A 144179-nucleotide genomic window follows, 5' to 3' on the forward strand; every position below is an offset into this window, starting at 1 on the left:
TCATATATAAAGTGAACAGTGATTACTCTTTAAATTACAGCTACAATAATAAAGAATGGATGGGGAGACCGAGGTTAAAGGGGTACTCTGCGCCTAGACATCTTTTCTCCTATCCAAAGGATAGGGCATAAGATGTCTGATTGCGGGGGTCCCACCGCTGCGAACCCCCACGATCTCTCCTGCAGCACCCCTGTCATCTGGTGCACGGAGCGAGCTTACTAGCAATGCAGGGGCCAGAGGATCGTGAAGTCACGGCCCGCCCCCTCCTGCCACCACGCCCCCTCCTGCCACCATGCCCCCTCCCATAGACTTGCATTAATGGGGCGGGCATGATGGCATGAGGGGCGGGGCCGTCATGTTTAGCGGAGGAGTACCCCTTTAACTGTTATTGGTATAAAATACCCAATATCCTATAAGTGACTAGTTCTAACTAAAAAGCAGAACAGTCCCTATATGGTGAGTGACAGTGAGGACAAGCAGGACTCTGTGCAGTGAGGACAAGCAGGGCTCTGTACACTGAGGACAAGCAGGGCTCTGTGCACTGAGGACAAGCAGGGCTCTGTGCAATCAGGACAAGCAGGGCTCTGTGCACTGAGGACAAGCAGGGCTCTGTGCACTGAGGACAAGCAGGGATCTGTGCAGTGAGGACAAGCAGGGCTCTGTACACTAAAGACAAGCAGGACTCTGTACACTAAGGACAAGCAGGGCTCTGTACACTAAGGACAAGCAGGGCTCTGTACACTAAGGACAAGCAGGGCTCTGTGCACTGAGGACAAGCAGGGCTCTGTGCACTGAGGACAAGCAGGGCTCTGTACACTGAGGACAAGCAGGGCTCTGTGCACTGAGGACAAGCAGGGCTCTGTGCACTGAGGACAAGCAGGGCTCTGTGCACTGAGGACAAGCAGGGCTCTGTACACTGAGCACTAGCAGGGCTCTGTGCACTGAGGACAAGCAGGGCTCTGTGCACTGAGGACAAGCAGGGCTCTGTGCACTGAGGACAAGCAGGGCTCTGTGCATTGAGGACAAGCATGGATCTGTGCAGTGAGAACAAGCAAGGCTCTATACACTGAGGACAAGCAGGGGCTTTGTACACTGGGGACAAGCAGGGCTCTGTGCACTGAGGATAAGCAGGGCTCTGTACACTGAGGACAAGCAGGGCTCTGTGCAATGAGGACAAGCAGGGCTCTGTACACTGAGGACAAGCAGGGCTCTGTGCACTGAGGACAAGCAGGGCTCTGTGCACTGAGGACAAGCAGGGCTCTGGGCACTGAGGACAAGCAGGGCTCTGTGCACTGAGGACAAGCAGGGCTCTGTGCATTGAGGACAAGCAGGGCTCTTTGCATTGAGGACAAGCAGGGCTCTGTGCACTGAGGACAAGCAGGGCTCTGTGCACTGAGGACAAGCAGGGCTCTGTACACTGAGGACAAGCAGGGCTCTGTGCATTGAGGACAAGCAGGGCTCTGAGCATTGAGGACAAGCAGGGCTCTGTACACTGAGGACAAGCAGGGCTCTGTACAGTGAGGCTCTGTGACAGATCCTGGCTCACACATCATGATGACTGACAAGCTAGGAGCCTGCACAGAGCCCTGCATATCCTGCCCTCACTTCCTGTATTTGGTCTCCTCATAGAGACACACAGACAATTGCTGCAGGGACAGCATTTTTCACCCCTAAGTATACACATTTTTAAATCAATGTATATTACAAATATACATATAACATTATTATCTACATTAAATAATTTTTTTTTTTTATGAAAGGTACGCTTTAAAATAAAATAAATGAAACACGGAGGGGTACCTGCTGGCAGCGGTTGTTCTCACAGACTAAGCAGAAGATATTGATCATCCCATCCACACTACAGGAGGGTTAGAGGTATGCAGCATTGTATTTTTGCTTGTCACTTTTTTCCATCATTTGCTTGCAATACTGTTTCCCTGCAGGATTATACTGTATTCTTTTTTACTGCACATTGCATATGCAGCAACTGTATAGGCTTGGTTCACAGGTGGAGCTCCAGGAGCACGCTTACGTGACCAATGCTTCTTCAGTCTGCTCAGCTGCAAGCAGACATCAGTGTGCTCCTGGAGCTCTGCCCGTGCACCCGGCCTGCTGTCTGAACAAGGAGGATAATGGGTAAACAGGGCTACGGATCAGGAAGAGTTATGTATCATTATCATCAGTGTAACCGGCACTACCAGCCTGTACCAACAGGTAAGTGCAGGTGACACTAATGACAGATGTCTTTAAAGGAGAAATGCGGCAGAAAACTTTTACCTTCCCCCGTGCCCGGGCTGAAAAAAAAAACTAAAAAACTTTAGCTCACCTTCCTACGTTCCCCCGTTGCTCCGGTATCGGCGTCCCGTTCCCCCGGCGCTGATCGGGTCCCTGTTTCTTGGGCTTGAAACGTCACACTGCAGTCAGTGTATCGCTAGCCGCAGCGATGTCCCACCTTGGTTGGTGATGGGCTGAGCGCACTGTCATGTAAGAAGCCGGCCCGAGCTCCTCACATGACCGGCCTATCACCGGCCGAGGTGAGACATTGCTCCGGCCAGCGATACGCTGACCGCAGTGTGACGTTTCAAAGATAAGAAGCGCTGAGTCGAGCAACAGGGGAACGTAGGAAGGTGAGTTAAAGTTTGTGGGGGGTTTTTTGCAGCCCAGGCACAGGGGAAGGTATTTCTCCTTTAATATTGAACACAAAAAATACATTCACCACTAATTCAGTTATTGAATTATACTAAGAGACATACTTTTTATACATTTCTAGTATTTATGAACCTTTTGCTGTTTACTTCCAGAAACTTGGTGTCAATACCTCATATCCTCAGGTGTATCTTACCTTATCTGATTTTATCTAGTATATTATGTTGTCACAATCTTACTGCTGCATGTTAATTATCTGACACCTATAAAATCCAAGACTATTATTGCACATCTTTAACTCACATATAGTATCTGTAAACCGATCCACTATGGGCTCTGGGGCATAGAGGGTATGGTTCTATCCATAAGTCTTATTTCTTATTTTAATAAATCGCATATTGTGTAAATACTAGGGATCGACCGATTATCGGTATGGCCGATATTATCGGCCGATAATCACGATTTTGGGCATTATCGGTATCAGCAATTACCTTGCCGATAAGCCGATAATGCCCCGCCCCCCGCACCGCCCCCACCGACGCTGCTACGCCGTGACGTCAGGTGCGTCGCTGCGCACGGGCGTCACTGCGCAGTGGCGTCTATGCAGCGTACTAGGCCGGAGCGGAGAAGATGACCGCCGGAGAAGAAGGACAGCCCGGACCGGTTCATCCTTCACCCGGAACGCCCCCGGACACTACAGGAAGGAAGAATAGATGGCCCGGACCACACTGACAGGTATGGGAGAGAAGCGGGTGGCGGCCTATGGCACCGCAAAAGCCACTGCAGTGCATTGATTTAAAGCGCCCGCTTTAAATCAATGACCTGCAGCGGTGTCGAGGGGGGATAAATAGCCGATAACTTATACCGGAATATCAGTATAAGTTATCGACTATCGGCCCTAACCTCCACCGATTATCGGTATCGTCCCTAAAAAAACGATATCGGTCGATCCCTAGTAAATACTATATAGTAACAATCATTGAGGACAACCTACAGGACTGTTCCTCTTTTTACCCATTTATACATATCCAACAGTCAGTCCTCAAGGTGATGTCCACTACTCAAGACCATGCCACCATTCTTTCTTTAATATTTAGGTTTGAGGTTTGTTAACATTTTGCATTGACGGAGAGCACTGTATTATTACAATAATAAAATCAATCCTCAAAAATACAATAAGGGAGATTTATCAAAACCTGTCCAGAGGAAAAGTTGCCCCGTTGCCCATGGCAACCAATCAGATCACTTCTTTCATTTTGCAGAGGCCTAATTAAAAATGAAAGAAGCGAGCTGATTGGTTGCTATGGGCAACTGAACAACTTTTCCTCTGGACAGGTTTTGATAAATCTCCCCCCAATGTTCCTAATAATTGTGCACATGGTGTATATTAAGGCTGTGTAAACAGTTCTCCGTCAGCTCAGTGTCACTGATGAAAGCTGGGTTTATATCACAATTTGCTCCAATGAGGCATGGATATGTCGAGAAATGACAATGCAACCGTGCTGGGAAAGTCAGCCAGTGACTATGTTCAGCTCATTTTTCAATTGTATACAATTTTGGGTGAAAAGTGTGGGTCGCAGCGCTGTCTCAGTCCAAGACAAAGCTTGGATACGTTCATAAAACCCAAATGTAGTCACTTGCTGAGTACTCTCAGGTCATGAATGAGGCCATGCCAGTCTGATACATTGGCATGTCATTTTGACATCCATACCTAAGAGGCACAATTGTGATGTGGACCTAACCTACCTCCACATTCTCATGTTGGCCCCTGGGCTTCCGGTTCTTTGTCCTGGAAGGAGTTTATCAAAGCTTATTACAAACAAGGCCCTGTGGAGAAGGTAATAGTATGTTGACTAGACAAAACACTGCAGGTAGTCTGGCATGACTAGAGTTATGCTCCGTATTTATTTATCTAGGGAAATAGTGGAAAACTCCCTCAGGTCCTCAATGCCCTTCCAGTAACTTCCCAGCTTTCAACATTCCCAGAACATATACATAAAGTATCACTCTACATATGAAACTATGTAGTGAAACAAAGTGATATTTTTGTTTATCCACATAATTGTGACATTTGAAATTAAAATAATAAAAAGAAAAGCCCCTGATACTAAAGTCAGATCCGGTGCCAGATCATTGTTTTGTTGCTAGTGATCCATGGGGTTTCCTACCATTGGCATAATGGATTCTACTTAGGCTAAGCTCACACCACATCTACAGTTGGCAGGCCTGTATTCTAAATATATGGAGCAGATAGTCAACAGGGGTTTTAAATATACTTAAAGGGGTGCTCCGGCGCTAAGACATCTTATCCCCTATCCAACGCAGCAGACCGTTACCATCAGCCCCCGGAGCATGTTTGCTCCGGGTCTGATGACTGCCGATCACGGGGCCGGAGTATTGTAACATCACGGCTCCACCCCCGTGTGACGACACACTCTCCCCCCTCAATGCAAGCCTATGGGATGGGGCGTGACAGCTGTGATCGGCAGTCATCAGACCAACATGCTCCGGGGGCTGATGGTAACGGGATGCTGCGTGAAAGATCACAGGGGTCCCCAGCGGTGGGACCCCCGCGATAAGGCATCTTATCCCCTATCCTTTGGAAAGGGGATAAGATGTCTTAGCGCTGGAGTACCCCTAAGTGCCGCAATGTATACCAGCTGAAAGTATGCCAAAATGTTGTTCTTGCATGTCATGTTACAGAAAACAAAAGTGCCCTATTCTGACCCCTATAACTTTATTTTTCCCGATATGGGCCTGTTTGAGGGCTAATTTATTGCACAATTAACTCTAGCTTAAATTTTTGCGTATATGTAATCAAAAAGGATCTTTTTATTCCATTTTTTCTTTGACCAAAAACAGCAATTTTAGACTTTTGATTCCCTGTACAGGATTATTAACATTATATTTTGATAGTTTGCATGTAGCAATATGAAAATGTTTCTTTTGTTTGTTTTTTACTTTTTGCTATTTGAAAATGGGGTGACTTATTAGTGAAGGGCTTATTTATATTCTTTTAAAAACTTTTTTTTTCTATATTTTACATTTTTTAAGTCCCCACAAGGAAATATTAAAGAAAAACTGACAGCTAGTTCACCCGCATTAAAACCAATATATTGGGTTATAGAGTGGGTGATTAGCTGTAAAAAGAGGGGTTAGATATTTAGGTAAAGTTATGCCCTTTACAAATTTTATATCCATTGCGCTCCAGCTCCCCTGTCTCATCAGTATTCACTGTTATGCTCCTTGCTACACCTGACTGCAGCGGTACATCCCCCTTCCCCTCTGCAGGCTCTCACGTCAGGGAAGAAGGAAGTGAATATTGAGGCAGGAGAGCTGGGCAAGTCAGCTCCCCGCCTCCATTGCATGCTGGAGTGCCATGGAAACAGAATTTGTAACAGGCATAACTCTGGAAATCTATATATAGAAAACTCAATGTGTGTGTGTATGTGTGTCTGTTCCAGCATCACGTCCAAACGGATAAACGGCTAAAGATATTAACATGAAACTTGGCACATGTTCCTTATATGTCAACAACAAACATATAGGTAAACATATAGGTAATTTAACCCTTACTCACCCCCATTTGCCAGGGTCGGGGTTTTTGTTTAAAGTCCCATACAAGTCTATGGGAAATATATGTTCCTGCATAACTTCCAAACGGCTGGAGATATTTCGATAATACTTGGTCACATGTTACTTATATGTCCACTAAAAATATAGGATAGTTAATTTAACCCTTAACTACCGCCATTTGTGAGGGTCAGGGTTTTTGTTTAAAGTCCCATGCAAATCAATGGGAAATGTATTGTTACGCCGAGCGCTCCGGGTCCCCGCTCCTCCCCGGAGCGCTCGCTTCTCTCTCGCTACCGCAGCGCTCCGGGCAGCTCCACTGACCCGGTGCGCTGCGATACCGTCTCCAGCCGGGATGCGATTCGCGATGCGGGTAGCGCCCGCTCGCGATGCGCATCCCGGCTCCCGTACCTGACTCGCTCTCCGTCTGTCCTGTCCCGGCGCGCGCGGCCCCGCTCCCTAGGGCGCGCGCGCGCCGGGTCTCTGCGATTTAAAGGGCCACTGCGCCGCTGATTGGCGCAGTGGTTCCAATTAGTGTGTTCACCTGTGCACTCCCTATTTATACCTCACTTCCCCTTCACTCCCTCGCCGGATCTTGTTGCCATTGTGCCAGTGAAAGCGTTTCCTTGTGTGTTCCTAGCCTGTGTTCCAGACCTCCTGCCGTTGCCCCTGACTACGATCCTTGCTGCCTGCCCCGACCTTCTGCTACGTCCGACCTTGCTTCTGTCTACTCCCTTGTACCGCGCCTATCTTCAGCAGTCAGAGAGGTTGAGCCGTTGCTAGTGGATACGACCTGGTCACTACCGCCGCAGCAAGACCATCCCGCTTTGCGGCGGGCTCTGGTGAAAACCAGTAGTGACTTAGAACCGATCCACTAGCACGGTCCACGCCAATCCCTCTCTGGCACAGAGGATCCACTACCTGCCAGCCGGCATCGTGACATGTATGTTCCCACATAACTTCTGTACGGCTGGAGATATTTCAATAATACCTGGTATACATATTACTTATATGTCAAATAAAAATATATGATAGTTAAATTAACCCTTACCTACACCCTTATATAAAAGATGGGTGTTTGTTTTAAGTCCCCTGCAAGTATATGGGACTTACAGTACATTACTCCACAAGCTCCGCTCTGCATCTCCTGGTGAATGTGTCGGTCCGGCTTGCAAGCCACACCCCATCTCACAAAGACAGGACAGGATATGGGGACGGGATATGGGGTCGGGCTATGAGGTCGTGATAGGAGGACGGGATAGGAGGTCGAGATAGGAGGTCTAGATAGGAGGTCGGGATATGAGGACGTGATGTGAGGTCGAGATGTGAGGTCGAGATATGAGGATGGGATAGGAGGTCAGGATATGAGGTTGAGATATGATGACAGGATATGAGGACAGGATATGAGGTTGAGATATGAGGACGGGATATGACAACAATATATGAGGATGGGATATGAAGTCAAAAGCTTCCTCCTTTGTAAATTTTCCTACCCAACAAGGATTAGAAAGGAAAAACCGGGCAACGCCGGGTACTCAGCTAGTACTTTACATAAATATGTATTTAAACTTTTTTTTTTTTTTTTTTACAATTATTCACTTGCACTATAACCCAGTATATTGTTTTTAGTGTGGGTGAACTAGCTGTCAGTTTCTCTTTAATAGCAATTGATTCCTATTACTGTTCGGTGCTCGGCAATGGCATATCACTGATCAGTACAATCGGCAATCTACTTGTACAGCAGACTAGACAGACTAATCCCGGGAGAGAAGCATGGAGTGTATGAAGAGACCTTTGACCGCCATCTTCAATTATCGGACCCCACCATCGTGGTACGGGTGGTCCGAGGAGCGTCACTATGCCCCGCAACAGCATTAGCTGCCCCAATCAGCAGTGATCACAGCATCTAAAGGGTTAACGGCGGACATCAGGGTGACCGCTGATTTCCGCTATCAGTGCTCATGGCAGCCAGTACCCACCGTCTAGGAAGCAAGCACAGCTCCTGAGCTCGTTCTATATGCAGGATGTAAAAATGTAGGTCATGTGGCACTAAGTATCAGGGTATCGTGACATACGTTTACACCATGTGTCCTCTATGTTTTTTAATAAAAAATGAATTAAAAACAGACACATCTTATGAAGATATGATATTTGTTAAAGATAAAAATGATCCAAAAAAAAAGCATGATGTCTAAAAAAAAAAATATGACAAAAAAGCAATTTGAATAACCAAATGCAAGAGCGCTATGACTTCAAATGCATGTAGTGATGAGCAGCATTGGCCATATTCGAATTCGCGATATGTGACTATTCGCGTATTCGAGGAAGAAAACAGTCAGGGGGTGGGAAACTTTACTATTGGTTGCTATTGATGTTGTTGATAACCTCTGACAAGTGTATATGCATCATTCTAATTGGCCCACAAGTGAAAAGAAAGAATATGCGAATATACGTAATTTCGAATACCGTATTTATCGGGGTATACCACACACCCTCATTTTACCAAGGATATTTGGGTAAAAAAAAGTTTTTTTTACCCAAATATCCTTGGTAAAATGAGGGTGCGTGTGTGTGCGCATGTGTATACCCTGATAGACTGTTTCTGACTGCGCAGAAGCGCGGCTTTTGCGGGGTCAGCGACCGCCGTCGCTGCCCGCTTCTCTCCCCCTGTCTATCCAGAGACTGCCGCCGCCGCTGCCCCATTACCTTCCCCATCCCCGGTTTTATAATTACCTGTTCCCGGGGTCCACGCTGCTTCTGGCTCCGGAGGTGTCATTAGCTGTCACTGTGCACCGGGCCACTGTCAGTGACGTCGCGTTGAAGACGTCACTCGTCATTGCGCAGCGCATAGCAACAACGCAGGAGACCGCCAGAAGCAGCTCGGACCCCGGGAACAGGTAATTATAAAACCAGGGATGGGGGAGGCAAAGGGGCAGTGGCGGTGGCGGTCTCTGGACCCCAGGATAGGCAGGGGCAGAGAAGCGGGCAGCGACAGCAGGTCTCTAGACCCCAGGATAGGCAGGGGCAGAGAAGCGGGCAGCGACAGCAGGTCTCTAGACCCCAGGATAGGCAGGGGCAGAGAAGCGGGCAGCGACAGCAGGTCTCTAGACCCCAGGATAGGCAGGGGCAGAGAAGCGGGCAGGGACGGCAGGGCTCTAGACCCCAGGATAGGCAGGGGCAGAGAAGCGGGCAGCGACGGCAGGTCTCTGGACCTGCAAAAGCCGCTGCAGTTCATTGATTTAAAGCACCCGCTTTAAATCATTGAACTGCAGCGGCTTATCGCCATATAACACGCAGATAGACTTTAGGCTACAAATCTTAGCCTAAAAAATGCGTGTTATACGCCGATAAATACGGTATATAGCAACTATATTCTCGAATTTGCAATAAAAATTCGAAATGCTAATATTCGTGACCAATACTAAATGCATGTGGTAAAATATGTGAAAAAGGGTCTGGTCAGGTAGGGGAGGTGGTAACAAGTGGTTAAATGATATAACCCATGGTTGGCTAATAAGAATGTCGTTATTGTAGATTAATGTTTACCAGTGTGCCTCCAGCTGTTGCAAAACTACAACTCCCAGCATGACCGGACAGCCGAAGGCTGTCCGGGCATGCTGGGAGTTGTAGTTTTGCAAAAGCTGGAGGCACACAGTTTGAAAACAATGTCCTAGATACTAGACATGTTCCCCATCTCCCCCATAGCTGAGGGCACTCCCTGTATAGAGAAGAGTAAGGTGCAGCCCTGGCAGCGGCTCCTGTCAGTCAGTGTGCTGTTCGGGTGTGGTATGTGGGCGGCTGTCGTACTAGGTAAAGTGTCAGTGAAGTCCGGGTGTGGAGCTGAACATCACTCAGGAAGAGGCAGAGTACTACAAGCGGAGGGGAGAGACCATGAAGGAAGCAGGGGAGTCAGATGGGGCGCCCCTGCAGCTTGTAAGGAAACTGCTCCGAGAACTCCCCATAGAGCAGGTGTGTAAGCCTAGTAGGTGCGACCAGGTGTGTAAGTCTGCGAGTGTGAACAGGTGTGTAAAGATGAGAGTGTCTACAAGAGTGCTGGGGGATCCCCCACCCCCCGGTATCGCCTCATATTTACTACTCCGCGCGTTGTCTATGGATCCAGTGATCGATCAGGGCTTATGGGATATACCATGTGTGACCGTGCTGTCCCCGGCTGTCACTGATGAATGAATGACCCGCCTAGAGTGACTGCACCGCTCTCTGAAGAGTGAGGAAAGTGAGAGGCCGCGGGCTCCGGAGTGTGAGGGGGAGTATATAGTACGGGGAGTATACAGATAGCAATGGCGCCTTAGAATCTCTATAGGAGAGGGGGGCTATAGAAGAGGGAACTCATGGAACGTTATAGAAGGGAGGCGCCGGGCTGTAATGTCCGCTCTGGAGGTGACGTCACTCATAGTTCTGAGAGGCGCCTGGTCACTGTACTGGGGGCCACCAGTTCTGTGGAGGGTCATAGGTGACAGCAATGGGGCTGCTACATCCTAAAGCAGTGTTTTCCAAAGCAGGGTGCCTCCAGCTGTTGCAAAACTACAACCCCCAGCATGCCCGGACAGCCTTTGGCTGTCCGGGCATGCTGGGAGTTGTAGTTTTGCAACAGCTGGAGCTACCCTGATTGGGAAACACTGTCCTAAAGGAAAGGCTGATAAAGTTGTGCTTGAAAGTGTGTATACATTAGGAGAACGGAGGAGGCAAAACACATTTTTTATGGCAAATGACCCCTGTTCACAAGTAGTTCGTTAAAGGGGTACTCCAGTGGAAAACAATTTTTTTTTTAAGTCAACTGGTGCCACAAAGTTAAACAGATTTGTAAATTACTTCTATTTAAAAATCTTAATCCTTCCAGTACTTATCAGCTGCTGTATACTTCACAGGAAGTTGTATTTCTTTCTGGAATTCTCTTCTGTGTGACCACAATGCTCTCTGCTGACACCTCTGTCCGTATCAGGAACTGTCCAGAGCGGTAGAGGTTTGCTATGGGGATTTGCTTGTACTCTGGACAGTTCCTGACATGAACAGAGGTGTCAGCAGAGAGCCCTGTGGTCAGACAGAAAGAAATACAACTTCCTCTGTAGCAAACAGCAGCTGATAGGTACTGGAAGTATTAAGATTTTTAAATGGAAGTAATTAACAAATCTGTTTAACTTTCTGACACCAGTTGATAAAATTTTTTTTTATTTATACTGGAGTACCCCTTTGAGGCTATGTTCACACGGAGAATCTCAGTGTGGATATTCCCCTGAATGCGGAGCGCCGGAATACCATGTCGGCGCTAGGACTGCTCTCATAGACGGCAATGCATACCGTGCGGAATCGGCAGAAAGAATAGACATGTCTATTCTTTCTACAGTCACCGGATTATGAATTTCCGCACCAGATGTTCTGCTATTCTGCACATTCTGCTATGTGAAAAGCGCAGCAGAATCCCATTGAAATCAATGGGACTCTGCTGCTACGGAATTCTAGCATGGAATTCTGCATGGATATTCCCTTGTGTGAACATGGGAGGTTTTCTAGAAAAGGTTTTATCTGTTCTGCTCCCTTGTCGTTTTGAAAGTATACTCTTCCGAGATGGGAGGGTGGTGGGGGCTTGTCCCGATCATCATGTGCTTGTGAAATCAGACGAACACGTGATATCCAGTAGCCACATCATGTATCTATTGGACGGCAAGGGTGGCCATGGTTTCACCTGCATGCGAGTATTGGGACAAGCCCCTGACCAGGGAGCGGAAGTGGCACATTGGATAGCAGAATACGTACACCCTTTTCTACTCCCTGGATAACCATTTAAAGGGGTACTCCAGTGGAAAACTTTTTTTTTTATATCAACTGTTGCCAGAAAGTTAAACAGATTTGTAAATTACTTCTGTTTAAAAATCTTAATCCTTCCAGTACTTATCAGCTGCTGTATACTACAGAGGAAGTTGTATGGTTCTTTTCTGTCTGACCACAGTGCACTCTGCTGACACCTCTGTCCATGTCAGGAACTGTCCAGAGCAGGAGAGGTTTGCTATGGGGATTTGCTCCTACTCTGGACAGTTCCTAACATAGACAGAGGTGTCAGCAGAGAGCACTGTGGTCAGACTGAAAAGAACCCCAGAAAGAAATACAACTTCCTTTGGAGCATACAGCAGCTGATAAGTACTGGAAGGATTAAGATTTTTTAATAGAATTAATTTGCAAATCTGTTTAACTTTCTGGCACCAGTCGATTAAAAAAAAATGTTTTTTTCCACTGGAGTACCCCTTTAATACTGTGCATTGCCCCTTTAATATTACTGACAGCATGCTTCTTTTTATAATAGTTGTCTAAGACCCTGAATATAACTGTCCATTCATCTTGGCTAAATGCCTCCAGGTCATGCGCAGTCTTTGATCGTCTCGATGATATTAAAGGGATTGTCCGGTGAAAACCAACGTATCCCCTTTCCACAGAATAGGGGATCAGTGTCTTATTGCGGGAGGTCCGACTGCATTCGGGCCTCTTCAGTGCTCCCATACAGGATTAATGGAGCGCATTCCGTGTAGCATGTGCTCCCCTCAGGGAGTTGGACCACGTCCCCCCAAACTTAGTACTTATGTTGTGACCATAAAGCTCTGTTTTGGTCTCTTCACACCAAATGACAGTGTGCCAGGAGCTGGGAGGCATGTAAAGGTTTGCCAGGCATGTTGTACCCGGGTTTTTTTGTGGCATTGATGCAGTAGGCACATGCAGCTACTTTTTGTTCGTATGGTACTTCTTGAAACAACCACCCCATCTTTTCCAGGGCAGCCTGTATTTTTCCAGAGGTGACTTGTGGGTTTTTCTTTGAATCCTGAACAATTCTGGCAGTTGTGGCTGAAATCTTTCTTAGTCAACCTAACCTTGGCTTGGGATCAAGTGATCCCTAACTTTTCCACTTCTTAATACATGATTGAACAGTACTGACTGGCATTTTTAAGGTTTTGAATACCTTTTTATATCCTTTTTTATCTTTATAAAGTTTCATTACCTTGTTAAGCAGGTCTTTTGGCAGTTCTTTTCTGCTCCCCATGGCTCAGTATCCGGCCTGCTTAGCGTATCCATGTGAGAGCTAACAAACTTATTGGCCAGTTATACACAGACAATAAATGCCATTTAAATAGCCACAGGTGTGGGAAATGTACCTTTGTCATTTTAATCTTGTGTGTCTGTAACAAGGCCAAGCATTCAAGGGTATGTAAACTTTTGATCAGGGCCATTTGGATGATTTTTGTTATCATTAGGATTTAAATACGAGCCAAATGATAATAAATGGCTTCATATCATCACTATCCTATATATACAACTGTGCACAATTTTGTGTTTAAAAGTTTGCATACCCCCTGTATTGATTTAGAAAATAAAATCATAAAAAGAACTTGTCTTTTATTTAAAGCTCATCTGTCACATATTGCAGTAGGGCTTCACAAGTATAATCCAGTCACTCCCTTAGTGGTCCTGTAGAGTGATTTATATCCAGAAAACCTGACTTTGTAAGGCATCCAGGATAGGTCTACATCTACTTACATCACAGCCACCCCTCCGCACAGGGCTGCTGTAGGACTACACAATGCCTCTGTGGGCAGGGGAGCTGTGTGTCAATAAAGAGGATGTAAGTGGTGGGTACTGTGGTTCTGGAGCATAGCAGACCCCAGGCCCTGCCTTCTCAACTGTCTTGGAAGCCTTATAAGAGCTTTGTATAGATATAAATCACCTAAAGTCCAATTAAAGAAAGGTATGACTAGAAAGCTATACTGCAATGTGGGGGCCGCTTCACATGTGTTTTTCACGTGGCAGTTGCACTTTAGATAAAAAAAACCTTTGAGCACAACTCTGTGCCACTAAAACTGCGACAAGAACTGCGTGTGTGACACCAGCCCCAGGCAGCAGACCACGCTTTTGTGTCCCACCAAATCAGCGTATACATGTGAGAAATGACCCAACGTGGTCACACTGCTTCCTAAGAACATTGCAGCCCTATGTTAGCTAAAAGTCAACAGGGAAATATAAAATATACTATGAGCAATATTTTTTTAACGACACAGGACGTAAATGTACATCCTGATGCGGTGGTACTTAACGCACCAAGACATACATTTTCGTCCTGTACATAACGTGAGCACCGGACCAGTGCTCGCATCATGTACGACAGGTCCTGGCTGCTATCAGCAGCCAGGGGCCCTCTGTTAATGGCAGACATCAGCGATCACACTGATGTCCACCATTAACCCCTCAGATTGCGTGATCAATACAGATCACAGCATCTGCGGCAATGCGGGCATTATTATTGGATGATCGGATCACCCGCAGTGATGCTGTTGGGATTTGATCATCCAAAATGGCAGATGGAGGTCCCCTCGCCTGCCTCTGTCCGTCTCCCGGGGGCCTTCTGCTCTGGTCTGAGATTGAGCAGACCAGAGAAAAAGATAGCCAATAACACTGATCAGTGCTATGCCTCTGCGTAACACTGATCAGTGCTATGCCTATGCGTAACACTGATCATTGCTATGCCTATACGTAGCACTGAACAGTATTAGCAATCAAAGGATTGCTATAAATAGTCCCCTATGGTGACTATTAAAGTGTAAAAAAAAATGTGAAAAATCCCCTCCCCCAATAAAATGTAAAATGTCCTTTTTTCCCATTTTACCCCCATTAAGTGTAAAAATAAATAATTAATACACATATTTGGTATCGCCGCTTGCATAAATGTCCAAACTATTAAAATATAATGTTATTGATCCTGTACGGTGTACGGCGTGAATGTAAAAAAAAAAAAGTGCTAAATTACTGCTTTTTTCCTCACATTTTATTAAAAAATGAATAAAAAATGTATAACAGTTTTATATACACAAATGTGATATTAATAAAAAGTAAAGATCATGGCGCAAAGAATTAGCCCTCATACTGCCACTTATACGGAAAAATGAAAAAGTTATAAGTTGTCAAAATAGAAGGATTTAAACTTACTAATTTGGATTTTGTTTAAGCGCAACAATAATAGAAAAGTATATAATCATGGGTATCATTTTAATCGTCTTGACCCACAGAATAAAGACCGTCATTTTTACCGTAAGTTGTACGGCGCGAAAACGAAACCTTACATAATTTGCTAAATTGCGGTTTTCTTTTAAATTTCCCCACACAAATAGTATTTTTTTGGTTGAGCCATACATTTTATGGTAAAGTGAGTGATGGCATTACAACAGACAACTGGTCGTGCAAAAAACAAGCCCTCATACTAGTCTGTGAATGAAAATATAAAAGAGTTACGATTTTCAGAAGAGGAGGAGGAAAAAACAAAAATGCAAAAATAAAATTGGCCTGGTCCTTAAGGTCAAAATGGGCTTGGTCCTTAAGGGGTTAAAATAAAACCATCATCATTTGTATAATTTTTTTTTTTCATATTGCAAATAATGTGCCTCAAGGAAAAATCTTTGAATCATCTGATCTGATGAATCACCACATGATTTCTTATTGGAGAATTGCCAGCCTTAAACACAGTATTTTGAAAAAACACATGAACAGAAAAATAAAAACTAGTGTTTTTTGATGCCCTTCTGTAAGCAAAAATTGCCACACCAAGACTGAAGGAGACCTGTCTGAAGGGAACAGAAAAGTAGCAGCCAGCAACATCCAGTGGAACCATATTTCCCACAAGGTGTGCCCATTGTTTGTCATTGTACTGTTGGGTAATACAACAAGCACTACTGCTCAACAGTTCCCCATCATTACTCAGACAGTATGGAATTTAGTTCAGCTATTGTCTAACACAGAGAATGTGCTGCACATAATGTCTCAAACAAATGTCACAAACACTGCACCTTTAAGAAGCATCCAAGGTGCAGTTTTGTGGTGTTTTTCCCCAAAATAGTGTGTTAGTACAGACGTATTTTGTGGTTATGTAGTTTATTGCAAGTCATGTGATTCTTTGATCATGTGATTTATAGATCTCTATTGAAAATACATTTACAAACACACATTTACACATGCATTTTTAAAGTCCTAATGTACCGTATATACTCGAGTATAAGCCGAGTTTTTCAGCACGATTTTTCGTGCTGAAAACACCCCCCTCGGCTTATACTCGAGTGAACTCCCCCACCCGCAGTGGTCTTCAACCTGCGGACCTCCAGAGGTTTCAAAACTACAACTCACAGCAAGCCCGGGCAGCCATCGGCTGTCCGGGCTTGCTGGGAGTTGTAGTTTTGAAACCTCTGGAGGTCCGCAGGTTGAAGACCACTGCGGCCTTCGACATCATCCAGCCCCCTCTCACCCCCCTTTAGTTCTGTACAGTACTCACCTCCGCTCGGCGCTGGTCCGGTCCTGCAGGACTGTCCGGTGAGGAGGTGGTCCGGTGGGATAGTGGTTCTGGGCTGCTATCTTCACCGGGGAGGCCTCTTCTAAGCGCTTCGGGCCCGGCCTCAGAATAGTCACGTTGCCTTGACAACGACGCAGAGGTGCGTTCATTGCCAACGTACTTCTGCGTCGTTGTCAAGGCAACGCCTCTATTCCGGGCCGGAAGCGCGGAGAAGAGGCGCCCCCGGTGAAGATAGCAGCCCGGAACCACTATCCCACCGGACCACCTCCTCACCGGACAGTCCTGCAGGACCGGACCAGCGCCGAGCGGAGGTGAGTACTGTACAGAACTAAAGGGGGTGAGAGGGGGCTGGATGATGTGGAAGGCCGCAGTGGTCTTCAACCTGCGGACCTCCGGAGGTTTCAAAACTACAACTCCCAGCAAGCCCGGACAGCCGATGGCTGCCCGGGCTTGCTGGGGGTTGTAGTTTTGAAACCTCTGGAGGTCCACAGGTTGAAGACCACTGAGGGCGAATGATGAGAAGAGGATGATGAAGGGGGGGGGGTGTGTGGGATGATGACAAGAGGATGATGAAGGGGGGGGGGATGATGACGGGGGGGGGGGTGGGATGATCACAAGAGGATGATGAAGGGGGGGGGGGTGGGATGATGAAGGGGGGATGTGTGGGATGATGAAGGGGGGGATGTGTGGGATGATGAAGGGGGGGATGTGTGGGATGATGACAAGGGGATGATGAAGGGGGGATGTGTGGGATGATGACAAGGGGATGATGAAGGAGGATGTGTGGGATGATAAGGGGATGATGAAGGGGGGATGTGCGGGATGATAAGGGGATGATGAAGGGGGGATGTGAGGGATGATGACAAGGGGATGATGAAGGGGGGATGTGTGGGATGATGAAGGGGGGATGTGTGGGATGATAAGGGGATGATGAAGGGGGGATGTGTGGGATGATGACAAGGGGATGATGAGGATGTTAATGACGGCTCTGGATGATGACAGGGGGGGATGATGTATTTCCCACCCTAGGCTTATACTCGAGTCAATAACTTTTCCTGGGATTTTGGGTTGAAATTAGGGGTCTCGGCTTATACTCGGGTCGGCTTATACTCGAGTATATACGGTAGGTCGATGAGAGAAAAAACGCTATGGTCGGCGGCATTTTTAAACTATGTTTAGAGAAATGCCCGGGCATCCGGAACGTAATTCATAGTGTCCCGGAATCTCAGTGCCTGCACCCCTTTTATGCTACTACTTTCGCAGCATCAAACTGATGATGGGTTCCCATTAAAATAGGTTGTCCCCTCTGGATAACCTTATAGAGGTTTTTGCCCTCTATGGAGCCTGTCACCTTCAATATTACGGATCAAGCACCATTTTGGTGAGTGCAGCACACTGCTGTTTTCCCAGCTTTATCTAGACAACGTAGGAGTCTCAGCACTGATCAAAACATCTGCATGATAAAATGCGCATGTGAAATAAAATGTTGAGAAATTTTACAGTGTGAACTTAGCCTTTCCCTACAAACTCATGTACAGAACTGAAAAATAAAAGTAGAGAAAGAGAAACACAGCCGCACATCCACAGTTTGTATTTTGATCTACTTGCTTCTCAGCATAAATTCTAAAACTAACAGGTTGTTGGTATACATTTTGGTCAAAAAGAACAAGCCCACTTGCCATGTCAAGGCCACCTAGTCAGAGTGGGTCCCTAACCTAACCCTAGCCAGTGTTAGGTTAGGGACCCACTCTGACTAGGTGGCCTTGATGTGGCGAGTGGGCTTGTACTTTTTGATCAAAATGTATACCAACAACCTGTTAGTTTTTGAACTTTTGCTGAGAAGCAAGTTGATCAAAATACAAATTGTGGATGTGCGGCTATGTTTTTCTACACTGCTCAAAAAAAATAAAGGGAACACTTAAACAACACAATGTAACTCCAAGTCAATAACACTTCTGTGAAATCACACTGTCCACTCAGGAAGCAACACTGATTGACAATTTCACATGCTGTTGTGCAAATGGAACAGACAACAGGTGGAAATTATAGGCAATTAGCAAGACAGTCTCAATAAAGGAGTGGTTCTGCAGGTGGTGACCACAGGCCACTTCTCAGTTCCCATGCTTCCTGGCTGATGTTTTGGTCACTTTTGAATGCTGGTGGTGCTTTCACTCTAGTGGTAGCATGAGACAGAGTCTACAACCCACACAAGTGGCTCAGGTAGTGCAGCTCATCCAGGATGGCACATCAATGCGAGCTGTGGCAAGAAGGTTTGCTGTGTCTGTTAGCGTAGTGTCCAGAGCATGAAGGCGCTACCTGGAGACATTCCAGTACATCAGGAGACATGGAGGAGGCCGTAGGAGGGCCACAACTCAGAAGCAGGACTGCTACCTCTGCCTTTGTGCAAGGAGGAGCAATGCCAGACCCCTTCAAAATGACCTCCAGCAGGCCACAAATGTGCATCATGTGTCCACTCAAACAGTCAGAAACAGACTCCATGAGGGTGGTATGAGGGCCAGACGTCCACAGGTGGGGGTTGTGCTTACAGCCCAAAACCATGCAGGACATTTGGCATTTGCTAGAGAACACCAAGATTGGCAAATTCGCCACTGGCACCCTGTGCTCTTCACAGATGAAAGCAGGTTAACACTGAGCACATGTGAGACGCCATGGAGAACGTTCTCCTGAATGCAACATCCTCCAGTACGACCAGTTTGGCGGTGTGTCAGTAATGGTGTGGGGTGGCATTTCTTTGGGGGGTCGCACAGCCCTCCATGTGCTTGCCAGAGGTAGCCTAACTGCCATTAGGTACAGAGATGATATCCAGCGACACCTTGTGAGACGATATGCTGGTGCGGTTGGCCCTGGGTTCCTCCTAATGCAAGACAATGCTAGACCTCACGTGGCTGGAGTGTTAGCAGCTCTTGCAAGAGGAAGACATTGATGCTATGGACTGGCCTGCCCGTTCCCCAGACCTGAATCCGATTAAGCACATCTGGAATATCATGTCTCGCTCCATCCACCAACGCCACGTTGCACCACAGACTGTACAGGAGTTGGCGGATGCTTTAGTCCAGGTCTGGGAGGACATCCCTCAGGAGACCATCCGCCACCTCATCAGGAGCATGCCCAGGCATTGTAGGGAGGTCACACACATTAAAGTTGGATCAGCCTGTAGTGTGGTTTCCACTTTGATATTGAGTGTGACTCCATATCCAGACCTGCATGGGTTGAAATTTGATTTCCATTTATAATTTTTATGTGATTTTGTTGTCAGCACATTCAACTATGTAAAGACAAAAGTATTTCATACGATTAGTTCATTCATTCAGATCTAGGATGTGTTATCTTAGTGTTCCATAAATTTTTTTGAGCAGTGTATTTTTGTTCTACATGTACAGAACTGAGTTTGCTGTCTTTCTTCAAGGGAATCTGAGGGCCGCACAAACCTGGAGACATGGACCCTTATTCATGGGCTAAGTTACTTATGTATATTTTTGGTGCTGTAGTCTCTTTTAAATACTATGTTTATTAGCTGTAAATAAAGAGCGAGCATGCTGTCTTGATTTTGTGATATTCATAAGCTTCTGCTAAGGACCACATTCCCCTGATGGACAGCTTTTTGCCTATGCATGGTTTTGACAGCAGGTCAACATCCCAAAGTGTTATCACTCTGTAATCCCAGCCAATAAGAATAAAAAAATAAATTTAAATAACCCTTTTTATTATTTACAAAAATGACAGCCACAAAACAAAAAAAGACTCTGATTGGGGCTACTGTCACCAGGTCACCTTAGATAGAACAGCATCAAGAGATTTTTCACATACATTTTTTTAATGCATTTGAGAACACTTTTATGAAAACATCCATTTGACAAGTGTCTTTGATGGCATTTTATATACCTTTTTTTCTAACATTTTTGAAATTTTATGCGTTTTATACGTTTATGGCAAAAAAAAAGTCATACCTAAAGCATTATTCATTAAAAAACAAAACAAAAAACACTGAACCCCAAAATGCTACAAAAACACCTAAAAGCTAAATAGTGTATGTAGATTTTACAGTTGTTTTGTTTTTTACTTTTTCAAACGACATTTTAAAGTAAAATTAGCCTCAAAAAGCCAATCAATTTGCCAAAAAAGCACAAAATGCCATTGAAAACACGTTAGAATGTTGTGTGTGAATCCAGTTTATATCATTGTGTAGTCTGTGTATAACAGACTGAGAAAGAAGTGTAAAAGAAGTTCCTTGTGACTTTCATACTTTATTATGGCATTGTCCTGCAATTTTTTTATTTTACTTTTAGATTAGTGCAGGGATACAACATGCAGCAATAAAGCATAACGACCATTATTGTCAGGATGTAAAGCAAAGCAGTGGGGGGGCCATCCAAGCAGAATAACTTCAGTATCCATCTTACCAGGTGATATTTTTATTTCTACATAACTTCCATTTCTTTAACCTCTTAAGGACGAGCACTGTAAGCGCACATCGCTGTTCATTCATGGCGCTGCGTTCCATGATCACCGCGTCTCTGGAGGCGATGATCATGCTGGGTTGGCAGCAGCCACCCCGGTATAGCGCCTAGGGGGGTCCTGAGACCCTCCCCCCCCTGTCATAAATGAACAGCTTTTTTCAGGCCAATTGGGTCACCGGTGACCTTTAAAATAAAGGCTGTCCGAGAGAGCACCAATCACCCTTGCCCAGCAGGACTGAGGTGGCACTCACGATCGCCATGATTGGTCGACCTAGACATGCGGACCAATCGCGGCTCCTGCTGGGCGGTGGGAGGGTCACCTTAGTGGCGGCGGGTATAGAGGCAGCAGCGGCATGACCGGTGGTGGCGCGATCCAGAGGCAACAGCAGGAGGTGAGGCCTGTGTGCCTCCTGCTGTTGCATTAGTATAACTCCCAGCATGCACAGTTGTCTGTGCATGCTAGGAGTTGTAGTTATGCAACAGATGGGGGCACTTTTTTGCCTCCAGCTGTGGCACAACTACAACTCCCAGCATGCACGGACGGCCAAAGGGCATGCTGGGAATTGCAGTGGTGTGCATCCAGCTGTTGCATAACTACAACTTTCAGCATGCCCTTCGACTATCTGTGAATGCTGGGAGTTGTAGTTATGCATCAGCTGGAGGCAAAAAAGTGCCATCATCTGTTGCATAACTATAACTCCCAGCATGCACAGAAAGTCAAAAGGTATGCTGGGAGTTGTAGTTATCCAACAGCTGGAGGCACACAACTACAACTCCCAGCATGCACTTTGGCAGTTCGTGCATGCTTGAAGTTGTAGTTATGCAACAGTTGGAGGCCCTTTTTTTCAAGCAAAAAGTGCGCCTCCAGCTGTTGCATAACTACAACTCCCAGCATGCACAGACAGCCAAAGGGCATGCTTGGAGTTATAGTTATGTACCTCCAGCTGTTGCATAACTACAACGCCCAGCATGCCTTTTGACTGTCCGTGCTTGCTGGGAGGTGTAGATATGCAACAGCTGGAGGAACACTTTTTGATAGAAAAGAAGTGCCTCTAGCGGTAGCATAACTATAACTCCCAGCATGCACGGACAGTCAAAAGAGTATTGTAGTTATGCAACAGCTGGAAGCACATAACTACAACTCCAAGCGTGCCCATTGCCTGTCTGTGCATGCTTGGAGTTGTAGTTATGCAACCGCTAGAGGCACGTTTTTTTTTAAAATCAAAAAGTGTGCCTTCAGCTGTTGCATAACTACAACTCCCAGCATGCCCTTCGGCTGTCAGGGCATGCAGGGAGTTGTAGTTAGAGCACTCGGTGGGTTTACAGTAAGTTTCCTCCTCCAAGTTTGAGTTGCGGAAAATCCACTGTAGCTCAAACTTGTAGTGGGAAACTTGTTGTAAACCCGACCGTGTATACATACTGTGAAAACACCAAACACCGCTCTACACTACACTAACACAAAATAAAGAGTGAAACACTACATGTATACACACACTTACACAGTTACTGAACCCCGCCCCCCTCCCACCTGGCCTTAAAAATGAAAAACGCCTTGTACGGCACTGTTTCCTAAATAGAGCCTCCAGCTGTTGCAAAACAGCTGGAGGCACTCTCTTTGGGAAATGCTACCGTAGGGTATGCAAATGCCTAATTTAGGCCTCAAATGCGTATGGAGCTCTCTTCAGAGCCCTGTCGTATTTCAAGACAACAGTTTAAGGCCACATATGGGATATTTCCGTACTCGGGAGAAATTGTGTTACAAATTTTGGGGGGCTTTTTCTCATTTAGCCCCTTATGAAAAAGATGCTAACATGCTGGTGTAGCCCCATACTTTTAATTTTCACAAGAGGTAAAAGGAGAAAAAGACCCCCAAAATTTGTAAGACAATTTCTCTAGAGTACAGAAATACCCCATATTTGGACATAAAATGCTCTGCGGGCGCACAACAATGCTCAGGAGTGAGAGCGCATCATGTACACTTAAGACCTAAATTGGTCATTTGCACAGAGGAGGCTGTGCAAATCTCACTCCTGAGCCATGTTATGCGCCTGCAGATCACTTTGCGGCTACATATGGGGTATTTTTGTACTGGGGAGAAATTGCATCATACATTTTTTGATGGTGAACTTCAACAGTCATGAGTAGCGGTTGAGTGCGGTAACGCACGGTGCAGACCAGTCTCTCTCCATTGACGGATGAAATGAAGAGAGGCTTGACGAGACGGGTAACTGGAATGTTGAATCTGTTTAATAGGGAGGCTTCAATGAAACTTCCTGCTGAACTCGAGTCCAAGAAGGCCGCAACGGAGAAGGAAGTAGCATTAGCGTATAGCAATCCGCACAGGTAAAGTCAATCATGAAGAGGTAGAATTCACTCCTAGCAACGACTCTCCTACGTTGACTAGATGAGTGGGTGCGTTTCTCAGACACGCAGGACGAATAGGACAGTCTTTTAGGAAATGTTCGGTGCTTGCACAGTAAAGACGCTGTTACGCCGAGCGCTCCGGGTCCCTGCTCCTCCCCGGAGCGCTCGCGGCGTTCTTCTGTCTGCAGCTCCCCGGTCAGACCCGCTGACCGGGAGCGCTGCACTGTTACTGCCGGCGGGGATGCGATCCGCCTAGCGGGACGCGCCCGCCCACGAGTCGCATCCCAATCGTCTCACCTGTCCCATTCCCCTGCTGTCATGTCCCGGCGCGCGCGGCCCCACTCTCTAGGGCGCGCGCGTGCCGGCTCTCTGAAATTTAAAGGGCCAGTGCAGCACTAATTGGTGCCTGGCCCAATCAGTTGTATCACTCCCATTCCATTTAAAAACCCACTTCCCCTTCCTGTCCTTGCCGGATCTTGTTACCCTGGTGCCCTGAGAAAGCGTTTTGTGTATCCCAAGCCTGTGTATCCAGACCCTTGCCGTTGCCCCTGACTACGAACCTTTGCTGCCTGCCCTGACCTTCTGCTACGTCCAACCTTGCTCTTGCCTTGTCCCTGTGTACCGTGCCAGTCTCAGCTATCAGTGGGGTTGAGTCACTATCGGGTGGAACGACCTGGGGGTTACCTGCCGCTGCAAGTCCATCCTGCTTTGCGGTGGGCTCTGGTGAAAACCAGTAACCCCTTAGATTCCATTCCCCTGGTACGGCCCACGCCATCACCTCAATGACACAGAGGATCCACCTCCAGTATCCTCTCTGCATACCAGTCTGGATCCTGACAGACACAGAGTCCTCTCTTGTTGGGTCAGACGAGACCGATCCACTTGCATAGCCTCCTCGGCAGGAGGCACAGGAACAGATTGCAAAGGACCTTGGAAGAGAGGAGCCTGGGAGGAAAACTGCCTGGTGTGAACAAGATCCTTTTCCTGACGAAGTTCCTGGCGTCTTTCCGTGAAATGCATGTCGATGCGGGTGGCCAAATGGATTGTCTGGAGTTCAGACAAGTTCGTGGGAATTTCTCGTGAGGCCAAGACATCTTTGATGTGACTGGATAAACCTTTCTTGAAGGTCGCGCAGAGGGCCTCATTATTCCAGGAAAGCTCAGAGGCGAGGGTGCGGAACTGGATGGTGTATTCGCCCACAGAAGAACTCCCTTGGACAAGATTCAGCAAAGCAGTCTCGGCTGAGGAAGCCCGGGCTGGCTCCTCAAAGACACTACGTACTTCTGAGAAGGACTGGATTGTAGCTGTGGCAGGATTGTTACGGTCCCAAAGCAGTGTGGCCCATGATAAGGCCTTTCCAGACAGGAGGCTGACCACGAACACCACCTTAGACCGTTCTGTAGGAAATTGGTCCAACATCATCTCCAGGTGTAGGGAACACTGGGACAGGAATCCACGGCATAGTTTAGAGTCCCCATCAAACTTGTCTGGAAGAGACTGGCGGAAACTGGGAGCAGCCACTCGCTACGGAGGAGATGCAGGAGCTGGCGGAGGAGATGGTTGCTGTTGTTGCGGCAGTAGCTGTTGCAGCATAGCGGTCAACTGAGTCAGCTGTTGTCCTTGTTGCGCGATCTGCTGAGATTGCTGGGCGACCACGAAGGTTAGGTCAGCGACACTGGGCAGCGGGACCTCAGCGGGATCCATGGCCGGATCTACTGTCAGGATCCGGACTGGTATGCAGAGAGGAAACGGGTGGTGGATCCTCTGTGTCAGTGAGGCGATGGCGTGGGCCGTACCAGGGGAACGGAATCTAAGGGGTTACTGGTTTTCACCAGAGCCCGCCGCAAAGCGGTATGGTAACCCCCAGGTCGTTCCACCCGATAGCGACTCAACCCCACTGACAGCTGAGACAGGCGCGGTACACAGGGACAAGGCAAGAGCAAGGTCTGACGTAGCAGAAGGTCTGGGCAGGCAGCAACGGTTCGTAGTCAGGGGCAACGGCAAGGGTCTGGGTACACAAGCAATGGAACACACAGAAACGCTTTCACAGGGCACAAGGCAACAAGATCCGGCAGGGACAGGAAGGAGAAGTGGGTTTATATAGTGTAGGCAGTGTAAACAACCAATTGGGCCAGGCACCAAGTAATGGTGCACTGGCCCTTTAAATCTGAGAGACTCGGCACGCGCGCGCCCTAGAGAGCGGGGCTGCGCTCGCCGGGACTCAGCAGGAGGACTGGGCAGGTGAGAGACACGGGGCGCGATCCTCCGGGAACATGGAAGCAGCGCTCGCGGTCATCGGTGCCGACCGGAGCGCTGCGTACAGAAGCACGCCGCGAGACAGTGGGTTGGCTGAATATATATATATTTAACTTGTGGGTGTATAGTGAGTGGGTGAACAAAAAAAGAGAGCAGAAGAGACACTAACTGTCCATCAGCAATCCAATACACAAATAATAGAATGTAACAAAATGTTATTATTTATTAATACTTGTCACCAAGTAAACAACTGCAAAAAATGTGGGAAAGGAGACAATAAAACCAATTAAAACATTTGGGCCAAAGATTGAGGCCCAAGCACTAGCCTAGGGAGGGGCCATGAACCCCCTCACCTAGAACAGGCACCCGTCCTACTTGCCAAAGTATACAGTCACTCCATACAGGTATACAATAAGTAAATCAAGAACATGAAGTCATGTAGAAATGCAATCAATATATTGTAAATAGCAGCAATGATCTGTATACATGCACTAGCAAGACCTAGAATACTTGCAAACGATATATAGCTAAGACAAGCGTTCCAAAGATGGAGGACTGGACCAGATGGAAATAGGTCAGCAGAAGGACGGGGCCACAGATGACCCCACGCGTGAGTGGGTGTACTCATTCCTGATTGGAAATTACCAACCATCCACATATGGCCTTGTTCTTCCCCACACTACATGTGTCCTTGAAATAGAATGGCAATATGTAATAGATTCCATATCTATATATACTATACTGTGATATTCTTGAAACAGCTGCTGGTGAGCTTTGATATATATATTCAATGATATTGTATATTGAAAAATTACATACTTTTTATCGGTAACACCAGCATTTTAGTGAAAAAAATAAAAAAAATTCATTTTCACATCTAACTTTTAACGAAAATTTGTTAAGGCTCACTGTACCCCTTGTTACGTTCCTTGAGTGGTGAAGTTTCCCAAGTAATGTGTCATGTGTGGTCTTTTTTTTTTTTTTTTTGCGGCTCTGACATCATAGGGGCTTCCTAAATGTGACATGCCCCCCAAAAACCATTTCAGCAAAATTCGCTCTCCAAAAGCCAAATGTGACTCCTTCTCTTCTGAGCCCTCAAGCTGACCCACAAAGCACTTTACATCCACAGATCAGGTATTTCTGTACTCGAGAGAAATTGGGTTACAAATTTTGGGAGCCTTTTTACCCTTGTAAAAATGGGGAAAAAATGGGCCTACAAGTGTAAAAAATAAAGAATTTATGTTTTCTCTTCCTTTGCTGCTGTTACGGTGAAACACCTAAAGGGTTAACACATTTTCTGAATGTCATTTTGAATACTTTGAGGGGTGCAGTTTCTATAATGGGGTCATTTATGGGGGATTTCTTACAGAAAGGCCCCTCAAATCCACTTCAAACTGAACTGGTCCCTGAAAAATTCAGATTTAGATTTTTTTTTCGTGAAAATTTTGAAAATTGCTGCTAAACTTTGAAGCCCTCTGATGTCTTCAAAAGGTAAAAATTTGTCAACTTTATGATGCAAACATTGCATATGTGAATTAATATATAATTTATTTGGAATGTCCATTTTTCTTACAAGCAGAGAGCTTCAAAGTTAGAAAAATGAAAAAATTATGCAAGTTAAGACGAAAAATTACCACTAACATAAAGTAGAATATGTCACGAATAAACAATCTCGGAATGAGAATGCTAAGTAAAAGCATCCCAGAGTTCTTAAAGGAGATCTGTAGTGCTCTGAACTTTATCCCCTATCGGAAAGAGAGGGCATATGTTTTAGATCGCGGGGGGGTGGGGTGGTCCGAGCACTGGGGCCCCCTGCGATCTCCTGTACGGGGCCGTGGCAATGTACAGGAAAGGGGGCATTCCGTCCCTGCATGACGCGCCAGCCAGCACCCCCCTCCATGAATCCCATGGAGATATATGGAGGGGCGTGCTGGCTGCCACGTCATGCGGGGATGGAATGCCCCCTTTCCTGTACATTGCTGCGGCCCCGTACAGGAGATTGCGGAGGCCCAAGCGCTCAGACCCCCCACGATCTAAAACTTATCTCCTATGCTTCGGATAGGGGATAAAGTTCAGAGCACTACAGATCTCCTTAAATGCAAAAAGTGACAGGTCAGATTTGCAAAAAAAGGCTGTGTCCTTAAAGGCCATGTGCATCCACAGGATAGGGGTTAAGTGTTTGATCCGACCGTTGGGACCCCCCGCGATCTCCTGTACGGGGCCGCAGCTCTCCCGTGCAGGAGGCGTGCTAGCCGCAGCATGATATTGCGTCCGACATGTCTCCTCCATGTATCTCTATGGGAGAGGCAGCTCACATAGAGTGGCAATGCGTGGCGCCGTTTGGGAGATCGTGGGGGGTCCCAGCGGTCGCCCCCCCTGATCAGACATTTATCCCTTATCCTGTGGATAGGGGTTAAGTTATCTTTTGCTGCAGATGTCCTTTAAGGTCAAAATGGGCTGCATCCTTAAGGGGTTAAAAAAAACAGATCAGGTCTTAGAAAGCCCCATTCATTCATTCATTCATCCATATTGTTTCCACTCACACATACAGTATTTACATTCTAAATACTGTATTCTAGATCTTGTGTCTAACCGTTGCTGTTAGTTTGTATCTATTGGATACATTGTTTATTGATCTATCCCTAGTGTCTGCAAAGGTTACACCTAATTCATGTGACGTATTCTAAACAAAAAGAAAGCAGCCAGAGTTCATAACTGAGTCTGGTTTGTGTCATAACGTGTTCAGTGTTTACTGTCGGGTTTACATGATATGACTTTGTGCATGAGGCCTTTTTCAGAATCGTGACAAATTTACCAAGTACTATACTTTGCACCATTATTAAATTAACTAAAATATATAGCCTTTTTCCCGAGACTCTTTGATACTACTGAAAATGTGTACACAGTGTTATCTTAATAGAGGAACCAATGTCCCAAATGTAAAGGCACTGTTCTTAATTCTAAAAGTTAAGACATAGAAATTGTATGTCTTAATCTGCAAGATTATGGAAATAAATAAGAAGCTGCTCCTGTATACTTGGCGCTATTTGAGGTTTCCTCCACTGTAATGTATACATAGGCCAGATGTAGACCATATGCTGCATGGAATAGGAGAATGTGAATAGTAAGTCCATTTTTGCTGTTGTTGATGTTTTTTTTTATATGTTTCTAAGAGTTTAGAGAAACTTTTGGATTTTGGACCACAAGTTTAACTAAGCATTATTTGCTATCGTAACCTGGAGCTTATCCCACTGTGCACTGAGTCACTGATAGAAAATTGCTGCCACATCAGGAAACACACTGGCCCAGATTGATCAAACTGTGTGAGAGAAAAAGTGCAGAGATTTTCCCACAGCAACCAATCACAGTTCATCTTTCACTTTACCAGAGCTCATTAGCTGAGCAGTGATTAAAGGGGTAGTCCAGTGGTGAAAAACGTATCCCCTATCCTAAGGATAGGGGATAAGTTTCAGATCGCGGGGGGTTTGACCGCTGGGGCCCCCCGCGATCTCCTGTACGGGGCCCCGGCTCGCTGGCCAGATAGCGCGTGTTGACCACCGCACGAAGCGGCGGCCGACACCCCCCCTCAATACATTGCTATGGCCGAGCTGGAGATTGCCGAAGGCAGCACTCCGTCTCTGCCATAGAGTTGTATTCAGGGGGCGTGTTAGCCACCGCTTTGTGCAGGCTGCCGGGACCCCGTAAAGGAGATCGCGGGGGGCCCCAGCGGTCGGACCCCCCGCGATCTGAAACTTATCAGACGTTGCTGAAAGAAAAGGGGATCTTATTGTCTAATAACTCGAAAAAATGTGCGATAGACTATAGGTGTGCACAGAATTGTTACAGTGAATATATTGCCTAGGTTTTTTTTTATTTTTTAACTGATTAGAGCCAGATACCTATGTTTTCTTTTTTATTTATCTGTTTCTATTTTCTGATTGTAATTTATTATTTTATTTTTGCAAATTTTTATGATGGCAGCCATATTGCCTAAGCTGTCTTCACTACATTGAGATATTTACATCAGCGGGCAGTACTCAGCTGACACTACTATATGGAAGCACTTTGACTTCATGAGAGTGTGATCTGTACTTACAATACATTCAGAAAGTCCTTCACATTCACATTTGTTATGTTGCTGCCTTGTGCTAAAATAAAATGTAAATTTACCCCCATGATTCTACTCTCAATACCCCATAGTGACAAAGTGAAAACAGAATGTCACAAATCCCTACTAATTACCCTTTTTCAGTGCCTCAGAGATGTCCAGTTGGGTTCAAGTCAGGGCTCTGGCTGAGCCACTCAAGGTCATCCAGAGTTGTCCCTAAGCCTCTCCTGTGTTGTCTTGGCTGTGTGCGTAGGGTCATTGGGGAAGATTTATCAAAACTGTCCAGAGGAAAAGTTGGCTAGTTGCCCATAGCAGGCAATCAGATCGCTTCTTTCATTTTTGAAAAGGCCTCTGAAAAATGAAAAGAGCGATCTAATTGGTTGCTATGGTCAACTCAGAAACTTTTCCTCGACACCGTTAAATAAATCTCCCCCATTGTCTTGTTGGAAAGTGAACCTTCAGCCCAATGTGAGGTTCAGAGCACTCATAAAAAATATCCCTATACTTTGCTCCATTTAGCTTTCATTCAACCCTGACCAGTCTCCCTGTCTATAGCATAATGCTGCCACCACCATGCTTCACTGTAGGAATTGTATTGAGCAGGTGATGGGCAGTGCATGTTTCCTTCAGACATAATGCACAGAATTTTAGCTTAAAAGTTCAATCTTGGTTTCATGAGACCAGAGAATTACCGTATTTTTTGCCATATAAGACGCACTTTTTCTGCCCCAAAACTGGGGGGGGGGGGGAGGGGGGGGAAGTTGGTGCATCTTATACGGCGAATACACACCTATCGGGTCGGTCCCGACGGCCACCAACGGCCGGGACCCACGGCTAATACAGGACATCACCGATCGCGGTGAGGCCCTGTATTAACCCTTCAGACACTGTGATCAAAGGTGACCGCCGCGTCTGAAGCGAAAGTGACACTAACCCGGCTGCTCAGTTGGGCTGTTCGGGACCGGCGCGGTGAAATCGCAGCGTCCCGAACAGCTTACAGGACACCGGGAGGGACCTTACCTGCCTCCTCGGTGTCTGCTCCGGGCCGGGATCCCCTGCATGGCCGGCGCTCTCCTTCCACGTCATCACGTCGTCGCGCACGCTGTCCCGTCATCCAATAGGAGCGGCGTGCGTAGCGACGTGATGACGGAGAGCATGGATCCCGAGGAAGAAGACGTCCGGAGCGTCGGGGACACCACGGGGACGCGATGGAGCGACATCCAGGGCAGCGGTGACGAGTTCGGAGCGGCGAGGACACGTGAGTATTACCTCCTACCAGTGGTCTTCAACCTGCGGACCTCCAGATGTTGCAAAACTACAACTCCCAGTTTTGCAACATCTGGAGGTCCGCAGGTTGAAGATCACTGTTGGGTTCAGAATCTTTTTTTTCTAGATTTTGCACCTTTAAAATTGGGTGCGTCTTATATTCCGGTGCATCCTATAGGGCGAAAAATACGGTAGTCTTAGGGTCCTTTGGTCACTTTTTTGGTGGGCTATCCTGCATCTTTTACGAAGGGAACGTTTTTTCTGCCCACTCTGCCATAAAGCCCAGATTGGTGGAGTTCTTCCTTCTGGGAGTTTCTCCTATCTGCACACTGGATCTATGTAGCTCAGCCAGAGTGTCCATCAGGTTGTTGGTCACCTCTTACTAAGGCCCTTCTCCACCAATACTAAGTTTGGCGGAGCAGACAGATCTTGCATGAGTCCTGGTTGTTCCAAACTATAAAAACATCTCCAAGATGAACAAGAGTAATTGAAGGCACCCAATTTTATACATCATAGTGAAGGGTCTGAATACTTTTGTCCATAGGAGATTTTAGTTTAGTATTTTTAACAAATTAGCAAGAATGTCTAAAATTCTGTTTTTTTACATTCTTCTTATGGAGTATTTAGTGCATAATGATGGGGGAAACATGAATTTTAGTAGATTTTAGTACAAGGTCTCTGAACTGTATAGATGTGACTTGCATAGAAAAAATGTTTGCAGCACTAAAACTTTTGGAAAAGTGCCATAGGTTGCACAAAAAGTCCCCAATTCTTTTTGTTCTTGCACATAACTGGCTTGCCTAAGAATGTGTGATTTGTGTATGCCAGAGCCCACTTGAGCACAACCTTGATAACCCCCCTTAGTCTGTCTTGGTCTTTCTTTCATGCACAGTAGTGGCCGAGGTTTCTGCTCCAGTTATCTTCCTTCCTGCCTAAGATGATGCTGAATAAATACTGCTCCTTTTCCCTAGAGACAAATGCAATTTCCACCATTGTTTTTCATGATAGATTACAAATGCTCTTTATTGTACAGATTTAACCAGGTTACAGGGATAGCAAATATCAATTTTTGAATAATTTGTAAAAAAAAATTATTCTCTGTTTCACTTTTGTGACTTTTTATTGTTAAAACTCTACTGAACTTTTACTATTTTGTCTATCTATCGAGTTGCTTTTCATTAAAGGAAAGCTGCCATTAGAATCACGCGCACTTACTTGTCATACAGGCTTGTAGTGCTGGTGATACTGATCAAAATCATCTGTTGTAATGTCATAAGAACCTGTTAGCTGTCCTGACATATCTGCCTAAGTAAACCTTAAAATACCTATTAAGGAGTGTCTTTTCTTTCAACTCTCTGTTCTGTTATTCTTCTGATATTGCTGAAAATTCTGAATAAATTGATAACCAGGCATTAGCATTTGTCACTGCACTCTCTGACACTGTCCAATCAGTGCTGACAGTGCCAGACTGTGCATGAACACCCCTCTTTGACAAGGAATGGTAAGACCCGTTTGTTACTTTATTCATGCACTAGCTGAGTACCTGGCATTGCCCGCTAATAAAAAAAAAAAAACATACACAACTTGCCACTAGTCCCCTGTTACTTTTCCAATGGTGCATTGGTCTGGACACAAGACAGTGGCTACAGCACTGACTGTTTAGGGTAGGGTCACTTGTATTGTATACGATGCGTATTTCACTGGGCTGCGGAAAATACGCAGTGAATTTTGCTACATGCAGACACACTGGGCTTCCCCGCCTCAGCCCTGTGTGCGCAGTGAGATGCACGACTCCGCCTTCAAACCTTACTGTGCACATAGGGTTGCGCCGGAGAAGCACTGTGTGTTTGCTTGAAACAAAATACGCTGCATATAATTTCAGCTGCCCAGCGGATTTCCTGAAGCATGAAATATGCAGCTTATATGCTACGTGACCCTATTCTTAAAGTGCAAATGTCGCCACGAATATGCTTGTGAAGCTGCTCATGCAGTGCACTAGGGCTTCACAAGCATATTCTAGGCATACCGTTATAAATAAATGAGGCTGCTTTATATTTACAAAAAACAGCTTTATAACTCCTCTGGGTGTCAAGCCCAACGTTCACTCTACTCCGGGGCTGCATTGCCTCTCTCTTACTACTCCACACAGTTGATTGACAGCCAGCATATGCGCAGCAGACCTGCACAGGGCTGCCGCATGCAGGCAAGCCCTGTGTGTCAATCAACTGTTTGACATAGCCGGATAGTGGCGGTACAGACCCTGGGTCTTCCTATCCGAATGTTGGCTTGACTTTCAGATGAATTATAAGGTTAGAATCACACGGAGCACATTCGCAGCATATTTCACGATGCGGATGCGCCAACGGCAGTCACAAGAGCGGGCTTCCTGCTGCAGCCGGATAGCTCTGTGTGTCCGCTCGTAGTGGTGGAAATCCGCCACCATGAGCGGGCACAGACCTACCGGGCCGCAGCAGGAAGCTCGTTCTTGTGACTGCCGTTGGCGCATCAGCAGCGTTATATGAGGACAGTATATGAGATCAGGGGGATATGCGGACGTGTCAGGGGGATTTTTGCCAATGCTTTGTCGTCATTGGGGCTGAGATGAGTACTTCTCAGAAGGTGGGGGCCAGAGCATTCAGCACGGAGAGTCGGGCCCCATTCTGGAGATAGGGGATACATTTTTAATAGCTGGTTAACCCCTCTAAGCCCATGTAACCACGTCTCCGTATTGAAGTAATTTATATTCAACAGACCCTAGTGTTACTTGTAATATAAAGGTAGAAAGTTTGCATTGTCTGAGGGACTTTTCACATGCTTATACCTGTACAAACTGGGCAGGCCAAAAACCATGTGACAAAACATGGCAACTGGTGGTTTGTCAAGTGGCTTTACTGCGCATTGCTCCCACTGCTATGCTTAGTAGTTTGCTAGACTGGGTTCACACATTGCAGAAAGGACAGTGTTGCAGCTGATAATGCGTTGACATGGTTTTACCACGGTTCAACATAGTTTTTGAAAACTGTTAAAAGGAACCTGTCTCCAGTGCTGCCCAAACACTGACAGGCTCCCTGTTTACAGTGATGGCCGATTCACTGTGAAATCTGGGCCGCTATGCAGGGTGAAGCCATTAGGACTGCTCCGATAACTTGGAGTATTATTCCTAGCAGGCCAAGAGAGCCATACATTACTGTACAGAGGAGCATGTCAGGGTTTCATAGACTGTGGATCGGGCATCATAAATATTGGTGACCGGTTTCCTTTTATGACCCCTTAGTTTTGGAGGGAAACTACAGTTTTACCTGCAAAATTTTACAGCCATTAGGAATCTTATTTGAAAGCCATGTGTGATGCGGTTGCAGCCAAACTTGGCCACTTCATTGCTGCAATGTTTGAACCCAACCTAATACCTTTAAACTCTGTAATTCTCTCTCAGATTATACATTCTTGTGGTTCATTTTACAGGAAGATTCCCCATACAGATGCTATATGCAAACAGTGCTGTAGCAGGAGCAGGCAATAGAAACCTGTCCAGACTGTGTTATTGATTTAAGACTAAAGATCAGTGATCGAGGGTTACTCACACTTTATTGTGTGCACACTTGGGGCCTATCCACACTGCTGAATTTACACCTTGGATATATCAAATCTGGTGCAGAGGAACAATGAATGAGAGTACAATGTAAACATGAAGTATAAGGAAATGCTATGTTTACTTGTTTTATTGTCCCAATGTGCCCAAAATGAAAAATAAAGCAACATCACCTCTAATCACGATAAAAGAAATGTCTCCTATTTGGTGTATACTGTGCCTGTCCAGAACTTTGCTCTGTTGTAATAGTCCCTGAATCCACGCGGTCCTACTGTTGATTATGTTGGTAGTGCCCGCTGCAGGCAGGCATACAGCCAGCTAATTGTTCACAGTGTAAACAAGCCCTTTAAATGCTTTTATCAGGTGCAGCAAGTAAAAGTGGGAAAACAAAAATATTGCCACAATGTTGAATGATATACCATGACTACCGTATATACTCGAGTATAAGCCGACCCGAATATAAGCCGAGGCCCCTAATTTCACCCCAAAAACCCAGGAAAAGTTATTGACTCGACTATAAGCCTAGGGTGGGAAATACATCATCCCCCCTGTCATCATCCAGACCCCCGTCATTAACACCCCCGTCATCATCCCCCCCTTCATCATTACCCTCCTTCATCATCCCCCCTTAATCATCACCCCGTCATCATCCCCCCCCCCCTTCATCATCACCGCCTGTCAATCCCTCAGTGGTCTTCAACCTGCGGACCTCCAGATGTTGCAAAACTGCAACTCCCAGCATGCCCGGACAGCCACCGGATGTCCGGGCATGCTGGGAGTAGTAGTTTTGAAACATCTGGAGGTCCGCAGATTGAAGACCACTGCAGCCTTCGTCATCATCCAGTTTTCTACTCACCTCTACTCGGTGGGAAGGAAGGGTGAGCTGGTCCGGGCCGTCATCTATGCTGCAGGGACCATCCGGTGGAGAGGGTTAGTCGTTCCGGGCTGTCCGGGCTTTTCACTGGGAGGCCCTCTTCTCCGCTACGGGCCTGGCCCCGGACTAGTGACGTTGCCTTGACAACGACGCACAGGGACGTCCGTGTGCAGCAGCATGACGTCCCTGCGTGTCGTCGTCAAGGCAACGTCACTAGTCCGGGGCCATGCCCGGAGCAGAGAAGAGGGCCTCCCGGTGAAAATGGACAACCCAGAACGACTAACCCTCCCCACCGGACGGTCACTGCAGCATAGATGACGGCCCGGACAAGCTCACCCTTCCTTCCCACCGAGGGAAGGGGAGTAGAAAACTAAAAGGGGGGGGGGGGGTCTGGATGATGACGAAGGCCACAGTGGTCTTCAACCTGCAAACCACCAGATGTTTCAAAACTACTACTCCCAGCATGCCCGGACAGCCGATGGCTGTCCGGGCATGCTGGGAATTGTAGTTTTGCAACATCTGGAAGTCCGCAGGTTGAAGACCACTGAGAAGGGATTGACAGGCGGAGAGTTCACTCGAGTATAAGCCGAGGGGGGCGTTTTCAGCACGAAAAATCGTTCTGAAAAACTCTGCTTATACTCGAGTATATATGGTATTATTAGTATGCTTGAAGTGACTAGTATTTGTAGGATTGATTTTTATCTCTGTTGGCTAACAGTATGTGTCATATTTCTTAGAAATCAAGCAACATGTTAATTATACATATACAATTATAATGTGTGGGTTTTTATTTCTTATTTTTAGCGTCTCTTCCTCACTGGGCAGCTCGCTGCTCTAATTTTGGCTTTCTTGTTCCGATACTGCCTGCCTCCTTCTCATTGTGGACCAAAAGTCAGACATGGCATTGCCTCCTTGCTTGGAATCTGTCTATCAGTCTATTGCTTTGGATGGTGAGATATAAGTATCATACATGTAAGGCTATCAGGAAAATGAAAATCCATTGGCCCAAAAAGGGGAAATGTTATATGGACATCTAATACCAACAAAGCATATGGTACAGTCATATATATGTATAAGCTAACTTTAAGTGACTGTCCAGATAATGTTTCTAGTTTTATTACTATGGAATGATGGATTTTCATCTACTGATTTTATATACTGTGCTGTACTGATCCTATGCATCCTTCAAGTCCACTGGCTGCTTCCATATGGCTGAATTGATGGTGACTACTTCTTTGTAAAGCTAAAAGTCTACCGAATCTTAAACTCCATCTACACACACATAGCTTCCTAACTGCAGTATATATACTACTAGAGGCAACATAGTAATAACAATCCCTAGCATCCTCTGATTCAGTTTATATGTAATTATGCAAAGTATATTGCTGTAAATCCTCGTAAATCTGACTGTAACACCAAAATATTTAGCAGCCCTGCCCAAACCTTATTAGCTTAAAGGGGTACTCCAGTGAAAACCTTTTTTCTTTTAAATCAACTGGTGGCAGAAAGTTAAACATATTTGTAAATTACTTCTATTAAAAAATCTTAATTCTTCCTGTACTTACTAGCTGCTGAATACTACAGAGGAAATTATTTTCTTTTTGGAATGCTCTCTGATGACATCACAACCACAGTTCTCTCTGCTGACGTTATTATAATAATAATAGCACTTTATTTATTGTTGTCCTTAGTGGGATTTGAACCCAAGACCCCAGCACTGCAAGGCAGCAGTGCTAACTACTGAGCCACCATGCTGCCCTTAGCATACATCTGCTATGCATGGTTGCTAAAATGGACAGAGATGTCAGCAGAGAGCACTGTGTTCGTGATGTCATCAGGGTTCCAAAAAGAAAGGAATTTCTTCAGTAGCATTCAGCAACTAATAAGTACTGGAAGGATTAAGATTTTTTAATAGAAGTAATTTACAAATATGTTTAACTTTCTGCCACCAGTTGATTTAAAAGAAAAAGGTTTTCACCGGAGTACCCCTTTAAGGGACTGTTCACACTTCATGCTTTGTTCAGACAGAACTAAATAAAATAAAATAATATAAAACATTCAAAGAAATTCAGATGTACTCAAGAATGGTCTGTCAGTTGGCAAGTTCAGGTTCATATCTCTAGAAAGTATTTGACAACGTGGTTTTGGCATATTTAATCATCACAACCATATCTGTCTATATGCCCTAAAAGCCCATTGAAGAACAGTGGATGTCATTGAGGGAGGTGACCCAAATGGAATTACCCCCTCTGAGATAAAGATCCGCTATCAAACATTTGTTTGCATTTTGGCACCCTCAAGGTTATACACGGATGACCATCTATTCATGTATCCAAAGGATATTATGGGCAAGCTGTTTTACAGAGGGTGAACATATAGGGGGACATTTATAAAAGCTTGCTTATGTATGTCTTTTTTAAGTTATTTTATTTTGCTTAATGTTTTGCTTACATGCAACAAATTTATAACAAGTCACACGGCCTTTATAAATTTGTCTCACATAAGCAAATCAGCTTTTTTCCTCCATTCCATTTTCCATTTTAAGATTTTGCTCGTGTAAGCAAAATCTGTAAGCCAGGGTTGAGCTGGAGTAAATATATGTCATTTTTTGATAGTGTGTGACTTTTTTGCGACAGTCGCACATTATAAATCTCTGACCACTGTAAGTCATTTTAGAAAATTTGCTTACATAAGCCAAACAGAATTTTCTTGGTCTTTTCACTCCAGCCAAAAGTCGCACAGAAAAGTGCCTAGTCACATTTGAGAGACAAATATAAGCAAGAAAAATCTACTAAATGCTTTTATAAATGTCCCCCATTGTGTCCAGCTGATCTTAGCAGTGGCTCTTAGCATTAAAGGGGTACTCCGTTGCTAGACAAATTATCTCCTATCCAAAGGATAGGGGATAAGATGTCTGATCGCGGGGGTCCCGATGCTGGGACCCCCTATGCCCCCTTCTATATACATAAATCATGGGGGCATGGTGAGACGTCACGACCATGGCCACCCAATCCCAGCGTTTTGAACATAATGTTCAGAATGCCGGTGTCTGCACACAGATCGTGGGGGTCCCAGCATTGGGACCCCTGCGATCAGACATCTTATCTTCTATCCTATGGATAGGGGATAAGATGTCTAGCAATGGAGCAAATGGAGCAAATGATTAGCAGTGATGAGACATCCCCTTTTAAATTACTTTATTAGCAATATATAAGTATGTAGTTATGTATGTGTTCTGGACGTTTCTGAGTAGCTTGGCCAAGCCAGGTAGCTACATGCCAGACCCTAAAGACTTTTACTCCAACTGATCACTTTGCTGAACAGGCATCTATTATTATCATATTTAGTCCGCCCCTTTGCAAACATACCTCCATGACTGACCAGATGGCACTTCCTGTATCTTACAAAATCCTATTTCTTAAGGACTCATAGATTGCTTGAGAAATATGTTTTCTTTTTCCAGAATATAGGGCCACTGCTCTGGTTCATTGTACAATTTCTGTAGCACTTTAATGTTGATAATAACATAATTTTCCTAACTTGTTTAACACTTTACTTAGGCTGAGTTCACACTACTGTTGTGCTCCACCTCTTTCAGGGTCCGTTCAGCGGGGCAGAGCACAACTGACACCGTTTTGGGTCCTGATGAATCTTATTGACTTGAAAAGGATCCATCGAGGGTCTAGTATTTTATAGGAGTTGAGTGGAGAAAAAAATAGAACATGCACTATTTTGTTATCTGCTCAACTCTAGTCCTTCCGACAGACCGGAACACAACAGTCGTGTGAACGAGCCCTTACTTGTAATATAATAAACCCAAGACAGACGTTATTAACCTGTTTTTTATGCCTTCTACTCTACAGGCTCACAGTATTTCTTGTAGGAGAAGTTGTGATGTGTTATCTCATGCTTCTTATGGTTAGCACCAGAAGAATTCAAATGTAAGTATGAATAACGCAACTTATGCGGAGGAGTTAATAAATATTTCGTTATTTCAGTATAGTTATTTATATTCCATATATATATATATATATATATATATATATATATATACATATATTCCTTTTGTTTGGTGAAATAAAACAACATAATTTGCTTGGTAGCGAGGGGGAATATTAAGGGTGTAATACAGTTGTCCGTACCACACCAATATCCCAAAAACTGTATTCTGACTGAATACTGTATACATACTGTATACTAATATGAGCTTATATACCAATGTTCCTTTTTATTTCTATTTCCAGATACACATTGCTGATAACCATGGTTTTTCTTACATTCTTTCATATTCGAAGATTTGCAAACCCCTTAGTAGATGAACTGGACTTTACAGTGTAAGCCTCGATCACTTATTATTACAGTTTGCAAACCTTTTATAGCAGTGAAGCAAAAGATTTATGTTTCCTTTTTTTTTTTAGGGCTTTAATGACACTTACACAAAAATTGAGCCGGTTTGCATTTGAATATCACGATGGTAAGTGAAGGCAAAAGTAGTCTGTTACTCTGTAATTGCTGTTTGTCAAAATTTTTATAGGCAGCTTTTAGCCCACAGTAGCAGTATTCATTAATGATGTATGGTTCTATTATTTTTTACACATTAAAGTGGTATGCCGGGGACCCTCCATAAACTCTTCTTCAGGGCCCACCTTTTCGCTGTTGTACTCACCAGTCCCCAGAGCGCTCTGGCTCTCTCCTTCGAAGAAGAGAAGGAGTGGTGGCCCGCTTAGTCTATCACCGGCAGAGTAGGGGTCCCGTCTCAGCTGGTGATTGACTGAGCAGGCCGTCACATGAGGGTGTCCCTGAAGGTAGGAACCGTAGTACACAGGGGAGGAGCAGCTCAATGAATGGTACGTTCAGCATTAAGAGTCGGGCCCCTACAGAAGATTTCCAGCAATCTGCAGCTCTGGGAACTCTCTCATCGGGCTTCCTCTCAGGCTCTCTTCTCTTATGGCTGCTCCGCTCGGGGGTCATCACAGGTCCTTTAGCCTCAATCTCTTCTATCCTGCTGAGCTCCACCACCACATGTACTGGTCACATGATTGTGACATTATCAAAGGTCCTACAACTCCAGCATGTAGCTTATACAGAGCAAGTCCCTGTTGGGCAGATAGACTGTTGTGTGTGGAGATCTCGATCTCTGTTCCTTATTGACTGCCTGTCTGGGTCCTGCTTTGTATCTGCTAGATGCAAAGCAGTGGCAGCCATTACGTAATTTTTTACACGTACCCCAGGTGAGAACCGCTGTTATACAGCAATCAGGAATGCAGAGACTATATTAAACTGTCTATGCCTTCTCTAGGGAGAATCTGGCTGTTACTGACAGTTGACTCTCCCTTCATGCAATACAGAAATTCCACTGCAGAGTTCGCAAGGATATGCAGGAACATCCTTGCAGATAACCGGTGGTACGCGTACCCCTAGGGGTACGCCACCGGCGGTTGTGCGGGGGTACTCAATGCGCTGACAAATACCAGCCATGCATTGGCCAGTATTTGCCAGCGCATTGGGGGGAATGCAACCGCGGCTACTTTACGGGAGCTGCATGGTTGCTGGGGAGACGTGTGACGTCCCCTGACATCGCGCAGAGGTGCCGCACAGGGCAGGAGGACGTCACCCTTCTGTGCGGCGCTGAATGTGACTCTGGGAGCGGTACCCAAACAAGCCGGGTAATGTAAAAAAAAAAAAAGTAAAAACTAAATGTATGGGAGGGAAGGATGATATATATATATATATATATATATTAGCCCAGGGGAATCGGAGGGGGAGAGAAACAATGGCACAAGAGCATTAAGATGGAGGGGGAGAGGGGGATAATGGCAATAGGGGATCAGAAGGAGGGGGGAATTATGGCACAGGGGGATTAAGATGGAGGGGGGGTAATGATTAACACCCCCCCCCCCCTTCCATCTTTACCTCCTTGTGCCATTATCCCCCCCCTCCCACTACCCCCCCTATCTTAATCCCCTTTTGCCATTATTCCCCCCCTCCCTCTGATCCCCTTTTGCAGTTATCCCCCCCCCCTCCATCTTAATCCCCTTGTGCAGTAATTCTCCCCTGCCTCTGATCCCCTTTTGCCATTTCAGATAATAATGGCACAAGGGGATTAAGATGGAGGGGAGAATAATTGCACAAGGGGATTAAGATGGAGGGGGGAAATATTGGCACAAGGGGATTAAGATGGAGGGGGGAACAATGGCGCAAAGGGATTAAGTATCGCATTAGTATAAAGGTAAGCACACACCTTTTGTCCCCGGGCACCCCTCGCGCATAAGCTCTGCGCAAATTTATGCGCAAGGGATACCCTCGGACATACTTTCAGCCTTTGGGGGTACAGTCACCAAAAAGGTTGAGAACTACTGTTTTAAGTTATGTGACAGTTTTATTTTTTATTCTGAAAGTTAACACTTTCTGTTCTTGATCTACCATTCACAATAGGTATTGGTTACAGCTTACCTCCTCCTTTTTACTACACACTGACCACTGCAAAGGTCACTGAGCAGGCCCTTTAGAAAGGCCTCTGTGGCATACACGAGGGATAGAATCTGTGGCTTAAATAGAGGCATGAAAGGCTGGCACTATAGGGGACATACTTTTTAGGGTGCTTCTTTTATTACATTTTGAAGTTCTGGAGGGTATGCAAGGTACAGGTGCATTTCTGCTAAAGACTATTGATAAATTGCATTTTCCTAATATATTAGCATCTGTACATTTTGAGTAGGGTAAGAAGGGACAACATATATGCTTGACAACAGTTAAAGTTTACCTGTCATTAGCAGAAACTTTTTATAAAATGTAGAAAATAACATATGAATATTTGTAATATACATTGGTTAAAAATGTGTATATTTTTGTCTGTGTCTCTATGAGGAATCCAAATACAGGAAGTGAGGGTGGACATGCAGGGCTCTGTGCAGTGAGGCTCTATGACATGCCTCCGGCTCACACAGCAGGATGATTGACAAGCCAGGAGCCTGCCTGTATTTGGTCTCCTCACAGATACACACAGGCAATTGCTGCAGGGACAGCTTTTTTTTCACCCAACAATATACACCTTTTTTAACCAATGTAGATTACAAATATACATATAATGATATACATATAATCTACATTATATAAAAGGTTTATGCTAACGACAGGTACATTTTAACAATTCAGGTTTTAAGTCTTCCTGGGGTGACCAACTACTTTAGACAGTTATCTTCTCAGAATACACATGAATACTTGGATTAGCTGAGTATACATGTTTACTGTCATAACTAGACAGCCAGACGTGGTGGTGCCAGCCATCCGGTACCGCTTATTTCCTAGGGTAACAAAAGATCAGTCATGTTAAAATCCATCATATCTAGTCCTTGCTTCACATGACAGCAGACCACAGAGGACATCCTAGCTTCTGCCATACACTTTAGATCAGTGTACCCACTATAACTGGCAGGACCCGGCAACAATTGTCTAATATACATGGCCAACTTAGTTTATGGGATGTTGTATAGGGCATGAAGTCACCAACTTTAGTCAGAATAAGGACTTCATTATTCCTGTAAGGTCTTGATTGAACTTCATGGTAAAATGGAATCTAGAATGAAAGTGGTCAACTTATTCTTGTCTTTAACCTTATAACGTTTTGTAGGAACTGTCCGCAGTGAACAGTCTCTGACTCCTACACAGAGACGCCTAGCTATCAGGTAAGTGTATAAACTGGCTCCATCTTTCTTGTTCTTGTGTTGGGAGTTTTACTGGTTATCTTAGTGATATTATAACACAATCACTAATATATGAGCGGGCTCAGCAACATCAATTAGAAAAAGGGGTGCTGCTATACGTATCAAATATAACACAATATCCAGAATAGAAAGAAACACGTAAAACAGCGCACACCCATATAAAGTAAATATCAAAAAGTTCTCTTTATTAATACATACATCAGAAAGACAGACAAGATCATTAAAAACACTTAAAAAGGCCAAAGACAGCCAAAGCACAAAATGGGGTGAGCCCCCTCAACAAGGGAACCCCACCCAGGGCACCTGCCTATTACAATGCGTCAATAACGTCACTGTGATATACACATAAGCTACCACATAATACTATATTGATTTCAAAGGCCCATATATACAACCTGTATTCTCATTGAGCATAAGTGTGATAAGATGACACAGGACGGTTAATGGAGGAGTTACCAGACAGGTGCCCCCCTAAAGACCCCACGCGTGCCGTTGCCCGTCGGCAACTTCCTGCCTGGTAACTCCTCCATTAACCATCCTGTGTCATCTTATCACACTTATGCTCAATGAGAATACAGGTTGTATATATGGGCCTTTGAAATCAATATAGTATTATGTGGTAGCTTATGTGTATATCACAGTGATGTTATTGACGCATTGTAATAGGCAGGTGCCCTGGGTGGGGTTCCCTTGTTGAGGGGGCTCACCCCGTTTTGTGCTTTGGCTGTCTTTGTCCTTTTTAAGTGTTTTTAATGATCTTGTCTGTCTTTCTGATGTATGTATTAATAAAGAGAACTTTTTGATATTTACTTTATATAGGTGTGCGCTGTTTTACGTGTTTCTTTCTCTTCTGGATATTATATTATAACACAATGTCACCTCTTAAATATGTAAGAAAGGTGCTGTGCAAAATGAGAAAAAATCCATAGAGCTGTTCATTGATGTACATAGTATGAGTTGAAAAGATGTATGTGTAGTGGTGCATTTTGGGGAAAGAAAAAAGATTATCATTCTAGATTGTGGTGCTTTATACAGTGCATGCAGCTCTTATGTACTTCCAGTTTCTCTTGAATTTCAGATCTATCCAAAGTCTTAAACCAGTATTTATATTTTCCCTGCCAAGTTGCCTAAAACTCGTCTTTCAGGGTTGTTAGGATAGCAGGAAGAACAGGGCATAGGGGGAGGGACTGGCATCTTGCTGTGGCCACGGCAAGTGCACAATAGCTTGTTTCTTCACATCCACTCTGCAGCTTCATAAACTTGCGTGATGTGAATGTATGTAACAAATAAGCAGTACACTACAAGAGAAGGGAAACATGGTCCAAATCAATTACGTGGGTTCTTTGCAGAGGATGAATTGACTGTTTCTCAGCTACCTTGCTAATTGTGCTGCCATTTTAGCTTTGCATCTTAACTGTGGTCTAAAGTATGCAAAGCTAAAATGTCAGCATTATTTGTTAACATACTATATATATATATATATATATATATATATATATATATATATATATATATGGTATGTTAACAAATAAGAAATTCACATTACAAAATGTTTCTTCTCATGAGCCTGCTAAGAAAAATCCTGTATAGATCCAATGGCTCTCTTCAGTCATAATAGTGTAAGCTGCAATAGAAAGGAGACATTTTAAAGAGTACCTAAGAAGGGCAGAAATAGATTTCTTAGCCATATCTGATTAGTAGCACAGTCTAGAATGGCATTGAGAATGGCCTGATTTCTTCTCAGTGGCATAGCATTGGGGCTCAAGATCCTTAGAGGCGAAAAATGTTGTGTCTCTTAGAATGGAAAGTGAGCTGCAATGCATAAAAATGCCCAGATTTAGTGGCATGATTTGCCCATAGCAACCAATCACAGCACAGCTTTCATTTTACCAATTAGATTGATAAATCTAGGCCAATGTGTGCATCGCCATCCAGTATTGTACAGAAGCAAGGCATGTCAAGCACTAATAGTAGTCCCTGCTCCTTTACGTACATTCAGTAGTGTGCTTCACCAATAGCTTAGCATGTTATGAAATGTACATATAGAAGTAGGGACTCCTGTCCTGTCCAGACTCCCTGGTTCTGTACTGTATGACATACGGCTTTTGCTGCAAGCTGAGCCAAGTATGTAATTTCATGACACGCAGCCTTAGGGGGATTATCTACCTACTGGGGAAATCTACCTAAAGAGAGATGACTATTTACCTACTGGGGGCTTCTACTTCATAGAGGGAAATTACCTATCTTATGGGAACATCTTCCTAATGGTGGTGGGAATTATCTACCACCTGGGGGCATCTGCGTAATCTACTCACTGAGGACCTACCTACCTTCAACTATTGAGTAAATCCTTGTAAACAGCCACTCTTACATTCAAGGTCCAGGTTTGGAGGGGGGCGCAATACTTGCTCCAGGTGCTGGCAACTAAAGCTTTGCCATTGCTTCTGCCAAGTTGCTGTTCGCTATAAAACCTTCTAGCTCTAGATCACTGTACTTGTCACTATTATGGGGCTACTGTATCTCTTGCCTTTATTGCTCCAAGAGTCACCCCATAAGAGTTACTTTTCTATAACACTTGAAATTTAGCTCTGGGGGACTCCTATTTCTCTTGATCATCTTTAAGATGTTTGTACATCTTGATTGGAGTCACTTGTGGTAAATTCAGATGATTGGACAGGATTTAGAAAGACACACTCCTGTCTATATAAGTTATCACAGCTGACAATGTATATCAGAGCAAAAACCAAACCATGATGGGAAAAGAACTGCCCGTAAAGCTTAGAGACAGGATTGTGTGGAGACACAGATCTGGGGAAGGGTACAACTAGGACTGTTCCTAGAGCTGGCCACCGCACCAAACTAAGCAATTGGGGCAGAAGGACCTTTGTAAGAGAGATGACTAAGAACCCAATGATCAGTCTGGCTGAGCTCCAAAGATCCTGTGGACAGATGGGAGAAACTATTAGAATGTCAACCATCACTGCAGCAGTCAACTAATCTGGCTGTCACGCCCCCTCCCATAGACTTGCATTGAGGGAGCGGGGCGTGGCGTCATGAGGGGCAGGGCTATACCCCTGAGCAGCGGAGTACCCCTTTAATAGCAGAACAACCAGATAGAAGACTCTTCTTAGTTAAAAGACACACAAAAGCTGTCCTGGTCTTTGCAAAAAAAAAACTGAAAAAAACTAAAGGACTGTCAGACTGCGAGAAAAAAAGATTCTCTTATCTGTTGAATCAAAGATTTAACTTTTTGGCTTCAATTCAAAGCAATATGTCTGAAGGAAAGCAGACACTGCTCAATACCACAGTAAAGCATGGTGGTGGCACCAGTATGCTGTGCGGAGTGTTTTACAGTGGATGGGAAAGGGAGAGGGGTCAGGGTTGAGGATAAGCTGAATGGAGCAAAGTACAGAGATATTTTTATTGAAAACCTAATTCAGAGCACTCTGAACCTCAGACGGGGCTGAAGGTTCATCTTCCAACAAGACAATGACCTTAAGCACGCAGCAAAGACAACACAGTGCTTTAGGGACAACTCAGTGAATGTCCTTGTGTGGTCAGCCAGAGCCCTGACTTGAACTCAATGAAACATCTCTGGAGAGACTTGGAAATGGCTTCCACTGAGGTCTCCATCCAACCTCCAAGCTTGAGAGGATTTGCAGAGAATCATTAGTTCATTAATCATTAGATTAGTTCATTAGCTTTTTTATATATCATGGTCCTTCAAGTTACAATATTAATTGGTTCCTGGATGACATTGTATGTTAAAACCATTGTATGTTGAGACCATAACTCTATGGAAACCTGGTATTGTCATTCAAAATAGGAAAAAGTGAGGATTAAAGAAAAATAAGGCTGGGTCCACACTACGTTTTGTCCCATAGGGGAGCGCATACGGCAGGGGGGAGCTAAAAGCTCGCGCTCCCGTATGTGACCGTATGCGCTCCCGTATGTCATTCATTTCAATGAGCCGACAGGAGTGAAACGTTCGGTCCGGTCGGCTCATTTTTGCGCCGTATGCGCTTTTACAACCGGACCTAAAACCGTGGTCAACCACGGTTTTAGGTCCGGTTGTAAAAGCGCATACGGCGCAAAAATGAGCCGACCGGACCGAATACGGTCACATACGTATGGGACAAAACGTAGTGTGAACCCAGCCTAAGTAGATTAAAATAAGTAGCTCTTTTCTTAAATGTGCATCCTTTGTTTGTAGGTCTCTTCCTGGAATACTCCCATACCTAAGTTACAATGTGGGATTTTTAGGCCTTCTTGCTGGTCCTCTATGTTCTTTTAATGACTACCAGATATTTATACATGGAGAAGAGAAGAATAGAAACCCGAATGTAAGTAATGCCATGTTGCGCCAGAAAGCGTTTTACTGCAGTGTAGCTATGGCTCTGTTGCCTTATGCGTAGTCATTTTCTGTATGTTGTGGTCATTTTGAATCATGTCTTACTATTATCATATTGAGTAAATGATGCCAAGGTTTTCACATATAAATGCTAATTGCTGCAAATTTAGATATGTAAATATGAATGTACAATTGTGTGAATGACTTACCTACATAAAGATTTACAAGATATTCATCTGTTTGTAGAATTTGCAAGTTAATAAAGTCATGTGTTTACTGCAGAATCAGCATTAAATGGGTCAACTCATCAGAAACATCCCCATTAAAATATAGTCCCGGGCTGTTTCCGGCACTTATGGCTGACAGCTGATTTTGCTAGGAAAAGCCACACTTTCTAACTGCTGGAGAATTTCACATTTCAGCTGAATAGCCGTCTTGTAATTTAAATATGGCTAAAGTTAAGGGGTACTCCGGTGGAAAACTTTTTTTTTTTTTTTTTAATGAACCGGTGCCAGAAAGTTAAACAGATTTGTAAATTAGTTCTATTAAAAAATCTTTATCCTTCCAGTACTTATTAGCAGCTGTATGCTACAGAGGAAATTCTTTGCTTTTTGAATGTCTTTTTTGTCTTGTCCACAGTGCTCTCTGCTGACACCTCTGTCCGTGTCAGGAACTGTCCAGAGTAGCATAGGTATGCTATGGGGATTTTCTCCTGCTCTGGACAGTTCCTGATATGGGCATCAGGTGTCAGCAGAGAGCACTGTGGACAAGACAAAAAAGAAATAAAAAAAAATAAAAAAATAATTTCCTTTGTAGCCTACAGCTGCTAAAAAGTACTGGAAGGATAAAGATTTTTTAATAGAAGTAATTTAAAAATCTGTTTAACTTTCTGGCACCAGTTGATTTAAAAAAATGTTTTCCACCGGAGTACCCCTTTAAGGGTACAGTCACACGTACAGTATCCTGCGCAGGATTTTCTGCTGCAGATTTCAATGCAAACTGAATGACTGATCACAGCTTCTAATCTGCAGATACAAAACCTGCACATCAAATCTGCGCAGGATCCTGTACATGTGAATAGACCCTTAGGGTACGTTCACACGGGCATATTTTTTGCCGAAGATTTGCTTCAGCAGATTTTTCGGCCAATTGACTTCAATGGGCAGCAAACTTTTCTGAATTAAATCTGCAGCAGATCTACAGCAGAAAATATGCACATGTGAACGTACCCAAGGGTGTTTTCTGCTGCAGATCTGCTGCAGATTTGCTTCAGAAAATGTTGCTGCCCAATGAAGTCAATTAGCTGGCAAAAATACGCACGTGTGAATGCAACCTTAGAAGCAGATTAGAAGCTGCGCTCAGTCATTTAGTTTGCATTGAAATCTGCAGCAGAAAATCCTGCGCATCAAATCTGCAGATAATTTTTTGCTGCAGATTTTGTTGCCTATTGACTTCAATGGGCAGAAAAATCTGCTGAAGGAAATCTGCAGCAGATCTGCAGCAAAAATACGCACGTGTGAACGCACCCAAGGGTGCATTCACACGTGTATTTTCTGCTGCAGATTTGCTGCCACAGATTTTGCTACGTATTGAAGTCAATGGACAATAAAATCTGCAGCAGCAAATCTGCAGAAAAAATACGCACGTGCGAATGCACCCTAAGGGTACGTCCCCATGTGCCGTATTTTGTTGCGTATCTGCTGCTGCGTATTTTCCTACCCATTGAAGTCAATGGGAAGCAAAATCAGCTGTGTATTTTGCTATCCATTGGCTTCAATGGAAAAAGAAAATATGCAGCAGCAAATACGCAGCAAAATACGGCACGTGGGAACATACCCCAAGGGTGGGTGCGTTCACACGAGCGGAACCACAGCGTATTTTACGCTGCAGATCCGCCACTGAAGGGTCGCTGCATGGTGGCTTTACATGTGCCTGCTGGGAGCGGCAATACGCCACTACGAGCAGACACACTGCGATGTGTTAGTCGCAGCACGGATGCGCAGTATACTCTCACATCGCGGTAGCTCTCAGCCCAGCTCATGGAGCAGGGGGAGCGGCTGCGATGTGTGCGAGTACACCGCGCATGCGGGGCGACTCGCACATCGCTTCAGTGTGTCTGCTTGTACCGCATAAAAAATAGCATTGAATATTTACAACATTTTATAGATCTTATCAATAAAGTAGGATCTGTTTTTTGCTCTTTTTTTAGGTGGCAGTATTCAAGAAGCTGTGGCTTTGCTGTTTCCTATTAACTGCTCATATTATGATGTCGGACCAATTCTCTATCTCAAATGATCCAAATACCTCTGTGCTCTACCTGTTTGTGGAACTGTACTTGACTGCAGCTTCTAGAAGACCAAAGTATTATTTTGCTTGGACTTTAGGTGAGCCTGAGCTTTTTTTCCTCCTTTATACTTATATGCATTTGACCAGTTTCACATGGCTGTAATATCTTAGTATGCTAAGCACACCATTTGGCTTACAAATATGTACCATTCCACCCCTGTAAGGTGACCTCATCGGGACAGACAATACACTATAGATATACCCCCCTTGGGCTAGCGCTAAGCCTATGATTTCTGGGCATGTAGAATTTTCACATTTTACTATTTTCAAAAAGGTTGTGAATACGTGTCCGGGGGAGTCTAGCATTCACACCCTATTTTCATAGAAAATGTTCTGCCCACCTGACAATTCAGATATAGTCAACCCTATATCTCCGAAACGGGAAGGGGCATAGTAACACAAGAAAAAATCATTTGAATTGGCACCCAAGGCTCCAAAATTATATTAAAAAAGAACTGTGAATGTTTTTATATACTGATCTCAGGTTTTCTTTTAAGATGAATGTGTAAGAGTAAGCAGCAGGTATGAGCACTGCTTCCTTATGGACCATCAAACCGGAGAGAGACCAGACTAACCAGCACCGGGTGCTTGTGTATAAGATAAGCAGAATCAAATCTGCCAAACACTAAACCAGTGTTTCCCAACCAGGGTGTCTCCAGCTGTTGCAAAACTACAACTCCCAGCATGCCCGGACAGCCAAAGGCTGTCCGGGCATGCTGGGAGTTGTAGTTTTGCAACATCTGGAGGCACCCTGGTTGGGAAACACTGCACTAAACTCTCCATTCTTGTTGTGAATTCGACAATTTTCTTTTTCTGAGAAAACTACATAGCAGGTAGTACAGACCAGCAAGGGCACATGGAGCCTTTTGACCTCCTGCACATGGCTGCATTGTGTGCTTGGGGCCTAGTCGGCTCTAAAAGCTTTATGGAAACTTTCTTTTCTACATGTTTGTGCAGTGACATTGACTTCTCATTGCAGCATAGTACCAATAATAAATGACTGCTTAGTCACAGATTTTCTTGGCTGCTCCACAGTTATTATTCTGGAATGCCATTTGCATACACGTCATATACAGTAATGGCATTCTTCAGCTCAGTCTTTCATGAATTGAATTATACTGATCTCTGAACTGCAGGGGCTGTTGAATCTCTGATTTTGTCTAAAATGAAATATAAGCCTTTTCAATCCACCAATATGACTCTACTATCTAGAGATAAACACTACAGTCATGTGCAATATGCATAATATGTTTATCTCTTATTGTTCAGCGGATGCAATAAACAATGCTGCTGGCTTTGGCTATAATGGAATCTCAGATGATGGGGAGGAGAGGTGGGACCTACTATCTAACCTCAATATATTAAAGATTGAGGTAAGTGCTTCCAGGCCCTTGATACTTGACGGAAAAATATAGCCCTATAATAAGAGAAATCACAGAAATTCAGATTACTCTATTAATAAAGGATTCTACGATGGTCTTATTGAATGTAGGTCTTCAGTCTTTTGGCACATTGATGAATGTTTTAGGTGTATAAAATGAATGCCCACTTTACGTATGCTATATAAGCTATGGGAAATGAATACATGATATCCAGCTGTTGCATTACTTACTGCAAAGAATTGCAAGTTACTGATGGACCTACTTGTATGACATTTTCTAGTCTGTTTGTAAATGACGTTATTGAAAGTAAAACATAAGCAATAATAAAAAAAAAATACACTGCTCAAAAAAATAAAGGGAACACTTAAACAACACAATGTAGCTCCAAGTCAATCACACTTCTGTGAAATCACACTGTCCACTCAGGAAGCAACACTGACTGACAATCAATTTCACATGCTGTTGTGCAAATGGAACAGACAACAGGTGGAAATTATAGGCAATTAGCAAGACACCCCCAATAAAGGAGTGGTTCTGCAGGTGGTGACCACTTCTCAGTTCCTATGCTTCCAGGTTGATGTTTTCGTTACTTATGAATGCTGGCGGTGCTTTCACTCTAGTGGTAGCATGAGATGGAGTCTACAACCCACACAGGTAGCTCGGTTATTGCAGCTCATCCAGGATGGCACATCAATGCCAGCTGTGGCAAGAAGGTTTGCTGTGTCTGTCAGCTTAGTGTCCAGAGCATGGAGGCGCTACCAGGAGACAGGCCAGTACATCAGGAGACATGGAAGAGGCCGTAGGAGGGTAACAACCCAGCAGCAGGACCGCTACCTCCGCCTTTGTGCAAGGAGGAGCACTGCCAGAGCCCTTCAAAATGACCAGCAGGTCAGAAACAGACTCCATGAGGGTGGTATGAGGGCCCAACGTCCACAGGTGGGGGTTGTGCTTACAGCCCAACAATGTGCAGGATGTTTGGCATTTGCCAGAGAACACCAAAATTTTCCACTGGCGCCCTGTGCTCTTCACACTGAACACATGTGACAGAGTCTGGAGATGCTGTGGAGAATGTTCTGCTCCCAGAAGAGAACATCCTCCAGCATGACCGGTTTGGCGGTGGGTCAGTAATGGTGTGGGGTGGCATTTCTTTCGGGGGCCGCACAGCCCTCCATGTGCTTACCAGAGGTAGGCTGACTGCCGAGATGAGATCCTCAGACCCCTTGTGAGACCATATGCTGGTGTGGTTGGCCCTGTTTTCCTCCATATGCAAGACAATGCTAGACCTCATGTGGCTGCAGTGTGTCAGCAGTTCCTGCAAGAGGAAGGCATTGATGCTATGGATTGGCTCCCCTGTTCCCCAGACCAGAATCAAATTGAGCACATCTGAGACATCATGTCTCGCTCCATCCACCAACGCCACATTGCACCACAGACTGTCCAGGAGTTGGCGGATGCTTTAGTCCAGGTCTGGGAGGACATCCCTCAGGAGACCATCCACCACCTCATCAGGAGTATGCCCAGGCGTTGTAGGGAGGTCATACGGGCACGTGGAGGCCACACACACTACTGAGCCTTATTGTGACTTGTTTTAAGGACATTACATGAAAGTTGGATCAGCCTGTAGTGTGGTTTTCCACTTTGATTTTGAGTGTGACTCCATATCCAGACCTCCAGGGGTTGATAAATTTGATTTCCATTGATAATTTGTGTGTGATTTTGTTGTCAGACGAAAGTATTTCATACGATTAGTTCATTCATTCAGATCTAGGATGTGTTATCTTAGTTCCCTTTATTTTTTTGAGCAGTGTGTGTATATATATATATATATATATATATATATATATATACACAATACATTTGCAATTTTGCTTTTTTGCCCGTAAAGTGTACTGTATGCCATTTCCTTTTAGCAGCTGTCCACACTTCCTGTATTACACATTATTAATGCATCATTTCCTTTCCTTTTTTGTTCTTCTTTCAACATTTTGTTTCTTTTAGACAGCTACCAGCTTCAAGATGTATATTGATAACTGGAATATACAGACAGCAGTGTGGTTGAAAGAGTTAAGTACTAGTTTTTTATGGCTGAGTTTAAGTATATTCTGTCGTAAAATTACTGCAGTACCCCAATTTTATTTTATTTTTTTGCATATATCACCATATGACCTGGATATAAATTCACTTGAGAACCTGGGCACACGCATTAGTGTCTAATGAGTCATTGGTCTTCTTGCTTACTGCTCTACTGTTAATTGTACTTTTCATACTTTTTAATTACTAAAAATCGATTAGTAAGTGACAATGATACTATTAATAATATTCAGTATATCAATACTGTCTATAAATATTGGGCCCTGGGGTTTCTAGGGCCCACCAGAAAAAATTAGCATATTTTCTACATGCAAATATTTTTCCATACATTTCAGTGAAAAGGTGATTGTGATTGCAAGCGACAACATCTCCACTGAAGTATATGGAAAATATGGATGAATTTGTGGACCAGAGTCAGTGAACCTCATTCTCTTGGTAGGTTAGGTTTAAAGAGCTGGCTTCTATGACAAATTTCTGTGAGTTGATACATTGCAGCCACAGCGTCCATAAAAGCGTCCATAAAAGCTGCCGTGTGTGATGGCAGCCTTAGCCACCCTTTTTGCTACCTTTGGATAGAATGGCAAAAAAAAGTTTAAAAAAAACTGCTGCATGCCATAATAGCAGCCTTAAAGGAGTAGTCCAGTGGTGACTCAGTGGTGAACAACTTATCCCCTATCTTAAGGATAGGGGATAAGTTGCAGATCGCGGGGGGCCCGACTGCTGTACGGAGCCCCGACAGCCCGCAGGAAGGGGGCGTGTCGACCTCCGCATGAAGCGGCGGCCGACACGCCCCCTCAATACAACTCTATAGCAGAGCCAAAGTGCTGCCTTCGGCAATCTCCGGCTCTGCCATAGAGATGTATTGAGGGGGCGTGTCAGCCGCCGCTTCTTGCGGAGGTCGACACCCGCTATCTGGCCGGAGAGCCGGGGCCCTGTACAGAGAGATCGCAGGGGGCCCCAGCGGTCGGCCCCCCTGGGATATCAAACTTATCCCCTATCCTTAGGATAGGGGATAAGTTTTTCACCACAGGACTACCCCTTTAAAGTGTACCTGTCGCTTAAAAAACTTTTAACATGTCCTAGCGACATGTCAAAAGTTTTGACTGGTGGGGGTCTGAGCCGGTAAAAGACCACACAGGCGTGCTTTTCTCCCAGCTTTGTGTCACATGATCAAGATATGCTCTATAGCAGTGGGCTTCAACATGCGGACCTCCAGATGTTGCGAAACTACAACTCCCAGCATGCCCGGGAGTTGTAGTTTTGCAACATCTGGAGGTCTGCAGGTTGAATACCACTGCTCAGATTTACACTGAGTGTGTCTCAGATTTACACTGAGTGTGTCTCAGATTTACACTGAGTGTGTCTCAGATTTACACTGAGTGTGTCTCAGATTTACACTGAGTGTGTCTCAGATTTACACTGAGTGTGTCTCAGATTTACACTGAGTGTGTCTCAGATTTACACTGTGTGTCTCAGATGTACACTGAGTGTGTCTCAGATTTACACTGAGTGTGTCTCAGATTTACACTGAGTGTGTCTCAGATTTACACTGAGTGTGTCTCAGATTTACACTGAGTGTGTCTCAGATTTACACTGAGTGTGTCTCAGATTTACACTGAGTGTGTCTCAGATTTACACTGAGTGTGTCTCAGATTTACACTGAGTGTGTCTCAGATTTACACTGAGTGTGTCTCAGATTTACACTGAGTGTGTCTCAGATTTACACTGAGTGTGTCTCAGATTTACACTGAGTGTGTCTCAGATTTACACTGAGTGTGTCTCAGATTTACACTGAGTGTGTCTCAGATTTACACTGAGTGTGTCTCAGATTTACACTGTGTGTCTCAGATGTACACTGAGTGTGTCTCAGATTTACACTGAGTGTGTCTCAGATTTACACTGAGTGTGTCTCAGATTTACACTGAGTGTGTCTCAGATTTACACTGAGTGTGTCTCAGATTTACACTGAGTGTGTCTCAGATTTACACTGAGTGTGTCTCAGATTTACACTGAGTGTGTCTCAGATTTACACTGAGTGTGTCTCAGATTTACACTGAGTGTGTCTCAGATTTACACTGAGTGTGTCTCAGATTTACACTGAGTGTGTCTCAGATTTACACTGAGTGTGTCTCAGATTTACACTGAGTGTGTCTCAGATGTACACTGAGTGTGTCTCAGATTTACACTGAGTGTGTCTCAGATTTACACTGAGTGTGTCTCAGATTTACACTGAGTGTGTCTCAGATTTACACTGAGTGTGTCTCAGATTTACACTGAGTGTGTCTCAATGACATAACACAGAGCCACAATATAGATACTTCATCCAAGCTTGCGACGGGAATGAGAGGGTTCTGGACACACAGCAAAAGGTCAAAGATACGTGTATTCACCCATGATGTAATGCGTTTCACAGTAAGACTGCTTCATCAGGCAGTCTTAGGGCTGGTTCACATCATGTTTTCCCCCATACGGGAGCGCATACGGGAGGGGAGAGCTAACACCTCACGCTCCCGTATGCCTTCCTATGCGCTCCCGTATGTAATTAATTTCAATGAGCCGGCCGCAGTGAGAACGTTCGGTCCGGTCGGCTCATTTTTGCACTGTATTCGCTTTTTCCCCGGACCTAAAACTGTGGTCAACCACGGTTTTAGGTCCGGTTGTAAAAGCGCATACAGCGCAAAAATGAGCCGACCGGACCGAACGTTTTACTCCGGCCGGCTCATTGAAATTAATTACATACGGGAGCGCATAGAAAGGCATACGGGAGCGTGAGGTGTTAGCTCCCCCCTGCCGTATGCGCTCCCGTATGGGGGAAAACGTGATGTGAACCAGCCCTTACTGTATAACGCATTACATCATGGGTGAATAAACAAATCCCTGTCCTTTTGCTGTGTGTCCAGCATCCTCTCATTTCCGTCGCAAGCTTGGATGAAGTATCTATATTGTGGAGTTCATCACACGTGGAACGGCTGCAGGCGCCTTTATCATAAGCTCTTTTCCATGGTTACACTTGGTGGAGTGTAACAAAATGGGGTAAGCACTACTTTACTTACCTCTAAACATCCCCAACGTTCTAACACTATGGAGCGCTGTCTCTATCTATTTATAACACAGTGCTGGGAGGGAATGCGCTGAGCACTAACTTCTCACGGTTTGTTCTCCTGATCGGGGGAGGTCTAAGCACTCAGACTCCTACTGATCAAAACTTGAGATGTTGGAGGACATGTCAAAAGTTTTTCCTAGTGACAGTGCCTTTTTACGCATGCTTACCTTATGTGTTGTGCTGAGGCCACTACACACACATCCAGGAGTTTCTTTCTTTATAAGGGTATGTTCACACTGAGGGTTTGGAGAGGAATTTCCACGAGTAATTCTGCTTGCTTATTACTCTCCAAATCATTCAGCAGTGAAAAAACCCATAGTATGTAATGAAAATTCTGCTCCTCAGCTCACACTGAGGAATTTCCGCTAGCGGAACATGTTCTTTCTTCATGCGGAATTCGCGTCGTAACTCCATAGAAGTCAATGTAAAAAAAAAATTTAGGCCACCACAGTTGCGCGAAAAATTTTTTTTTACAATGTCTCCTATGCCGCGCTGAACTTCTGCGCAGAAAAATACTCTCATTTCTGAGCGGATTTGTTCAGCGCAAATTCCTCTCACATATTTGTCAGTGTGAACATACCCCAACAGTAGTCAGATGTAATATATAGCCTATTCTATTCTATAAAGCAGTGGTCTTCAACCTGCGGACCTCCAGATGTTGCAAAACTACAACTCCCAGCATGCCCGGACAGCCAACGGCTGTCCGGGCATGCTGGGAGTTGTAGTTTTGCAACATCTGGAGGTCCGCAGGTTGAAGACCACTGCTATAAAGATTTGTTCTGCCCCTTTATATGAGGACTCACTGAGGAATAAATAACAGTCGTGTTATGTTTCAGTGAATTTATGTAAAAAAAAACTGAATGATACACTGAAGATGTCTAATGCTGGGTTCACACTACGATTTGAACTACGGCTCACGTATACGGCTGGGAGGAGGGGTGGACGGGGCTTAATCGTAGCTGTATTCGGGAACCGTAGTTAATGTATGTCTATGAGCCGACCGGAGTGAACCGCAGCCTCCGGTCGGCTGCTTTTTCGGCCGTATGCGGTTTCCCGACCGCTGGCAAAAACGTGGTCGAATTCTGGTACATAGGGGGAGATTATCAAAACTTGTCCAGAGGAAAAGTTGCTGAGTTGCCCATAGCAACCAATCAGATCGCTAGTTTCATTTTTGAAAAGGCCTGTGAAAAATGAAAGAAGTAATCTGATTGGTTGCTATGGGCAACTCAGCAACTTTTCCTCTGGACAGGTTTTGATAAATCCCCCCTATGGCCCATATTTATCAAACTCTGTAGGAGAAAAAGTGGAGTGATTTCCCCACAGTAACCAATCAAAGCTCAGGTAATGAGCTCTGGTAAAGTGAAAGCTGAGCTGTGATTGGTTGCTGTGGGGAAATCCCTCCACTTTTTCCCGCACACAGTTTGATAAATCTGGGCCTATGTAGCCAAACTCTGTGTATTATCATATATAATGGTTTATATTCTGTTTTATTGCATAAATACATTGAAATTTTACTTTAGGTTAACACCAACCAAAACTCACTTATGAAAGTTTTCTGACACCTTTTCTGTTGGTCTTGCCATATGTACAGTGCTCTAGAAGTTAAAGGGTACCTCTCATCAAAAAAACTTTTGATATATTATAGATTAATATATGCAGAATAACTTTATAATTGCATGTTATTAAAAAATATGCTTCTTTCTATTAAATTTTCCACTTTGAAGAAATGACCACTAGGGGTCTCCCTACCAGTCCTGGCAGCAAGCATTTCAGACTCATGCTGGAGTCCTAAACACTACGAGCTGCCAGTCTGCTTTATTCACAAAGGAGAACACTCAGAGCTGCCAGCCTGCTTTGTTCACAGCCTGTTTGGCTGTGAACAAAGCAGGCTGGCAGCTCTGAGTGTTTAGGACTCCAGCATGAGTGAGTAATGCTTGCTGACAGGACTGATCGGGAAAAATGCAATAGAAAGAAGCATATTTTTCATTAACATGCTATTGGAAAGTTATTCAACATTCATTAATCTATAATATATCAAACGTTTATTTGATGAGAGGTGCCCTTTAAGGGAGCTACAGAAAAAGCAATACTAAAATAATAATTCAGCAGTGGGATTTATTCCTTGTTAAATGACTACATATTCTGGGACAGAAGTGTTTATGCATACACCCCACCTTTTATGTCTTATTGTAACCTAAAATACAGCACTACATCTATGTAAATATTGTATTTACATGCTGACATTTATATACTTGGCTGTATATACTGTACTGTATATGAATTTATTAACATACTAATTCATTTCACTTTCCTTCATATGCAGGGTTTGTTATGATCGAAGCCCATTTAATCCGCTGCTTTCTACCTTCCTATTGTCAGCAGCTTGGCATGGTGTACATCCAGGATATTACTTCACCTTTCTGACTGCTGCGCCAATCACGGTTGTTGCTCGCAGGGTAAGTTTGTGGCAAGTATGTAATAATACAACATGGCACTCGTTTTTTGTACACTGTGCTCCATATATAAAAATGTGGAGAAACCTAGAATTAATCATTTTACCTTTGCAACATCAGTGTTCACTACTGTGTCTCCTAGTTTCATTGCCCCTTTTTTTTTTATTTACTTATTTATTTTTTATTTAACCAGGTTAGGCAAACTATACGTCCATGGTTCCAACATTCGTCGAGGAGTAGACTATCTTACAGTTTGATCACCTGGCTGTGTACCCAAATAGCTATGACATACACTGTGGCACCCTTCATATTACTAGGCCTTGGACCATCACTACAATTATACAGGTAAACAATAGTGGGGAAATGTAACTAAGATAGATGTGCCATAATTGACTAAATCATAATTGATTACATTTCAGTAACAAAACTGGTGTGCATGCTTTGCACAAACAGAGGGTGAAAGAAGATGTCTAGGGGTAATAAACGTATCCCCTATCTGCAGGATAGGGCATAAGTGTCTGATTGCGGGGGGTCCGACTGCTGGGACCCCCGCGATCTCCCAAACGGGCCCTGGCTCTGTTCTGTTAGAGTGTGTTTCGTACCCTGCATGTCAGCTGATCCAAACACACCCTCTCCATTCATCTCTATGGGAGGGGCGGAGACACAGCTGTATCTCCACTTCTCCCATAAAGATTAATGGAGAGGGTGTGTTTGGATCAGCTGACCTGCTGCGTTCGAAACATCACACACAGGAGCTGAGCCGGGGCCCCGTACGGGAGATCCAGCGATCAGACTATACCCCCATCCCCAAACCCCTTTGGGAGATATGGAATAAGTTTATTACCACTTCTTTAACTGAAACGTGTGTTGGGGTGTTTCTAGGCGCTTGTACCAATCAGTACACTATCTGGGCTTCAGCTATTGACTGTTATTGTTTACATTATATTTTAGTCATTGCTTTAGACACTGACACAAAAGCCTGCACATATGCACGCATTTGGCACTTCATATCGAGTTTAACAATAACAATATGTAACATGATAAAACAATATTATATATTGTACGTGTTTGTATATTAGTTTCTGGTGGTATCCACCTCCACAGTTGGCTGACTTTTTAAAGGAAAACGCTCACCAGTTCCCCCGCACTATAACCTGATACACTGGGTTATAGTGCGGGTGAGCAGGAGACCGATGCGGGGTCTCGGACTGCCACTAACCCCCTGCTCCTTCTTCCATCCATCCCCCCCCCCTTGCCCCTGCTTCCATTCACAACCCCCCTCCCCCGCTTCTGCCCCTGCTTCCATTCAACCTCCCCTTCCACTGACCCCCTGCTTCTTCCTCCATTCATCACCCCCTTCCCCCGGTTCTGCCCCTGCTTACATTCAACCCCCCCCTGCTCCTGCTTCTGCCCCTGCCCAGGGGGCTGAGGCATTTGTCATCTTGCCCTCTTGGGATGTAAACCATTGTACCCCATGTATTGTGATAAGTAAATTTGATCATATTAAAAGAAACATAGGAGTAAAAAGTGAAGTTTCAAGAAGACCTGAATGTGTGGTGGTCGTGAGTAATTCATCCAAAATATTCTTATGCATTTGTATATGCTCGCCGCATCTGTCCAGGTTATTCAAATTAAGTCTCCATTCACCCCCCCCCCTGCTCCCAATAACCCCCCCCCCCCCCGATCCTGCTTCCATTCACCCCCCTCCTGGTCCTGCTTCCATTACCCCCCCCGATCCTGCTTCCATTAACCCCCCCCTCCCCCCCCGCTTCCATTAACCCTCCTGCTCTTATTAACCCCCTGCTTCCATTAACACCTCCTGCTCCCTTTAACCCCCCCCTGCTCCCTTTAACCCCCCTGCTCCCATTACCCCCCCTGCTCCCATTAACACCCCCCTGCTCCCATTAACACCCTCCTGCTACCATTAGCCCCCCTGCTCCCAATAAACCCCTGCTCCCATTAACCCCCCCCCCGATCCTGCGTCCATTAACCCCCCCGATCCTGCTTCCATTACCCCCCTGCTCCCATTAACCCCCCCGATCCTGCTTCCATTAACCCCCTCAGCTTTCATAAACCCCCCTGAACCTGCTTCCATTACACCCCCCCTGATCCTGCTTTCATTATCCCCCCTGCTCCTGCTTCCATTCACCCCCCCCTGCTCCCAATAACCCCCCCCCCCCCGATCCTGCTTCCATTCACCCCCCTCCTGGTCCTGCTTCCATTACCCCCCCAATCCTGCTTCCATTAACCCCCCCCTCCCCCCCGCTCCCATTAACCCTCCTGCTCTTATTAACCCCCTGCTTCCATTAACACCTCCTGCTCCCTTTAACCCCCCCTGCTCCCTTTAACCCCCCTGCTCCCATTAACCCCCCTACTCCCATTAACACCCTCCTGCTACCATTAGCCCCCCTGCTCCCAATAAACCCCTGCTCCCATTAACCCCCCCCCCGATCCTGCGTCCATTAACCCCCCCCCCGATCCTGCTTCCATTACCCCCCTGCTCCCATTAACCCCCCCGATCCTGCTTCCATTAACCCCCTCAGCTTTCATAAACCCCCCTGATCCTGCTTCCATTACAACCCACCTGATCCTGCTTTCATTATCCCCCCTGCTCCTGCTTCCATTCACCCCCCTCCCCCCGCTCCCATTAACCCCCCTGCTTCCATTAACCCCACTGATCATGCTTCCATTACCCCCCTGCTCCTGCTTCCATTCACCCCCCTGCTCCCATTCACCCCCCTGTTCTTATTAACCCCCACTACTCCCATTAACCCCTTCTGCTCCCATTAGCTCCCCTGTTCCCATTAACCCCCTCCCCCACTCCCATTAACCCCTCCTACTCCTTCTTCCATTACCCCCTCCTGCCCCTTCTTCCATTCACCCCCTGCTTCCATTACTTCCCCTTGCTCCCATTAAACCCCCCCCCTCCCAGTAGCCCTCCCTGCTTCCATAAAACCCCCTTTCCCATTAAACCCCCCGCCCCCTGCTCTCAGTAACCCCCCTGCTTCCATTAACCCCCTCCCCTGCTTCCACTAACCCCCTGCTCCTTCTTCCATTCATCCCCCTCCCCATGCCCCTGCTTCCATTCACAACCCCCCTCCCCCGTTTCTGCCCCTGCTTCCATTGTACCTCCCCTTCCACTGACCCCCTGCTCCTTCTTCCATTCATCACTCTCCCCCCACCCCTGCTTCCATTCATCCCCCCCCTCCCCCGCTTCTGCCCCTGCGTACATTCAAACCCCCCCTGCTCCTGCTTCTGCCCCTGCCCATTTTCATTCAAAATCAACGCCAAACGACCCCCCCCCCCCCCCCTCACCTGTGCACTGTTCTGTACGTGGGCTGCCGGGAAGTGTCCCATGTATACTACTTAATGCTCCAAAATTTGGGCACAAATAAGTCACATAAAATAAGCCAACTAAGAGCAAGGCGTCCATTTTAAAAAAATAGAAAATAGCCTTTTTTTAATCAGTTGTCATCAACACCCTGGATACCAAGTCACAGCCCAAACTGGATCTCGGTATAATAAATATTTCACACTTACTAAGTAGCAAAGTAGACAAATGAGTCGCAAAGAGCCATAGCCTACTCCCAGTAGAGTTCCTGCAGTTTACTTTTTTTCTAAAGTCTGGCTGAATTCCTGTTCTGTTCTGAACAAGGTCCATCACCGAACACTCTTCGGCACAGAAACTGGTCACGTAGTCCATGTGCAGCAAACACTTGATCTTCTTCTGGTCCTGGTGCAGTGATACCTCAAACCTCTAGATCGGAAAGGGGTCAGTCTTCTAGCTGTTCAACAGCACCATGCTAAAAAAAATGTCATGATCCATCAGGCCTACATCAGAGCAGATCAAAGGCCTTTTCCTGATCTAGATAGACTAGGGCTGCAGACACATGGTAATCTTTGACGTGTTGCATAGTGTCCCTGATACATGTGAAGCTGTCAGGTGGAGGATCCGTTCGATGACTACCTTCAGTTAGTCGGCTAGCACCCTAGAGGGGATCTTGTAGTCTACATTCAGGATAGATGAAAACCCATCTTTCTCCCTCACGCTTAGATCATTCTCTTCCTCAATGACAGAGGTGTTCTGCCCTTCACTACCATCTCCTTGTACAGCTTCAACAGGATAATGAGGCCCCACAGCAGTACATAAAGCTTTGCTGGGAGACCATCACTGTCTGGGGTCCTACCTGGCCTAAGGGATCTAGTGTAAAAGTGTAGGTCCTCAAGGGTATTAGCGATACTGACAGGAACTTATTGGCTGCAAAAGTCTAACATGTCTAGCAGAATGCATCAAATCTATCATGCAGCATAAACAACTGTGATTAATTTAGCGCATTTCCTGCCTGTTTGTTCTAGATTTAAAAGGCTTTTGCAGCAGGAGTTTTTTTTGGCCATACTGTGAGATATTGAAAAAATAAATAAACCTCTACTCACCTCCTGCAGCCTCAGTGGGAGCGCAGTGTCCTGGTCTGGTCCCCGATGCAGTCTTCTTTCTGGGCCCAACTCATAACAATGAGTCTTTTTCCTGGCCATAGTTTAAAATGAGCCCTTCCATCAGATAACCCCTTTAAGCTAAGTATAAGACAACATTGGTAAACCTGCCTCATAGGAAACAGAAGGCTGCACTTAACTTGGCTCTTTGTGCCTATTAGTTTGCCTATGGTGAGTGTTTAGTTTTAAAGGGGGTGTCTAAAGCAGACAGTCTATTCAGAGGAAAGTATGATAGCTATAGCTAAGCTAGTCTTATAAAGCCTGTACAGGGGCTCACAAAATCTCTGCAGACTTAGAGTGCCTGGAGGAAGCACTGTATATGGCATGTTATATAGTTATAACAGTACGGCCAGATGGGCATCAAAGCTCTAAACAGAGACAAAAGAGGTGTAAGTCAAGTCTTGCTGCTGGCAATACCTGGGAAGTGTTTGAGGGTGAAGGCTTAAAGATGGCTGAGGCCCAAGACATCTACCTCTTTTGTCCCTTCTATATTCTTAAAAAAGAACATACAAACATGCATTTTATCTAGGATTTTCTGTCTGCGTGATTTTACAGCCTTATAATATGACATTTACAAACTCAGTGCATAACTAATGTGTGTATTCTTTCTCGGCAGGTCCTTGGGTTTTTGCTTCCACATTCTCCCTGCACTGCTTCTTCTCATCCTTCCTGATAAAAATAGGCTTGAGACTAAAGGGGGAAGTTCTAAAGAGTCAGCCTGTGACCGTAACTATAACCATCTTAAGAAGGAAATGTAAAGAAGAAATCTATTTCTTTATCAGAGGCAGAAACATCATACAAACTTTGTCTTAGTAAATATTCATGTTAGCAGCTGCCTTGGAGAAAGTGCCTTCATCTGCATTCAACTAAAAATTCCGTCCAGCTTTGTGCTTGGAAGTCTTCTAGATCCTAGATCACATTGACTACTAAATGTTTAATTTGGATTACACAGTAGTCAGCTGCCTCCACATCCTTCCAGCCAATGTCTTTGGCATGTATTTATTATAGTTCTCAGGAAGCAAAGATTGTAGGAAGTGCCCATTAGCACAGACGTGCAGTTTATCATGAAGCATGTATTTTAAGCAATACAAACTGGCAGCACTTTATGAAAAGGTTATTCTATCTGTAACACAATGTATATCTCTGATTGTTTTCTACCTAGGCTCCATGCGCACATCTTTTCTGCGTGCATAAGGCTGATTGTAGTCCTATTTCAAGCCAAAAGGCAGTGATTTCGTTTTTTTAAATGAGCTTTTTTTGGAGTATGGGCAGATTTTTCTGTAAGGTGTGTACAATTTTGAGGCTTGACTTAAGACTCTTTTACACAGGGTGATTAGTGGCTGAATAGGCCAATTATTGCTCTGCGTGAAGCGAGAAGCATGGATTATCTGATGAACAAGCAGTTGCCTGTATGTGGAGTGATCACGGTCAGCCGTACATCTCCCTGTGTAAACAGTTGCTGTGCAGCTAACAAGGATGTAAGTGAAGGGCCCCATGAACAATCCAGCAATCATATGTGCAGCCCTGGCCACACATTCATTGATTTGTATAAAAGTCTCACTAAACAAGTCTTGATATAAGAAATTGGCACTCATATTGGACAAGGGTCTGCTCATCTAAAAAGAGCCTATACTTTTTCCTTAAGGGTAGGGTCACACTAAGCGGATACCCTGCGAGAAATATGCAGAGCAGCGGGAAATACTGTGTATGCGCTAGGAGCAGACACAGGGCCTTCCCCACTACAGACCAGTGTCTGCAATGAGGGTCGGATGCCGGCCGCGCCAATCGGCATAACTGTGACAGCCAGCTCCTGAACCTCATTGCAGACTCAGGGCTGCGGCAGAAAAAGCCCTGTGTCTACTTTAGCGCATGTGCACCGTATTTCCCGCTGCTCGGCATATTTCTCGCAGCATCAAATGCGCTGCTTATCCGCTCAGTGTGACCCTACCCTTAGAGTGTATTCATACACACTGGATCTACTGCAGATTTGAACTTGCGGATCCGCTGTGGTGGATTTTACTAAGCAGATAAAAATATATAGGAATATACAGTTATAGATCTGCAATTGCTGATTTTATAACTTCAAATCTGTAACTGATGCTGTATGTGAATACACCCTAAATAATAACTGGTGGATGCAAATTTATTTATTTTTTATTACTTTTGCACACTCTAAGGGTACGTTCACACGGGCAAATTTATTTGTGGGTTTCCCACAGCATATTTGAAAGGGGGCGGGCTCTTCTCGTCTGTCCGCAGCAGATTTTCCACTGCGAGAAACCCGCTGCAGACCCTACTGACTTCAATGGGGCTTGCGGAGGAAATTCCGCAGCAATCAATCGGACAACCACAAAGCGCCCGCCCCCTTTCAAATACGCAGCGGGAAATCTGCAAATAAATCCACCCGTGGGAACGTTCCCTAAGGCCTGAAAGTCAGAAATCAAGTAAGGTCAAGTTTCCCTTTAAATTCAAAACTCTTCAGGATTGAAGTGTGACGGTTTCTGTTTAACCTAGTTTTTGTAAGTGATTTCCTGGAAAGGTCTGTTAAAAAAAGGGACCGTTAACATCAGTTTTCAGATCACATACAGCACATCTGCAGTATATTTGATGCTGTGGATGCGCTGACAGCAGTTACAGAGGTGTGGCCATCGCTCTGTGACTGCCGGCACCGCCTCCGCAGCATCAAATACGCTGGGAATGCGCTGTGTGTGAGCCTACCCTAAATACGTGTATACATCCGTTAATATCAATTTCTTTACATTTTTTTTAATCAGATCTTTTTTATTAATTATAACAGTTTTATATAGAAGAAACAAAAAAACCACATTTGCCCCCACCCACACCTCCATCCCAAACACAAAACCCACTTTAAACCTTTTTTTAACAATTTTACATTAAAAAGTAGCTCCCACCATCTGTTTTTTGTTTTCTTCTGTCCCTACCTATTGTTAATCTATCCATCTATCTTCCTGCCTTTAAAAAAAAACTTTTTTTCAACTCACAAAGTCGTCATCTTCATCTCTTCTTTCTTGCTGCGCTGTCCTCTCCCGGAAGCCGGCTTCCCCAGCAGGCGCAACGTCACTGACGCCTGATGGGCCCCGACTTCCGCCCTCACTTCATCTATGCTGCACTCTTGTTGGGAGCGAGCATAGATGATCAGCGAATCGCACGGCAGGCTGCTCCGGGGTCTCCTCCTCCCTGTTTAGCAGTGCATGGAGGAGGAGTATAGGAGTAGCCTGTCTATAAATATACACATGCCTAGACCCGTGTAAAGTTGTATTGGAGCTTCAGCGCGGCACTGATAACTAGTGTGCGTGCGCTGTCTCCACTGCTCTTTACATGCCGGGGGTGGGGATGGGCTGCATGCGAATCTTAGCAGCCAAAGCGCGCAGCCCCGGCGTTCACTGTGCTCGCTCCCGCCTGTCTGATTGACAGGCAGGGAGCGAGCGCAGCCTGAATGAATTAGGACCGATTGCCCGGCCGGCATTGGTCTGAATTCAGGCGTGACATCACGCCAGGCTGCAGGAGACCCCTAGTGGCCGATTTTCAAATGTAAAATACACCTGTTAAAAAAAAAAAAAAATAATGAAACTATATTAGAGATATGTTGTAGTACATAAGTACTACAACATATTAAAAAGTTGGTGACAGTGCCCATTTATTGGTGACGTGATCTGGCCTCACTTTCTCGTTTTTTTTCTTTTTTGAGCATACTCATTGGTAATAACGGATTGTAACAGATGTAAAAACTAACGGATGCAGGCGGTGGTTACTTCCCTCGCCATAGACTTTAATGTTAAATCAGACTTTATAATGTCTATTATTTCTGATGTGGAAAAATAAGTGCATGCTGGGTTCTTTTCCCTTACAAAAATGCATATAAAGCACAGCCAATTCTTACAGAGATTAAAAATCGCTCATTGAAATCATAGGAATCTGTTCATTTCAGTTTCTCAGACTCCTCAATGGATCTGAAGAACATAAATAAAAAACGCTAATGGGAACCTGTCATCAGATTCTACCATATATATGACAACATGTTAGATATGGTAACATCTTCTTCCTCATCATCCCTAGGAGATGTTCCTGTACGCAGGGATGGGGAGGATATATAGTTAAAAATTGTCCCCCCGCCGTCCTTGTAAGTAGTCCCCTGGGCGAGGAGGTATACTCACCTAGTCCCACTACTCTGGCTGTACCTACGCCCCCTCACTGTGATTGACAGCCCTCGTCACCGCTCTGCTACCTAAGCAGACGAAGCAGAGCGATGACACTGGCAGTGTCCTTACTGTCAATCACGCGGAGGAGGACATGTTTACAGCCGGAGCAGTGGGACTAGGTGAGTATAGCTCCCCGTCTGGGGGATTACTTAAGGGGCCATCAGGGGAGACTTTCTAACTTCATAACTTTACCATACATAACGTTGTGCCACGTGTTATATATAAAAATTTGATGACAGGTTCTTTAGTATGTTTATGTTGATGCTGGAATATTTTTTATGGTTTGCAACTGTCCAACATCACCAAAGGGGTCTGTATGACTACAGAGATAATATGTACGAGGGGGCCCTTCCAAACTGCAAAATGAAATACTGTTTTTATATAACTTTTACTACTACATCTTATTTTTATCATTGTTGTACTACATTTTATAATTTTATATATTTGTATCATGTAACATACTGTAAATGTGAACTGTTGTTGCAATTTTCCACAGCTATTTATGTCTAATATTGTATATTACAAACTCTTGCTTGTACAACAGTAATTATAGTTCATTTTATACTGCATAGCTAGAGAATGGTTACATTAAATTTGTATTTTGTCTAAGTGTTGTTGCTATATCATTTTTGGGGTATGACAAAACACACAAGAGCTTAGGGGGAAAGTCTTGGAGACAGCATTATGTTGCAAGAAATGCCTGAGATGCAAAGGTGCTCAGCACCATGATCTACTCATAATAGAGCATATGTGATTGAGTAATCCAGCCATCAGATTTATATAGAACCAGAACCGTTGTATAACCTAACACTCTTATTCAGAGCTGACAATATCCTATGGAAAGGGCAACACTCAGCGTGAATTCATGGCTAAATCTGTGTTTGCAAATCATGGTAAAACTTCATAGCCCACACTAGAGCTCCCTGCAGGACTGTCCTGGTGATATCATAAACTAAAGCTCAAAGGTGCCAGAAAGTTAAACAGATTTGTAAATTACTTCTGTATAAAAATCTTAATCCTTCCAGTCCAGTACTTATCAGCTGCTGTAAGCTTCAGAGGAAGTTCTTTTCTTTTTGAATTTCTTTTCTGTCTGTCCACAGTGCTCTCTGCTGACACCTCTGTCCATGTCAGGAACTGTCCAGAGCAGGAACAATTTCCCATAGCAAACCTCTCTTGCTCTGGACAGTTACTGACATGGACAGAGGTGTCAGCAGAGAGCAGTGTTGTCAGACTGAAAAGAAATGTAAAAATAAAAAAGAACTTCCTCTGTATTGTACAGCAGCTGATAAGTACTGGAAGGATTAAGATTTTTTGATAGAAGTAATTTACAAATCTGTTTAACTTTCTGTCACCAGTTGATTTAAAAAAAAATGTTTTCCACCGGAGTACCCCTTTAAACAGCTTTAGTTAAAGGAGATATCTCATGCAAAAAATTTTTTTTCCCCTATCCACAAGATGGGGGATATGTTTTAGATTGCAGGGGGTCTGAGTGCTGGGGCCCCCCTGCGATCTCCTATACGAAGCCCTGGCTCTTCCCTGGAGCGGCGTGTCACGACCCCCAACTGAAGCAAGGGCTCCATATAAGAGATTGCAGGGGGCCCCAGCACTCCCCGCACCCCTACAATCTAAGACTTATAAGTGTAGAAGTAGTAGTAAGGAGTAGTCTTTTTTTCCATAAGACTACTCCTTTAATGTACCGCAGAGGAGGAGGTCGTAGGGAGAAGTATGAGAGTCTGTGAGAAAGAAGGAGGAGACCAGACTGTGTGTGGGGGGGGGGGGGGTCTAAGCAGTAGTGTATAGGGAGGGGGGGGGGGACACAGCAATAGTTTATGGTTTGGTTGGGCCTATTATTTTGTAGTTACACCAATGATATGATCTCTATCCCTATCCTTAGGTTCTGTTATATCAGAAGTCCAGTATTTGGGGGTATTGTGCAGCGCTGTAGGTACAGTAATTGGTTGTATATAGGGCAGCAGCAGGTACAGTATTGGTTGTAGCTGCGGGACAACAGTATCAAAGGGTGGCGGTTGTATTGCAATAGAGGAGGGGCTCAGCTGCAGTAGTGCAATAGACGCTGACGTTGTTTGGGGTGGATACTCTGCGGCCCGTGGTATTGGTAAGATCATTTAGAATTTTGGGCCTTTTAATTTCGCCCTAGCCGTGTCCGTCTGTCTACAGCTGCTATTTGCTCCTTTCCATAAATTCAACCAGGTAAAGCCGGGTACTGTTATTCTATTGACCACTGTTTCCCAACCAGGGTACCTCCAGCTCTTGCAAAACTACAACTCCCAGTATCCCTGGTATGCTGGGAGTTATAGTTTTGCAACAGCTGGAGGCACCCTGCTTGGTAAACAGTGGTCTAGACAAACCTTTATGCTGGGCAGATTGTTGTATACTGTATCATCGGCCTGCGCCCTCTGCCAGGCAGGTTACATTGCAAGGCTCCACTTTCTCAGGTCATTATGGTCTATTACACACACAAAAAAAACTGGATTGTCTTTTCCTTCTGAACCTCTCTTTTCTTGGAAGTCATGGCAGCTATGAAGCAAGTTTTGTATAGAGGGGGTTACACATTTATAATTTAAACAGATAAAAATCATTTTGTAGAATATCTGAAAATTACCAAACGAATAAGACCACGTCAGGCCTAGGGAACATCCTGGACATAATGTCTAGGATCAAAGAATGGAAAACTTAAAGGGGCATTTCTTTTTTCTGAAAATTGTATTTAATCGTGTACTCTGCCCCTAGACATCTTATCCCCTATCCAAAGGATTGGTGATCAGGGCTGTGGAGTCGAGGAGTCGGACGAAATTTTGGGCACCTAGAGTCGGAGACGGCAAACAATGCACCGACTCCTACTAAATTTAGATTGGAATAAAAAAAAAAAAGCAAGTTTATATGTCCCAATTCACAAAAAGTTATAATTAATGACTTCTCTACTTTAAGAATAAAGACCAATGCACGCAGTGCCTCATGTAACCGCAAAACAAACACGTTAAGTGACCGTGAAGAAGCAAGCTTTTCATGTGCTTTACTATATGGCACACAACGCACAATTAGGAGCGGCAATACTTATACTTTCCATAGTGTTGTGTTCTGCTGTTACAGGGAACCCATGGGTAACCTAGCCTCTCACTGATAAGGGGTTAAGGAAATATGTTTTTTGCAGGACTAGAGACACTTGTATAAGTGAAGGGAATGGAGGGTCAATAGTTCAAGACTGAAGCCGTAAACCATTGGAAAAACTGCTGCCAGTCAGCTAAGGCTATAAAAACTTGTAAACTCGATTGTTAGCTTAAAGGGGTACTCCGCCCCCAGACATCTTATCCCCTATCCAAAGGATAGGGGATAAGATGTCAAAGTGCCGGGGTCCCGCTGCTGGGGACCCCCGGGATTGCCGCTGCGCCACCACGCTATCATTACTGCACAGAGCGAGTGTGCTCTGTGCGTAATGACGGGCGATACAGGGGCCGGAGCATCGTTACGTCACAGCTCCGCCCCTCGTGATGTCACGGCCAGCCCCCTCAATACAAGTCTATGGGAGTGGGCGTGGCAGTCGTCACGCCCCCTGCCATAGACTTGCATTAAGGGGGCGGGCCGTGATGTCATGAGGGGGGGAGCCATGACGTCACGCTGCTCCGTCCCCTGTATCGCCCGTCATTACGCACAGAGCGAACTCGCTCTGTGTAGTAATGAAAGCAGAGGGACCCCGCCGATCTGACATCTTATCCACTATCCTTTGGATAGGGGATAAGATGTCTAGGGGCGGAGTACTCCTTTAAACTTTAAACATGACTATGGGATTCTACTAGGGAAATGATGTTTTATAATAAATGCCCCTTCCTTGATCCTCCCACTGCCCTATCTTCAGCAGCAGATCAGCACACAAACTGTTCAATACAGTAGACTGTTGGCTTCCCAGCCAGTAGTCCTGTGTTAATGACATGTATGTTGCCTTTCTTTCCTTCAAGGAATGTATAAAATACATTCACATATTAATACAGAGGAGTCGGAGTTGGAAGTACAGAAAACTCCGGAGACGGAACATTTATCTACCGACTCCACAGCCCTGTTGGTGATAAGATGTCTGATGGCAGGGGTCCCAACGCTGGGACCCCCCGCAATCTCTGCTGCGACACTGCAGTCATCAGGTGCATGGAGCAAACTAGCGATGCAGCGCTGACATCACGGCCACGTCCCCCTCGTGACGTCACGCACTCACTCTCAATGCAAGTCTATGGGAGGGGGCCGCGATCAGACATCCTTTGGATAGGGGATAAGATGTCTAGGGGCAGAGTACCCCTTTAAATTAGACCCTAAAATATATAACTTATGTTCTTACATAGTGTTATCAGAAATTGTTCTGGGTTTAGTGTGATTTTGCATGATTTACATCTGACATTTTCAATGTGGTTTTGTCTCCAGCTCCCTGGTTCCTCCCTATCCCGAGATGATGCATCATCCTCATCTGCTGTCTCAGGAGGTTTGGCGGCATCTTGTGTCTGAGCTCTAGTTCCGCCCTCTGAGTGATGTCACCACCTCTGACCTGCCCCTACAGTCTACATCACCATCTCTTTGTCATATATGCATATTTATTGGGACACTTAGGGTCTATTCACATGTACAGTAGATTAGAAGCTGTGTTCAGTCATTGAGTTTACATTGAAATCTGCAGCAGAAAATCCTGCGCAGAAAATTTGCGCAGAATACTGTACATGTGAATAGACCCTTAGGGAAGAATGAGGTGTGTTTATAGCATGTTGCCTTGTGTGAACAATGCCACAGATTGTGTGATCGTCTGCTGTCTTCTTCAAGCACAGCGCGTAGCAGCCACAGGGAACCTAAGAAGACCAACATACCAGTTTGGAGAACATTTTTAGTGGCCTATTCAAGTCTCATATTGTTGATCATTCATTTGGTCCTGAACAGCCTGTACCTAGAATTGTGTTTCCTAACGAGTGTGCCTCCAGCTGTTGCAAAACTACAACTCACAGTATGCCCGGACAGCCTCTGGCCTGTACCTAGAACCGTGTTTCCCAACCAGTGTGCCTCCAGCTGTTGCAAAACTACAACTCACATCATGCCCAGTCTATACCTAGAACCGTGTTTCCCAACCAGTGTGCCTCCAGCTGTTGCAAAACTACAACTCACAGCATGCCCGGACAGCCTTTGGCCTGTACCTAGAACTGTGTTTCCCAACCAGTGTGCCTCCAGCTGTTGCAAAACTACAACTCACAGCATGCCTGGCCTATACCTAGAACCATGTTTTCCAACCAGTGTGCCTTCAGCTGTTGCAAAACTACAACTCACAGCATGCCCGGACAGCCTTTGTCCTTTACCTCGAACCGTGTTTTCCAACCAGTGTGCCTCCAGCTGTTGCAAAACTACAATTCACAGCATGCCCGGCCTATACCTAGAACCGTGTTTTCCAACCAGTGTGCCTCCAGCTGTTGCAAAACTACAACTCACAGCATGCCCGGACAGCCTTTGGCCTTTACCTAGAACCGTGTTTCCCATCCAGTGTGCCTCCAGCTGTTGCAAAACTACAACTCACAGCATGCCCCGACAGCCTTTGTCCTGTACCTAGAACCGTGTTTCCCAACCAGTGTGCCTCCAGCTGTTGCAAAACTACAACTCACAGCATGCCCGTACAACCTTTGGCCTGTACCTAGAACTGTGTTTCCCATCCAGTGTGCCTCCAGCTGTTGCAAAACTACAACTCACAGCATGCTGGGAGTTGTAGTTTTGCAACAGCTGGAGGCACACTGGTTGGGAAACACTGACCTTGAATAACCCATCCTTCCAAACCTTGAAACTCTGTACTTGTTGATTTTATTTCATCCACATGCCTGTTTCAATGTATTTCATTTGGCAGTGTATGCTGCCCTCTGCTGTTCACTTTAAGAAGGTGATCGTTTGTTGTAATCCTGTTTGAGATGATAGACTTTTTCTATATTTTATTTTTAATATAGATAGTGACTAACAAAAATCTTTAAAAAATATATATATTTATCATAAAAACATTATTTTGACAACTGCTGAAGACACATTCCCTTCAAACATAAGAAAATGACAAGTGCTTAGCAGTGAAGCAGCACAGCCTCTTAAAGGGGTACTCCGGTGGAAAACATTTTTTGTAAATGAACTGGTGCCAGAAAGTTAAACAGATTTGTAAATTACTTCTATTAAAAAATCTTAATCCTTCCCGTACTTCTTAGCAGCAGTATACTACAGAGGAAATTCTTTGCTTTTTGAATTCCTTTTCTGTCTGTCCACATTGCTCTCTGCTGACACCTCTGTCCATGTCAGGAGTTGTCCAGAGCAGCATAGGTTTGCTTTGGGGATTTTCTCCTGCTCTGGGCAGTTCCTGAAATGGACAGAGGTGTCAGCAGAGAGCACTGTGGACAGACAGAAAAGAAATCCAAAAAGAAAAGAATTTCCTCTGTAGTATACAGCTGCTAATAATTACTGGAAGGATTAAAACATTTTAATAGAAGTAATTTACAAATTCTGGAGCCAGTTGACTTAAAAAGACCTGAAAAAAAATGTTTTACACCGGAGTGCCCCTTTAATGCTCCTGTTCATGCTTTGCACAGTGTCTTTAGGTACTGTACAGGTGCTAGAAACTTCTACTGCAGCATTTATGGATCCTTAAAAAATTGGCTTGGCTTGGCTGTTTGCTTAGATCAGTGTTTCCCAACCAGGGTGCCTCCAGGTGTTGCAAAACTACAACTCCCAAAAGCTGTCCGGGCTGTCACGGGAGTTGTAGGTTTGCAACATCTGGAGGCACCCTGGTTGGGAAACACTGGCTTTGATCATTAGAAACATCCATAAACATACAACATTATAACACTGACTGTACTCAGGACCCTGGGGTTAGAGGCGCCTGGAGCAGAAGAGGACCAAGGAGCAGGTAAAATTAGACGTTTTGGGGGGGGGGGGGGGGGTCTGATTAATTTTCCAGTTTGAAGAGAATCTGTCAACTACAATACAAGTTCCAAACTGCTAACATAGACGTCTATGCTTCCATAACACAGAAGAATGCTTTTATTCTCTGGTGCAAGAAGCCAAAAAGACATTCCCAAGACCTTAAAGGGGTACTCCACTGGAAAATATATATATATTTTTTAATCAACTGGTGCCAGAAAGTTAAACAGATTTGTAAATTACTTATATTTACAGCAGTTCCCGGAATGGACAGAGGGGTCGGCAGGGAGCTCTGTGGTCAGACAAAGGAAGTTCAAAAAGAAAAGAACTTCCTCTGTAGTATCCAGCAGCTGATAAGTACTGGAAGGATTAAGATTTTTTTTTATAGAAGTAATATACAAATCTGTTTAACTTTTTGGCATCAGTTGATAAAAAAATAATTTTCCAGTCCAGTGGAGTACCCCTTTAAAGTGCTGAGGGCAAGAACGCCTCTTTGCTCCCTGACCCTGCTTGTGGCTATGTTCACAATGCAGATTTTCTGCAATTCTGCATAAATTCTTTTCAGCAATTGCAGAATTTCAGCAGCATTTCTGTTTTCTCAAAACACAGAATTCTGCTTCAATTTAAAACCCCATTGACTTCTTCTGAAGAATTCTGCAAAATTAAAAAGACAGGTCTTTAAATTTTCCAGGATGCAAAAATTCAGCTGTGTGAATGGGACAGTGGATTTCCATTGAAGTCAATGGGCAGGACATTTCTGCAGAATTTCCGGCTGAATTTTTCCGTGTAATTCTGAAATTCTGCCATGTGAATATAGCCTAATTGTGCTCTGTGCATACAAATTGTGTGCAGGTGCAAGATTAGGAAACAGGACTCGGCTTCCAGGTGACTGTCAAGGAAGCAGGATCAGGGATGGTAGAGGGAGCGAGAAGGTCATTCAGCCCTCAGCATTTTAGGGCCATGGGAATGTCTCTTTGTTTGCAGCAGAGAATAAGAGCACTTTTTATGTTTTAAAAGCACAAACAGATATATATAAAAAGATACTATGTGTCTCCTTGTCCTAACCGAGAAAAAACATCAGTGCAATTTCCGGCATCTGGAGTCTTTTCTGGTGTTTTTTCTTTAGTTTTTTTTCATTTGTGTGGAAATTGCAAAATTTATTGGATACCCAAAAAAAAAAAGAATGCAGTAGTGATGAAAAATGTTTTATTTAACGAAATTTATATATTTTATAACAAAATTTTAATTAATTGTTAATAAAGTGTGTAGGTGTTTCACTTTTTTTCTCTATTTTTTTTTATTTTTTAGGTAGTACTAAAGACTGTTCCATGATGGGAGTAGTAGTACCTGTACTAATAGACATATCGCCCCGGGTGTCAGTTGTGACACCCGATGCGATCGTCCATAATATAGCAGAGATGCGGAGCGGCTCTATACAGTGATACAGTGCTCACATCTCTGTTCTATACTCGGGCCAGTGATGTGAATAGAACATCACTCATTCATATTTTCCACCCAGAGTGGGGATTGGCCGGATGGTTGCCGCCAATCATCGCTCTCAGAGGGAAATATGAATCAGTGAGTGGCCGGCCGGAGTATAGTGCAGAGATGTAAGTGCAGGAGAAAGCCACTCCATCTCTGCAATAGATAGGACGATTGCATTGGGTGTCAGTAGTGATGTATGCTGTGATCTGTTCTTACCTACAGGTACTACTGCTCCTAGCATGGAGCACCCTCTGCTACATGCTGGGAGCTGTGGTATCTGCATTAATAGACAGATCGCAGCGAGTGTAACTTCTGACACCTGTCTATTATTGCAGGTACTACAGCTCCCAACATGTTGCAGAGTGTGCTCCATGTTGGGAGTAGTAGTACTTGCAGTTAAGGAGAGATCACAGAGGATGTCACTCCTGACACCCGCTGTGATCCTCCTGTATAATGTATAGATGTGGCCGGCCGCTCTTCTATGGTCCCCTGCACTGACGTATATACACATATTCCTATTTCCCACAGAGAGCTGTGATTGGCTGGAACCATCTGGCCAATCACAGCTCTCTGCGGGAAAAATTAATAGGTGTATCTATACGTCAGTGCAGGGAACCATAGAAGAGCGGCCACATCTATACATTATACAGGAGGATTGCAACGGGCGATCTGTCAATTACTACTGGAACTACTACATGCTGTTCCATGTGTGTTCCATGCTGGGAGTAGCAGTACTATCTAAAAAAAAATTAAAAAATAAAGAAAAAAAGTGAAAACACACACACTACATTTTTATTATTGTCGGCTACATTTTTAGCTCCCCGCCCGCCCACATAAATTGATCCCTGTTTTAAAAATTTATAAAATTTTTGTTATAAAAAAGATACATTTCATTAGACACAATTTTTTCCTTCACTACTGTATCTTTTTAATTATTATTTTTTTTAATGGTACCCTACGAAATTTTATTAAAAAGGTATCTCCATCACTTTTTTGAATCGCTAAAGTCCAAAAAAAGAATAAAAGACGCCTGAAAAAACATTTTAAAAACTTAAAACCCACATATCGTTTTTCTTGGTGTATTTTCACTTCCATAGACTTCTATGGGAGAAAAACGCCATGATTTTGACGAAAAAATTGCCAGTGGCTCAACATACTGCGATTTTGGAAAACCGCCAAGGAGCTGATGGAGATACCTTTTTTAATAAATTTCGTAGGGTACCATTAAAAAAATGTATTTTAAAAAATACAGTAGTGATGGAAAAAATTGTATTTAACAAAATTAATCTTTTTTATAACAACATTTTTATACATTTTTAAACAGGAATCAGGGCACTAAAAATGTAGCCGACAATAAAAAAAAATTTAGTGAGTGTGTGTTTTTCACTTTTTATTCTTTATTTTTTAGGTGGTACTACTACTCCCAGCATGGAACACACTGTTCCATGATGGGAGTAGTAGCTCCTGTACTAATTGACAGATCGCCCCGGGTTCCGTTGCGATCCTCCTGTATAATGTATAGATGTGGCCGGCCGCTCTTCTATGGTCCCCTGCACTGACGTATATATACACATATTCATATTTTCTTCCGAGAGCTTTGATTGGCCAGATGGTTCCAGCCAATCACAACTCTCTGTGGGAAATATGAATATCTGTATATATACGTCAGTGCAGGGGACCATAGAAGAGCGGCCGGCCACATCTATACATTATACAGGGCGATCACATCACAAGGTGTCAGGAGTGACATCCGCTGTGATCTTTCCTTAAATGGGCACTGTCATTAACTTATTTTTTTTATATGTTGTAGTACATATCTCTAATACATTTTCATAATTTTTTTTTATATTAAAATGCTTTAATTAACGTTTGAAAACCGGCCACTAGAGGTCTCCTTCCTAGTGGCCGGCTGCAGGCTGGCGTGACGTCACGCCTGAATTCGGACGGGACGGGCATCAGTCCTAATTCATTCAGCCTGCGCTCGCTCCCTGCCTGTCAATCAGAAAGGCAGGGAGCAAGCGCATTGGCTCCCTGGCCAGCCGGCCACTCTTCCTGCACATGTCGCCGCCACTGCTGCTGCCCCTGCACGCTGGACTGTCTGGCAGTATGTATAGATCTGTTTTAGGGGAGAGTGGGGGTTGGGGGAGATCGGGGGTTGGGGAGAGCGGGGATCAGGGGTTGGGGGAGAGCGGGGTTCGGCATTTTAACACGGGGGGGGGATCGGGGAACAGACGGAGGGAACGGGGTAGCGCCACGCCCATGGCCCTAACTAATTGTTTTCTGCACAGGGTGCCTCCAGCTGATTCAACACTACAACTCCCAGCTTTCCCTGAGAGCCAATAGATGTCAGGGCAAGCTGGGAGTTGTAGTGGTGAAACAGCTGGAGGCACCCTATATAGATGAACTAAAGGCGGAAATCGCCCTCCCCAGCAGGCATCAGTGACGTGGTGCCTGCTGGGGAAGTCTGCCTGGTAGTGAGCACACTACCAGGCAGACAAAAAGTCATTTTTAACATAGTAAAAAAAAAAAATGTAAGCAGGGAGGGGGTTAGGGATTGATGGGTAATAGGCAGGGATAGAAACAAAAAGGATGGTGGGAGCTACCCTTTAACTGCAGGTACTACAGCTCCCAACATGGAGCAGAGCATTCTCCCTCTTGGGAGTAGTAGTACCTGAGGTTAAGGAAAGATCACAATGGGTATCACTCCTGACACCCTATTGCAGAGATGCGGAGCGGCTCTATACTGCGATCACATCTGCTCTATACTCCGGTCAGTGATGTGAATAGAACATCACTCATTCATATTTCCCTCAGAGCTGTGATTGGCTGCAACCATCCGGCCAATCCCCACTCTGGGCGGAAAATATGAATGAGTGATGTTCTATTCACATCACTGACCGGAGTACAGAGCAGAGATGTGATCGCAGTATAGAGCCGCTCCGCATCTCTGCTATATTATGGACGATCGCATCGGGTGTCAGGACTGACACCCGGGGCGATATGTCTATTATACTACTACTCCCATCATGGAACAGTCTGTTCCATTCTGGGAGTAGTAGTACTACCTAAAAAATGGAAAAACTTTTTTAAAAAATTAATTACAATTTTGTTATAAAAAATATACATTTCATTAAATAAATTTTTTCCATCACTACTGCATGCTTTTTTATTTTATTTTATTTTTTTGGTACCCAACAAATTTAGAAAAAAATGCCCAAGGGGCCAAAAATGCAATTTCCACACAAATGAAAAAACGTCAGCTGCAGGAAATTGCACTAGCATTTTTTCTTGCGTTCTTTTCAAACCAAAAAACGCAGGACGAAAAAAAACCAAGTAGAATCTTAGCCTTAGGGTGCGTTCACATGCTATTACTAGCAGCGGGTTTCACACTGCGGGAAACATGTTGTGAGTTACACTACCATTGATTTGAATGGGTCCACAGACAGTCCGCAATAGTGTCAGATTTGCGGACTGTCGGCAGACCCATTTAAATCAATGGTAGCGTAACTCGCAGCGGGAAACCCGCTGCTAGCTACTAGCTTGTGAACGCACCCTTAGGCTGCATTCACATTACGTTTAGGCACTACGGCTGCTGTGTACCAGCCGGAATGGCGCCGAAACGCATTCACTTTAATGAGATGACCAGTCTGCTCATTTTTTCCCCGTGTCCGGTTTTGTGACCGGACCTAAAACTGTAGTATACTACGATTTAAGTCCGGTCACAAAACCGGATACGAGGCAAAAATGAGCAGACTGGAGTCACTGTCTGACTCTGGTCATCTCATTAAAGTGAATGGGTTTCGGCGCCGTTCCGGCTGGTACACAGCAGCCGTAGTGCCTAAGCGTAATGTGAATGCAGCCTTACTAGTATCCACTGTTTATGCTATGTAGTGTATGTGAATAAAGCAAAAAAAAAAAATATATATATATATATATATATTTAGAAAAGTGCTACAATATGTATGACAGTACTGGTTAGGTTATCATAAAAAAGCATTTTGTGCATATACACAAATACCTTATATTTGGACAATGTGAACCCCCATTGTCCAAATCCTACACGTCTAGTTATAAAGGAAAGATTTATACACATAAGTTACCTTTCTTTCTCAGCTCCCCTATACACATTCACACTCAGCTCAGCCAATTTATTATATATTTGAAATAGAGCAGTGTTCCCCAACCAGGGTGCCTCCAGCTGTTGCAAAACTACAACTCCCAGCATGCCCAGACAAAGGCTGTCTGGGCATGCTGGGAGTTGTAGTTTTGCAACAGCCGCAGGCACCCTGGTTGGGGAACACTGACATTCAGTCATTCTCCTTTTCTTAAAGGGCCAACATTTTATTACTGAAGGAAATATGAAAAAGACAAGGTGCGCTCCTAGTGGAGTATTATTTAGGTGGGGTAGGGTGTGCGCATCACATCACCTCTGTCCGCCTGTAGACTCGCTGATGTATGTGATCCAGTGGCGCAGGGAGGAAGCCTCAACGTCCTTCATCGTGACCTCCAGGTACGGTGCAAAAGAAAGTGATAGAGGAAAAAAAAAGGGTTATGGATGTGTAAGATGGCGCCAGATCCCAGAAAACCAATGTGCCAAAGGTTTGGCAAAAACTATTTAGCTTTATTGGTACATGGTATAGGGGTACCAAACCTTTGGCACATTGGTTTTCTGGGATCTGGCGCCATCATACTCGTCCATAACCCTTTTTTTTGCCCTCTATAACGTTTTATTACTAACCTAGAGAGGAAATGCTTTATTTTTCCTTAATAAATACAATATATATATATATATATATATATATATTGTTTTCTATTCATTTATGAGGTGCCCTTCAAATATGTTTGATAAATTCACATGGTGGAGTCTTTTTTTTATTTCTTTTTTTGCCATTTTTTGTTGCATTTCATGTAAATATGCAATGTTCTCAGGTTCTCGGTCCTAATATTGTAATTATTTTATGATTAATTCTTCAGAAATACAGGTGGAGGAATAAATGGTTTGGATAGTTTTGATGGCTTGGGTTGAAATGTATAGGATGTGCAGCAATGTGAACCACAGGGCATAGAGTGAGAACCACTGCGCTACATGATAAATGGGGTTGTCTCAGTAGACAAACACGCAGGTGGACTAAAGAGTAAAATATGAAACCTTTCTGTTATGTTGCCCGAGGTAGAGTTTCCAAGCTGCCTCCAGGATCAATGAACACAGGTGGGTCAGTATTTTACGTCATTCTGACAGTTCAGGGAAGATCACATAGGTCTTTGTGAAAGCCTGCAATAAGACACGTCAGGCTGGGGTCACATGGAATATTTTCCTTGGTATGTTTAGCCCAAACCTGGTGCATTTTGACAGTGTTGCATCTTAAAGAAGTTGTCGAGGATTAGAAATATGCTATTTTTTTATTTATTTTTTGTAAAAACAGTGCCACTTCTGTCCACAGATTGGATGTAGTACTGCAGCTCAGCACTATTCACTTTAATGGAGCCGAGCTGCAATACCAGACACAACCTGTGGATAGTTGTGGTGCTGTTTATGCAAGAAGTAGAATTTTTGTAATCCTGGACAACCCTTTTAAGCCATGCCTACTTTTACCGAGAAGCAAGTAGATCAAAATACAAATTGTGGATGTGCGGCTGTGTTTCTTTTTCTCTATTTTTGTTTTACAATTGTAGTCTGTCCCTTCTTCCATGGCCACCACTCTGGTCCACCCATTCGGCCCAGGCGTTTTTAATTAGCAGGAGACTGTATATGGGTTTCCTCCTAACATTCTCCCAGCCCTCTGGCAGAGAGCAGATTGGTAGGTATTCACACTGGTGTTGTGCTCTGCAGCGGTCATTGTTACTGTGTTGCTTTGTCTGTGGGGTGGGGTGGCCCGGAGCCAGGGGCTTGGTCGGGCAGCAGTGGGGCTGCCTGGCCACTCGTGGCTCCCCCTGTGGACATGGTTTTGTGGTGATGGTGGCCGCCCGGCGCTACGCCAATGTTGGGTTAGAGCCTCATTCTGAATAGGCGGTCTTGATGTGGCGAGTGGGCTTGTACCTTTTGATCAAAATGTATACTAACAACGTTTTATTGTTTGAATTTATGCTGAGAAGCAAGTAAATCAAAATACAAATTCTGGATCTGCAGCTATGTTTCTTTTTCTCTATTTTTGTCCTACTTTTGCTGATACCATGCCCCATCTGTCAGACTTTAGGAAAAAGTGGCTAATAAAAGCATAATAAATGTGGTGTAAGTCATGTAAGACAGTTTTGAGTGCAAGTTACAATGTCATTAGTAAATCTGCCCCTATGTGTGAACCTATGCTAAAAAGTTGTATTTCTTAAAGGAGAGGTATCACGTAAAAAAACATCCCCTATCCGCAGGATAGGGGATACATTTTAGATCGTAGGAGGTATGACCGCCGGGACCCCACGCGATCTACTGCACATGGCCCCGGCTCTCACCAGGAATAGAGCGTGTCGACCCTCGCAGGAAGCAGTGGCCGACGCTCCCTCCAATATCTCTATAGGACAGCTGAAGCTAGCCGAACGTCTCTCCCATAGACATATATGGAGGGGGCGTGCCGGCCACCACTTCCTGCAGGTGTCGACATGCTCCATACTCAGAGAGAGCCGGGGCCCCATACATGAGATCACGGGGGTCCCAGCGTGTTTTACATAAGAGATGTGAAGTTTTTTGTTGTTGTTGTTTTTTCTCTTTGTTTCATGACTGCGTATCATAATGTATTCCCACCCTGAAGTGTTTACCCTAATAACATGTACAGGTAGAATAAAAGCTGTTCTAGAATGGTCCTAGCATTATTTATCGGCTGTAACAGGAATCTCTGCACTTTCACAAGTTCTGTATTTAGTGTTGTTTATCTTCTTCACTGTTTCCCCTGCTATGACCCTTTAGTGGAATGTGCATTACTTAGGGTTCGTATCTGCAGGTGCCAAGCAGTGACGTCTGTCCCAAACAAATTCTACACTGGCCAGCCAACAAGACTTTACTGCCAGGCTGTGCCTCAGAAATATGGCTGCACCTGCAATAGACAATAGTAAATGCATTTTAGATCTAGAAATTTACATGAGTTCAATATTGGGAATTCTCTAATATGAGTTTCAATAGGTTGGTTGCTAAAAACAACCCCTCTCCATGTGCCTGTTGGAAACACCGTATTAAGTGGGTGGCAGGCCCGGAAGTCCTTTCTATGGGAAAGAAGGGTTTTTCTTTTTTTTTAGCCATTTTGTTTACTTTTAGAGCATTTTATATCCATCTTAAAAGTTATTTTTGGCCATAACTTGAGCCATAAAATGGTAATTTTATGAAGAAAAACAGCCCAAAATACTATCAGTGAATAAAGAGTAAAAAAATAAAATTGAAAAAAAAATTAAATAAAACTAAAATAGCTGCTATGTGAAAGGGTTGAATTTCACTAAAGAAATAAGTGTCTTCACTAAAATATTGATGACACGATTGAGCGGCAGTATGATGTATTGACCCCTGGCCCTGGTCCTTTTCTTGATTCCCAGGCCCAATATGTCACACTGCCCCTCAGCCAATAAAAAGCCAAGGCTGGAAACCGTTACGATCAGCGATTCTCTGAGCTGCAGCGTGACGTATTGGGCCCAGGAAGTAGGAAGAGGACCGCATCGGGGACCAGAGCAGGATATCAGAGGCATTAGGGGAGCGCTGAAGGTAAGTAGAGGTAGAGGTCATGACCGATTGGGGTCGTGAGAAGAGTGCTTTGTGGAAAAATTCCTTTTCTTTCTTTTAGATCCATTTAGAGCCCACATGCATCATGAAAAAAGGCATAATGTGTCATATTTAATGGTATGAAGGATTTCTAGCAGGAAAATATAAGTGAATCAAAGGAATCAATATAACACTTTTGAAGATTTGAAGATCCTTTGCATGTAATAATGATAGCGATCCACTAGGTGGCATCCTAGAACAGAAAGACATGGACAGCAGTTGCTGAACCTATAGTCTGCAGTTATGCTTCACTTCTGGGCTAGGTTTCTGTTTCCACAGCAACATGTAAGTAAATAGTATGTTATCAAATGAGCACATTGTAACAACTGCTGCTTGTAGAGGCTGTATAAAAGTATCTAAATGTTTCATGCTTTATTGTTCCTAATATCCAGTTACAACTAACCTGTGGCTTCCAAGGGGTTCTTAGTTTTTAACTGAATGCACCTTATTAACTGCATATTACACATTTCTGTACATTTCTAAAACTGTTTCTGATTAAATTCATTACAATTTTCAAAACCTCTGCTTGCTGTCAGGGGACAAGAACATACTTGTACATCCCCAAAGGCACGAATTCCAAACCATCCCAATAGCTTTCACAGCTAGGTAGGTTTACTATAACTGTATCTGGTCTTTACCTAAATACATGAAGAGCACAAATGTCTTCTGATAACTTGTAACAGTGGACTAGTATGCAATGCATCAGTCTGGGGTCCAGGCGGTTCAGCTCACAGTGGATACATATATAGTTGTTATCAGCCTCTGGATGCAAACAATATTGGCTGAGATTGACTAAATCTGTCCAATAATTGGAGAGTGTAAACTTAAATCTAGTGCCTTCTGGAACGATCTAATCTATCACAGTGTATCAGGCCAACTAAAAGTTGGCTAAAACTGTGCCAGGATATTGCGCCCGAATTATGGTGCATTTTTGGTAAACGTTGCATCTCGAGTCACGACTCCTTTCATTGAAACCACACCCTTTTTTTAGGCCTATAAAAAAAGAGTAAAAAGAAAAAATGTCTATAGCAGCATGGTTGTAAGACAATTTACTACCTATGTGAATATTATATAACTCAAAATAATAGTCATGCGGTTACCAAAAATGCCACTATGCAGGGAGCATATTACATATTATATATTACATATTACCATCATACTGTTACTGACCAGACCCTTTATACCGAGACCAATAATACCAGTATACAAAGAGGAATATTATCACCATACATATAACCATCATACTGTTACTGACCAAATCCTGTATTTTGAGACCAATATTTCCAATAATACCACTATACAAGAAGGAATATTATCACCATACATATTACCATCATACTGTTACTGACCAAATCCTTTACACTGAGACCAATATTACCAATAATACCAGTACAGTATACAAGGTGGAATATTATCACCATACATATTACCATCATACTGTTACTGACCAAATCCTGTACACTGAGACCAATATTACCAATAATACCAGTACAGTATACAAGGAGGAATAGTATCACCATACATATTACCATCATACTGTTACTGACCAAATCCTCTATACTGAGACCAATGTTACCAATAATACCACTATACAAGGAGGAATATTATCACCATACATATTACCATCATACTGTTACTGACCAAATCCTGTACACTGAGACCAATATTACCAATAATACCAGTACAGTATACAAGGAGGAATAGTATCACCATACATATTACCATCATACTGTTACTGACCAAATCCTGTACACTGAGACCAATATTACCAATAATACCAGTACAGTATACAAGGAAGAATAGTATCACCATACAGATTCCCATCATACTGTTACTGACCAAATCCTGTATACTGACACCGTTATTACCAATAATACCAGCAAAGAAGGAGAAATTTTATCACCTTACATATCACAATTATACCGTTACACACCAAATCCTGTACACTGAGACCAATATTACCAATAATACCAGTACAGTATACAAGGAGGAATAGTATCACCATACATATTACCATCATACTGTTACTGACCAGATCCTGTATACTGAGACCAATATTACCAATAATAGTAAATCACCACACTATGATCAGGACCAGTACCATTATGACCACACAATCACTGGATAATACACCAATACTTTTACTGAGGAAAAAACACAGACCAACATTACAATAAATTCCAGTATACAAGAGCCAAATAATATCAGTGCACAAGTAACACACATTACCATCACACAGTAACTGACTAAAGCACCATAGTTACTGAATAAAACCACTATACACAGGCCAATACTCCCCCACTATGGTGCATACAGTGCCCACATAGTGGTAAATATCCTTTACACAGGTTCTGTATACCATGTAAATGATTACAGTTACATCCTGTGACACAGGTGACATCTTCTCTGATCTCAGTCGTCCTCTTTCCCTCCGTCCGGCTCAGACTGCATTGTGGACTTGTTCCAGACAAAACTCATCTCTCTAGCATCTGCCAGATCAACATCTTAATCTCTGCATTTTTCCAGCACCATCCCCAACTATGCAAGACCACACCTTCTATAGGCCCCCAAAACTGTAATAATGTCCAACTTGGTGTCCCACACAGTAAAAGTTGGTAGGTAAGTATATCCCCCATTATGTAATTAACTCCACAATAGGCAGGTTATTAATTATGTAATTAACTCCACAATGGAAGCTGCAGGGCATTGACATTTTTTAAAATATTTTATGTCCCATTATGGATCTGACCATGTGATCTCAGGCTTGTCCTATAATACACTGACTTTGAAAACAATAGAATCTGCTGCAGCAAACTTTCTGAGCGGACTTTTTCCTCTGGATTATGCTTGGAAATTCCACCATGTAAATGGGGCCTTACACAGACATGCATGGCTCTTTCTACTACAGGGTTTAACTGATGAACTAAAACGGCAGTCTCGGGTTTTCATTGCAGTCATGCCAACGTGGATGCCAATGGGGCTTGAAAGTCTCCCTATCTAGGCTCATAAATGCCACAGTCATTATAGTCACTATAGATTATTTTAAATACTTCCAACGTAGCCCACAAATGTAGTATGAACCCACATTTTATGAGTTTGTTGTAGATAAATACAGGGTGATGGTAAGGCCCACTAGGCATAAAAAGAGCCCATGACAATCTAAGTCAGGGGTGAGGTATACAGGAGCCCACTGTCTTAGTTACCTAAGGCCCACATACCCTTGTACCTGGTCAGGAATAAACAAATACTTCTTTTGCCATCAGATTGTATCTATGTTATTGGGAACAGTTTCTTTCTCTCCTGATACATGCTACGTTCTTCAATCCTAATGGAATAAACTTGGAATCCTAATGGAATCTATCTGAACCAGAGGACAAAGGATTGGACAACAATGCCCAATGTATATTTTTCATTGATTTTAATAGAAAGAAAAACTAAAATAAAAACCTTTTTAGTGGACTTAGGGCCCTATATTTAGTTTTCTCACTTATGGTTTTGGTTTTTGATTTTGCGTCAGTCATCTAATCCATTTGAATAAGTAAAAAAAACACTCTCAAAAGAAAGTGAGTGTGAACCTAGACCTATTCAACTGTAGTGGCCACAGCTTGGTAGAGAATCCATTGATGACTCGTAAGCCATTAACACCCTTTATCCAGTTTTAGTTGTATGCGTCTGCAGCATTTCTGTTGAGGTGCACCTGTGTCTTTTATAACACAGTGCTTTGTACTTCAGACTTCAGTAGGTTCTACTGAGCTGGCTGCCCTCGCACCTTTTGTCTCGAGGTGCTTCCTATATGAAACCAGAGTAAATGTATTTGAAATCTCTTCCTCCAGAGATCTTTTGTAATGTGTTCACACTATAAAGAAATCATTAGAATGACATTGTTAAAGCAGTCTGATCACCAGGGACATACAAGGAGGTGTAATCTCAACAAAGTATAGAAAGGAATTAGCATGTTGTGTATATACTAGCCTATGGCTATCTGAGTCAAGAGGCACCTTATCGTGTAATTTACATCAGTATTAATAAAATTCATTAATAAAAGATTACTGTTTATATCTACTGTAAATATATATATATATATATATATTATTTAAATCTTAATTTTTTTTTTTTTTTTTTAGTAAATTGGACCTATAGTTTGACATCATACACTAAGCTAACATTCATTCCCGAGCTGCATTACAGGAGCCAAGTATGTATTGGCATGCTGCTTAACTTAAAGGGGTACTCCGCCCCTAGACATCTTATCCCCTATCCAAAGGACTTGGGACTGGGGACCCCAGCAATCTCGGCTGTGGCACCCCAGACATCCGATGCACTTAGCAAACTTCGGATGACTGGCGATGCTGGGTGGAGGCTCATAAGGTCACGGCCACGCCCTGCTTGTGATGTTAAGGCCATGCCCCCTCAATGCAAGTCTATGGGAGGGGGCGTGTCACGCCCCTCCCATAGACTTGCATTGAGGGGGCGTGGCCGTGATGTCATAAGCCTCCGGTGCTGCACCCAACGCTCTAAACAAACGGCGGGTGCAGTAGAGAGATCGCTGGGGTCCAGCAATCAGACATCTTATCCCCTATCCTTTGGCAGAGTACCCCTTTAAAGCTTCTGTCCATATTATATCATATTCGGGCCTATGGATATCATATAAGGTGTCCCCTAATTTTTTCTCTACAAAGACTGTCAATTGCTCTAGAGCAGAGGCCCAACAACATTCCAAGATTGGAATCTTTCCCTGTTCTAGTCCAATGGAGTAGCTAAAAATAATGTTGGTGGGCTTTGGTGGCTGGGTTGGGGACCACTGCTCTAGAAGACCTGATTTCAGAGGGACCAATCAGGCACTTTCTGCGTAGCAACCAACATCTTATCCCAGCAAAAGCAGCTATCTTCTGGGTGGTTGTATTATGGGAGGTCTCCACAAGGGTCAACGCTGGTAAGGTTGCTCCCTAATATTTTATGGATGTATCTTATGTATCTTGTTCAAAGATTTTACTTATGTACATAACTGCAAGTAAAAAATTGTTTAAAAAAAATGTCAGTTATGTATTGATAAGTATGGTACACATGATATCATAGCCTGCTTAGCTGCTGTATGAACTGGTCTATGCCCCCCAGAAATGTGTGGCACTCAGAGACTGTAACAGTTGTACAATCATCCTGAACTGCCATGGTTATGGTACTAAAAGCAGTTGGTTCCAATGAATAGACCAAATTTCCACAACACCTTTACCATTCATACTGCTGTTTGTCAGTTGTTAGCGTAAACAGTACCCAATGAATAACCGTCCAAATGGCTGATCGCAGGACAATAAAAAGTGCTATATGGTAAAGAGCTGATTGTTCAGGAGTCATTGAGTACAGTATCCTGCACATATTTAATGCACAGAATTTGAAGCTGCAGATTTGCTGCTGTGTTTAGTCATTTAGTTTACAACATAAACTCTGCAGCTTCAAATCCTGCGCATCAAATATGCACAGAATACTGTACATCTGAATACACCCTCAGGGGAAATTTATCATCTTCTGCATTAGTGCAGAGTGGCAAAATTAATCTTTTTACCAGACCCTTCTTTGCGCAAAAAATATGTGCACAGAAATATACATCGCACACAAATTTTGCCTACTTTGTATAGGAGCTTGTCATTTGATCCCTCAGACAGGGTAGGTTTTAATATTTAGCGTGTAATATTGTAATTTCTGATACTTGTTTTTATTTCTACCCCCAAAATTGTTGGCACTAAATAAATATATAGATAATATTAATATTATGTTTATAAGGCATCTAATGGAAGTATTTAAAGGGGTTATCCAGGATTTTTTTTTATTTATTTATATATATATATATATATATATATATATATATATATATATATATCTCAATATCAACTGGCTCCAGAAAGTTAAACAGATTTGTAAATTACTTCTATTAAAAGATCTTAATCCTTTCAGTACTTATGAGCTTCTGAAGTTAAGGTTGTTCTTTTCTGTCTAAGTGCTCTCTGAAGACACGTGTCTCGGGAACCGCGCAGTTTCGAAGCAAATCCCTATAGCAAACCTCTTCTAAACTGGGCGGTTCCCAAGACACGTGTCATCAGAGAGCACTTAGACAGAAAAGAACAACCTTAACTTCAGAAGCTCATAAGTACTGAAAGGATTAAGATTTTTTAATAGAAATAATTTACAAATCATACACCACTGAGGAAGGGGCACTACTAATCTGCTTTGAACCCCGAAACGCGTTTGGTGACTGTGATTGAGCCTTTTTATATTGGTCCAGTTCACACTACAGCTGCGGTTATACAAGCACTGATCGGACAGTTCCTCTCTGGAGAGATCTTACTTACTATCCATTTATTACATGGTCCTGTATTCAAATCCATCTGCTGAACCGGTGCAGAGCCCTCCATCATTGGATTAATATTTCTATCTGCATGCATCATTGATATTCAACGTCATCTAGTATCAACTAACCTCCCGCACAAGGTCAGCTGACCTGCCATCAGCTGACCTGCTACGTCAGACGCCAAGAGTTAACTCGCCGGTGAGAGCGGCTGGATATTCTGCGACCAACACTCCGCCCCGGCTAGAGTACACGTGACGCCAAGGGACAGCTCGCCGGTGAGAACGGCTGTATATCCTGCGACCATCACGCCGCCCCGGCTAGAGCGCATCTGTCCATCGTCCATCTGTCCACCAGCGGTGCGGTGAGTGGCACAATCGTGCCAGCGATTATATTTTTATTTGCAGGCCATTTGGCTGTGGAGTGGGGAAACCGGTAACAGCGATCCAATTCTAATACCCACTATACAAATTGATTTATATGTTATAATCATATACAGCATACGATTTTATCACAGGACATTGTTCCAGGCCAATTGTAGGATCCATCCTACAGGACACAACTCCATCATCTATAGGACTGTCACTTTTATTATTTACAGGACTTTTTGCATATTTTATCTATTATTTTTTTTTTTTTTTTTTTCTATCAAGCTATTTCCTTTCCAGGAGGAACGTTTTTATTTTTATTTTTATTTATTTCTGTGCACACTGAATTTACTACCATTCTGATCAGTGTAACACTGTATGTCTCATTATCACCCAGTGTATCATTATGTGGCTGTTAGCCATAATAGATACATTTGTTATTAAGAGTATCATTCGCTCTGTAGTGTAATAACTTGTTGCATTTTTTATATTTATTACTTTTTAACCAATTGTGCGCCACCGTAGGGCCCTGCGGGAACGCACTATTTAATATCTATTAAATATCATTTATATGCCAATTTAGTTTTTTCTCTATTATTGATACCAGACATCCCCCATTAATCTTTTTGATATTGAGCTGAGGACTAATATCCTATTTTTATAATTTACAAATCTGTTTAACTTTCTGGAGCCAGTTGAGATATATATATAAGTTTTTTCCTGGATGACCCCTTTAATTTAAGAGAACTTTCTGTTGGCAAATTGTCTTCAATCTAATATATCAGTGGTCTTCAACCTGCGGACCTCCAGATGTTGCAAAACTACAATTCCCAGCATGCCCGGACAGCCAACGGCTGTCCGGGCATGCTGGGAGTTGTAGTTTTGCAACATCTGGAGGTCCGCAGGTTGAAGACCACTGTAATATATCATGTCTATTCTGTTACCTGCAGATGATATTACTAAACATGGTGGTTATCATTGATACATTTACAACACTTGTATTTCAAAAAAACCAATAAACTGAGGATAGTATTCCATATAAAGAGAATACGTCCTATATAAGGATATTTTAAACAATTATTGTTATTGTAATATAATAATTGGAAACAGTTAACATAACTAGACCACTGGAGCTGTATTCATCAAATTGCGCAAATATAGGATTTCTACATAGAACAAAATGGAAACATGTTCATTGTATTCTTTTGTGTGTTGTGACCTAACCACCCAGTTATCCCAATAAAGTAATGCAGTGGGGTAGGGGTTAACAGGAAAATGAACATAATATGCCCCAGTTCTCAAAGAATGAACACAGACCTTCCGAAAACCTTCTGTACTATTACTGAACCCGTGTGTACCTTGAATCTGCTTTTATAGACTTATGTGGATTCATTGGCAAAGCTTCTCATAAAATGCCTCCCCTTCCCTCCTATATCATTACATTTACAATGTGTTTTGTGTTTTACACGCGTCACATCATCTATGCACCTAGGTTGATGAATTACATGCACCTATGAAAACATTCATCGCATTTGGAATAACAAATTTAAAATGCCCCCTCTTTGGTCAGTTCAGATGTCGGCGGATTGTAGTAGCACAATGAAACAAAATTAGCCTAAATTCCCATTTAGGGTACGTTCCCACACGGCGTATTTGCTGCGTATTTGCTGCTGCGTATTTTATTTTCCCTGTTGAAGTCAATGGGTAGGAAAATACGCAGCACCAAATACACAGCAAATACGCAGCAAAATACGCCACGTGGGAATGCACCCTTACATTGCTTTTCAAGTGTACAAAGGGCAGCAAACAGATGAGAAAACCGATGCCTCAATTTTCTGATACCAATTTTTAATGTTATAAAAATAAAACAAAATTTTTTTATCAAACATTTACAGTATTAGGCCACTTTCATCTGGCAGTATTTATGTCAGTATTTTGCATCAGCATTTAAGTCAGAACAAGGAGTCGGTCCAAACTATAGAAGAAACGCAACTGTTTAGATTGTATCTTTTCTCTGTGTAGGTTTCATTCCTGAACTGTCCAAAACACTGGCCTAATTCCAATAATCCAGCATATTTATAACAAACAACATAGTGGGCTACCAGAAATTGTAGAACACAACAACCACCTGCAACTGAAAAAGGGAGCTGTGACTCCCGAAACGCGTCTTGCTTTATTATTTATTTTCTTTGATTTCTTTATGCTGTAAAAATAAATTACTTACTTTATACCTATACCCACGACTTTGGCTGAATTATTTGGAAGCGCCACCGCAGCATTTTTCTACATTTTCTGCATTCTACATACGGATCCACCTCTGGGCTCCGTCCTCACGCTGCAGGCCTGCATACCAAGCTATCATCACCGGCAAGGGACACGCTAGCCTCCACCCGGGTACCCACCTACACCGGCTAGAGACCTACAACGCACCCGTCGCTACCTCCGCTTTTTTCCCGCTATATACAGAAATTGTAGAAGGCACAAAATAGTAGATGGATCAATTAGAGGGGCAACACATGAGACTCTAATGCAGTGATGTCTGGAGTCTGTATACAGGGGAGTCTGTTCTGGGGTCTGCCTGTAGTTTTTATAAGGTCTGTCACCTGTACAGGTTTTGTACATAAATAGGGGTCTATACAAGAGGGTTCTGGTCTGTATACATGGCTGGGTTTAGGCCTAAGGCTAGGTTCAGACTACGGAATCTCCGGGCAGAAAATTTCTGCCCGGAGATTCTGAGTTCCGCCTGCGCCGACTGAATAAGTCGGCGCTAGGACCGCGTGGACACTGCAGTCTCCCATAGACTGCAATGTGTTCCGCGAGGAATTCCGCCTGAAGAAAGAGCACCGCCTTTCTTCAGGTGGAAATTTCTAAGCGGATTTACTAAGCGGATTTTCCACTTCACAAATTCCGAAGTGTGAATTTGTGAACGGAAACCCATTCACTACACTAGACATTTTAGCAAGCGGAATTTCTGACGGAAATTTTACGACTGAATTTCTGTCGGAAATTCCGTAGTCTGAACCTAGCCTTAGGGTACGTTCACACATGCGGATTTACAGCGTATTTTACGCTGCAGATCCGCCGTTGAAGGACCTCTGTATGGAGCCCTCAACTGTGCCTGCACGGAGCGGCAATACGCCGCTCCGAGCAGACATACTGCAATGTGCGAGTTGCCGCGCATGCGCGGTGTACTCGCACACATCGCGGACGCTCCCCCTGCTCAATGAGCTAGGCCGAGAGCTGCCACGATGTGCGAGTATACTGCGCATGCGCACAGTGACTCGCACATTACAGTGTGTCTGCTCGTAGCGGCGTATTGCCGCTCTGAGCAGGCACATATAAAGGCAACATATAGGAGGCCCTTCAGCGGCGGATCCGCTGCAAAATACGCATGTGTGAACGTACCCTTAGGCTAAGTTTCTACTTGTTTTTTTGAAAAAAAAAACGCAAGAAAAAATGCCTGAAAAAATGCCTGAAAAAACGCCTGTGCAATTTCCTGCATCTGGTGTCTTTTCTGGCGTTTTTTCAATTGTGTGGAAATTGCATTTTTGGCACCTTGGCAGTTTTTCCAGCCTTTCCAAGTTGGATTTTTTGAACGTTTTGGCTGACTCCAGAGAAAATGGCTGCTGTTCCTCTTCCTGGGAATAGCCCCTTTTTTCACAGGTGAAAAAACGCCAAAGAAAAATGGCGTTTTTAATGGTGTTTTCTCACTCCCATAGACTTCTATAGGAGAAAAACGCCACGATTTTGACAAAAAAACGCCAGTGGCTCAACATGCTGTGACTTTGGAAATCCGCCAAGGAGCTGAAAAACGCCAAAAAAATTAGAAAAAACGCCAAAAGGATTCAAGAAAAATGCCAAGTGGAAAAAGAATTTTGCGATTTCTCATTGATTTACAGCTAACATCTTGCTGCAGCGTTTTTTGTCCGAAAAAACGGCATGCGGCAGATTTAGCATTTTTCTCTGCGTTTTTTCCCTCCCAAAAAATCAAGTAAAAACTTAGCCTTAGGGATCTGGTGTGTGGTTCGTATATATGTTGGTCTGCTAAAGGGGTTAATGATAATCAGTTGGTGATATATCCTATATAAATGGGCATTGCATATAAAAAAAAAAAAATAACAATCTGTGTGCCATATTGTGCGTGCCACTTTTTGTTTCCTACTTCCAAATAGGTCATGATACAGATCTGCTAGATCTGAGACACTAGTCCTCGTGCCCCCCAACAGTGACTAGTGTATATCAGGGTTACATTATGCATTGCATGCTGCCCCATTCTGCAGGTCATCTCTGCTGACAGAGACCGCAAACAGACCCTCCCATGCCATTGGAAGCATTTTTTTTTGTTTTTGTTTTTTTGTTAACATTTGTTGTTTTTTGTTAACATTTATGACTGATCACTTCCTTTGGGGGTACTTGGCTGGAACGTCTTGTCACTAGGGGGTACTCGGCATCAAAAGGCTGAGGAACACTGGTCATATGCTACAGATGGAGGTAGAAGGTGGTCCAGTGCTGAAATATCAGGGACATTCCTAATAATTCACCATTAGGACTATTTTAATAATCTAATAAACTACGGATTTTTGACTGTTAGGTGCCGGATGAATGGACATTCTCTGGGTGTTTTGCTTTTCTTTTACCTTATAGAAGGTAATACTCACAGGCTCCATATGATCAAATGTATATGTTAATTATGTTACCTTTACTGATACAAGTCATAGCAAAATACAGACATAACAGTATGCTGAAGGCTGTCCGCTCATGCTGGAGTTGTAGTTTTGCAACAGCTGGAGGCACACTGGTTGGGACAAACTGTCCTGATGGGAAATGGAAAATACTTGTCCAGATCGATATGTTCTGTGGCTATACTAATAATTGGACTTCACATAGCAATAAATCCCTGAATCATTAGGAATGCTTTAGATTTAAAACATATATAGATTCAGAGATTTTTATTGATATGTGAAGTCCAGTTAGTGTGTGTGTGTGTGTGTGTGTATGTATGTTAGTGTGTGTGTATGTATGTATGTTAGTGCATGTGTGTGTATGTATTTGTGTGTGTGTGTGTGCTAGTGCGTGTATGTGTATGTATGTTACTGTGTGTGTGTACGTATGTTAGTGTGTGTGTATGTATGTATATTAGTGTGTGTGTGTGTGTGTGTATGTATATTAGTGTGTGTGTATGTATATTAGTGTGTGTGTATGTATGTATGTTAGTGTGTGTACGTATGTTAGTGTGTGTATGTATGTATGTTAGTGTGTGTGTATGTATGTTAGTGTGTGTGTATGTATGTATATTAGTGTGTGTATGTATGTATGTTAGTGTGTGTGTATGTATGTTAGTGCATGTGTATGTATGTATGTTAGTGTGTGTGTGTGTATATGTTAGTGCGTGTATGTGTATGTATGTTAGTGCGTGTGTGTACGTATGTTAGTGTGTGTATGTATGTTAGTGTGTGTGTATGTTAGTGTGTGTGTATGTATGTTAGTGTGAGTGTATGTGTGTAGGTATGTGTGTATGTATGTAAGTGTGTATGCATGTTAGTGTGTGTGTGTGTGTGTGTGTGTATGTTAGTGTGTGCGTGTGTGTTTGTGTGTGTGTGTGTATGTATGTTAGTGTGTGTGTGTATGTTAGTGTGTGTGTATGTTAGTGTGTGTATGTATGTTAGTGTGAGTGTATGTGTGTAGGTATGTGTGTATGTATGTAAGTGTGTATGCATGTTAGTGTGTGTGTGTGTATGTTAGTGTGTGTATGTGTGTTTGTGTGTGTATGTATGTTAGTGTGTATGTATGTATGTGTGTGTGTGTAGGTATGTGTGTATGTATGTAAGTGTGTATGCATGTTAGGGTGTGTGTGTGTGTGTGTGTATGTATGTAAGTGTGTGTGTAGGTATGTGTGTATGTATGTAAGTGTGTGTGTGTAGGTATGTGTGTATGTATGTAAGTGTGTAGGTATGTGTGTATGTATGTAAGTGTGTATGCATGTTAGGGTGTGTGTGTGTATGTATGTAAGTGTGTGTGTAGGTATGTGTGTATGTATGTAAGTGTGTATGCATGTTAGTGTGTGTGCAGGTATGTGTGTATGTATGTAAGTGTGTATGCATGTTAGTGTGTGTGTGTGTGTGTGTGTAGGTATGTATGTGTAGGTATGTGTGTGTGTGTGTGTGTGTGTGTAGGTATGTCTGTAGGTATGTGTGTATGTATGTAAGTAAGTGTGTATGCATGTTAGTGTGTGTGTGTATGTTAGTGTGTATGTATGTAAGTGTGTGTGCATGTTAGTGTGTGTGTGTGTGTGTGTGTATGTATGTTAGTGTGTATGTATGTAAGTGTGTGTGCATGTTAGTATGTGTGTGTGTGTGTGTGTGTGTGTATGTTAGTGTGTGTGTATGTATGTGTGTATGCATGTTAGGGTGTGTGTGTGTATGTTAGTGTGTGTGTGTGTATGCATGTTAGGGTGTGTGTGTGTGTGTATGTTAGTGTGTGTGTGTGTGTGTGTGTGTGTATGCATGTTAGGGTGTGTGTGTGTGTACGTGTGGGTATGTATGTGTGTATGCATGTTAGGGTGTGTGTGTGTGTATGTTAGTGTGTGTGTGTGTGTGTGTATGCATGTTAGGGTGTGTGTGTGTGTATGTTAGTGTGTGTGTGTGTGTGTGTATGTTAGGGTGTGTGTGTGTGTGTGTATGCATGTTAGGGTGTGTGTGTGTATGTTAGTGTGTGTGTGTGTATGCATGTTAGGGTGTGTGTGTGTGTGTGTATGCATGTTAGGGTGTGTGTGTGTGTGTGTATGTTAGTGTGTGTGTGTATGTTAGGGTGTGTGTGTGTGTATGTTAGTGTGTGTGTGTGTGTGTGTATGTATGTTAGTGTGTGTGTGTGTGTGTGTGTGTATGCATGTTAGGGTGTGTGTGTGTGTGTGTGTGTGTATGTTAGTGTGTGTGTGTGTGTGTGTATGCATGTTAGGGTGTGTGTGTGTGTAGGTAAGTGTGTATGCATGTTAGGGTGTGTGTGTGTGTGTGTGTGTATGTTAGTGTGTGTGTGTGTGTGTGTGTGTATGCATGTTAGGGTGTGTGTGTGTGTGTGTGTATGTTAGTGTGTGTGTGTGTGTGTGTGTATGTTAGTGTGTGTGTATGCATGTTAGGGTGTGTGTGTGTGTAGGTAAGTGTGTATGCATGTTAGGGTGTGTGTGTGTGTATGTTAGTGTGTGTGTGTGTGTGTGTGTGTGTGTGTGTGTATGCATGTTAGGGTGTGTGTGTGTGTATGTTAGTGTGTGTGTGTGTGTGTGTATGCATGTTAGGGTGTGTGTGTATGTTAGTGTGTGTGTGTGTGTGTATGTGTATGCATGTTAGGGTGTGTGTGTAGGTAAGTGTGTATGCATGTTAGGGTGTGTGTGTGTGTAGGTAAGTGTGTATGCATGTTAGGGTGTGTGTGTGTGTGTGTGTGTGTGTGTGTGCATGTTAGGGTGTGTGTGTGTGTGTGTGTGTGTGTGTGCATGTTAGGGTGTGTGTGTGTGTGTGTGTGTGTGTGTGTGTGTGTGTGTGTGTATGTTAGTGTGTGTGTGTGTGTGTGTGTATGTTAGTGTGTGTGTGTGTGTGTATGTTAGTGTGTGTGTGTGTGTGTGTATGTTAGTGTGTGTGTGTGTGTGTGTGTATGTTAGTGTGTGTGTGTGTGTGTGTATGTTAGTGTGTGTGTGTGTGTGTATGTTAGTGTGTGTGTGTGTGTGTGTGTGTATGTTAGTGTGTGTGTGTGTGTGTGTATGTTAGTGTGTGTGTGTGTGTGTGTGTATGCATGTTAGGGTGTGTGTGTAGGTAAGTGTGTATGCATGTTAGGGTGTGTGTGTGTGTGTGTGTGTATGTTAGGGTGTGTGTGTGTGTGTGTGTGTGTATGCATGTTAGTGTGTGTGTGTGTGTGTGTGTATGTTAGTGTGTGTGTGTGTGTGTGTATGCATGTTAGGGTGTGTGTGTATGTTAGTGTGTGTGTGTGTGTATGTGTATGCATGTTAGGGTGTGTTTGTTTGTATTGCAAACTGTTATTAAGAAACATTTAATTAAAAAATGTTCCAATGTGTTGAGTTTAGTAGTCAGTGACTAGTGTGGAATGACTAACACATGGACACTAGACAAAGCCCAGGAGATGTGGAGCATTCTTCTCCCCCATGACCCCCCACTTCATGTATCCCCCACAAGTGTCTGTTTGATAGTAAACATGAAGCGATGTTATAGGAAACATCTGCATGGAATGGAATGAGGCGCCGCATACACCTATGTGCAGAGGATGTGTGGGATACATTGTACATGTAGATAGGATGCCAGGCACATGTGTCCACCAGGAAGAACACATTTCACCAGTCATTGCCCTGTATAGGAGCCGCAGCAGAGCAGGGGGGTTGTGTTTAGGAAGTGAGGGAGTGGAAAGCCACTGAATAGATGCAAATGGAGACAGATGAGGGGGAGAGGGAGGGAGGCAGCAGTCAGACAGGCTGGCGCCAGGAGACACCTGCGGGTCCTGAAACAATGACAATGCCAGGTGAAGAATTCCTAACACATCCCCCAGCTCCCGCACTAATCACAGCTGATTCCAGCTGCACGACCCCCGCCCCCCCCCCCCGCACACACAGCCGGGGAATCCTATTATCTAACACTGCCGGCTGGTAATAGGATCACGGACCCCCGGCAGTCACACACCGCCCACCAACTGCACCCTGCGCCCACTCAATGGGCATCATGGCACCCGGGGCTGGACCCTCTCTCTATAGAGAAAAGCATCATGATCTAGATAGATAGAGATAGATAGATAGATAGAGATAGATAGATAGAGATAGATAGATAGAGATAGATAGAGATAGATAGATAGATATGAGGATAGATATGAGGATAGATAGATAGATAGATAGATAGATAGATATGAGATAGATAGATATGAGATAGATAGATAGATATGTGATAGATAGATAGATATGAGATAGATAGATATGAGATAGATATGAGACAGATAGATAGATAGATAGATAGATATGAGATAGATAGATATGAGATAGATATGAGACAGATAGATATGATATAGATAGATAGATAGATATGATATAGATAGATAGATAGATATGATATAGATAGATAGATAGATATGATATAGATAGATAGATATGATATAGATAGATAGATATGATATAGATAGATAGATATGATATAGATAGATAGATAGATATATGATAGATAGATAGATATATGATAGATATGAGATAGATAGATATGAGATAGATAGATAGATATGAGATAGATATGAGATAGATAGATAGATAGATATGAGATAGATAGATAGATATGAGATAGATGGATATGAGATAGATAGATAGATAGATATGATATAGATAGATAGATATGAGATAGATAGATATGAGATAGATAGATAGATAGATAGATATGAGATAGATAGATATGAGATAGATAGATATGAGATAGATAGATAGATATGAGATAGATATGAGATAGATAGATAGATATGAGATAGATAGATAGATATGAGATAGATAGATAGATATAGATATGAGATAGATAGATATGAGATAGATAGATAGATATTAGATAGATAGATATGAGATAGATAGATAGATAAATATTAGATAGATAGATATGAGATAGATAGATAGATATTAGATAGATAGATATGAGATAGATAGATAGATAGATAGGTAGATAGATATGAGGATAGATATGAGGATAGATAGCTAGATAGATATGAGATAGATAGATATGAGATAGATAGATATGAGATAGATATGAGACAGATAGATAGATAGATATGAGATAGATAGATACAATAGATGATAGAATGATAGATTAGATATTAGATAAATAGATAGACATGAGATAGATTATATTAGATAGGCAGACAGATAGCGAGATAGATATGAAATAGAATGATAGAGATAGATACAATAGATAGAAAAAAAAAATATATATATATATATATATATATATATATATGAAATAGAATGATAGATATTAGATAAATAGAATAATAGATAGATGATATATAAGGGGAAATTTATCAAAACCTGTGTAGAGTAAGAGTGGTGCAGTTACCCATGGCAACCAAATTGCTTCTTTTATTTTTCACAGATCACTTTAAAAATGAAAGAAGAGATCTGATTGGTTGCCATGGGTAACTGCACCACTCTTCCTCTACACACATTTTGATAAATCTCCCCCATACTATTTATTTATATAGATAGAAGTATATGTAATATCTGATCAGATATGATTCCCTGTATGCTATGTAGAATTCCTTTGGTTATCCAGCATATTGAATGAAAGTTTAACCCTATACACATCCCTACTATAATGTACTGTATTATTGGGGTCATTAATACAATTCATGGATCATATACATAAATATAAGTGTGTGTAGCGCTTATCAGTAGTGTTCCATACACCACCAAATCCTGTAGTTAAAAACTCACCAGAAATCCTTCACCCAAAAAAACTTAAAAACTTGAGTAGAAACATGTGGGATGTATAAAAATAAATAGATTAATCCTAAGAAATGCCTGGAATGCTATGGGAGTTCAGAATAATACAGATCCAGCAAATTCCCACTCTGCTTTATTCATCGCCATATACATATAAGGCTGCAGATACAATGGTGGGGCCACTAATGCTGCAACCCCACTATGGTCCTGTATAACCTGCATGAGGCGGAGAAGATGTTGGGGTGTATGTCTATTTAAAATCCCCCAAATACGGTAGATTCTGTTATGGCTTTTATCATCATTCATAGGGACACTATGGTTCTCCCCTTTATAGGGCCGACCTAATCCCGATGCAGAACTGGATCAGACAGAAGCCTAATAAGTTACAAGAGTTAAAAAGATAGATAGGTAATTGATTGGATAATAAAGTACATATATAGGTGTTTTTTTTAATAGTGTGACTGTATAAATACTGTATTTGTGCTCTTCATATTATGGTATCACCACATTACTTTTCATATGTTGTAGAACAACAAGTTCCAGAATAGTCTACCTGCCTCTCCTGACCTATATAAACAGCCATTGCTTTATATTTTACCACTTAACCAGATTTTAGCATGACCTTACATTACAGCCGGGCACTTACACATTATGGCGTAGTGGAATGTATAGTAAAAGGGACCTGGGGGTTGTTTCTCTACAGTGTCCTCTATGGCTAGTTAAGTGTTGCATATATTAGTGTTTTCCAAACAGGGAGTCTCCAGCTGTTGCTATACTACAACTCCTAGCATGCCCAGACAGCCTTTGGCTGTCTGGGCATGCTGGGAGTTGTAGTATAGCAACAGCTGGAGACTCCCTGTTTGGGTAACACTGATCTATTTATGATTTTCAGCAGACAGGTGCTGGTAATCCGAACGTAATAGATTAGTGTTTCCCAAACAGGGAGTCTCCAACTGTTGCTATACTACAACTTCCAGCATGCCCAGACACCCAAAGGGGAGTTGTAGTTTAGCAACAGCTGGAGACACCCTGTTTGAAAAACACTAATCTATTACTTTAGGATTACCAGCACCTGTCTGCTGAAAATCATAAAGTAATAGATCAGCATTTCCCAAACAGGGAGTCTCCAGCTGTTGCTATACTACAACTTCCAGCATGCCCAGACACCCAAAGGGGAGTTGTAGTATAGCAACAGCTGGAGACTCCCTAAAGTAATAGATCAGTGTTTTCCAAACAGGGAGTCTCCAGCTGTTGCTATACTACAACTCCCCTTTGGCTGTCTGGGCATGCTGGAAGTTGTAGTATAGCAACAGCTGGAGACTCCCTGTTTGGAAAACACTGATTTATTACTTTAGGATTACCAGCACCTGTCTGGGATACACTGATCTATTACTTTATGATTTTCAGCAGACAGGTGCTGGTAGTCCTAAAGTAATAGATTAGTGTTTTCCAAACAGGGTGCCTCCAGCTGTTGCTAAACTACAACTCCCCTTTGGCTGTCTGGGCATGCTGGAAGTTGTAGTATAGCAACAGCTGGAGACTCCCTGTTTGGGAAACACTGATTACTTTAGATTACCAGCAGACAGGTTGCTCTGTGATGTTCTGTGGGGTGGAAGGGGTCAAAATAAAGGCTATGGATGTGAACATGCCTATAAGAAATAAAGATACCGAATAATACCCCAGAGCATTACTAACATCAATGTGCACAATGATGGCGTTGTCCCTTGAGTAATATCACTAGATCTGGAAATATAAAACCTGCTTTTCCACATATGACACTATATGAAACAAAAAAGATTAAAAATAAGATTTAGTTTATTATTTACAAACAAGAATTAACAACTTTTATAAAAAGTTTCTTTTTTTTCTAACATCTGAAACTGATCAGTTCCAACACATAATTCTCTACTTTAGAGAGAGGGATATTCTGGGGTCCACGCCTCAGATTAAGGCTTCTTCTTCTATGTCTTTACAAGATAGAGGAAGGCATATAAAGTAATACATTGTACAAAAAATATACAGCTCTTAATACACGGGGTACAAATCAATGTGGTCCTGGGAAGTCAGGACACTGGGATCATGGCTTTTGGTCCACATTGGACAGGAATGTCAAAAATAAAGAGATTTCTTCTAATACTTCAGACATTTGGTCTATGGGTGTCGCAGCATTCCGCTGTGGATATAGGGATTGGTCTTTGAATGGAGTTTGAGGGAATAAGTCTTTTTGTGGGATAAAATACTAAAGTCTTCTTTATTGCTGAAAGAGTTAAATTCTTCCATCTTCAAATCTGTTGCTTCATGGAAAAGTTTTTTTTTTTTCTTCTCATGAAATTCCCACACCTGCAGAGAGAGAAATATGCATGTATATTAATGTGAGTCACAGCAAGGGAGGGGGAGCAGACAGTGTGGCGCCTGAGAGGAAGCCAGCACCTCCCCTAGGCCCGATAACATCTAGCAGCTACTCTGACAGGCAGCACTCTGCTTCCTATACTCACTGCAGGCGCCGAGACAGAGTCCATACAAATATATATATATATATATATATATATATATAATTATATATATATATATTTTTTTTTTTACTACTAGTGATTGCTCTCCTCTAATATAAATTTATTTATTTTTTACTGAAACTACATTAACCCCTAAACTGCAGCTAACTATTACAGACATTCAATGAAAAGTGATTCTTACCATGGCATTTGGCATGGTCAGTGGCAGATGCTGCTGGCATCTCCTTTCGTTGTCACCTCTGAGAAGTCAGATTTCTGTTAAAGAAGAAGAACACATTGACATTAGGCTCATTCATCCAGTTATTTCTCATAGCAGATAACTACATATACTAGGGGTGATGGAAGGACATACCAGGAGTGGTAGTGCTTGCACAGGTCTCATAAATAACTAACCTGTAAGGAGAGGATGGGGTTGTCCTGTTCTTCCCCCAGCACTATCTGCAGGTCGAAGATGTAGTCAATGACATGTTGGAGGATCTCTACTTGGCTGAGTTTGCTCCCCTGAGGAATCCCAGGCACTAGCTCCCGAAGCTTGGAGTAGCAGTCATTCATGTCATAGAGTAGACCCATGGGCTCTTCTGATCCCTTGTGACCGCTGCTTCTGGCAATGCTCAGGGACTGTTCAGACAAGCAGCACACAGCCTGGTAACAGCTGGCCATAGATCTCACGGGGCTGATGGCTTTCATGGTTGCTGTAATAGTAGTAGCTTCTCCGGGGAAGATAGTGAAGCTCAGGTGCTTAGGAGACCTCCAAAGTAAAGCGCTGCTCTTGGGATTGAGAAAGTGTAGTGTCCAAGGTCCGTCCTCTAGCTGGGAGTGTGTGTTTGTCAGGCACATGGACTGCAGTCCATATATATAGGCGCAGCCCCCTCCCTCCCCCATGCACATCAGCCCCTCCTCCCCACTGCTCCATAATATTGAGATAACAGCTGGATGAACACTACAGGTCCTGGGGACTGTCACACTGAGGGGCTGGGGGGCTTCACTCTTTTCTAGGAGATTTGTAATATTTGGCCTAATGGGAGACACTAGAACACAAGACCAAGAATATATATTTATTGTTTGAAGCACACATACTGGGAGTTGTAGTTTTGCACCGGCTAGAAGCACACATACTGGGAGTTGTAGTTTTGCACCGGCTAGAAGCACACATACTGGGAGTTGTAGTTTTGCATCGGCTAGAAGCACACATACTGGGAGTTGTAGTTTTGCATCGGCTAGAAGCACACATACTGGGAGTTGTAGTTTTGCACCGGCTAGAAGCACACATACTGGGAGTTGTAGTTTTGCATCGGCTAGAAGCACAGATACTGGGAGTTGTAGTTTTACACTGGCTAGAAGCACACATACTGGGAGTTGTAGTTTTACACTGGCTAGAAGCACACATACTGGGAGTTGTAGTTTTGCACCGGCTAGAAGCACACATACTGGGAGTTGTAGTTTTACACTGGCTAGAAGCACAGATACTGGGAGTTGTAGTTTTGCACCGGCTAGAAGCACACATACTGGGAGTTGTAGTTTTGCACCGGCTAGAAGCACGCATACTGGGAGTTGTAGTTTTGCACTGGCTAGAAGCACACATACTGGGAGTTTTAGTTTTGCCCTGGTTAGAAGCACAGATACTGGGAGTTGTAGTTTTACACTGGCTAGAAGCACACATACTGGGAGTTTTAGTTTTGCCCTGGTTAGAAGCACACATACTGGGAGTTGTAGTTTTACACTGGCTAGAAGCACACATACTGGGAGTTGTAGTTTTACACTGGCTAGAAGCACAGATACTGGGAGTTGTAGTTTTACACTGGCTAGAAGCACACATACTGGGAGTTGTAGTTTTTCACTGGCTAGAAGCACAGATACTGGGAGTTGTAATTTTGCACCGGCTAGAAGCACACATACTGGGAGTTGTAGTTTTTTTGCACCGGCTAGAAGCACACATACTGGGAGTTGTAGTTTTGCACCGGCTAGAAGCACAGATACTGGGAGTTGTAGTTTTACACTGGCTAGAAGCACACATACTGGGAGTTGTAGTTTTACACTGGCTAGAAGCACAGATACTGGGAGTTGTAGTTTTACACTGGCTAGAAGCACACATACTGGGAGTTGTAGTTTTTCACTGGCTAGAAGCACAGATACTGGGAGTTGTAGTTTTGCACCGGCTAGAAGCACACATACTGGGAGTTGTAGTTTTGCACCGGCTAGAAGCACACATACTGGGAGTTGTAGTTTTGCACCGGCTAGAAGCACAGATACTGGGAGTTGTAGTTTTACACTGGCTAGAAGCACAGATACTGGGAGTTGTAGTTTTACACTGGCTAGAAGCACACATACTGGGAGTTGTAGTTTTACACTGGCTAGAAGCACAAATACTGGGAGTTGTAGTTTTACACTGGCTAGAAGCACACATACTGGGAGTTGTAGTTTTTGCACCGGCTAGAAGCACAGATACTGGGAGTTGTAGTTTTGCACTGGCTAGAAGCACACATACTGGGAGTTGTAGTTTTGCCCTGGTTAGAAGCACAGATACTGGGAGTTGTAGTTTTGCACTGGCTAGAAGCACAGATACTGGGAGTTGTAGTTTTGCACCGGCTAGAAGCACACATACTGGGAGTTGTAGTTTTGCCCTGGTTAGAAGCACACATACTGGGAGTTGTAGTTTTTGCACCGGCTAGAAGCACACATACTGGGAGTTGTAGTTTTGCCCTGTTAGAAGCACACATACTAGGAGTTGTAGTTTTGCCCTGGTTAGAAGCAACACATACTGGGAGTTGTAGTTTTGCACCGGCTAGAAGCACACATACTGGGAGTTGTAGTTTTGCCCTGTTAGAAGCACACATACTAGGAGTTGTAGTTTTGCCCTGGTTAGAAGCACACATACTGGGAGTTGTAGTTTTGCACCGGCTAGAAGCACACATACTGGGAGTTGTAGTTTTTGCCCTGTTAGAAGCACACATACTGGGAGTTGTAGTTTTGCCCTGTTAGAAGCACAGATACTGGGAGTTGTAGTTTTGCCCTGTTAGAAGCAGGCATACTGGGAGTTGTAGTTTTGCACTGGCTAGAAGCACACATACTGGGAGTTGTAGTTTTGCACTGGCTAGAAGCACACATACTGGGAGTTGTAGTTTTGCACCGGCTAGAAGCACACATACTGGGAGTTGTAGTTTTACACTGGCTAGAAGCACACATACTGGGAGTTGTAGTTTTACACTGGCTAGAAGCACACATACTGGGAGTTGTAGTTTTGCACCGGCTAGAAGCACACATACTGGGGAGTTGTAGTTTTACACTGGCTAGAAGCACACATACTGGGAGTTGTAGTTTTGCACCGGCTAGAAGCACACATACTGGGAGTTGTAGTTTTGCAATGGCTAGAAGCACACATACTGGGAGTTGTAGTTTCACAAACAGCAGGAGGCACCCTGGTTGGAGACCACTGCCGTCCTAGATGACAATAACCCCCCTGGCAGTAAGAACAGACATAGTAACAAGTCCCGGGCCCCCAGCCCAGTGATCCCCCATGTGTGATGATTCTATTCTACAATCGCCTTGTCCCTTAATCCGTCTCTTTGGTGTAAACTGCGCCCTCCTCGCCCCCCCCCCTCGCCCCCCTCCTCCTCCCGTCCTGACCTCCAGACTTTCTGGCGTCAGGAATATTATCCTGTGACCAGGGAGGGAAGAGGCTGGGAACTGAATGAGCAAAACAGACAGGGGGGGGGGGGCTGTGCAGCCATGTAGCTGTGTCTTATGGAATGTATCACGGGCTTGTTACATTACATCGGATCCACAGCTTGGACTCTATATACGGACCATTATAGGGAACACTACTGGCTGTACAGTTTACATGATCGCTACAATACATTATCCACACATAATCCTATTTCCATAGACATGTATGTTGTGCTGAGTGACACCACACACAATGTATCCGCATAGCCGCCTCTGTGTACACAGCTTTGGATGTGAACATTGCACTCCCCCCCCTCCTTTCTCTCTCCTCGCAGACAGCCTGGCGCCAGGCCGTGACGTCACACCCCCGGTCCCCCTCCCGCTGGGGACGCGTCTCCATAGGCAACCGCAGGCCGTGCAGCTAGAGGCGAGAAGTGGGCGGGGCTCCTGTCAAACAGCTGCCGCTTAAAGGCGACAGATCAGTTCGAGCCGTTCCCAGGCATGGCCCAGCCACAAGTGTACACACCTCTGTATGCATAGCTGCATATACACAGGGCGGTTATAGGGAGAGAGCAAGGTGTTAGAAAGTCAATACAGCTGTGTGTTACCTCTCACTACATTGCAGTCATTTCTAAGGCTCTTATAAACAACCTGACACACCGGCTTAACCCTTTCATAGGTTGTCGCCAAGACAGTGGATAACTAAACCTGTCCTTAAACCAGTGTTTCCCAACCAGGGTGCCTCCAGCTGTTGCAAAACTACAACTTCCAGCATGCCTGGACAGCCGAAGGCTGTCCAGGCATGCTGGTTGTTGTAGTTTTGCAACAGCTGGAGGCACCCTGGTTGGGAAACCCGTGCCTCACACACACAATAAAGCTGAAGGCTGATTAATCCGTTAATCCTCCATTAGGGTTCATTCTCATCTTTGGTTCTACCGGCGTTCCCATTGACGTTAATGGCCCAAGTAGTCTAGATTTATCAAAACCTGTGCAGAGGAAAAGTTGCCCATAGCAACCAATCAGATCGCTTCTTTCATTTATAACAAGGCCTCTGCAAAATGAAAGAAGCGATCTGATTGGTTGCTATGGGCAACTGGGCAACTTTTCCTATGCACAGGTTTTGATAAATCTCCCCCATTGTGACTACATTTGGTTCATTTTCAAAACTTAGGCTGGGTTCCCATTACATTTTCCCCCCATACGGGAGCGCATACGGCAGGGGGGAGCTAAAACCTCGCGCTCCCGTATGTAATTCATTTCAATGAGCCGGCCGGAGTGAAACGTTCAGTCCGGTCGGCTAATTTTTGCCCTGTATGCGCTTTTTCCCTGCACCTTAAACTGTGGTCGACCACGGTTTTAGGTCCGGTTGGAAAAGCGCATACGGGGCAAAAATGAGCCGACCGGACTGAACGTTCTCACTGCGGGCGGCTCATTGAAATGAATTACATACGGGAGCGCATAGAAAGGCATACGGGAGCGCGAGGTTTTAGCTCCCCCCTGCCGTATGCGCTCCCGTATGGGGGGAAAACGTAATTGGAACCCAGCCTTATCCGGTGTCTGTGCAGGTCTACCAAGCTTTGAAGTAACACTCTAGTGTACATCAAGGAAATGGACCAAACCAAATCACAATTAGACAACGCTTGGACCAAATTAATGTGGGAGTTTTATCAAAACCTCTGTAGTGTAAGAGTGGTGCAGTTGCCGATAGCAACCAGTCAGATCACTTCTTTCATTTTGCTGAGGTCTTTTACAAAATGAAAGAAACTATCTGATTGGTTGCTTCACTTCCCATGTACACAAGTTTTAACAAATCTCTCCCAATGAGTCCACCGAGACATATCGTGCTATATGCCAGCATCCTTTTTTGACAGGTTGCCACTAGAGATGAGCGAACTTACAGTAAATTCGATTAGTCACGAACTTCTCGGCTCGGCAGTTGATAACTTATCCTGCATAAATGAGTTCAGCTTTCAGGTGCTCTGGTGGGCTGGAAAAGGTGGATACAGTCCTAGGAAAGAGTCTCCTAGGACTGTATCCACCTTTTCCAGCCCACGGGAGCACCTGAAAACTGAACTAATTTAGGCAGGATAAGGCATCAACTGCCGAGCCGAGAAGTTCGTGACTAATCGAATTTACTGTAAGTTCGCTCATCTCTAGTTGCCACATATAGCCCAACGTGAGAAGTCAAGATGTGAACTTAGCCGTAGTCTCTGCAGAGCATATTTTATCTCATTCAGCCTTTATCACAGTTCATGCCAAAAAAAGCCAAAAAAACTGCAATATTTTATTTTATACTTTATGCAGTTTTTGTTGTGTTTTGTGTTGTTGTTGCGTTTTTGTGTCATTTATTCCCATTACAAGTTATGTGATTGCTTGATCATGTGATTCTTGGATACCTTTTAAAAATTGTAAAGAAGAAAGCCTCAAAAAACGCTAGAAAAAAAACCTGCGGAATCTGTAGGCGCTATATAAATAAATAAATAAATAAATAAATAAATACATTTAAGGGTAAGTTCACACCAGCATTAAGGAGTCTATACAAACTACAGGACTTGAGTGGAGAAAAAAATAAAAAAAAAGCCTATGAAGGTCTATGGAAGAAAATCATTACAAACCGCTTGAACTAGTCAACATCCCGTTGCTCTTTTTCGGGCAACACCAAACTAAGTAGATGTAATAAGCCGCTAACAGACATTACTTATAAGGGATTTGGGCATAATTCAGACATCCCATTGAAAAAGGCATAATGCTCCAAAAATTGTCTATGGCCAGATAAATGTAGTCAGAGGCTCAGACTTACAATAAAAACTGAATGAAATGGAAGGACTGGACCCAACCATGTACAGTGGTCCCTCAACATACGATGGTAATCCGTTCCAAATGGACCATCGTTTGTTGAAACTATCGCATGTTGAGGGATCCGTGCAATGTAAAGTATAGGACAGTGGTCAACAACCTGCGGACCTCCAGATGTTGCAAAACTACAACACCCAGCATGCCCGGACAGCCGATGGCTGTCCGGGCATGCTGGGTGTTGTAGTTTTGCAACATCTGGAGGTCTGCAGGTTGAAGACCACTGGTAGAGGAAGTTGTACTCACCTGTCCCTGCCGCTCCGGACCGTCACCGCTCGTCACCGCTGCCCGGGATGTCGCCGTCCATCGCTGTCGCCGCGTCCCCGGGGTGTCTCTGCCACTCCAGCAAGGCCTCTGCTTCCCCGGTATTTGCGCTCTCCGTCGCCGCCATCATGTTATGCACGCCGCTCCTATTGGATAACGGGATGGCATGCGCAGCGACGTGATGACGTCGATGGAGAGCGCCGCCGATGCAGGGGATCCCGAAGAGGACGCGACGGAGCCCAGAGGACAGGTAAGAGACATCACCGGAGCTCACGGGGCACCGTAAACGGCTATCCGGCGGCAGCTGAAGCAGTCAGCGCTGCCGGATAGCCGTTTATGCGATGGCCCCGACATAAAAAAGCATTGTATGTTGATGCTGCCTTCAATATGCGATGGCCTCTGAGAGGCCATCGCATGTTGAAATTATCGTATGTCGGGGCCATCGTAGGTCGAGGGGTCACTGTATTACATGATTCCCAAACCATATCAATACCACATTACATGGGAAAATAATAGGTAGAGATGAGCGGACTTACAGTAAATTTAATTTGTCACAAACTTCTCGGCTCAGCAGTTGATAACTTATCATGCATAAATAAGTTCAGCTTTCCGGTGCTCCGGTGGGCTGGAAAAGGTAGATACAGTCCTAGGAAAAAACTCTCCTAGGACTGTATCCACCTTTTCCAGCCCACGGGAGCACCTGAAAGCTGAACTCATTTATGCAGGATAAGGCATCAACTGCCGAGCTGTGAAGTTCGTGACGAATCGAATTTACTGTAAGTTCGCTCATCTCTAATAATAGGCTTTCTACAGCTACAGACATTTCAGATGCTAGATCCCCAGAGATCAGTTGATCCTTTTATAATTCATCACCTGCTACCAATATACACATACTGGAAAGTAAATGGTAATTTTGTTTACTAATAAATTGAATGGAGCCATAGTGTAGCCATAGGGGGTGCAGGCCTCTTGTCCTAAAGATTCCCCAATGCTACATAAGAGAAGAGCCGAGACGTATACTGTGCGATGTGGAGACATCAACAATAGTGTTGCCCATAGCATCAAAGCAGCTAATTGCATCTATTGTCTAAGCCATTGTGCATCTGACTAGTGGCTACTGCTAATACTATTGTCTTCCACTTACACTGTGTTAAAAAAGGGCAAATATCCACTGCTTTCTGTTGTTGCAAGATTTTTAGTAGTCTGATCTATGGGTGGCATATTCCACAAAAAGAAATGCCTTCATAATAAGGATCTGTTTTCCCATGGTGGGTCTTCCGCTCAATCGCCTAGCAGCAGGGAGCAGTAGACCTGAGAATAGGTTATATGAAATAGGAAAAAGAAACATATAAATGGACATAAAATACATACTTACCGAGGTTATCCAGTACGTAAAAATTGATTGCCTATCCGGAGGAGTCAGAAGGAGTCTGATTCCCAGCACCACCGCCTGGTTGATTAAGTTGCGGTATTTGCACAAGCAATGTGGCCCCTTTAAACATCTGATCTTGGAGGTGCTAAGATTTGGTCCCCTGCTCAACTAATATTGATGGCAAACTTATTGATGTTACCAATTGAGTTCACTATAATAAAATGCAAAAGGGGTTGGACAGTGGAGACTTAAAGGGGTACTCCAGTGGAAATTTTTTTTTTTTTTTTTTTAAATCAACTCATGCCAGAAAGTTAAACAGATTTGTAAATTACTTCTATTAAAAAATCTTAATCCTTCCAGTACTTATTAGCTGCTGAATACTACATAGGAAATTATGTATTTTTTTTTGGAACACAGAGCTCTCTGCTGACATCATGATCACAGTGCTCTCTGCTGACACCTCTGTCCATTTTAGGAACTGTCCGGAGCAGCATATGTTTGCTTTGGGGATTTTCTCCTACTCTGGACAGTTCTTAAAATGGACAGAGATGTCAGCAGAGAGCACTGTGGTCATGATGTCAGCAGAGAGCACTGTGTCCCAAAAAGTAAAGAATTTCCTCTGTAGTATTCAGCTGCTAATAAGTACTGGAAGGATTAAGATTTTTTAATAGAAGTAATTTACAAATCTGTTTAACTTTCTGGCTCCAGTTGATAAAAAAAAAAAGAAAAAAGTTTTCCACCGGAGTACTCCTACCTACACTCCAGCTATCCATTTTTATTTTCACAAGGAACATTTTTTGACTCAGTGGTAGTTTTCAAAAATTGCTCTTTTATAAAAAAAATGCCAAAAAAACTCAATGTGGGTTTATGGCTAAGATTTTTCAAATTTTTTTCCATCCATTACTTAAATAGAAATCCTTGAATCACATGATGAAACGCCACAAAAACTGCATCTAGGGAGTGCAAAATAGGACAGCTTTTTGTGGCGTTTTTTTCCCCACTAAAAATAAGTAGTGTGGAATCCTCTGGAGAAATATAGTCAGTGGAGATTCTATCTGAGAAGTCGCTAAAATGCTTCAGCATTAGGACCGTGTAAAGAATTAACATGTTTATTCTTTAAATTTGAATACATTTCTGCCACAGAAATTCTGCAGTGTAAGGCTACGTTTCCGCTTGTTTTTTTTCCTGCGTTTTTTTTGTGTGAAAAAAAAAGTCAGGAAAAACACCAGTGTAATTTCTTGTGTCTGACGTTTTTTCTGGCGTTTTTGCATTTGAGTGGAAATGGCATTTTTGGCCCCTTTGGCATTTTTTCTAAATTTGTTGGGTACAAAAAAAAAAAAAAAAAAAAAGCAGTAGTGATGGAAAAAAAATATATTTTACGAAATTTATATTTTTATAACCCAATTTATGTGGGTGGGCAGGGCACTAAAAATGTAGCCGGCAATAATAAAAATGTTGTGGGTGTGTGTGTTTTTCACTTTTTTTTTCTCTATTTTTTAAATATTTTTTAGGTAGTACTACTACTCCCAGCATGGAACACACTGTTCCATGATGGGAGTAGTAGTTCCTGTACTAATAGGCAGATCGCACTGGGTGTCACTCCTGACACCGGATGCGATTGTCTATAATATTGCAGAGCAGCTCTATACAGCGCTCGCATCTCTGCACTATACTCTGGGCCGGTGCATTGCCGTGGAATGAGATTTGCCATAGAATGAGATGGTCCGCCTCCATCACATCCTATTGGCTCTCTCTTGTCACGTGACATATTTAAACGTCACGCATCGATGCGCACAGTAGTGTCAGTTTGGCTATCACAGGGAGAGGATCTCCTCACCCTGTGATAGCTGAAGCTGTACGGAGCTCTCATGGCCTGTGTGGCCCGACAGAAGTTCACACATGTACGGAGCTCATACGGCTGCCTCATATACATTTACTGTTGATGCACAGCGCTATCGGGATCCCTATGCCCGATGGCGCTGTCATCAGGATCCCCACGCCCGCAGCTGTACTCCCCGTCCCCCGCAGCTGTACTCCCCGTCCCCCGCAGCTCTACTCCCCGTCCCCCGCATCTTTACTCCCCGTCCCCGCATCTCTACTCCCCGTCCCCCGCAACTGTACTCCCCGTCCCCCGCATCTCTACTCCCTGTCCCCCGCATCTCTACTCCCCGTCCCCCGCAGCTGTACTCCCCGTCCCCCGCAGCTCTACTCCCCGTCCCCTGTGAACGCTCAGGGAGCGATCCACAGCGCTATGGGGATTCCTACGCCCGATGGCGCTGTCATCAGTGTGCGTCCCCGCGAGCGCCCCATGCCCGCAGCTCTACTCCCCGTCCCGTTAACGCTCAGGGAGCGGGGAACAGAAAGTAGAGCATCGGGCGCAGGTAAAGTAGTACTGCACATGCGCAGCACTACGCGAATAACTTAACCTGCGCCCGATGCTCTACTTTCTGTTCCCCGCTCCCTGAGCGTTAACGGGACGGGGAGTAGAGCTGCGGGGGACGGGGAGTAGAGATGCGGGGGACGGGGAGTACAGCTGCGGGCGTGGGGATCCTGATGACAGCGCCATCGGGCATAGGGATCCCGATAGCGCTGTGCATCAACAGTAAATGTATATGAGGCAGCCGTATGAGCTCCGTACATGTGTGAACTTCTGTCGGGCCACACAGGCCATGAGAGCTCCGTACAGCTTCAGCTATCACAGGGTGAGGAGATCCTCTCCCTGTGATAGCCAAACTGACACTACTGTGCGCATCGATGCGTGACGTTTAAATATGTCACGTGACAAGAGAGACCCAATAGGATGTGATGGAGGCGGACCATCTCATTCTATGGCAAATCTCATTCCACTGCAATGCACCGGCCAGTGATGTGAATAGAAATTCACATCACTCATTCATATTTTCTGCCCGGAGTGGGGATTGTTCGGATGGTGGCAGCCAATACCCGCTCTCAGAGGGAAATATGAATGGTGAGTGGCCGGCCAGAGTACAGAGCAGAGATGCAAGCGCAGGAGAAAGCCGCTCCTCATCTCAGGGATGAAGGATGATCGCAGCGGGTGTCAGGAGTGACACCCGCTGTGATCTGTCCTTAACTGCAGGTACTACTGCTCCCAACATGGAGCACACTCTGCTCCATGCTGGGAGCTGTAGTACCTGCATTAATAGACAGATCGCAGTGAGTGTCACTCCTGATAGATGCGGGCGGCCGGCCGCTCTTCTATGGTGACCTGCACTGACGTATATATACTCCTTTTCATATTTCCCACAGAGTTGTGATTGGCTGGAACCATCTGGCCAATCAGAGCTCTCTGCGGGAAATATGAATATGTGTATATATAGGTCAGTGCAGGGGATCATAGAAGAGCGGCCGGCCACATCTGTACATTATACAGGAGGATCCCAACGGGTGTCAGAAGTGACATGTGTGATCTGTCAATTAGTACAGGTACTACTACTTCCATCATGGAACAGTGTGTTCCATACTGGGAGTAGTAGTACTACCTAAAAAATTTACAAAAAAAAAAAGTAAAAAACACACACAATACTTTTTTATTTATGTCGGCTACATTTTTAGTGCCCTACCTGCTCACATAAATTGATCCCTGTTTAAAAATGAATTTAAATGTTGTTATAATTTCATTACATACAATTTTTTCCATCACTACTGTATCCCTTTTTATTAATTTTTTTAATGGTGCCCTACGAAATTTTTATTAAAAAAGGTATCTTTACAGGCTGGCTCTCTTATCTCCATCACTTTTTTGGATCGCTAAAGTCCAAAAAAGAATAAAAACCGCCAAAGTTAAAACCCCCATGTCTTTTTTCTTGGTGTTTCTTTACTGCTTCTATGGGAGAAAAAAATACGATTTCAGGGAAAACAATGCCATAGGCTCAACATGCTATGACTTTGCAAAACCGCCAAGGAGCTGAAAAACACAAAAAAAAGAGTGAAAAAACGGCAAAAGGATAAAAAATTTAAAAAACGCCAAACTGAAAAACACAAAGTGGAAAAATAATTTTTTGATTTCTCATTGATTACAGCTAACATCTGGCCGCAGCGTTTTTTGGCACAAAAAGCGCCATGCGGAAGAATTGGCGTTTTTCTTGGCGTTTCCCCCCAAAAAAAAAAACTAGTGGAAATTTAGCCTAAACATTGCAGCAGAAACTCATTGAAGACTATGGGAGGTCTCTGCACCGTCATTTCTGAGCAGTATTCCGTAGTGTGAATGCACCCGTAAGATTATTAAGCTGGAAGGCTGTACAGCACCACTGACAACCTGTATGATATAGTCTGCTGGGAAAGTTCACATCATTTCTCATTAAGGCCATCAGGGGAGGACCACCACTAATAACGTATGCAGGATGGATAGTAAAGTCTGTCAATGTAAAACTCTTCTTTTCCAGGGTCCAGGCTTCAGAGCAATGGCCAGCTGTGCTGAAGATGAGACTCCTTCACTGCTCATTGTTTATACATGAACAGCTCCTTCATACCATCATATGGTATGGTCATATGGTCTGTGGTAGCCTGCAGTGAGGACTGTGGGGGACTTTTGCTATGTTGGATGCCAAAAAGCCTTTGCTCTTTGGATACATTTGGCTCAAAGGTCAATAGCTTGAAGGCATTGCCCTGTATAATTATATATTGTTCCTAGCACCCAAGCCTCATCTACTTACTGTTCTACGTTGCTAAACATGGCAGTTAAAGAACATTTTGTTCTCGGCCATCCTGACAAATGTAAAAGTTTTCCCTTGAAGAAGTAATAGTCAACGTGACTCATATACTCGCAAAAACTCTGTTGTCATTTGTCATGTTCTCTCATTATACAGTAATGAATGAATAATAAAGGCTTATACAGCTTCATGTAGGACAGCACTCAGGGTCCTGGGAAAGGGAATCTCGAAACGCCATCTCTAAAGTGGCGACATTATTCCAACAGTGAAACGCTTCTGTTCTTTCTGTCAATATCTTAGAATTATTTATGTGAACGTCATATTCTGCAGCGCTGTACAGAAATGGATTTTCATTGCTCACATTGGTCCCCTTCACCATTTGGCTTCACAGTCCAAATACACTATTAACCAATATCAGTATGATTTCAATAAATAAAGATGTATATACTGTATACACACTTTAGCGGAAAATCTGGTTTATGTTTTCCCACACAACATTGGAAGAACATACTACATGCAGATTCTGTCCTTGTCCAGGACCCCAACAGTGCTAACCAAGCACCTCTGTTCTGTATTTGAGAAAGCTGTGTGACAAGTGGCATCTATCAATACTGCCATGGATGGATGTCACTTGTCACACAGCTTTCTCAAATACAGAACAGAGGTGCTTGGCTAGCACTGTTGGGGTCCAGGACAAGGACCACATCTGCGTGTAGCATGTATGTCCTCCCAATGTTTCTACCTTTCCTAGTTATATCTTGGCATTCCAATCAAAAAATGGATGCTGAAGTAGGGGGAGATTTATCAAAACCTGTCCAGAGGAGAAGTTGCTGAGTTGCCCATAGCAACCAATCAGATCGCTCCTTTCATTTTTCACAGGCCTTTTCAGAAATGAAAGAAGCAATCTGATTGGTTGCTATAGGCAACTCAGCAACTTTTCCTCTGGGCAGGTTTTCATAATTATCCCCATAGTCCCTACTTTGGATATTAAAGTGAAGGGCCCGCTGAAGTGTACCTCAGTATATATCAGCATTCCTTTTTGGATGGGATACCAGTGTATACATAGGACATTGTTAAATTGTTAACGCAGTGTGAACTTAGCCTTACACTGGTTGTGAGCATGAATCCTAGAATAACCAGAATGCTTTATAATTCTATCCAGCCAAAGATGGGACAATTTCCCACAGACAAGAATAAGTCAATGTCAGCAACAAATCTGCAGCATGTGAACATACCCGAAACCAGTGTTATTTACCTGCCATACCCCCCTGTGCCCCCCAGTAGATGTATGATAGATACTCTTTTCTGCTATGAAATGTCACCTATGGTGTACCCCCCTGTGCCCCCAGTATATATATATATATATATATATATATATGTAAATGATGGATACTATGTCACCCATGGTGTACCCCCCCTGTGCCCCCAGCATATATATGATGTATACTGTCACCTATAGTGTTACCCCCTGTGCCCCCAGCATATATATATATATATATATATATATATGATGGTTACTATATCACCTATGGTGTACCCCCCCCCTGTGCGCCCCAGCATATATATGATGTATACTGTCACCTATGGTGTACCCCCCCTGTGTACGCCCCAGCATATATATGATGTATACTGTCACCTATGGTGTACCCCCTGTGCCCCCAGCATATATATATATATATATATATATATATATATATATAATGGTTACTATATCCCCTATGGTGTACCCCCTGTGCCCCCAGCATATATATATATATATATATAATGGATACTATGTCACCCATGGTGTACCCCCTGTGCCCCCAGCATATATATGATGTATACTGTCACCTATGGTGTACCCCCTGTGCCCCCAGCATATATATGATGTATACTGTCACCTATGGTGTACCCCCTGTGCCCCCAGTATATATATATGATGGACACTATATGACCTATGGTGTACCCCCCTGTGTGCTTGCCCCAGCATATATATGATGTATACTGTCACCTATGGTGTACCCCCAGCATATATATATATATATATATATATATATATATATATATATATATATATGATGGATACTATATCACCTATGGTGTACCCCCTGTGCCCCCAGCATATATATATATATATATATATATATATATATATGATGGATACTATATCACCTATGGTGTACCCCATGTGCCCCCACCATATATATATATATATATATATATATATATATATATATATATGATGGATACTATATCACCTATGGTGTACCCCCCTGTGCCCCCCAGTAGATACATGATAGATACTATTTTCTGCTATGATATGTCACCTATGGTGTACCCCCTGTGCCCCCCACTAGATACATGATAGATACTATTTTCTGCTATGATGTCACCTATGGTGTACCCCCTGTGCCCCCCAGTAGATACATGATAGATACTATTTTCTGCTATGATATGTCACCTATGGTGTACCCCCTGTGCCCCCCACTAGATACATGATAGATACTATTTTCTGCTATGATGTCACCTATGGTGTACCCCCTGTGCCCCCCACTAGATACATGATAGATACTATTTTCTGCTATGATGTCACCTATGGTGTACCCCCTGTGCCCCCCAGTAGATACATGATAGATACTATTTTCTGCTATGATGTCACCTATGGTGTACCCCCTGTGCCCCCCAGTAGATACATGATAGATACTATTTTCTGCTATGATATGTCACCTATGGTGTACCCCCTGTGCCCCCCACTAGATACATGATAGATACTATTTTCTGCTATGATGTCACCTATGGTGTACCCCCTGTGCCCCCCACTAGATACATGATAGATACTATTTTCTGCTATGATGTCACCTATGGTGTACCCCCTGTGCCCCCCAGTAGATACATGATAGATACTATTTTCTGCTATGATGTCACCTATGGTGTACCCCCTGTGCCCCCCAGTAGATACATGATAGATACTATTTTCTGCTATGAAATATCACCAATGGTGTACCCCCTGTGCCCCCCACTAGATACATGATAGATACTATTTTCTGCTATGATATGTCACCTATGGTGTACCCCCCTGTGCCCCTCAGTAGATACATGATAGATACTATTTTCTGCTATGATATGTCACCTATGGTGTACCCCCCTGTGCCCCCCACTAGATACATGATAGATACTATTTTCTGCTATGATATGTCACCTATGGTGTACCCCCTGTGCCCCCCACTAGATACATGATAGATACTATTTTCTGCTATGATATGTCACCTATGGTGTACCCCCCTGTGCCCCCAGCATATATATATATATATATATGATGGATACTATATCACCTATGGTGTACCCCCCTGTGCCCCCCAGTAGATACATGATAGATACTATTTTCTGCTATGATATGTCACCTATGGTGTACCCCCCTGTGCCCCCCACTAGATACATGATAGATACTATTTTCTGCTATGATATGTCACCTATGGTGTACCCCCCTGTACCCCCAGCATATATATATATATATATATATATATATATATATATATATGATGGATACTATATCACCTATGGTGTACCCCAAGTGCCCCCACCATATATATATATATATATATATATATATATATATATATATATGATGGATACTATATCACCTATGGTGTACCCCCCTGTGCCCCCCAGTAGATACATGATAGATACTATTTTCTGCTATGATATGTCACCTATGGTGTACCCCCCTGTGCCCCCCACTAGATACATGATAGATACTATTTTCTGCTATGATATGTCACCTATGGTGTACCCCCCTGTGCCCCCCACTAGATACATGATAGATACTATTTTCTGCTATGATATGTCACCTATGGTGTACCCCAGCATATATATATGATGGATACTATATCACCTATGGTGTACCCCCTGTGCCCCCAGCATATATATATGATGGATACTATATCACCTATGGTGTACCCCCTGTGCCCCCAGCATATATATATGATGGATACTATATCACCTATGGTGTACCCCCTGTGCCCCCAGCATATATATATATATGGATACTATATCACCTATGGTGTACCCCCTGTGCCCCCAGCATATATATATATATATATATATGGATACTATATCACCTATGGTGTACCCCCTGTGCCCCCAGCATATATATATGATGGATACTATATCACCTATGGTGTACCCCCTGTGCCCCCAGCATATATATATATATATATGGATACTATATCACCTATGGTGTACCCCCTGTGCCCCCCAGCAGATGTATGATGCTTTGACAGCAGCTGGAGGAAAGTTTTCAGCATTGCCTTTAAAGCCTAATGATCCCCAATTAGTGTTTGTGTAGCGGCATTCCTGCATGCAGCGGCAGCACAAATGGTTAAAGCTGGCAGGGCTTCTCCCTTGCAGGCTCTCCCCTCCCTGCTGAGCCCAGGTGCTGGGAGGGACAGTGAACAATGCTGAGGCCGGCGTCAGTCTGTCTGCTGGCCCGCTCCCCCCCTCCCTGCCCGGCTGCAGCTGCACTCAAGCCCCGCCCCCGCCTGCTCCGGACCCCACAAAGAGATCTTTATATGGGGCAGTGCGGGGTTACAGAGTAGGAGTGAGTATGTGAGAAAGTGGAGAATGCTACACTGTACCTATAGCTCAGGGCAAATGGAGGGAGATACATAGCCTCCTACTACTGTCATGTATGAAGCCTATACTGTACAGCTGTGCTCACTGTCCTCATTCATGTGTATGAGGGAAAGTTTACAGCCTGTCACATCCCAAACTGGCTTCTGTAATAGAATGTCCCCTCATTCCATGTCCTGACTGAACTGGGGTCTCCCTCTCATATTCCCTGGACTGTAATAATAGAATGTGGACCCGGAGTACTGTAATATAAGGTGGACACAGTTATATAGGCTGTACTGTAATAATAGAATGTGGACGGGGTACTGTAATATAAGGTGGACACAGTTATATAGGGTGGACTGTAATAATAGAATGTGGACCCGGAGTACTGTAATATAAGGTGGACACAATTATATAGGCTGGTCTGTAATAATAGAATGTGGACCCGGAGTACTGTAATATAAGGTGGACACAGTTATATAGGGTGGACTGTAATAATAGAATGTGGACCCGGGGTACTGTAATATAAGGTGGACACAGTTATATAGGCTGGACTGTAATAATAGAATGTGGACCCGGAGTACTGTAATATAAGGTGGACACAGTTATATAGGCTGGACTGTAATAATAGAATGTGGACCCGGAGTACTGTAATATAAGGTGGACACAGTTATATAGGGTGGACTGTAATAATAGAATGTGGACCCGGAGTACTGTAATATAAGGTGGACACAGTTATATAGGCTGGACTGTAATAATAGAATGTGGACCCGGAGTACTGTAATATAAGGTGGACACAATTATATAGGCTGGTCTGTAATAATAGAATGTGGACCCGGAGTACTGTAATATAAGGTGGACACAGTTATATAGGGTGGACTGTAATAATAGAATGTGGACCCGGGGTACTGTAATATAAGGTGGACACAGTTATATAGGCTGGACTGTAATAATAGAATGTGGACCCGGAGTACTGTAATATAAGGTGGACACAGTTATATAGGCTGGACTGTAATAATAGAATGTGGACCCGGAGTACTGTAATATAAGGTGGACACAGTTATATAGGGTGGACTGTAATAATAGAATGTGGACCCGGAGTACTGTAATATAAGGTGGACACAGTTATATAGGCTGGACTGTAATAATAGAATGTGGACCCGGAGTACTGTAATATAAGGTGGACACAGTTATATAGGCTGGACTGTAATAATAGAATGTGGACCCGGAGTACTGTAATATAAGGTGGACACAGTTATATAGGCTGGACTGTAATAATAGAATGTGGACCCGGAGTACTGTAATATAAGGTGGACACAGTTATATAGGCTGGACTGTAATAATAGAATGTGGACCCGGAGTACTGTAATATAAGGTGGACACAATTATATAGGCTGGACTGTAATAATAGAATGTGGACCCGGAGTACTGTAATATAAGGTGGACACAATTATATAGGCTGGACTGTAATAATAGAATGTGGACCCGGAGTACTGTAATATAAGGTGGACACAGTTATATAGACTGGACTGTAATAATAGAATGTGGACCCGGAGTACTGTAATATAAGGTGGACACAATTATATAGGCTGGACTGTAATAATAGAATGTGGACCCGGGGTACTGTAATATAAGGTGGACACAGTTATATAGGCTGGACTGTAATAATAGAATGTGGACCCGGAGTACTGTAATATAAGGTGGACACAGTTATATAGGCTGGACTGTAATAATAGAATGTGGACCCGGGGTACTGTAATATAAGGTGGACACAGTTATATAGGCTGGACTGTAATAATAGAATGTGGACCCAGAGTACTGTAATATAAGGTGGACACAGTTATATAGGGTGGACTGTAATAATAGAATGTGGACCCGGAGTACTGTAATATAAGGTGGACACAGTTATATAGACTGGACTGTAATAATAGAATGTGGACCCGGAGTACTGTAATATAAGGTGGACACAGTTATATAGGGTGGACTGTAATAATAGAATGTGGACCCGGAGTACTGTAATATAAGGTGGACACAGTTATATAGGGTGGACTGTAATAATAGAATGTGGACCCGGAGTACTGTAATATAAGGTGGACACAATTATATAGGCTGGACTGTAATAATAGAATGTGGACCCGGAGTACTGTAATATAAGGTGGTCACAGTTATATAGACTGGACTGTAATAATAGAATGTGGACCAGGAGTACTGTAATATAAGGTGGACACAGTTATATAGGGTGGACTGTAATAATAGAATGTGGACCCGGAGTACTGTAATATAAGGTGGTCACAGTTATATAGACTGGACTGTAATAATAGAATGTGGACCCGGAGTACTGTAATATAAGGTGGACACAGTTATATAGGCTGGACTGTAATAATAGAATGTGGACCCGGAGTACTGTAATATAAGGTGGACACAGTTATATAGACTGGACTGTAATAATAGAATGTGGACCCGGAGTACTGTAATATAAGGTGGACACAGTTATATAGGCTGGACTGTAATAATAGAATGTGGACCCGGAGTACTGCAATATAAGGTGGACACAGTTATATAGGCTGGACTGTAATAATAGAATGTGGACCCGGGGTACTGTAATATAAGGTGGACACAGTTATATAGGCTGGACTGTAATAATAGAATGTGGACCCGGGGTACTGTAATATAAGGTGGACACAGTTATATAGGCTGGACTGTAATAATAGAATGTGGGCCTAGAGTACTGTAATATAAGGTGGACACAGTTATATAGGGTGGACTGTAATAATAGAATGTGGACCCGGAGTACTGTAATATAAGGTGGTCACAGTTATATAGGGTGGACTGTAATAATAGAATGTGGACCCGGAGTACTGTAATATAAGGTGGTCACAGTTATATAGACTGGACTGTAATAATAGAATGTGGACCCGGAGTACTGTAATATAAGGTGGACACAGTTATATAGGCTGGACTGTAATAATAGAATGTGGACCCGGAGTACTGTAATATAAGGTGGACACAGTTATATAGACTGGACTGTAATAATAGAATGTGGACCCGGAGTACTGTAATATAAGGTGGACACAGTTATATAGGCTGGACTGTAATAATAGAATGTGGACCCGGAGTACTGCAATATAAGGTGGACACAGTTATATAGGCTGGACTGTAATAATAGAATGTGGACCCGGGGTACTGTAATATAAGGTGGACACAGTTATATAGGCTGGACTGTAATAATAGAATGTGGACCCGGGGTACTGTAATATAAGGTGGACACAGTTATATAGGCTGGACTGTAATAATAGAATGTGGACCTAGAGTACTGTAATATAAGGTGGACACAGTTATATAGGGTGGACTGTAATAATAGAATGTGGACCCGGAGTACTGTAATATAAGGTGGTCACAGTTATATAGACTGGACTGTAATAATAGAATGTGGACCCGGAGTACTGTAATATAAGGTGGACACAGTTATATAGGCTGGACTGTAATAATAGAATGTGGACCCGGAGTACTGCAATATAAGGTGGACACAGTTATATAGGCTGGACTGTAATAATAGAATGTGGACCCAGAGTACTGTAATATAAAGTGGACACAGTTATATAGGCTGGACTGTAATAATAGAATGTGGACCCGGGGTACTGTAATATAAGGTGGACACAGTTATATAGGCTGGACTGTAATAATAGAATGTGGACCTAGAGTACTGTAATATAAGGTGGACACAGTTATATAGACTGGACTGTAATAATAGAATGTGGACCCGGAGTACTGTAATATAAGGTGGACACAGTTATATAGGCTGGTCTGTAATAATAGAATGTGGACCCGGAGTACTGTAATATAAGGTGGTCACAGTTATATAGGCTGGACTGTAATAATAGAATGTGGACCCGGAGTACTGTAATATAAGGTGGACACAGTTATATAGGCTGGACTGTAATAATAGAATGTGGACCCGGAGTACTGTAATATAAGGTGGACACAGTTATATAGGGTGGACTGTAATAATAGAATGTGGACCCGGAGTACTGTAATATAAGGTGGACACAGTTATATAGGGTGGACTGTAATAATAGAATGTGGACCCGGAGTACTGTAATATAAGGTGGACACAGTTATATAGGCTGGACTGTAATAATAGAATGTGGACCTAGAGTACTGTAATATAAGGTGGACACAGTTATATAGACTGGACTGTAATAATAGAATGTGGACCCAGAGTACTGTAATATAAGGTGGACACAGTTATATAGGCTGGACTGTAATAATAGAATGTGGACCCGGAGTACTGTAATATAAGGTGGACACAGTTATATAGGCTGGACTGTAATAATAGAATGTGGACCCGGAGTACTGTAATATAAGGTGGACACAATTATATAGGCTGGACTGTAATAATAGAATGTGGACCCAGAGTACTGTAATATAAGGTGGACACAGTTATATAGGGTGGACTGTAATAATAGAATGTGGACCCGGAGTACTGTAATATAAGGTGGACACAGTTATAAAGGGTGGACTGTAATAATAGAATGTGGACCCGGAGTACTGTAATATAAGGTGGACACAGTTATATAGGGTGGACTGTAATAATAGAATGTGGACCCGGAGTACTGTAATATAAGGTGGACACAGTTATATAGGCTGGACTGTAATAATAGAATGTGGACCCGGAGTACTGTAATATAAGGTGGACACAGTTATATAGGCTGGACTGTAATAATAGAATGTGGACCCGGAGTACTGTAATATAAGGTGGACACAGTTATATAGGCTGGACTGTAATAATAGAATGTGGACCCGGAGTACTGTAATATAAGGTGGACACAGTTATATAGGCTGGACTGTAATAACATATTGTGGAAACAGTATTATAGACTGGACTGTAATAACATATGGTGGACACAGTATTCTGGACTAGACTGTAATAACATATTGTGGAAGCAGTATTATAGACTGGACTGTAATAACAAATTGTAGAAACAGTAGTATAGACTGGAAAGTAATAACAAATGGACACAGTATTCTGGACTGTAATAACATATTGTAAATGCAGTATTCTGGACTAGACTGTAATAAAATATTGTGGAACAGTATTATGGGCTAGACTGTAATAAAAAAGTGGACACAGTATTATGGACTGAACTGGAATAACATATGGTGGACACAGTATTCTGGACTAGACTGTAATAACATATTGTGGAAGCAGTATTATAGACTGGACTGTAATAAAAAATTGTAGAAACAGTAGTATAGACTGGAAAGTAATAACAAATGGACACAGTATTGTGGACTGAACTGTAATAACATAAGGTTGACACAGTATTCTGGACTGTAATAACATATTGTAAATGCAGTATTCTGGACTAGACTGTAATAAAATATTGTGGAAACAGTATTATGGGCTAGAATGTAATAAAAAAGTGGGCACAGTATTATGGACTGAACTGGAATAACATATGGTGGACACAGTATTCTGGACTGGACTGTAATAACATGGTTGACACAGTATTCTGGACTGGACTGTAATAATATATTGTAAATGCAGTATTCTGGACTAGACTGTAATGACATATTGTGGACACAGTATTGTGGACAGTAATAACATATTGTGGACACAGTATTCTGGACTGTAATAACATATTGTGGACAAAGTATTATGGACTGGACTGTAATAACATATTGTGGACACAGTATTCTGGACTGTAATAACATATTGTGGACACAGTATACTGGATTGGACTGTACTAACATATTGTGGACACAGTATTCTGGACTGTAATAACATATTGTGGACACAGTATTCTGGACAGTAATAACATATTGTGGACACAGTATTCTGGACAGTAATAACATATTGTGAACACAGTATTCTGGACTGTAATAACATATTGTGGACACAGTATTATGGACTGGACTGTAATAACATATTGTGGATACAGTATTCTGGACTGTAATAACATATTGTGGACACAGTATTATGGACTGGACTGTAATAACATATTGTGGACACAGTATGCTGGATTGGACTGTAATAACATATTGTGGACACAGTATTATGGACTGTAATAACATATTGTGGACACAGTATTCTGGATTGGACTGTAATAACATATTGTGGACACAGTATTCTGGACTGGACTGTAATAACATATGTTTGGCACAGTATTATGGACTGGACTGTAATAACATATGTTGGGCACAGTATTATGGACTGGACTGTAATAACATATGTTGGGCACAGTATTCTGGACTGGACTGTAATAACATATGTTGGGCACAGTATTATGGACTGGACTGTAATAACATTGTGGACACAGTATTATGGACTGGACTGTAATAACATATGTTGGGCACAGTATTATGGACTGGACTGTAATAACATATGTTGGGCACAGTATTCTGGACTGGACTGTAATAACATATGTTGGGCACAGTATTCTGGACTGGACTGTAATAACATATGTTGGGCACAGTATTATGGACTGGACTGTAATAACATATGTTGGGCACAGTATTATGGACTGGACTGTAATAACATATATTGGGCACAGTATTATGGACTGGACTGTAATAACATATGTTGGGCACAGTATTCTGGACTGGACTGTAATAACATATATTGGGCACAGTATTATGGACTGGACTGTAATAACATATTGTGGACACAGTATTCTGGACAGTAATAACATATTGTGAACACAGTATTCTGGACTGTAATAACATATTGTGGACACAGTATTATGGACTGGACTGTAATAACATATTGTGGATACAGTATTCTGGACTGTAATAACATATTGTGGACACAGTATTATGGACTGGACTGTAATAACATATTGTGGACACAGTATGCTGGATTGGACTGTAATAACATATTGTGGACACAGTATTATGGACTGTAATAACATATTGTGGACACAGTATTCTGGATTGGACTGTAATAACATATTGTGGACACAGTATTCTGGACTGGACTGTAATAACATATGTTTGGCACAGTATTATGGACTGGACTGTAATAACATATGTTGGGCACAGTATTATGGACTGGACTGTAATAACATATGTTGGGCACAGTATTCTGGACTGGACTGTAATAACATATGTTGGGCACAGTATTATGGACTGGACTGTAATAACATTGTGGACACAGTATTATGGACTGGACTGTAATAACATATGTTGGGCACAGTATTATGGACTGGACTGTAATAACATATGTTGGGCAGTGTATTCTGGACTGGACTGTAATAACATATGTTGGGCACAGTATTCTGGACTGGACTGTAATAACATATGTTGGGCACAGTATTATGGACTGGACTGTAATAACATATGTTGGGCACAGTATTATGGACTGGACTGTAATAACATATATTGGGCACAGTATTATGGACTGGACTGTAATAACATATGTTGGGCACAGTATTCTGGACTGGACTGTAATAACATATGTTGGGCACAGTATTATGGACTGGACTGTAATAACATATGTTGGGCACAGTATTATGTACTGGACTGTAATAACATATGTTGGGCACAGTATTCTGGATTGGACTGTAATAACATATGTTGGGCACAGTATTCTGGATTGGACTGTAATAACATATGTTGGGCACAGTATTATGGACTGGACTGTAATAACATATGTTGGGCACAGTATTATGGACTGGACTGTAATAACATATGTTGGGCACAATATTATGGACTGGACTGTAATAACATATGTTGGGCACAGTATTATGGACTGGACTGTAATAACATATGTTGGGCACAGTATTATGGACTGGACTGTAATAACATATGTTGGGCACAGTATTATGGACTAGACTGTAATAACATATGTTGGGCACAGTATTATGAACTGGACTGTAATAACATATGTTGGGCACAGTATTATGGACTGGACTGCAATAACATATGTTGGGCACAGTATTATGGACTGGACTGTAATAACATATGTTGGGCACAGTATTATGGACTGCACTGTAATAACATATGTTGGGCACAGTATTCTGGACTGGACTGTAATAACATATGTTGGGCACAGTATTATGGACTGGACTGTAATAACATGTTGGGCACAGTATTCTGGACTGGACTGTAATAACATATGTTGGGCACAGTATTATGGACTGGACTGTAATAACATATGTTGGGCACAGTATTCTGGACTGGACTGTAATAACATATGTTGAGCACAGTATTATGGACTGGACTGTAATAACATATGTTGGGCACAGTATTCTGGACTGGACTGTAATAACATATGTTGGGCACAGTATTATGGACTGGACTGTAATAACATACGTTGGGCACAGTATTCTGGACTGGAATGTAATAACATATGTTGGGCACAGTATTCTGGACTGGACTGTAATAACATATGTTGGGCACAGTATTATGGACTGTAATAACATATGTTGGACACAGTATTATGGACTGGACTGTAATAACATATGTTGGACACAGTATTATGGACTGGACTGTAAGAACATATGTTGGACACAGTATTATGGACTGGACTGTAATAACATATGTTGGGCACAGTATTCTGGACTGGACTGTAATAACATATGTTGAGCACAGTATTATGGACTGGACTGTAATAACATATGTTGGGCACAGTATTCTGGACTGGACTGTAATAACATATGTTGGGCACAGTATTATGGACTGGACTGTAATAACATACGTTGGGCACAGTATTCTGGACTGGAATGTAATAACATATGTTGGGCACAGTATTCTGGACTGGACTGTAATAACATATGTTGGGCACAGTATTATGGACTGTAATAACATATGTTGGACACAGTATTATGGACTGGACTGTAATAACATATGTTGGACACAGTATTATGGACTGGACTGTAATAACATATGTTGGACACAGTATTCTGGACTGGACTGTAATAACATATGTTGGGCACAATATTATGGACTGGACTGTAATAACATACGTTGGGCACAGTATTATGGACTGGACTGTGATAACATATGTTGGGCACAGTATTATGGACTGGACTGTAATAACATATGTTGGGCTCAGTATTCTGTACTGGACTGTAATAACATTGTGGACACAGTATTATGGACTGGACTGTAATAACATATGTTGGGCACAGTATTATGGACTGGACTGTAATAACATATGTTGGGCACAGTATTATGGACTGGACTGTAATAACATATGTTGGGCACAGTATTATGGACTGGACTGTAATAACATATGTTGGGCACAGTATTCTGGACTGGACAGTAATAACATATGCTGGGCACAATATTATGGACTGGACTGTAATAACATATGTTGGGCACAGTATTATGGACTGGACTGTAATAACATATGTTGGGCACAGTATTATGGACTGGACTGTAATAACATATGTTGGGCACAGTATTATGGACTGGACTGTAATAACATATGTTGGGCACAATATTATGGACTGAACTGTAATAACATATGTTGGGCACAGTATTATGGACTGGACTGTAATAACATATGTTGGGCACAGTATTCTGGACTGGACAGTAATAACATATGTTGGGCACAATATTATGGACTGGACTGTAATAACATATGTTGGGCACAGTATTATGGACTGGACTGTAATAACATTGTGGACACAATATTATGGACTGGACTGTAATAACATATGTTGGGCACAGTATTATGGACTGGACAGTAATAACATGTTGGGCACAGTATTATGGACTGGACTGTAATAACATATGTTGGGCACAGTATTATGGACTGGACTGTAATAACATATGTTGGGCACAGTATTCTGGACTGGACTGTAATAACATATGTTGGGCACAGTATTATGGACTGGACTGTAATAACATATGTTGGGCACAGTATTATGGACTGGACTGTAATAACATATGTTGGGCACAGTATTATGGACTGGACTGTAATAACATATGTTGGGCACAGTATTCTGGACTGGACTGTAATAACATATGTTGGGCACAGTATTATGGACTGGACTGTAATAACATATGTTGGACACAGTATTATGGACTGGACTGTAATAACATATGATGGGCACAGTATTATGGACTGGACTGTAATAACATATGTTGGGCACAGTATTCTGGACTGGACAGTAATAACATATGTTGGGCACAATATTATGGACTGGACTGTAATAACATATGTTGGGCACAGTATTCTGGACTGGACAGTAATAACATATGTTGGGCACAGTATTCTGGACTGGACTGTAATAACATATGTTGGGCACAGTATTATGGACTGGACCGTAATAACATATGTTGGGCACAGTATTATGGACTGGACTGTAATAACATATGTTGGGCACAGTATTATGGACTGGACTGTAATAACATATGTTGGGCACAGTATTATGGACTGGACTGTAATAACATATGTTGGGCACAGTATTATGGACTGGACTGTAATAACATATGTTGGGCACAATATTATGGACTGTACTGTAATAACATATGTTGGGCACAGTATTATGGACTGGACTGTAATAACATATGTTGGGCACAGTATTCTAGACTGGACTGTAATAACATATGTTGGGCACAATATTATGGACTGGACTGTAATGACATATGTTGGGCACAGTATTATGGACTGGACTGTAATAACATATGTTGGGCACAGTATTATGGACTGGACTATAATAACATATGTTGGGCACAGTATTCTGGACTGGACTGTAATAACATATGTTGGCCACAGTATTCTTGACTGGACTGTAATAACATTGTGAACACAGTATTATGGACTGGACTGTAGTAACATATGTTGGGCACAGTATTATGGACTGGACTGTAATAACATATGTTGGGCACAGTATTATGGACTGGACTGTAATAACATATGTTGGGCACAGTATTATGGACTGGACTGTAATAACATATGTTGGGCACAGTATTCTGGACTGGACTGTAATAACATTTGTTGGGCACAGTATTATGGACTGGACTGTAATAACATTGTGGACACAGTATTATGGACTGGACTGTAATAACATATGTTGGGCACAGTATTATGGACTGGACTGTAATAACATATATTGGGCACAGTATTATGGACTCTGGACTGTAATAACATATGTTGGGCACAGTATTCTGGACTGGACTGTAATAACATATGTTGGGCACAGTATTATCGACTGGACTGTAATAACATATGTTGGGCACAGTATTCTGGACTGGACTGTAATAACATATGTTGGGCACAGTATTATGGACTGGACTGTAATAACATACGTTGGGCACAGTATTCTGGACTGGAATGTAATAACATATGTTGGGCACAGTATTATGGACTGTAATAACATATGTTGGACACAGTATTATGGACTGGACTGTAATAACATATGTTGGACACAGTATTATGGACAGGACTGTAATAACATATGTTGGACACAGTATTCTGGACTGGACTGTAATAACATATGTTGGGCACAATATTATGGACTGGACTGTAATAACATACGTTGGGCACAGTATTATGGACTGGACTGTAATAACATATGTTGGGCACAGTATTATGGACTGGACTGTAATAACATATGTTGGGCACAGTATTCTGGACTGGACTGTAATAACATTGTGGACACAGTATTATGGACTGGACTGTAATAACATATGTTGGGCACAGTATTATGGACTGGACTGTAATAACATATGTTGGGCACAGTATTATGGACTGGACTGTAATAACATATGTTGGGCACAGTATTATGGACTGGACTGTAATAACATATGTTGGGCACAGTATTCTGGACTGGACAGTAATAACATATGTTGGGCACAATATTATGGACTGGACTGTAATAACATATGTTGGGCACAGTATTCTGGACTGGACTGTAATAACATATGTTGGGCACAGTATTATGGACTGGACTGTAATAACATACGTTGGGCACAGTATTCTGGACTGGACTGTAATAACATATGTTGGGCACAGTATTATGGACTGTAATAACATATGTTGGACACAGTATTATGGACTGGACTGTAATAACATATGTTGGACACAGTATTATGGACTGGACTGTAATAACATATGTTGGACACAGTATTCTGGACTGGACTGTAATAACATATGTTGGGCACAATATTATGGACTGGACTGTAATAACATACGTTGGGCACAGTATTATGGACTGGACTGTAATAACATATGTTGGGCACAGTATTATGGACTGGACTGTAATAACATATGTTGGGCACAGTATTCTGGACTGGACTGTAATAACATTGTGGACACAGTATTATGGACTGGACTGTAATAACATATGTTGGGCACAGTATTATGGACTGGACTGTAATAACATATGTTGGGCACAGTATTATGGACTGGACTGTAATAACATATGTTGGGCACAGTATTATGGACTGGACTGTAATAACATATGTTGGGCACAGTATTCTGGACTGGACAGTAATAACATATGTTGGGCACAATATTATGGACTGGACTGTAATAACATATGTTGGGCACAGTATTATGGACTGGACTGTAATAACATATGTTGGGCACAGTATTATGGACTGGACTGTAATAACATATGTTGGGCACAGTATTATGGACTGGACTGTAATAACATATGTTGGGCACAGTATTATGGACTGAACTGTAATAACATATGTTGGGCACAGTATTATGGACTGGACTGTAATAACATATGTTGGGCACAGTATTCTGGACTGGACAGTAATAACATATGTTGGGCACAATATTATGGACTGGACTGTAATAACATATGTTGGGCACAGTATTATGGACTGGACTGTAATAACATTGTGGACACAATATTATGGACTGGACTGTAATAACATATGTTGGGCACAGTATTATGGACTGGACTGTAATAACATGTTGGGCACAGTATTATGGACTGGACTGTAATAACATATGTTGGGCACAGTATTATGGACTGGACTGTAATAACATATGTTGGGCACAGTATTATGGACTGGACTGTAATAACATATGTTGGGCACAGTATTATGGACTGTACTGTAATAACATATGTTGGGCACAGTATTATGGACTGGACTGTAATAACATATGTTGGGCACAGTATTATGGACTGGACTGTAATAACAAATGTTGGGCACAGTATTCTGGACTGGACTGTAATAACATATGTTGGGCACAGTATTATGGACTGGACTGTAATAACATATGTCGGACACAGTATTATGGACTGGACTGTAATAACATATGTTGGGCACAGTATTATGGACTGGACTGTAATAACATATGTTGGGCACAGTATTCTGGACTGGACAGTAATAACATATGTTGGGCACAATATTATGGACTGGACTGTAATAACATATGTTGGGCACAGTATTCTGGACTGGACAGTAATAACATATGTTGGGCACAGTATTCTGGACTGGACTGTAATAACATATGTTGGGCACAGTATTATGGACTGGACTGTAATAACATATGTTGGGCACAGTATTATGGACTGGACTGTAATAACATATGTTGGGCACAGTATTATGGACTGGACTGTAATAACATATGTTGGGCACAGTATTATGGACTGGACTGTAATAACATATGTTGGGCACAGTATTATGGACTGGACTGTAATAACATATGTTGGGCACAGTATTATGGACTGGACTGTAATAACATATGTTGGGCACAGTATTATGGACTGTACTGTAATAACATATGTTGGGCACACTATTATGGACTGGACTGTAATAACATATGTTGGGCACAGTATTATGGACTGTACTGTAATAACATATGTTGGGCACAGTATTATGGACTGGACTGTAATAACATATGTTGGGCACAGTATTATGGACTGGACTGTAATAACATTGTGGACACAATATTATGGACTGGACTGTAATAACATATGTTGGGCACAGTATTATGGAATGGACTGTAATAACATGTTGGGCACAGTATTATGGACTAGACTGTAATAACATATGTTGGGCACAGTATTCTGGACTGGACTGTAATAACATATGTTGGGCACAGTATTATGGACTGGACTGTAATAACATATGTTGGGCACAGTATTATGGACTGGACTGTAATAACATATGTTGGGCACAGTATTATGGACTGGACTGTAATAACATATGTTGGGCACAGTATTCTGGACTGGACTGTAATAACATATGTTGGGCACAGTATTATGGACTGGACTGTAATAACATATGTTGGACACAGTATTATGGACTGGACTGTAATAACATATGTTGGGCACAGTATTCTGGACTGGACTGTAATAACATATGTTGGGCACAGTATTCTGGACTGGACAGTAATAACATATGTTGGGCACAATATTATGGACTGGACTGTAATAACATATGTTGGGCACAGTATTCTGGACTGGACAGTAATAACATATGTTGGGCACAGTATTCTGGACTGGACTGTAATAACATATGTTGGGCACAGTATTATGGACTGGACTGTAATAACATATGTTGGGCACAGTATTATGGACTGGACTGTAATAACATATGTTGGGCACAGTATTATGGACTGTACTGTAATAACATATGTTGGGCACACTATTATGGACTGGACTGTAATAACATATGTTGGGCACAGTATTATGGACTGTACTGTAATAACATATGTTGGGCACAGTATTATGGACTGGACTGTAATAACATATGTTGGGCACAGTATTATGGACTGTACTGTAATAACATATGTTGGGCACAGTATTATGGACTGGACTGTAATAACATATGTTGGGCACAGTATTATGGACTGTACTGTAAAAACATATGTTGGGCACAGTATTATGGACTGTACTGTAATAACATATGTTGGGCACAGTATTATGGACTGGACTGTAATAACATATGTTGGGCACAGTATTATGGACTGGACTGTAATAACATATGTTGGGCACAGTATTATGGACTGTACTGTAATAACATATGTTGGGCACAGTATTCTGGACTGGACTGTAATAACATATGATGGCCACAGTATTCTTGACTGGACTGTAATAACATTGTGAACACAGTATTATGGACTGGACTGTAATAACATATGTTGGGCACAGTATTATGGACTGGACTGTAATAACATATGTTGGGCACAGTATTATGGACTGTACTGTAATAACATATGTTGGGCACAGTATTATGGACTGTACTGTAATAACATATGTTGGGCACAGTATTATGGACTGGACTGTAATAACATATGTTGGGCACAGTATTATGGACTGGACTGTAATAACATATGTTGGGCACAGTATTATGGACTGGACTGTAATAACATATGTTGGGCACAGTATTATGGACTGGACTGTAATAACATATGTTGGGCACAGTATTATGGACTGGACTGTAATAACATATGTTGGGCACAGTATTATGGACTGGACTGTAATAACATATGTTGGGCACAGTATTATGGACTGGACTGTAATGACATATGTTGGGCACAGTATTATGGACTGGACTGTAATAACATATGTTGGGCACAGTATTATGGACTGGACTGTAATAACATATGTTGGGCACAGTATTATGGACTGGACTGTAATAACATATGTTGGGCAAAGTATTATGGACTGGACTGTAATAACATATGTTGGGCACAGTATTATGGACTGGACTGTAATAACATATGTTGGGCACAGTATTATGGACTGGACTGTAATAACATATGTTGGGCACAGTATTATGGACTGGACTGTAATAACATATGTTGGGCACAGTATTATGGACTGGACTGTAATAACATATGTTGGGCACAGTATTCTGGACTGGACTGTAATAACATATGTTGGGCACAGTATTATGGAATGGACTGTAATAACATACGTTGGGCACAGTATTCTGGACTGGAATGTAATAACATATGTTGGGCACAGTATTCTGGACTGGACTGTAATAACATATGTTGGGCACAGTATTATGGACTGTAATAACATATGTTGGACACAGTATTATGGACTGGACTGTAATAACATATGTTGGACACAGTATTATGGACTGGACTGTAATAACATATGTTGGACACAGTATTCTGGACTGGACTGTAATAACATATGTTGGGCACAATATTACGGACTGGACTGTAATAACATACGTTGGGCACAGTATTATGGACTGGACTGTGATAACATATGTTGGGCACAGTATTATGGACTGGACTGTAATAACATATGTTGGACTCAGTATTCTGGACTGGACTGTAATATCATTGTGGACACAGTATTATGGACTGGACTGTAATAACATATGTTGGGCACAGTATTATGGACTGGACTGTAATAACATATGTTGGGCACAGTATTATGGACTGGACTGTAATAACATATGTTGGGCACAGTATTATGGACTGGACTGTAATAACATATGTTGGGCACAGTATTCTGGACTGGACAGTAATAACATATGTTGGGCACAATATTATGGACTGGACTGTAATAACATATGTTGGGCACAGTATTATGGACTGGACTGTAATAACATATGTTGGGCACAGTATTATGGACTGGACTGTAATAACATATGTTGGGCACAGTATTCTGGACTGGACAGTAATAACATATGTTGGGCACAATATTATGGACTGGACTGTAATAACATATGTTGGGCACAGTATTCTGGACTGGACAGTAATAACATATGTTGGGCACAGTATTCTGGACTGGACTGTAATAACATATGTTGGGCACAGTATTATGGACTGGACTGTAATAACATATGTTGGGCACAGTATTATGGACTGGACTGTAATAACATATGTTGGGCACAGTATTATGGACTGTACTGTAATAACATATGTTGGGCACACTATTATGGACTGGACTGTAATAACATATGTTGGGCACAGTATTATGGACTGTACTGTAATAACATATGTTGGGCACAGTATTATGGACTGGACTGTAATAACATATGTTGGGCACAGTATTATGGACTGTACTGTAATAACATATGTTGGGCACAGTATTATGGACTGGACTGTAATAACATATGTTGGGCACAGTATTATGGACTGTACTGTAAAAACATATGTTGGGCACAGTATTATGGACTGTACTGTAATAACATATGTTGGGCACAGTATTATGGACTGGACTGTAATAACATATGTTGGGCACAGTATTATGGACTGGACTGTAATAACATATGTTGGGCACAGTATTATGGACTGGACTGTAATAACATATGTTGGGCACAGTATTCTGGACTGGACTGTAATAACATATGTTGGCCACAGTATTCTTGACTGGACTGTAATAACATTGTGAACACAGTATTATGGACTGGACTGTAATAACATATGTTGGGCACAGTATTATGGACTGGACTGTAATAACATATGTTGGGCACAGTATTATGGACTGTACTGTAATAACATATGTTGGGCACAGTATTATGGACTGGACTGTAATAACATATGTTGGGCACAGTATTATGGACTGGACTGTAATAACATATGTTGGGCACAGTATTATGGACTGGACTGTAATAACATATGTTGGGCACAGTATTATGGACTGGACTGTAATAACATATGTTGGGCACAGTATTATGGACTGGACTGTAATAACATATGTTGGGCACAGTATTATGGACTGGACTGTAATAACATATGTTGGGCACAGTATTATGGACTGGACTGTAATAACATATGTTGGGCACAGTATTATGGACTGGACTGTAATAACATATGTTGGGCACAGTATTATGGACTGGACTGTAATAACATATGTTGGGCACAGTATTATGGACTGGACTGTAATAACATATGTTGGGCACAGTATTATGGACTGGACTGTAATAACATATGTTGGGCACAGTATTATGGACTGGACTGTAATAACATATGTTGGGCACAGTATTATGGACTGGACTGTAATAACAAATGTTGGGCACAGTATTCTGGACTGGACTGTAATAACATATGTTGGGCACAGTATTATGGACTGGACTGTAATAACATATGTTGGGCACAGTATTCTGGACTGGACAGTAATAACATATGTTGGGCACAATATTATGGACTGGACTGTAATAACATATGTTGGGCACAGTATTCTGGACTGGACAGTAATAACATATGTTGGGCACAGTATTCTGGACTGGACTGTAATAACATATGTTGGGCACAGTATTATGGACTGGACTGTAATAACATATGTTGGGCACAGTATTATGGACTGGACTGTAATAACATATGTTGGGCACAGTATTATGGACTGGACTGTAATAACATATGTTGGGCACAGTATTATGGACTGTACTGTAATAACATATGTTGGGCACAGTATTATGGACTGGACTGTAATAACATATGTTGGGCACAGTATTATGGACTGGACTGTAATAACATATGTTGGGCACAGTATTATGGACTGTACTGTAATAACATATGTTGGGCACACTATTATGGACTGGACTGTAATAACATATGTTGGGCACAGTATTATGGACTGTACTGTAATAACATATGTTGGGCACAGTATTATGGACTGGACTGTAATAACATATGTTGGGCACAGTATTATGGACTGGACTGTAATAACATTGTGGACACAATATTATGGACTGGACTGTAATAACATATGTTGGGCACAGTATTATGGACTGGACTGTAATAACATGTTGGGCACAGTATTATGGACTAGACTGTAATAACATATGTTGGGCACAGTATTCTGGACTGGACTGTAATAACATATGTTGGGCACAGTATTATGGACTGGACTGTAATAACATATGTTGGGCACAGTATTATGGACTGGACTGTAATAACATATATTGGGCACAGTATTATGGACTGGACTGTAATAACATATGTTGGGCACAGTATTCTGGACTGGACTGTAATAACATATGTTGGGCACAGTATTATGGACTGGACTGTAATAACATATGTTGGACACAGTATTATGGACTGGACTGTAATAACATATGTTGGGCACAGTATTATGGACTGGACTGTAATAACATATGTTGGGCACAGTATTCTGGACTGGACAGTAATAACATATGTTGGGCACAATATTATGGACTGGACTGTAATAACATATGTTGGGCACAGTATTCTGGACTGGACAGTAATAACATATGTTGGGCACAGTATTCTGGACTGGACTGTAATAACATATGTTGGGCACAGTATTATGGACTGGACTGTAATAACATATGTTGGGCACAGTATTATGGACTGGACTGTAATAACATATGTTGGGCACAGTATTATGGACTGTACTGTAATAACATATGTTGGGCACACTATTATGGACTGGACTGTAATAACATATGTTGGGCACAGTATTATGGACTGTACTGTAATAACATATGTTGGGCACAGTATTATGGACTGGACTGTAATAACATATGTTGGGCACAGTATTATGGACTGTACTGTAATAACATATGTTGGGCACAGTATTATGGACTGGACTGTAATAACATATGTTGGGCACAGTATTATGGACTGTACTGTAAAAACATATGTTGGGCACAGTATTATGGACTGTACTGTAATAACATATGTTGGGCACAGTATTATGGACTGGACTGTAATAACATATGTTGGGCACAGTATTATGGACTGGACTGTAATAACATATGTTGGGCACAGTATTATGGACTGTACTGTAATAACATATGTTGGGCACAGTATTCTGGACTGGACTGTAATAACATATGTTGGCCACAGTATTCTTGACTGGACTGTAATAACATTGTGAACACAGTATTATGGACTGGACTGTAATAACATATGTTGGGCACAGTATTATGGACTGGACTGTAATAACATATGTTGGGCACAGTATTATGGACTGTACTGTAATAACATATGTTGGGCACAGTATTATGGACTGTACTGTAATAACATATGTTGGGCACAGTATTATGGACTGGACTGTAATAACATATGTTGGGCACAGTATTATGGACTGGACTGTAATAACATATGTTGGGCACAGTATTATGGACTGGACTGTAATAACATATGTTGGGCACAGTATTATGGACTGGACTGTAATAACATATGTTGGGCACAGTATTATGGACTGGACTGTAATAACATATGTTGGGCACAGTATTATGGACTGGACTGTAATAACATATGTTGGGCACAGTATTATGGACTGGACTGTAATAACATATGTTGGGCACAGTATTATGGACTGGACTGTAATAACATATGTTGGGCACAGTATTATGGACTGGACTGTAATAACATATGTTGGGCACAGTATTATGGACTGGACTGTAATAACATATGTTGGGCACAGTATTATGGACTGGACTGTAATAACATATGTTGGGCACAGTATTATGGACTGGACTGTAATAACATATGTTGGGCACAGTATTATGGACTGGACTGTAATAACATATGTTGGGCACAGTATTATGGACTGGACTGTAATAACATATGTTGGGCACAGTATTATGGACTGGACTGTAATAACATATGTTGGGCACAGTATTCTGGACTGGACTGTAATAACATATGTTGGGCACAGTATTATGGAATGGACTGTAATAACATACGTTGGGCACAGTATTCTGGACTGGAATGTAATAACATATGTTGGGCACAGTATTCTGGACTGGACTGTAATAACATATGTTGGGCACAGTATTATGGACTGTAATAACATATGTTGGACACAGTATTATGGACTGGACTGTAATAACATATGTTGGACACAGTATTATGGACTGGACTGTAATAACATATGTTGGACACAGTATTCTGGACTGGACTGTAATAACATATGTTGGGCACAATATTACGGACTGGACTGTAATAACATACGTTGGGCACAGTATTATGGACTGGACTGTGATAACATATGTTGGGCACAGTATTATGGACTGGACTGTAATAACATATGTTGGGCTCAGTATTCTGGACTGGACTGTAATATCATTGGGGACACAGTATTATGGACTGGACTGTAATAACATATGTTGGGCACAGTATTATGGACTGGACTGTAATAACATATGTTGGGCACAGTATTATGGACTGGACTGTAATAACATATGTTGGGCACAGTATTATGGACTGGACTGTAATAACATATGTTGGGCACAGTATTCTGGACTGGACAGTAATAACATATGTTGGGCACAATATTATGGACTGGACTGTAATAACATATGTTGGGCACAGTATTATGGACTGGACTGTAATAACATATGTTGGGCACAGTATTATGGACTGGACTGTAATAACATATGTTGGGCACAGTATTCTGGACTGGACAGTAATAACATATGTTGGGCACAATATTATGGACTGGACTGTAATAACATATGTTGGGCACAGTATTCTGGACTGGACAGTAATAACATATGTTGGGCACAGTATTATGGACTGGACTGTAATAACATATGTTGGGCACAGTATTCTGGACTGGACAGTAATAACATATGTTGGGCACAATATTATGGACTGGACTGTAATAACATATGTTGGGCACAGTATTATGGACTGGACTGTAATAACATATGTTGGGCACAGTATTATGGACTGGACTGTAATAACATATGTTGGGCACAGTATTATGGACTGTACTGTAATAACATATGTTGGGCACACTATTATGGACTGGACTGTAATAACATATGTTGGGCACAGTATTATGGACTGTACTGTAATAACATATGTTGGGCACAGTATTATGGACTGGACTGTAATAACATATGTTGGGCACAGTATTATGGACTGTACTGTAATAACATATGTTGGGCACAGTATTATGGACTGGACTGTAATAACATATGTTGGGCACAGTATTATGGACTGTACTGTAAAAACATATGTTGGGCACAGTATTATGGACTGTACTGTAATAACATATGTTGGGCACAGTATTATGGACTGGACTGTAATAACATATGTTGGGCACAGTATTATGGACTGGACTGTAATAACATATGTTGGGCACAGTATTATGGAATGGACTGTAATAACATACGTTGGGCACAGTATTCTGGACTGGAATGTAATAAAATATGTTGGGCACAGTATTCTGGACTGGACTGTAATAACATATGTTGGGCACAGTATTATGGACTGTAATAACATATGTTGGACACAGTATTATGGACTGGACTGTAATAACATATGTTGGACACAGTATTATGGACTGGACTGTAATAACATATGTTGGACACAGTATTCTGGACTGGACTGTAATAACATATGTTGGGCACAATATTACGGACTGGACTGTAATAACATACGTTGGGCACAGTATTATGGACTGGACTGTGATAACATATGTTGGGCACAGTATTATGGACTGGACTGTAATAACATATGTTGGGCTCAGTATTCTGGACTGGACTGTAATATCATTGTGGACACAGTATTATGGACTGGACTGTAATAACATATGTTGGGCACAGTATTATGGACTGGACTGTAATAACATATGTTGGGCACAGTATTATGGACTGGACTGAAATAACATATGTTGGGCACAGTATTATGGACTGGACTGTAATAACATATGTTGGGCACAGTATTCTGGACTGGACAGTAATAACATATGTTGGGCACAATATTATGGACTGGACTGTAATAACATATGTTGGGCACAGTATTATGGACTGGACTGTAATAACATATGTTGGGCACAGTATTATGGACTGGACTGTAATAACATATGTTGGGCACAGTATTCTGGACTGGACAGTAATAACATATGTTGGGCACAATATTATGGACTGGACTGTAATAACATATGTTGGGCACAGTATTCTGGACTGGACAGTAATAACATATGTTGGGCACAGTATTCTGGACTGGACTGTAATAACATATGTTGGGCACAGTATTATGGACTGGACTGTAATAACATATGTTGGGCACAGTATTATGGACTGGACTGTAATAACATATGTTGGGCACAGTATTATGGACTGTACTGTAATAACATATGTTGGGCACACTATTATGGACTGGACTGTAATAACATATGTTGGGCACAGTATTATGGACTGTACTGTAATAACATATGTTGGGCACAGTATTATGGACTGGACTGTAATAACATATGTTGGGCACAGTATTATGGACTGTACTGTAATAACATATGTTGGGCACAGTATTATGGACTGGACTGTAATAACATATGTTGGGCACAGTATTATGGACTGTACTGTAAAAACATATGTTGGGCACAGTATTATGGACTGTACTGTAATAACATATGTTGGGCACAGTATTATGGACTGGACTGTAATAACATATGTTGGGCACAGTATTATGGACTGGACTGTAAT

The 144179-nt window shown here is 42.9% G+C and overlaps 2 protein-coding genes across 7 annotated transcripts; one reads left to right on the forward strand and one right to left on the reverse strand.

Moving 5' to 3' along the window:
* Positions 1–9992: 9992 nt before the first annotated feature.
* On the forward strand, positions 9993–68239 carry LOC130356192 (lysophospholipid acyltransferase 2-like). Of its 6 annotated transcripts, none has more exons than XM_056557350.1 (13): positions 9993–10188; positions 36292–36437; positions 39351–39428; positions 39783–39821; positions 39906–39961; positions 43118–43172; positions 47425–47554; positions 49772–49946; positions 51178–51281; positions 53289–53353; positions 58808–58940; positions 59131–59282; positions 64045–68239. In XM_056557350.1, the coding sequence occupies exons 1-13, from the start codon at positions 10111–10113 to the stop codon at positions 64184–64186; spliced, it is 1353 nt and encodes a 450-aa protein (XP_056413325.1). In that variant the 5' UTR covers positions 9993–10110; the 3' UTR covers positions 64187–68239. The 6 variants fall into 6 exon arrangements, with proteins under 6 accessions (XP_056413325.1, XP_056413326.1, XP_056413324.1 ...); XM_056557349.1 differs by having other exon boundaries at positions 9994–10188; positions 39732–39821; XM_056557352.1 differs by having other exon boundaries at positions 10146–10241; positions 39732–39821.
* Positions 68240–102764: 34525 nt separating this feature from the next.
* LOC130357897 (DNA-binding protein inhibitor ID-3-like) lies at positions 102765–104315 on the reverse strand. The gene is made up of 3 exons (XM_056560643.1): positions 103872–104315; positions 103660–103733; positions 102765–103305 (listed from the first exon to the last, which is right to left on the reverse strand). The coding sequence occupies exons 1-2, from the start codon at positions 104313–104315 to the stop codon at positions 103677–103679; spliced, it is 501 nt and encodes a 166-aa protein (XP_056416618.1). The 3' UTR covers positions 102765–103305; positions 103660–103676.
* Positions 104316–144179: the final 39864 nt, after the last annotated feature.

Source organism: Hyla sarda, chromosome 2 (genome assembly GCF_029499605.1).
Source record: "Hyla sarda isolate aHylSar1 chromosome 2, aHylSar1.hap1, whole genome shotgun sequence".
NCBI classification, from domain to species: domain Eukaryota; kingdom Metazoa; phylum Chordata; class Amphibia; order Anura; family Hylidae; genus Hyla; species Hyla sarda.

Coding starts and splice junctions, on each gene's coding strand:
- LOC130356192 (XM_056557349.1), top strand. CDS start 10,111: ATGAAGGAAGCAGGGGAGTCAGATGGGGCGCCCCTGCAGCTTGTAAGG. Junction 43,173..47,424: donor CAGAGACGCCTAGCTATCAG/GTAAGTGTATAA, acceptor CTTTGTTTGTAG/GTCTCTTCCTGGAATACTCC. Junction 47,555..49,771: donor AGAAGAATAGAAACCCGAAT/GTAAGTAATGCC, acceptor CTCTTTTTTTAG/GTGGCAGTATTCAAGAAGCT.
- LOC130357897 (XM_056560643.1), bottom strand. CDS start 104,315: ATGTGCCTGACAAACACACACTCCCAGCTAGAGGACGGACCTTGGACA. Junction 103,734..103,871: donor ACCCCATCCTCTCCTTACAG/GTTAGTTATTTA, acceptor CTTCTTTAACAG/AAATCTGACTTCTCAGAGGT.